At 45.8% G+C, this 123846-nt stretch overlaps 5 protein-coding genes across 5 annotated transcripts in view; 1 reads left to right on the top strand and 4 right to left on the bottom strand.

Annotated features, from left to right (window-relative positions):
• Positions 1-8674: 8674 nt before the first annotated feature.
• Positions 8675-19893, bottom strand: LOC135820573 (SLIT and NTRK-like protein 6). Its single transcript, XM_065333640.1, has 9 exons — positions 19737-19893; positions 15491-15710; positions 14847-14918; positions 14416-14487; positions 13694-13765; positions 12954-13019; positions 12373-12515; positions 11013-11129; positions 8675-9458 (listed from the first exon to the last, which is right to left on the bottom strand). Exons 1-9 carry the CDS (start codon positions 19750-19752, stop codon positions 9130-9132), a joined length of 1107 nt encoding a protein of 368 aa, XP_065189712.1. The 5' UTR covers positions 19753-19893; the 3' UTR covers positions 8675-9129.
• Positions 19894-25202: 5309 nt separating this feature from the next.
• LOC135820572 (uncharacterized) lies at positions 25203-37245 on the top strand. The gene is made up of 9 exons (XM_065333639.1): positions 25203-25283; positions 27419-27638; positions 28314-28385; positions 29398-29469; positions 30847-30918; positions 31307-31372; positions 33342-33490; positions 34053-34169; positions 36494-37245. The coding sequence occupies exons 1-9, from the start codon at positions 25271-25273 to the stop codon at positions 36808-36810; spliced, it is 1098 nt and encodes a 365-aa protein (XP_065189711.1). The 5' UTR covers positions 25203-25270; the 3' UTR covers positions 36811-37245.
• A 5498-nt stretch (positions 37246-42743) lies between these two features.
• On the bottom strand, positions 42744-69188 carry LOC135820571 (uncharacterized). The gene is made up of 9 exons (XM_065333638.1): positions 69080-69188; positions 68243-68429; positions 62990-63061; positions 56494-56565; positions 55160-55231; positions 52539-52604; positions 49611-49801; positions 43842-43958; positions 42744-43359 (listed from the first exon to the last, which is right to left on the bottom strand). The coding sequence occupies exons 1-9, from the start codon at positions 69090-69092 to the stop codon at positions 43034-43036; spliced, it is 1116 nt and encodes a 371-aa protein (XP_065189710.1). The 5' UTR covers positions 69093-69188; the 3' UTR covers positions 42744-43033.
• A 4848-nt stretch (positions 69189-74036) lies between these two features.
• Positions 74037-89876, bottom strand: LOC135820569 (uncharacterized). The gene is made up of 11 exons (XM_065333637.1): positions 89656-89876; positions 88867-88938; positions 87771-87842; positions 86324-86395; positions 85677-85742; positions 84123-84262; positions 83358-83474; positions 82236-82604; positions 79440-79556; positions 78091-78444; positions 74037-74832 (listed from the first exon to the last, which is right to left on the bottom strand). Exons 1-11 carry the CDS (start codon positions 89853-89855, stop codon positions 74225-74227), a joined length of 2187 nt encoding a protein of 728 aa, XP_065189709.1. The 5' UTR covers positions 89856-89876; the 3' UTR covers positions 74037-74224.
• Positions 89877-110483: 20607 nt separating this feature from the next.
• Positions 110484-123846, bottom strand: part of LOC135820568 (uncharacterized) — an 18411-nt gene continuing 5048 nt past the window's right edge. The window contains exons 2-9 of the mRNA XM_065333636.1: positions 123798-123846; positions 122287-122358; positions 120892-120963; positions 120105-120176; positions 119143-119208; positions 118044-118174; positions 115659-115775; positions 110484-110879 (exon numbers count right to left, since the gene is read on the bottom strand). The exon at positions 123798-123846 is cut by the window's right edge and continues 165 nt beyond it. Coding sequence (XP_065189708.1) covers positions 110566-110879; positions 115659-115775; positions 118044-118174; positions 119143-119208; positions 120105-120176; positions 120892-120963; positions 122287-122358; positions 123798-123846 — 893 coding nt within the window. The 3' untranslated portion in view covers positions 110484-110565. The remainder of the gene's footprint in view (positions 110880-115658; positions 115776-118043; positions 118175-119142; positions 119209-120104; positions 120177-120891; positions 120964-122286; positions 122359-123797) is intronic.

Here is a 123846-nt window from a genome sequence, read left to right as displayed (position 1 = left end):
TTGTGCAAGTGTATGTGTGTGCATGTGTGTGCGTGTGCGTGTGAGCATGGGTGGGCATGTGTGTGTGCATTTGTGTGTGTGCGTGTGTGTGTGTGTGTGTGTGTGTGTGTGTGTGTATGCGTGTGTATGCGTGTGTATGTGTGTGTATGTGTGTGTGTGTGTGTGTGTGTGTGTGTGTGTGTGTGTGTGTGTGTGTGTGTGTGTGTGTGTGCGCGTGTGTATATGTGTGTGTGTTAGGGGTGAAAGTTGGCACTGAGATCCAGAGTTCGAGTACTCTAATTTTCTCCGATCGAATATTCAAGTACTAGTATTCGAGTATTCTTGATATCCCAAAAATCGCACACCAGCCGCCTCAAAAATCACACGATACAACCCTGATTGAACCGATTGGCAGTTCCTTTCTCGGGTGTATTGGTTGGTGGGTCATTTGGGCTCTCTCTACTCGTGAACAAATGTTCGCCACACAGTCTGCACATCAAAATCTGTTGACTGCTGCTCTGAAACTGCAGATTTCTGTGGTAAATGTACCATGTATGAGCGAGTACTCTGATTTATTCCGAGTACGATTATATTTGAAAAATCCAAACGAGTATTCGAATATTCGGTATAATTGTTTCACCCCATAGTGTTTGTGTGTATATGTATTTGTGTGTGTATGCGTGTGTGTGTGTGCGAGTCTGTGTGTGTGTTTTTGTGTGTGTGTGTGTGTATGTGACTTATCCAGTGAACGCCGTGTGTGGCAAAAAGTGCCAGGATTTCCGCCCAGACTACATGAAGATCTGTCCCAATGCGTTCTGCAAGGGAATTGTTGCCGCACACAGCTGTTTCGCAATTCCACGTGGTGAGTAGTGAGCTGTGCTCATGCATATTTTCTTTTATGAGCGTTAAAATTCCTCGCATTTTGTGAGTTTCTGCCATAACATCAAAGAGAGAGGGAGAGTGATTCACTTGCGAGTCTCTACAGTGCATTTCAGAACTATAGACGGGTTTTTGAAATATTTCAAATTTGGCTGGGACTTTTTGAGAATAGTTTTCGGAATATTGCTCAGGATCGCTCCACAATTACTCTCATATAGTTTCTAAAGGATTGGATAACAGACGCCCAAATTGGAAAAAATTATGCACAAAGTGATCACTGATTTTATGTGGTATAGATGCTGGCATAACGGTTTTTGCCTAGGTACGCGTCTATAGTTTTGAAATGGACTGTAAGGTCTCACTCTGTATACGTAAGTTGGCGCTTATGAGCAGTGCTCCTTCACACTGTCTGCATATCGCCCGTACGCTGTGCAGCTGACTCACCACCATAACTTCCTTCGCATAGCCTCTAACTTATTTATCGTAAAACTGGATTTGGATGATCCTCTGACATTGTTGGCCAGCGCTCTGCTCAAAGCGGGTTGGTCGGTTTGACTGCAAAGTATTCGCTAAAGAGTGAGACAGCAGCAGTGGCGGAAGGGAGCCTGTACTGCGCTAACAGGTGCGGCGATGGCTCTATGAACCACATTACAGCCAAGAAACCTGGCAGACACTCTGGGGTTACTGGGTGCTTAATATTTGCAGGGAGTTGACACTCCATAGGTCAGTGGTAAGAGCATCGCTGGCCTCAAGCGAAGGTCCCTGGTTCGAGTCCTTTTTGTGACAATCAATTTTCTTCAGATTTTTCCCATTTGCATCAGGGATTTGGTACGAGAAACATTGATTTTCGGCGGGAAGATTTGATTTCGGTACAAATTTTCAAAATAAAAAGGCATAGCGCGGGGAATATGACGTGCTTGCGATCGTAACCTAGGCAATGACGGCAAACACATAAGTTCATACTCCGGAACATTTCACTGCTCGAAAACGACGTATAAAAAATCTGTAGCACCTCTACGGATTTTGGCACGAAAAATCGTACTCCGGAACCTCTCTATAACCATATTTGCCGCAGTATAAGCTGCACTGGAGTACAAGTCGCACCCAGTTTTTGTTTGTCATGAATTGCGGACATCTGTCCGGTTTAATTTTTTTACTTGTGTTTATAGTGTGGCTTGTACCCCGGAAGATACGAAAGTTTTGTTGACGGATTTCCGTCTGGCTCATTCTTTGATGAATACCTGAGGAGCCATGCACCCTTTGGCTAGATATGCCAAAACTTAACAATTGATCCTAATTGTTTAAAAAATGTATAACTGGTGTCTCTGGTGCGTTTTCACTGCCCTTGCAAACTAGATCATCCGTTCACGGAATTCTGCCCGCAAATTGGAACCATCGTAGCCATGTTCAACAACACAGAAGCCACATTCCAAACGGCCCAAACAGCCTGCTCAAAAGCCAACCAGAAAGAAATTGGTCGCTTACCGGGTGCAGCAGAATTCGCAGATGGCTGCGTCCAGCGGCTCTTGAAGAAGGTCCGCCGATACTTCAATCTCGACTACACTCCCGTTGTATGGCTGGGACAAAGGGATTCAGAAGCAACTGCCTACGCCAGCAACAGCAACTCGTATTCGATAACCACCAAGAAACTCTACTACATGTGCAATTTCTAAGCTTGAGTGGTACCCATATTTTGTTGCTTGAAGAGTATTTTCTGATATTTGGAAAAGAAGATTTGTTTGGAGGGGATCGTTTTTGCTACTTACAGCCCATTCATTGGAAACTGGCACCATAACTTTTATGTGACTCTCTCACATAGTTGTAGATATTGTGAAAACAACAGTACACCCTGCATTGTGTGAACCATGCAATTTCTCCTTGCCACATTTGAGGCCAGAAAAGTCCAAGAACAGGGAAATATAAATTCAGCCAGGTTTTACAAAATTAAGACAGGTATGCCATGGCAAAATGTATGGAGAAGAAAATCCTAAACCCTGATTTTTGATATTTAAAGTGGGTTTTTGATCCTCAATTCGGCCCAAATCCGACTTTCAAAAGCCAGCGATATAGGTTTCCGATGAATGGACTGTAGTATGTTCCCCTGGTACACTGCTGTGTTCCAATTTTGTTTGAATTCTTTATTCTCACGATGGCACCATCGCCAATTTGTTGTTGTTGTGGTTGTTTTTTGTTGTTTATTTTTATAATTATTGTTCTTGCTGCCTCGTTGAGACCTGCGTTGTTCCTATGCTAGGAGAATATCTTATACAGTAAACCTGGTTTAAGCGACCTCTAGCTCGTTATAGAGAGCACCTGCTCATAATGACTGTTTTCCGTGCACGGACAGTTCTACACAGACACTGTGGGACCTGGTTCTAAAGGCCACCTGGCTTTAACGACCGCTTTCCCTTGCACCGTGGGGTGGTCGCTTAGGGATAGTTTTCTTTTGTCAACATGCTCCGGCTCTACAATGTTGGCACTTTAAAACTAGTACTAGTACCACTGCCGAGGACATGGAAATCCGGTCGATTGACCGGGGCCGGCGCCCTCAGGGCGTACTGAATGTTGCGTGCAGGATGCACAATCATATTGATCCGATGCGACCGTACCAGCGGGCTGCAGCGCATAAATGCATGTGTGTGCATCTACCGCTTATCCACGGCTGCATGGCCAGCGCCCTGGGGCCGCTAGACGTGCGACCGGATTTCCATGTCCACGACAGTAGTACCGCAGCCTCACCGCGCACGTTGTCATGACTACACGTGCCATTACAGCAGTGAGCACCCATAGGCGGCGAGAGCGTGGAGCTGTGATCTTCCCTATTGGCCGGATTGCCGGAGCGCTGTCAGAGTTTTACATAACTGTACGACTCGTACTGCGGTGGGATCTGAAAGCCGGCAACTGATATTCGTGCCTGAGAGTGAGCAACGATTCGCCTATGCACATTTGTTTCTCGCTTCCGTAACCTTGTATTGGCACATTTAGGGTACCCTGTACGAAGGCACTCTTGGTGACACCTGGTGTAAGCGACCTCTGGTTTATAGGGTATTCACACGAAGTGAAAATGAACGAAAACACGTTTGCGTAAAAGTGGACAAGCTGCCCACCAGATTCACACGGACAACAGACCCTGTGCAAATCTCGCATGCGTCTATGTACTCATGTACTTCAGTACCATACTCAAGTACTTTCGCTGTTTTACACGAGCTCAAAGGACAAACTAACTTGGGCGTAAGACCCCCGAGCAAGTTTATGAAGATTTTGCACGCGCTTGGGTCACACGAGTAAAAACAGTGAGTTTGCGTGTCGTGTGAATCCCCTATTAAGCGACCACCTGCTTTTAACGACCGTTTTCCCATACAGGGGCAGTTCTACACAGAAACTGCACTGGACACGGCGAGCACAAGCAGTTTAGGGGGGGGGGGGGGGGTCGTTTTTGATCTATAGGTTTGGGTAGAAACTTCTTCTTTCTGTGGAGGTGTTTTTTTCTACCCCGAAGAGCAGATTCTACTTTCCTCCACCCACTCTAGCAGGTTTGAGGTTGATAGAAGTACATGTAAGTTATCTCTGCACTTGAGTAGCAATGAAGGCTGGTTTCCACAAAAAACGTGCACCGTCCTGTAAAAATCGACGTTCTACCGAAACGGGTAGAACTGCGCCCGTAAGCTACCATCTACCGTCTTCGCTTTCCAACATCCACTCTACTCTACAGGTAGACGAGAACGAACTCAGATTATTCACCAATAGTTAAAAATAGTCTATGGATGCGCTGTGCTACATACACGGTTCCGTCCATTCTACTGTTGCTCGCGATGCATGCGCCGTTAGATTCCGCTCTACTCATTCCGAAGCGGAGGCTGAACTTCAGATTCTTCCGGTACACACTCGAAGCTCACATTCTTGGCAGATATCTGCTGCATGCACACTGCCCGATTTGGACAAAGATTTGTCTATTCCCTAAATCTGGGTCGGGAACGTGTAATGGAACGCGTCTAATGTCTGTACGAGTGTATTCTATTTTCAGCACACCCAACTCGCAACACACGGACAGTGAACATTTAGACAGTTTACTGTACGTGGTGCAGCCAAGGACTGTTCGTGTGGTGCGAGTTGGGTGTACTAAAAATATGACACGGCTACACAGGAGTTCGAAGTTCTTCAAAAAGTGTATTTTATGAAGTAGTGGTTGCGACTTCGGCGATGATTTGTAAGAAAGGTTTGCTCCCCACACCGGAGCTCGCGCTATCCCGCCGACTTTACTTGACACTTGACTGACTCACGACTGCCATCCAGAGCACACGAGAAGTCCATCGAACCTTCGACTCGGCAAACCTGCAAGAAAGCACCACTCCCTGCTCAATACACAGTGTTTCGGGGAATTCACCCCTCATCAGTTGAGCTTGAGTAGGCTGAGGAAGATTGTGCCTGAAGAGCACCACTTATATAGTGCTCTCCAGGCACAAACATCACCAGGGATACAAACTTACAGAGACGCTCCGCTTCCAGCGCGACAAACACCTCGTGAACACCAGATAGCAGCGTGAGTCAGTGTCGCTCCTGGACGGTGAGACAGACGTCGAGGACCCTCGGTCATTCGCAACGCTGTCACCTCCAAACCAACTAGTCGCAAGCCCGCGCTGGGCACAACAGTACGAAGTAGTGGTTGCGACTTCGGCGATGATTTGTAAGAAAGGTTTGCTCCCCACACCGGAGCTCGCGCTATTCCGCCGACTTTACTTGACACTTGACTGACTCACGACTGCCATCCAGAGCACACGAGAAGTCCATCGAACCTTCGACTCGGTATTGAGCAGGGAGTGGTGCTTTCTTGCAGGTTTGCCGAGTCGAAGGTTCGATGGACTTCGCGTGTGCTCTGGATGGCAGTCGTGAGTCAGTCAAGTGTCAAGTAAAGTCGGCGGAATAGCGCGAGCTCCGGTGTGGGGAGCAAACCTTTCTTAGTGTATTTTATGTTATATTAAAAAAAAAGAGCAAACATCAGCATGCATTTACCTTGTCATGTTCAGCCATCCGGTCAGAGAGTGACTGGCGACATGTCGAATTCCTAGCACGAATCGATAGCCCCACGTGTCATCGAATGTTGGCCATATCAGAGGCAAGCCTGAAAGCAGCCGTACATGGCAGCGAGGGCACGTCCTGAAAGGTGGGCTGCATCACCGCCATAGCTATAGGCTGTCGCAGCGCGTTCCGGAGTGTCAGCATTTGAACAAATGCCCTTCCAAAAATGTATCCACTATTGCCGAACTGTGTGTCGTAGTCGATCGAGCTTCGCCTGTTGATTAAAAGAATTGACACTTGACTGACGCCCGGCCTCCATCCAGACCACACGGGAAGTCTATCGTATCCGGCACTCGGCAAACCTGCCAGAATGCACCGCTTCTTGCTCCAAAGGCAGTGTTCCTGGGAATTTACACCTCGCCAGTCTAGCTTGAGTGGGCTAATGTTGTGCAACGGCTTGTGAGCTCCGAGAGCACAGCATTATGTAGTGCTTTCCGAGCCAAAATATCACCAGGCAGGGATACCAACTAACAGTGACGTTCCATTTCCAGCGCGACAAACACATTCCGAACACAAGCGTGAGTAATTGTCGGGTGTGAAGGTGCACCTCCATAATAGTCGCCACGGACTCACGCTAAACTAAAATTTGATGTGCTGTCCTTTCGCAACCGTTCAATCTGGAATTATATCCAATTTCTGCGAATTCTTTTTGCTGGGAATGGCAGACACGCAACCACCATGCAGCGACTGGAGTAAATGGCCCAAGGGCCTGAGAAAAAAATTAACACCAGACGTGGTAGGTCTAAGTAGTTGCACCTTGGTGTATTAATTTGGAAGCCTTGTACATTCATAAGTTGGGTTCTAAATTAGGTGTTCCGAAGAAGAACGTGTTGGATTTGCAGTTGTTTGCCAACAGTGGTCGTGAATGTTTCACGGAGAGTTCTTGAGGTGTAGTGTGTTCCTTTCTCTCCTTCCTTTGTTCTTTTTCTTTCATTATTGCTACTGCTGTTGGTCTCTGCTGGTGTTCTATTCTTTCTTTTCCCTCTTCTTTTAGCACACCTCGTTGAGTGTAGGGCTGAAACGAATGCTCAATGAAGCGAACCCCACCACCCTACGCTATCATATTGGGCTATGATTCCGTTTGACTTTGCGAAGTAAAATATAGAATACAACACAATACAATTCGCTAGGTTTTTTTAATTAAGCCATGCAACTCTGCATTATTGACCCGAAATGAATCGGCCAACCTCCAATGTTCTACCACCAGCACAGCGGCCCTTGAAATGCAATCTGACTTTCCGTCCTGGCTTGACGACGGGAGCAGAGAGGCTTTGCCGAGTTGCCCTCGGCGTATGTTTGCCCTCCGACATCCAGGCACCTCCATGATGGTGCCAGATTACCATCGTGAAAGTCACATTGTTGGTGCTAGAGGTGCAGCCCCTTCGTGGTGCCGAAAGGCGAAACCGCTACGTGCGTGTCAACAATACCAGGAGTCCAGGACTGACTCGGAAGTCGATCGGAGGAGAGAGAGTTAACCCAGTCATTCAGGACATACCTCATCCTACTCCACTTTCGAAATTGTTGCCCGGGCCCTTCGTGGTGCCAAAACCATCACCTGCGTGTCAGGACTGAAGTAACTAGTTTTGTGCAGCGGGCCTGCACTGGGGTTGTGTAGGAAAGTCTCATCTGTCTTGACAAGTCATTATTTTACGACTTCCAGGGCATACGGCACGCAATGGCCGAGTGGAGGACAAAATCACCTCGTTCGGGACCTTCCATTCACTTTTCGAAGTGGTTTTTTTTAGATTTCATGTCTGTATTGCCCCCGCTATGACTCTGTGGTGTCAAATTGATGTGCGCTAAAAGTCGGAACGAAACTTTTTTTGAAGCACTTTTTTCAGCCCTGGCCCCGTACTATACGGAAAAAGTTCAACTCGGAAACGGCTAAAATACGGTACAACCTCGAGGTTTACCGAGCTGAAAATCACAGAGTACGTAGTGGTTGTAACACTGAATCGAATGGTCTTGGTCCGAAGAAGCTGCGACAAACGGTTCCCCAATCGAACGCGCTCCAAATATGGCCGTTTTGTACACATCTAGATAGTGTGGCTACCTGGCTGCACGCTGTGACGTCATCACCTGGATTTGGGTGAGGCGCGCTCAAATTCGCACATGTTCGATTGGGGGTATCTGACGAACCATAGGCCGCAGCCTCCTCGGACAAAGACCATTCAACCCAGCGCCGCCCCGAACTCTACGGACTGTGAAATTTAAATTTTTCACCGAACTTCCCCTTTAAAGAGAATATTTTCGTTGGATAGAATGACTCCCACCACTCTTCTATACAGTCATACAAACTTGCACGCCCTTGAGAAACGCCTCAACTTCAAAACCTATGTTTTTGTTTACCGCTGCCTGAATGGACTTGCTAGTCCTCTTCTGCGAGACCGCTTTACCTTGCGCGCCCATGATGCTCGCACTGCAGCCACCATCCGTGGCCAAGTCTCTGCTGCTCTTGTTCTGCCCCCGCTAACACCCGATATGGCTTTCGTGCAATTTCTTATTTGGGCGCTGCCAGGTGGAATACACTTCCACCGGCTTGCCGCATGTCTAGTTCACCAGCTGAATTTCGCTCATCCATCAAATCATACCTAGGGTTTCCTGTAAAAGGCGCTGACGCCTGTTGGGAATTCCCTAGTAAAAGAAGAATAAATAATAATAATAATAACAATAATAATATAATAGCTATAAAGAGAACAAATTCTGCTGTCATCGCCACACTACAACAAAGTCATGAAGGTTTACCAAAATCGATTTTCTTGTCACAATCATCAGTGGAAAGCCGTGACTGAAGAATAACCATGCCAAATCAATAATATTTATATACATTCAATAATGTGTTACGAGAACAAAACAAAGTGCTAAAAATAGAATGAGGGAAGGTGAGACAATAGAAGTAAAGTGAGAGCTAAGTGCAACAGGGGTGAGGAACTAATTGCAACGCTAGAACTATGTAGTGAGACAAACAAAAAGGAATTTAGTAAAAAAAATTGACGGGTTCGCGTACCGGGCAGGTCAAGGACAAGGAGTCGTACAACTCCCTGGTCAATAACCACCTTTCCGCTGCCCTGGGACGCCACCACCCCATGATCAGGCGTAAGATGTGGCTTTTTTAGTCCAAAAGAAAAGGAAAAAATATGAAAGAGGATGAAACAGCAAAAAGATTGCCAGGATAGAAAACATGGCCTGTAACACTCACTCAAGAGAGGCTTTGCACATATAATATAGTTTGCGCGTTGCCGGCCAGTAAGTGTTTCTGTTGCTGGCAAAATAACTGATGTTGCCTTGATAGTTATAAGATTGTCCCAACCACACGACGGGCGTGTAGTCAAGACTGTACTGCTGACGGACCTTGGCAAGCAGCCGCTGTACACAACCGTGTTTGAAATCATATGGCGTGACCATTGAGGTCGTGAGGCCTAGCGTGTCACACACGGCCTTGGCTTGCCAGAACGTTTTCTCCTTACTGCTGGCCATCCTAAGTACGTTATTAGTCTCGTGGCAGTGATCCCAAAGGTACGAACCTTGATCGCAAAGCAGGTGAAGCACACAACAAAGTAAACCGTTTTTAAAAAGAACGTCTTGTGTCACATCACAAAGAAGAATGATTTCAGTACACGGAAGGACCCTGAAATGATGCTGTTGCGGGAATGCAGGAAAACAAGTGTGGTCACGCACGGAGCGCAACCATCAAATACTCCGTGGTTCTTGGATGGTCAATTGGCGGTCAGACCAGACATTATTTGAGCGGGACTTTCAGCTGCAGACCATGTCTATATACACACGAGTATGCCACATTCCTACACCTCAGCAGTCATTGCACATAACACTTTCCTTTGAAGTTTTATTGTCTCATTCCATGTGTCCGGCCATTATTCTATCCCCCCCCCCCCTGTTATGCTACCTATTCAATATCGCACAAGTGGAGAACCCCTCGACAGGCTACCTGCCTCTGGGTCATCCCTCAAATAAAGATAATAATAATAATAACCATGTGGTTACCACTGCAAAAAAAGAGTGAAACAAGAATCAACAATCTGCAACTGCAACACTCAGTATTAGCTATAAGATGATTATAAACTGAAAATTTTCCCTTACAGAACGTACTGGAGGATGTACCCAGTGTGCTGACAGTGCTCAACACCGCGGAAGCAGAGCGTAATACGCAGAATAACAAGGACAATCAAGGCTTGTTTGCTGCTACTTCAAGTTTCATGCTCTCGCGAGCATCAGGCAACACCGAACTTACGAACTGCACCTTGACGACCATGACCAATCTCTCGCCCTCTCTCTCTCTCTCTCTCTCTCTCTCTCACTCTCTCTCTCTCTCTCTCTCTCTCTCTCTCTCTCACTCTCTCTCTCTCTCTCTCTCTCTCACTCTCTCTCACTCGCTCACTCGCTCACTCGCTCACTATCTCACTATCTCACTATCTCACTCGCTCACTCGCTCACTCGCTCACTCGCTCACTCGCTCACTCGCTCACTCGCTCACTCGCTCACTCTCTGTCTCTGTCTCTGTCTCTCAATCTCTCACTCTCTCACTCTCTCACTCTCTCACTCTCTCACTCTCTGTCTCTCTCTGTCTCTTTTGCGATAATGCTCCCGCTCTTCTCTCGAGAATAGCTCAACCCCCGACACACCAGCTCAGCACCACACGCCTCACCCGCCAGGCTGTACGACTATCCACCGCGCATCCCCATCAGTTACAGAATGTTCTTCCTACAAATTCCTGGAACAATGTGAGCCGAGCCTTTCCCCACTCCGTCATCCTCATTTGTAACCAGCTGCTTGCCTCTATCATTCCCCACCCATTCCACCTAAAGAACATCCATAAGTTCAAGACAGCAGCTTTTTATTTTTATTTTTTAGCTTATCACCTTATCACCATCTCAACTTATTCTTTTGCTCATTGAGCAACACATTCTTTTCATTTTCTTTCTCCATTTACATTGTAATGTGACACTGCCTAGCTCTGCTTCCTTCGTTCTTTTTACAAACTCTTCGCCTGTCCAGTCCCTTCATTGCTTACAGAGATTGGGTTGTTAACAATAACACGTACATGGCACTGTACTACTTACTGAGATCCATCGTAAAGCACTGGTGGTTGGCCACAGTTCCTTTGCAGAACGCATCAGGGCAGACTTTCAGATAATCCGGTCTCCAGGTGTTGCATGGTCGATTGCATACCGTATTAACTGGGCGAACAGGCAGTTACATAGGAGAGGTATTACATGCAGGCAGGCATAGTGGGATGGTCTAAGACCATGATTGAGAAACAGAGGGTACCAGGTTCAAGTCCTGCTTGGAAGCGGAAAGGTTTTTACAGCCGTGCTGCGACCCATAGTTAATTGGGAACTCGTGGCCTAGCACGATGAGAACATGGATGCAGTGAAAGGGATTTTCGGTCTTTGACCACTTTCCTGTGAGCTGATCTACTCACCTCCCACCGCTTTAGGAGCTGCATCTGCGCCTTGATCCTTGAAGGGTGGTGGCGTTCCTATGGGTGCAGGAAAACTCGGTTTCCAGCCGAGTCTCATGCGAACCGTGAAATCTTTTTTTATGTACAAGCAGGGCTGAGGTACTGGCATAAGCAAACCAGTTACCCAGCCGTACGTGTCATCTACGCATATGGATGACGTATTCCGGAGCATGAAGCACGGAGCAGTGTGGATGTTTGTCTGTGTGTGTGTGTGTGTGTGTGTTTGCCTGTGTGTGTTTCGATGCGTATAATTATTTGTGAAGAATAAACACATGCGACGTGAAAACTCGTACTGGGGACATGGCTGTTTGTTAAATTCCAGTAAACGATAATTTCTATATACCGGTATTTAACTCGGATGGAGAGCCAAGGATTAAAAAATAAAAACAGAAATAAAAAATAAAAAGAGCGGACCATAAGTTTAGAAGTTATCCGTTTTATCTAACAGAGAATGTCAGTAGCATATCGGTCAGTTTTGTGCTAAGTGCTAATTGTTGCACATTTTGACTCAACCGTATCCTACTTATTAATCTGTAGTATTGGACAAAACGGATAACTTGTAAACTTATGGTCCTCTCTTTTCTATAATTATATTATTTGAAGATTTAGGGGCCGTCATGTTCCAAAGCAGTATCGTTCAGATATTATACCTACAAAACTAGGGACCGGCGGATTCTGCTCGAAAAGGTGGCAGATTCTGCTCGAAAAGCAGTGAAATTGGTAGAACCATACAAACCTTATGGCGGGCAATTCCTCGAATTCTGCTCCAATTCTTTATCCACACACCAAACATGCATGAAACTTGCCAGAAAAAGTACCGAATTCTGCCAATTTTTCTGCCGGCAAAATCCGCTGGACCCTACACAAACACATCGTCTACTGTAGCCGGTATGCTGCTGTTGTTACAAACGGTAGTGGGGTTTATGCCGGACTTCGTACTGCATCTTCTATCCACTCACCAATAACAGAAGATAAGGGAGAGCCCCCAAACCTCTGGTTAAGGTCTGGAGAAAGTGTGTAACGATACGGCGTGGATTTGCTGGTGAGCGCTCTGCAGAGCCGGAAGTCGTCTATGAGCGGATTGCCTCGGAGTGCTATTGTCCTGGACAAACAAGAACAGAAATTGTTCGTTACAAAAGGTGTACAAGTTCTAAATCAAGCGATGCTGGTCTTGGCGAATACAGAGGACCCGCTGATGCGGCTACCATGGGCCTTCAGTGATGATCGAGGGTTTTTTTTAACGTATAAAGGAAAGGTTAGTGTGCTTTTCAACCCCCACCCACCTAACGGCTCTCTCTGCAGGTAAAACGAACTCCCAACAAAATCTTGATTCCAGTCTTCGGCGCCCAGAGGTGACTGAGCATTCTAAATGTTCATTCAGTAACAAAATTTCATGAGCTACAACTCCACAAGCCCACCCACGCGTAAACGAAAACCTTCGACCGCCCGGACCTTTTAAAAAGACATAGAATATGGGCGAAGAACCTTTAAAAGTTATGACAAGGAAACCGGCCTCGGTTCTAAAAAATTGATCACTTACGCTCCTGGGGGTAGTCCAGCAAACGTGTTAGGCGGTAGCAGTCGGATTTTGTTCTGATTCAATAACCTGAAGTGGGGAAATGGTGAAAGCAAAGTAGAAAATGCTGGAGGCCAGTTTACATATTAGACTCGCCCACTATTCGACAAAGAATGCCGTTAGTTAGTGACCGATCGCCAAGTCAGGCAATGCACAGTCAGATCCGCAGTGTTTCTAATGCTTCCTCGAGTACGTGTGGTCCGGTAAGCGTCGTCACGTCGGCTGACTGTCAAGTCAATCTACACAGAGAGCGAGTGTCAGCGCTCAGAACAGCCAGGGTTTGCGCATAATACGGGGGAAGTTGCAGTATAAGAAAGAAAAAGGACCAAGGAACTACACGTTACGTTACAATGTCCTCCAACACCACCAGTTACCAAACAGATACTAAACAATCCTTGGTCCTTTTTTCTTTCTTATGAATTAAGCCTCGGCTCTCCATCCAAGTTGCAGTATCAAAATATATTTCCATAATGTAATAGAACATGTGCAGACACTTAAAAAAATCTATTTTGTTACTATTATTCACAAACCCAACCCGCAAAATAAATAATTACGTGAACCAAAACAAACAGCTACTGAGTAGGGGCGACTTCCTTCTTTGGCATATTCCGATAACTCCTGAAGAAAGCCGATAATACTAAATTGTATACTTCACACACACGACTTTGCTGTTTTAACACTCCATGAAAGGACATCATACTTACAAAGAGCCAAGCTTAGGCAGATTGGAGAAGACTTTTGGCCCAACAGTTTCTATTTGACAGCTCGACAAATCGCTGTGCGGCAGAAGAAAGGACAATCAGAGGACGAAAACAAACAAATGTGGCATGGACCAAAGTACATGTACACGTACAGTCAACTTCGTTAATAACAACTTCGGATATAACGACAATTCGCGAATAACGACAGAATTTCCATACCCAGAGCAAAGTCCCATCCCACTGTAATACATGTTATAACGAGACTTCGGGTATAACGACACTTCGCGAATAAAGACACCTTTTTGACGCCGCACCGAGTGTCGTTATAAGCGAAGTTGACTGCATGAACTAGTAGACACTCCAGGAAAAATGGAGTAAAACCGAGTGAGGGAGCATTAGAGGTATAGCAAAACTGCCCACTCACTCACCACCACCAATACACTAAAACCTGGTTTAAGCGACCTCTCGTTTTAGAGACCACCTGCTCTTAACCGACCGTTTTTCCATGTACGGATAGTTCCACACAGACACTGTGGGACCTGGTTCTAAAGACCACCTGGCTTTAACGACCGCTTTTGCTTGCACCGTGGGGTGGTCGCTTAAACCAGGTTTTACTGTGTACATACGTGGTTGGAGGTAGGGATGGGAACTGGTGTAATGCATGTAATTGTGTTACACTATTTCCATGCTAGCAGTTCCACTGCATTTATGTACGCACCACTTACAGGTTAGTAATCTGGAGTGACGTGTCAAATGTTCCGTCAAGTAAATGTGGAATCACACTGTTCGATAAAGTTCTGCAGGGCGAACACAGGAAACATTTGAAGAAGAGGTAGACAGAAAAACAGATAGAGAAATACAGAAAGAGACAGACAGCACCAGAGCTAAATGCACAGGCAGAGACACCGAGAGAAGGGGGAAACAGAGAGACAGAGACGGAGAGAACGAGAGGGAGAGAGAGAGAGAGAGAGAGAGAGAGGAAGAGAGAGAGAGAGAAAGAGAGAGAGAGGAAGAGAGAGAGAGAGAAAGAGAGAGAGAGGAAGAGAGAGAGAGAGAGAGAGCCACTCAGCCATCATAAGTCTTCTGCCTGAGAGAGCTCTGTCCGGGTATCGAGCGTTAACATTGGAGCAGCAGAAGAAACCTACTTATAACTTACACATGACGGAGCTCTGCGAAGTGCGCGAATGTTTGGTTGTCATTGATGCGTAGCTGGTTGTTGTCCAAGTGCCTGCATACAGGAAAGGAATAATCAATAATATTGATTACAGTGCTCAATCTGCGGACAGACCTGTTTCATCCTTTGTGGACTCATGAGCGCAGCACCGAGGAAATGAGGCCGACCTGATAGCAATGAATAAATTAATAGATTTCCAAAGCCAGATTGAAACCAGGACCGAACGTACCTTGCCAGAGTGCTCAAACTGACAGGGCAGAGAGTTCTGCCGAACGCAAACGCACTGCCCTACATAATCATAATAAATTATGATTGTTATTAGTGTATGCCAGGAACATAAAGGCAGGTGCAGATGCACCTAGGGTACCCTGTAAAAAGACTCACAGTCTGTGGGGATTGCCGTAGTAAAATAATAAATACTACTTCTACTGTCTGTACTGCTAGATGCACTTATACACGCACAATAAGCAGATCCACACACATAACGTGGTCCCAGCGGCGACAAGTCAACATTTTCTTCACACTTTCAAACTCACGCTTCCAGTGAATCCACTGAGGCCTGTGGAATCACGCGGCTTTGTAGCTGTGTGAACTTTTGAGAAACAGAAAAGGAATTTTTTACTTACAAGTAGGCTGTTTGCTCTCTGTCGCCCTGGGGAATAGTTGGAAAGGATGTGTACCCACGAGAAGAGCAGTTGTACTGGAAGTACTGTTTTCCGAGAATGTAGACATTGCTTCGCAGACACGGCATCGCTGACTCGCCTCTGCTGCCGAATGCCAGTACAAGACCCAGCGTTATCGCCAGCTGCATCGTGTAGCTGAGTCCTCTTGGAGCTCTTCGTTCACCTTCATGAACAAAAAAAGAAAAAGGAATGTACTCACATGCAGAGCCAAGGTTTAAGTTATACAAAAGAGAAAAAAAAGGTTTGCTCCCCACACTGGAGCTCGCGCTATTCCACCGACTTTACTTGACACTTGTCGGCGGAATAGCGCGAGCTCCAGTGTGGGGAGCAAACCCTTTCTTACAAATCATCGCCGAAGTCGCAACCACTACTTCGTACAAAAGAGAAAGACCAAGGAGCTACAAGTTACGCTATACTGTCCACTAACACCACCAGTTACTAAACAATCAGCTCATGCGATAACATTGCACGACAGTTGGTTGTTAGTTGACCGTCGGTCAGTGTCGTGCAATGTTATCGCATGAGCTGATTGTTTAGTAACTGGTGGTGTTAGTGGACAGTATAGCGTAACTTGTAGTTTCTTGGTCTTTCTCTTTTGTATAAAAAAGAGACAAATAAAGCATTACAAGCACGGCGAGTATCCTGCGTATGGAGAGGATTGGTAGACAAACTCGCATAAATACAAGCCGACAGCCTGCGACCTGTTTGAGGATTGGTAGACAAACTCGCATAAATACAAGCCGACAGCCTGCGACCTGTTTGAGGATTGGTAGACAAACTCGCATAAATACAAGCCGATAGCCTGCGACCTGTTTTCTCTTTGCAGCGACTCCAATTCTTCAAGCAGTAGGCGCCGCACAAGCATGTAAAACGAATAATTTTAAATAGAACCTGATTTGCGTGACCTAGATCTAACTCTTCAGGGCTGTATTGGACAGTGTTTTTTTGTTTTTGTTTTTACTAAAATTCACGTGTGTCCATTTTCTTATTTGTCAAGCATCCCTATGGTTCTGGGACAGTCCTGATATCGAGTCGTTAATATTAACCCGTTGTCCCGCCCACCGACCAGATATGCCCTGTTTTTGTTTCCTATATCGTCGTGAAAGAAGGACAGTAAAACCTGGTTTAAGCGACCAGCCCACGGTGCAAGGAAAAGCGGTCGTTAAAGCCAGGTGGTTTGTAGAACCAGGTCCCACAGCGTCTATGTAGAACTCTCCGTGCATGGAACAACGGTCGTTAAGATCAGGTGGTCTCTAAAACGAGAGGTCGCTTAAACCAGGTTTTCCTGTATTCTGAAACCAAGTCGTCCTGAAAGTGGAACATTTCGTAATAAAAATTGAAAAGATGTGAAACGTCGCACATTCAGCTACGTGTACATGTACATGTACAAGCACAGCAGGCACAGCAGCCAGCCGCACGACTGGGTGTAATCTACGAGTATGAGTTCATGTATTGATGGAGCGAGCTTAGCTGAGCGTGCAATCTTGGTACTTCTGATTTTTGTTGCTAGACATAATGTGATGATTGATGACACATAAATTGATGTTGCTGTTTTTGTTTTTTGTTTTTTCTTCTTTTGGTTTCCCGGTCTCGGGGCCTTCTATTCGGTACTCTTTGTAGTTGTACGTACTTCTGTACTGTTGAGCTATCCGAATTCAAATAAACACTAACAAATAAATTTAAAAAACATACATGTAGCTGGTGACAGAAATCCAACGGTGTGTTTAAATAATCGCTGGGCGCTGTGCAGCCCTATCACTACACACACTGTTCCGTTATTCGGTCACAATGCAAACAATAATTACTGTAAAAGCAGATATTTTCGGTGGTGTAATACTTTCGGTATTCTCCAAAATCGGCGGTTCGGTGGAGAGAAATTTTCGGTAAAACCCGTTTTCCAGGTAAGTGTACTAGTACTAAATGTACACCGTACAGGTTGTACGGACATTTTCGATGTGTTTTAATTTCGGTAAAAATTGTCGGCACCGAAGTTACCGAAAACAAAACACCACCGAAAATTTCTGCTTTTACAGTATTATCACTGTGTTGGGATTTCACTAGCTACAGTGCATTTCAAAACTATAGACGCGTAGGGTTTTTGAAATATTTCAAATTTGGCTGGAACTTTTTGAGAATAGTTTTCGGAATATTGCTCAGGATCGCTCCACAATTACTCTCATTATAGTTTCTAAAGGATTGGATAACAGACGCCCAATTTGGAAAAATTTATGCACAAAGTGATCACAGATTTTATGCGGTATAGATGCTGGCATAACGGTTTTTGCCTAGGTACGCGTCTATAGTTTTTAAATGGACTGTAAAACTGTACATGTACATACCGGGGACAGTCAAACAGAGCACCGAAGGGTTACGGCTGTAACTTGCTCAGAGTTTCTTGCACAACTGTACAGTCATAGACTAATAATAATGGTGGGTATCCTGGTACAGTAAAACCTGGTGTAAGCGACCTCTGTGTTTAGCGACCACCTACTCTTAACGACCGTTTTCCATGCACCGACAGTTCTACACAGACAAGTGTAGGACCTGGTTCTAAAGACCACCTGGCTTTAACGACCGCTTTTGCTTGTTGGTCGCTTAAACCAGGTTTTACTGTACCGTACTGGCAATATATGTTGCCGCAGTGAGGCCATGAAGCGTTACATTGGCACATGTTTGCCGCACGCAGGGCGTTACATGCAAAGTCGCACATGAGCCGTTACACAGGTTTCTATATTGCCGCAGTCCTTTTTTTGCTATTGCAGGACTTCCTGCTGCGTCCAGTTTTGAACTTTTCACCACGCGGTACACGTGCTTTCACAGTTTTCAGCCTTTTTTGCAATGAAAAGATCGCCGCACCCCGCCGGACGCGCGTTACGAACTCAACGAAAATTTGTCGCACTAGCCTGGTCGCGCGTTACGCCGCACCCCCCCCCCCCTGCGTTACGCGTTACGCGGCAACATATATTGCCAGTACGGTATTTGTATCTTTGAGGTGTGCGCTGCACATTCCTGATAGTGTTCACGATCAACCCTCACTTATGTCCTTACCACCGCGTCACACCGCGCAATCACGGACTTGGATCGATCTGAGTGACACTAATCGACACCTCAGCAAAAGTCCAAACTACTACTAGTACTAGTACCCACTCAGCACCATGGTCCCACTGATAGACCGTCACGTTTTTGTATGTGGCGCGTGCTGTTGCCCCCCCCCCCCCCATCCACTAGCACAGTGTTGGCAACTGAACTATGACGTGGCTGTATGACGTAGCGAGATAGACAAGGTCACCATTCACTTGTGCCTGAGAGATTAAAAGGTATAAGTCTGACACACAAACTAGGAGTTGAGCTGCGAACCCCTGAGCACTGTGAGCAGGGCAGCTTAGTTCTAAATGTACCAGGAAGTCGTACATATAATTTTCTTAGCAGGTACAATTCAGACAGTTGTTCAAATTTTGAACAGCAATGTTTGTCAAATTACACCTGCTTGATGAATGCATCTTTCCTTCTCTGAGCCGTTCTATGTTTATGTAAACATATAACGCAACGCCAAAGCAAAACTAAATACATTTGATAGAGTTCAACCGGGAAGGAATTTTTCATAAATCGAAATTCCCCATATTTTGGAAATGTTTCGATTCGATCAATATACAAAGCCGAGCCCAGAGCCCCTACACGTTGTACAGAAAGTTTTACAAAATGGCGCATGCGACCAGGGGCAAAAATGATGCACATGAAACACTAAGATGATGGCCTCTGCTTTGCAATACTAGTGGCAACATCAGTGATAACAAGCCCCACCACCCATTTTGTTTTTTGCCTTGTTCATGCATACATAAGAGAGAGAGAGAGAGATCGAGAGAGAGATCGAGAGAGAGATCGAGGGAGAGAGATATAGATAGATAGATAGATTGAGAGAGAGAGAGAAAGAGAGTGAGAGTGTGTGTGTGAGAGAGAGAGAGAGAGAGAGAGAGAGAGAGAGAGAGAGAGAGAGAGAGAGAGAGAGAGAGAGAGAGAGAGAGAGAGAGAGAGAAAGAGAGAGAGTGAGAGTGTGTGTGTGCGAGAGAGAGAGAGAGAGAGAGAGAGAGAGAGAGAGAGAGAGAGAGAGAGAGAGAGAGAGAGAGAGAGAGAGAGAGCGACAAGGACAGAGACAGAGAGAAAGAAAGGCCTTCATAATAAAATAACGTACCTCTAGTCTCCATCATGTCTAGTGTGGAGGAACAGGTGTCTTCAATTCACCGCTGGGGCAAGTTATGAACCAGCCCTGACCTGACCGGAACTGGTAGAATCTGCAGAGGTACGAAGCGACTGTCAAAAAGGTGTTCTACGCATCTATTGTATGCATGTTACCCTGCTCAATTTAGTTCCAATCTGCCATCTGGACGACCTACGAATAATATATATAATTATGTAGCGTATAGCGTATCCCCGTACGTTAGCATATCCCGTATGTTACTGTATTCCCGTACGTTAGCATATCCCCGTACTGTATTCCCATACGTTAGCGTATCCCCGTACATTAGCGCACGGTGTCTGCCTTTGTATTAAAGCTGCTGCTCACGATTCTTTTATTGCCAGTTAGTTCATTTAGTAGCCAGTCAGTTAATTTAGTAGCCAGTCAGTTAATTTAGTAGCCAGTTAGTTAATTTAGTTGCCAATCAGTTAATTTCGTTGCCAGTACATTTCAATTGCCAATTACAGTGTGTTCACTGAGACCCTTGTGCGTTCTTGCCTCCGAGAGACTGCGGCCCGCTACAATTATAACCCATTGCATTCTTGCCAGCTGCAGACTCTGGAAGCGTTGCGTAGAGCTACGGATGCTATCTCCAGTTCATAGTCGCCCCGCACTTCTGACAAGAACGAGCTTTCCGTGGACGAATCCCCGCACTGCAGGTACTCAGTATCCGACGTAGATTGACTTGTTTTGCAGGCTTGCAGTTCAACTCGGGGAGTCAGGGAGACAATAGGGAAGGTTAAGTCTCACGTAACGGATACCGGACCGTGGATGATACACGTAAAGTTCATGCAATGGACCCACGTTCGCAATGTTGTCTTTAGCCACATGGAACAAACAAAACTGCGGCAAGAAGCGAAAGGTCCTAACTTGGTGAAAGACGAAGCTTCGAATCTCATAGAGTATTTTGATTTCGTGCTTCGAAACCTCTTCACCTGAGCACCATCACAGCTTGCACAATACACTCCATTCTGATTTTCACCCACTTTCTGGCGGAACGTGGTCGAGCCTCCATGCACGGTATGTCGTGAACCAGAAAACGTCAGTACGTGGGTCACTGAGTATCAGGTGGTAAAAACAAAAGTAAATTACCGTGTCTGTTCCCGAAGGCAACTCACGACGGCCGCAAAATTCCGGTAAACCCTAGCGGCAGGTGCAGCGCCCAAAGGTGGGGGTGAGTTGACAAGTCTCACAACCACTGGCACAAGTGCCGAGAACGACCCCATTAGCTGCATCAATGTACCCCTTGTGCCTGGCCACAAGTTCCCAGTTGACTGTGGGTAGCAGCACGGCTGGAAAAACCGCTCCCAGGCAGGACTTGAACCAGGTACCTCTCGTATCTCAATCTAATGGGGTCGGTCTCGGCACTTGTGCCAGTGGTTGTGAGACTTATCCACTCACCCCCACCGTTAGGCGCTGCATCTGCCGCTAAGGTTTACCGGGTGTTATAGTCCATCGGCCAAGTCTCAAAATCGAAAGTGGTGATGCATTGAGCTTCCAAGTAAACGCGACCATACCCAGCACGTAGAGAATATATCAGAGAACACTATTCCGTTTGTTGGACGTGCCGAATTCAGTGCTGAGAAGGCACTGGAGCCACACAGGAACTTATGATCGAGCATGACCACAGACTTGAAATACAGGGTCCGGCTTTTTCCAGCCGTGCTGCTACCCACAGTCCACTGGGAACTTGTGGCCAGGCACAAGGGGTACATGGATGCAGCTAATGGGGTCGTTTTCGGCACTTGTGCCAGTGGTTGTGAGACTTATCCACTCACCCCCAGTGCCTTCTCAGCATTGTTGGCGGGTAAGCACCTGGATCGTGTCCAAGTACTGCGGTTCTGGTGGCTTGAGGGATGTATGGGTGCTCGCCGTGCGCCCCTGCCGGCAATCTGCTAGTGAAGCTTGGTACCTACTGTGTCCGGGAGATTTTCATCCAGAAGCTGATCTTCCTAGGCTGGAGCTGCTGCTACTCCTGTGCTAGCCCTCAACCACTGGCGCTCCTACTCGGCTCCAGTGTGGGCCATTACCTACCCTGCCCGATTTCGCACTGTTGCTATTCCACACCGTCAGCATTTAACCGTGAGGTCAGACCTTGATCCCTCTCGTCTGCCTCTCTCTCATACACAGATGTGCGGGCATACACACAAACGCACATGCAGACACACGCACATGCGCACACTGTGACACACACATACACATAGCCAAATTCTCTGTGTTTGGTGATCATCATCTGTTTTCTGATGGGCAAGCTCACCTCTGATGCCGATTACTTCCTTGCTTACACCCGGTCTGCTATTAGACCAGTCTGCTCTCCCTTCACTCGTTTCTAAATCCTACTTGGAGCAGTAAGGCTGTGTCACTGCTCCTATCGGTACTGATGTCATTGTTGTGCAAGCAATATCATCGTCATTGGTGGTAATTTTCCACCATGCATGAATCATTAACAATCATCATCTATGTGTCACGGCCCAACCATCCTCGTAACTCCCCTCATTGTGACTAGTGCTGTACCGTTGAAACCTACTTTGCTTCCGTGTATATTCTCTCCAAAGCTCCTTTGTTGCATAGTGATCCGACGCAATGCGCTATCGGGCAATATGGATAAGGTAAGTACAGTAGTGGATAGGTGCGGATAAGTCATCCGTCGTTGCCAATTTGCCGCATGCAGCATGATTGTGCAGCAGGAAGGCACCACATGTCGACTACTACTTACATGTAAACTGTACAGCATTGTGTGCTTACATGCATCTACGGCCATGTGGATGCAATTGAGTCTCACATACATGTACATGAAATATTGCTTGTAGTGCGGCATCAGGTGTTAACATACAATGGCTAAATATTTTCCTCGCAATAATGACCGTATTCACCACAAGTGTGTTTATGTCCAGAGCCAACTCAAGTCCTGCATTATTTATGACCATGACAACAAGTACTTATGGCTGAAATTCTTCTATGACAGGCATGAACACTTGCCTTACAATTTTTCGTGATTGTACGAAGTACATATTCGCTGTTGCATCAATTTTGCACCATTTACGTTGTAGTGCCACTAGTGGTATCACCTGCATGCGTATTGAGTCAAACAAGGTTACCTCTATATAATAATTATGCTTATCGTGGCTATCAAGAGCTTCGATGCAAATTCCCAGCTGACGAATGGTGTCCAGCTCGTGTGCAGCTCAGCTGGCACTCACAACTCATAATAATTGCGTTCTAGACGCCAGATGAGAATGATGTTTCAGCTACAATGTAGACAAAACGTCGATGTTCAAGAAAGCGGTCACTTCATTTTCTGTCCATCCTCAATAGCACGTTAAAGCAAATACGTCTGAAACACAGTAGCGACAATCCGACAGCGGCGACACGCCGTCTTCTCCGAATGAGCTTCTGCCGTTCTAATTCAGATTCCCCAAAAAATGTCCAAATAAATAATAGATTCCACCAAGCTCGCTAGAATCTTGCGAACCGTCAACATGGAGGCATTTCAAGTGTTCGAGCGTGCGTAGATTCTGCTCAGCGGCTCAAGAACATTCGCCACGCGAAAAAAGTCTTGAAAATAGTTATTGTGCCACGATAGTGATAATATTGTAACAACCACAAGACGGGTGTATAGTCAAGGTTGTACTGCTGACGGACCTTGGCAAGCAGCTGCTGTACACAACCGTACTTAAAATCATAATGTTAGTGTGGTCACAGGCAGAGTGTAACCATCGTGGATCCAGTGATGCTTGAACAGGAAATTGACGGTCGGAGAGAGAATTATAGCTGGTGCATGAAGTAGCGCATGGCACATAGATGATGACACAGCAACGACATAGCTCGATTGCGACGTACGTTTCGTCCCTGCTGGACTCATCAGGCAATCGTCTGCTTGGATGTCTTCACACGGAGCTTGACTCGGGAGAATGAAGTTGAAGACACCACTGCAGCTGTACTTATGGTTGATAAAATTTATCAACTATGGTGGTGAAGACACACCTGGCAATATGGCGGTAAACACACGCCTGCCAACACACGCTCTCTCAGCTGCAAAGTTCTGGCACAGAGCTCTCCTTCTCACCGCCACCACAACCATCAGTTCGCGCCTGGCGCCTCGTCGATGCATGATTGGCGGTATCCGACATAACAGGCTGGTACATCAAGTAGCCAGTCCAGCGGGGACGAAACGTACGTCGCAATCGAGCTATGTCGTTGCTGTGTCATCTTCTATGTGCCATGCGCTACTTGATGTACCAGCCTGCTATGTCAGATACCGCCAACCATGCATCGACTAGGCGCCGGGTGCGAACTGATGGTGGTGGTGGTGAGAAGGAGAGCTCTGTGCCAGAACTTTGCAGCTTAGAGAGCGTGTGTGGGCAGACGTGTGTTTACCGCCATATTGCCAGGTGTGTCTTCACCACCATAATCAACCATGTCGGGTGATGTTTGGTTTTTACAGACATTGCCTCTTAAAGCTCATATTGTGAGCCAAGGAAAAACTTTATAACATTAAAAATGTGGGCACAAGTTATGCGATCGAGTCCGCCAACTAAAGCAGATTTTGAACGGTGTGACGTTCATGCAGTCTCAGAATTCCTTGTCAGTTTTGTGCTAGATTGTGCATGTCTGACCGTTCAAAATCTGGTTTAGTTGGTGGACTCGATCGAATAACTTGTGCCCACATTTTCCATGTTACAAAAATTAATAATACTAATACTATTATGTGTGGAGACTGGAGAGTAGCATCTATAAATGTTCCCGTAAACCGGAGTTTGCGCCACTTGAGGGTACTCCGTGAAACTACGAGACCGGTAATAATGAAGGATGGCGAGGATGCCTCAATTCAAATATCGCGAGACGTCCGAAGGAGAGCTGAATTGATTTGCATGCAGTTACTATGGGTCCAATTTACAAAATTGCACACGAATATTGAGGCAATACAATGGCATCAACATCCGAGATTTCACACCTATCAGGCTTTAATGTGCATGCACAGAGTCGCAATACATTTCGCAAGCACGAGACATGTAGATGAACACATCTGAGCTGATCGCCTGTTGGTACCTGAACCGAGAGTACAAGTACTCTTTGTTGAACCTGTAGGATTCTTCACAGCGCAGTTCTGAAAGTCCCATAGCGGAAAAAACCCTGAAGTACTTTGATTGCAGAACGTTCGCACTTTTTCCGGATAGCAGCTTGGTTGAACACACACATACCAACGTACCATACACATAGTTATGGCAAGTGAAATCCGGCCTAAAGAACCGAAAGTAATGCAAAGGGTTCATGCGGCCCGTGACGCCCTCCGGTGCAAGTGGGTTCTTCACCCGTGCATGATGTAACGGGATGGAGAAGCCTAGTGCTACCTTTTGCTTGCACGTCGGATGCATCTAGCTACTGCTGGAGATTTGCTTTATGTGTTCATGTGCCCATTCGTCTACTTTGCAACTGGTGTTCAGTGCGGCAGGAGAAAGCAAGACGCCTATTCCTTTCAATTTCCCACGATGGGGACTGGAGGTACGTTATGCTGTTATGCTGCTCACTCTCCCTCACCCCACCCTCTCTCTCTATCTCTCTTTTTCACTCACTCTTTTTCACTCAATCTGTCTCTTTTTCTGTCTCTCTCTCTCTATATATTTATCTCTCTTTCTCAACCCTCTCTGTCTCTCTCTCTCTCTCTCTCTCTCTCTCTCTCTCTCTCTCTCTCTCTCTCTCTCTCTCTCTCTCTCTCTCTCTCTCTCTCTCTCTCTCTCTCTCCCTCTATCTCTCTCTCTCTCGTCCTCTCTTTGTGTCTCTGTCTCTGTCTCTCTCTCTATCCCTCTCTCTTTTTCTCTCTCTCAACACTACTAATCAGGGACCCACATCATCATGTTTGTGTGTGTGTGTGTGTGTGTGTGTGTGTGTGCGTCCCATATGGTGCAGTGGTATGTGCAGCGATTTCCAATCGATAGGTTGCGGGTTCGATTCCCGACGATTATGGTCACACACGTCTTTCTTCTCTTTCTCAGACTCTTCCTGACTTTTCTTTCATTCTCTTGGGTGGTTACCAACAGCCAGTGTATGCCGGAGTATGTGGTGTGGTGTGTGTGTAGAAAAAGAAAAAAAAAAAGAAAAAAATGGAAAATGAAAAATAGGGATTCACTGGCCAGAAAAAGTCACTTCAAACAGCTGTGTGGTGGATACCAGGCTAAAAATAGTGGCGGTCAATTCATCAGCCTTGCAAGCTGTTGAATGGTGTAATCCCAGCACAAGTTGCTATGTCTAACATAGCTGTTCGCTATCATCGCTCCCGCGATGGGCATGTCTGAGGTCTGAGGTGTGTGTGCGTACGCGCGCGTTTGGTTACACTCTAACAAACTAGTGAATGATTGGCAAATTCAGCTCTGCACATAGAAAACCCCCGGGGAATCGCCTCACAAGCCTTTGAAAGAGACTCGTTATCCACACCACACACATCGCCCCTACTCCCCTTTGTCTTGTTGTCCAGTGTCATTTCAGTTGTCCTCTTCCCCTGAGTATTAGTAGGGCTGTGTTTTCTTGTAAAAAAATATAAAATGAACACCAAAGACATACCCGCCACTGCATACTTGCTAGGTCCACCGTGACCCTATACGGGTACATGGAAAGAGGTGTGCATGCAGCCCTTGCGATGTACATACACACCGTTTTTCTTTTTCTTTTTAAATATGTTCTCATTTCCAGCCCAAAAAAAAAAGAAAAAAGAGAGACAATGGTACTGAAACTAGGAAAAACGTGACATCTACTGAGCAGGGGCTGAGCAGGGGCTAGCAGTGATGGTGGGGCATTGAACTTGTTGGTCAGTTGTTTTTGTTTGTTTGAAGTTTTATTTTTACATCGTAAACCAAACGGGCACTGATACCCAATATTATGATGGCGATAGAATAGAAAGTGTGGCTCGATAAAGCTGCACTTGGGAAAATGAGAAAACAGTCAATAGGAAGTGTATGGACCGGCAATTACAAGTCAAGTTCGAACGAATTAACAATCAGAGAGAAATAGGATTTTCAGTACCACATGGCCATTGGCGTCGGTATATTGCATGCGTATAAGCAACTCTGTAACGCCATTCGTTCCTCAATCTTCATTGGATTTGGCCTACGCGAAGACTAGCCAAGCGTGCTTGGTGATGTAATAAGCGAAAAATGCCGATGACAATAATAGTTACTATTTTGATGCGATCAGTCGAAATCAGTGGTTCAAAGGTAAGTGCAGGTACACTATCATGATGTCGGAGAGCTACGCCTAGGTCACATACAGTGGGTTTGGGGTGCAATCGTCGTTTAGCTGTTTCAGATCACTATTGAAATTATAAAATAGCTATGCTATGAATAGGATGAAGGCCGCAGACATCACGCAACTACGTTACTTGTTCGACATGTATGTGTGTTTTATAAGAATAGTATTATTGAAACCCAGAATCGATTTTCTCGTTCCTATCATCAGTGGGAAATTAGTAGATTATTTGTATTGAAATTATATTCATTATATTTATTACAGCGAAAAATAGCTGTAAATTATACTTCAAAGGCAGACGATCACCTCCTATTGTTTGGCATCTTCCTAATGACCATCTAAATACATGGCACGGTCACCATGACTTTTATGTTGTCTTTTTTTGTGTGTTCATGAAGGTACACGTAGAGCCGTGCAAAGACTCAGCCACACCATGCTGCTAGCCCTCGTGCTGGCTGTTGTACTTTGCTGCAGCAGCAGTAGAGCCTGGCCCATTGCATGCCTGCGAAGGAACGTGTTCGTTCCACTCAGAGAGGTCTTCCAGTACGATTGCTCTTCTCGCGGCTACGCATCGTTTCCACCTATTCCACAAAGCGACAGGGAGCAAACATACATTTTGTAAGTTATTTTCATTATTCACCGTGGGGATGGCAGTCTGGATGGCAGTCATGAGTCCGTCAAGTCAGAATTCAAGTCGGCAAGAAAATCGCGAGCTCCCATGTAGGGAGCAACGCACTCTTCCACCGTAGGGATAGTAGCCGTAAAATAGCTAGGGACAAAATTGAACTCACGCTCATGTCAAACAACAAAGTAGCAAACGTTCTGGAACTGAACCTTTGCTACTTTTGTTGTTTGACATGAGCGGGAGGTTATTCTTTTTCATAGCTATTGTAAGTCATTTTCCCCTTATGTTTCTTGAACATTTGAAGCATAGTTTCTAGGCAGCGTTGTCTCTACTTGTTAGCATGGATTCACAGGAGGTGTGGGTTCGCAGTCTGAGGAATAGGGCCACTGTTGAGATAACAGCTGCACCATAGCACAGTGGGTAGAGCATCGCTGGCCATAAGAGAATATCTCCGGTTCGAGACCTGTTGGTGGCAGTCATTATTTTCAGACGGTTACCACCTCTTTCTTTGGAACAGTTGATTATTGGCAACGCTTTGAATGCTTGTGGATGTGTATGCGTGCGTCAATGTCAATGAGTAGATCCTCATGAGTCGATGTGCACCTTCTCAATTTCAACTTGACAAATCTTTGCATACACTGATATGATCGTGTGTTTCTCGCTTGCAGGCATTTGGAAAACAACCAGCTGCACATCAGTGATAGCCAGGCATTCGCTCATTTCAACATTCTCTACAATCTGTAAGTTTTCCAGGAGCCAACTTTCACTGTAGTGTTCCATACGCAGTTCAGGATATCTCTATCAAAGAATCCCTTCGCGCCAATCATATTTTGAATTTATTTTTTTGTCTACATGACTCTCTCTGTCCCTCTGTCTCTCTTCCTGTCTGACTGTGTTTCTCTCTCTATGTCTCTCTGTGTCTCTGTGTCTCTGTGTCTCTGTGTCTCTCTGTCTCTGTGTCTCTCTGTGTCTCTGTGTCTCGGTCTATCCGTGTCTCTGTCTCTCTCTGTGTCTCTCTGTCTCAGTCTCTCTCTGTCTGTCTCTCTGTCTCTGTCTCTCTCTCTCTCTGTCTCTCTCTCTGTCTCTCTGTGTCTCTCTGTGTCTCTCTCTGTCTCTGTCTCTCTCTCTCTGTCTCTGTCTCTGTCTGTCTCTCTCTCTCCTCTTCTCTCTCTCTCTCTCTCTCTCTCTCTCTCTCTCTCTCTCTCTCTCTCTCTCTCTCTCTCTCTCTCTCTCTCTCTCTCTCTCTCTCTCTCTCTCTCTCTCTCTCTCTCTCTCTCTCTCTCTCTCTCTCTCTCTCTCTCTCTCTCTCTCTCTCTCTCTCTCTCTCTCTCTCTATCCATCTCTCTCCCCCTTCTCTCTCTTTTTCTCTCTCCCTCTCTCTCCCTCTCTTCAGCCCTCTTTTTCTTTCTCTCTCTGTATCTCTGTCTCTCTGTCCTTTTCTTTGTCTCTGCCTCTCTCCGCCTCTCTCTGTTTGTCTGCCTCTATCAGTCTCTCTCTCTCTATCTATCTCTCTGGCCGTCTCCCTCTATACCTTTCTCCCTCCTCTGTTCCTTCTTTCTGGCTCTGTTTTTCTTCTGTTCATATCCAAATTCTTTCTGGTTGTGTGTGTATACTTTATTTATAGTGGAAAATCAAAACAGGCAAAATGCCTAATAACATTGGACCCACTGTGAATAACATGTTAAAGGATATTGTGGAGAAAAAAAGAAAAAAAAAGGTTCTGGTTGTGTCTCTCTTTCTGTTGTTGCGCAGATACATGTCAAATAGCGAGATTCCACATTTGATGGACGGTTTATTTGACCCATTAGTCAAACTCCATTCCTTGTAAGTCACTTATATGGTCGCGAACTGTTTCCATCGAACCACAATGTGTAACCGGATATTAAGATACTCGGGATGCTTTTAACGTGCGCTGGAACCGGTGGACAGAGGTGATGGAATCCATACGGGGTCCTTTTTGAAAATGTTTTCAATGAGTGATGTGTCGCTTTGTTTTGCTCTAATTGGTGCTTTTCCCCAATGTCATGCAGTCGTATTTATTCAGCTTTTATTTCTTGTGTACTTGCATACTGGTATTAGTTTAGTCCCACAATCTGCGATAAAATGATCAGCTGTAGCACCTACTCCACTTTTATGTTAATGTATCTATGTCATTCGGATCTTCCCAAGTTGTACATTGTACTGTTGAGATACCGAATTCAAATAAATCAATACCAAAAGATACGCGGCTATGACGCAACCACTTTCTTCTTTTCGTGACACGACCAGAGAACACGTATACACAAACACCTAAACATACCAATAACACACACGCACAAACATTCTTTCATTCCCATCACGGGTAGAAATTACACCAGTATGCTATGTCGAACCGTATCATATCGAGAAATTTTAATGGACTTTAAATCGCCGGAGGACGTACCCAGTGTGCTGACAGTGCTCAACACCGCAGAGGCAGAGCGTAATACAGAACAACAGGGAGCAGCAAGCAAGCAGCAAACCAGCGGCAAACAAGCCTTGATTGTCCTTGTTGTTCCGTTCTGTTCTGGACTTTAAATCAAAAAGGTTCAAACACAAGTTGTCTGACAAAACCAGAAAACGGTGGGCTAACCCATCTCGCATTTGGTTTAACCCCCTCCTCACGAGGATCGACGTCCGCTATCCATGGAAACCTTTTTTGGGTTCGTTTTCCTTAGTGTGATAGGTGATGGTCTTGGTTAGAACAACCCTAGCACCGCTAACATGCGCTCTATCCTTCTAATAGTGTGTGCATGTATATGTTTATTTGTGCGTGCGTGCGTGTGTGCGTGCGTGCGTGTTTCTGTGTATGTGGGCTTGTGTGCGGATGGCAAGGTATGTTTCTTTTGTGTGCGCGTGAGTCTAATTTGCTGACCGAAGTTCTATCACTACTGTCCCCACGCACTCCCTTTGATTACAGTAACACCTTGTTTAACGCGACCACCCCACGGTGCAAGCAAAAGCGGTCGTTAAAGCCAGGTGGTCTTTAGAACCAGGTCCCACAGTGCCTGTGTAGAACTGTCGGTGCATGAAAGAAACGGTCGTTAAGAGCAGGTGGTCGCTAAACTCAGAGGTCGCTTACACCAGGTTTTACTGTACAATTCTGGCAGGAGTGTCTACATCAAACAATTCGAGGAATGGGTTTGTTCTTTTTTTCTGGTTGTTCTTCCTTGTGCTGTTCAGAGATCTGTCCAAAAGTCAAATACAAACCGTAGGACCAAACGTTTTCGCCAATCTTCACCATCTTGTACAATTGTAAGTAGCAGGTCCTTTCAAGTGTATAAGTAGGCGGTATGAGTATTAAAAAAATTAATATTGGGCTCTCCCCTGCACCTTCAGGAAAATTCCCCAAGGAATTTTATAATATGTCTATGCTAAGTGAAGACTCATTACTCTTACACAATCGAACTTAGATCATTCTTCATCACGCTATGCATAGATTGTGTCCGTTTCTGAAATGCTGTAACTCAGGCTCTTCGTCGATTGACGTGACGCTTGTACAAAGAAGGTTGAGAAACACTGCGAGTAACTCTTTTTTGTGTAAAGGCTTAGTGGCAGGCAGTTGAATGGTTCAGTAATCCTTCTCAGTTTGCGTGTAGTTATTGCCCAACCACGCCGTTCATTTACAATTGTTTCCTTTCAGGAATATGTCTGGCAACAAAATACAATTGCTGCCGCCTAACGTGTTTCGGGGCCTGTCTTATTCTGCGTAAGTGATCAATGTTTGTTGGACCTAGGTCAGTCCCGGCGTTTCCAATTGCTTACGATGTTTTTGCCTTTTTTCTTTCAGAGAACCTTGGTAGTTCTTGTGAATTGCACTAGGCTCCAATACTAGCCTCTACTTGTTCTTTGTCCATCATCCATTCCCTTTTCTATGAATCACACTCAAGGCTCTTCTTACTCAGGTGATGTGCATCTAGTATACCTTCGAAACAGTTCTGTGACAAATGGGACATGAAATTGGACGAAATACTGGGAGAAGCATGTTATGGTCCGTTGGTCAATTTACAGTTCATCGAGGCAAAATAAGACGTATTGGGTCGTTGGTAGGGGGTTGGGGACGTTGAGGTAGTTAGTACAGCGGTATTGAGACAGTCTACTGGGCCGGCATGCTCCTACATCCTCTTGGCAATACTTTTCAATTTGTATCCGGGCTACATAAATCAGTGAAGAACGTCGACGCATGATAAGATAGAATGACCGCACACTATACCGTATTCATTGAAATTTGAAAATAAACTTTCAAAGAAAAAAGTCAGCGGATGTTTCTATCAAGGCCAATCCAGAACTTTTTTTAACTTAATGGATTCGTGAAGCCCACCGCAGAGCCCGCTTGGAGAGCGGTGCTAAGATGTATGGTTAGTCTAAGAGTGGTATGCAGAGAAACATTACTAACACTTTTTTGTGTCAGGACGTCGAATGTCTCAGTACTCTTGTCAGTTTTGTGCCTAGTTGTTGCACTTTCTGACTGTATAATAGACTAATAGACTTTAATAGTATCTAGTTACAGTGGTGGAGAGTTACTCTTAACTCATTTCCATATGTCCTTTTCCTTTCTACTTTTATTATTGGCTCAATACCGGAGTTTCAAACTCTTTCTTAAGGGGGCACATCACCCAAAAATTCGCTGAAAAATCGAATTTGTAAATTCATATTGAGTGCTACGTCAGTTGAAAGAGCATGAATAGCTGCAAATTCTCTGAAAACTGTGTCCCTATCTGACCAGCCGTTCAAGAGTTATGGCCGAAAATGTGCCCTTGCAAGGAAAGATTTTTTTGTTGCATGCTGTCATTTGTTGGCAGCACTGTATTTGAATGTGAGCAGACCGTGCGCAACTTGTCGTATTATGGAAACACGCGAAAGTGTGCAGAATTTTGCCCCAAGTCCAAAAAAGTCCAAAAAATCACGTTAAAAAACCACGTATTGGGCTGCACGGCGGCGGGCGAAGCCCGCCGCCGTGCAGCAGGACTTTTGCCAGCACCCTCGTGACGTTGCAGATATGTGGCTTGATTATTGTAGTTGACGTTGATTTAGTGACTTTGGCAAGTTTGAGTCGTGTCAAGAAGTCAGGTAGGATTCAGTACTAGGCAGTAGTGAAACGTGAGTGGCAGTCTTTGCCGGTTTCTGAGGGCATCCTGGATTTGGTTTGCAGCGCTGTGGAAATGGCTTGCTGTGGAGGTCCCAGCACTGGATGTTGTATCAAAGGTACGACCTCGTAGCACGTGCCAAACCTAAAAAAATTCAAAAATTGCCTTGGGTCTGTGGGAGTCCGTGAAAGAACGCCCACTCGTTCCGTTGTGACAGATTCCAGGGCCACGTTGAGGGGCCCTACCCCACCACCCATGGCTGCTTCTGGACTAGTTTTAGGTTTGGGTCCCGCGCACGGACAGAATGGGCACGAAAATGTGAAAAAAATGTAAATGCATTTGTTTGGCTCCTGGGTGGCTCGCACACCGTAGCACTATGCCGGAAATTTGAGTTTTTCCGGCCTGGAAAGCCTGTCAGTGAGACGCAAGAACTTGTAAATCATGTCCTGAGGGCCAGCATAGTGGCAGGAGTGTGTGGTCAAAATTTCACTCAAATCCACTGAGAAACACCAAAGTTACGGTCAATTGAATGCCATATGAAATTTTTGGGTGATGTGCCCCCTTAACCCAATTTGTTTCCTCTCTGTGCAGTGCTATCAATCTTAAAGGCAACCCGCTTGTACAGGACTACAGACTCTGTGGAGCGCTCTACAACCAATACACGCCGCATTTGTACTTGCTTGACACGGATGTTGTAGCGAATTTGGGGTCTGGGTCCTTCCCACAAGCAGCAATCAGTGGTGAGTGCTAAGAAGCAAGAGTACAAACCCAGGAAAACGGGAGTTAGACTCCTTGCTTAAATGCATTCAGTGGATATATTTGAAGATCCGATGCAGTTGAAATCATTCTATATTGACGAAATGCCTTCTTAGTCGCCTTTTACAGCACCTGAACCCTTTTTAAAAATTTTAAAGGACGCTTCACGCAGCTTCATTATTCATGAATAGATTGCAGGCAACCTGCCTACACTCAAGAGAGCACTGTATTTCAAACAAATCCATTACCGGTATCGTTTCAAAGTTTCGGTCTTCATGACCTTCATCAGGAATGAGGTGGACATGGAAAAAACAGCAGTGTGAAAGAAGGAAGCAAGCGCTGTACCTAGTGACAGCACGCGTAGAGAAGTGCAAAGCACGTCGTGACGGGTGCAAAGCATGTCGTGACGGGTGCATTGCTACATTTACATGACAACACAAGCACAAACGGCGAGGAAAGTAGATACTGCGCTACAGCAGTGATACAAGCACCCTTTTTGTTCATGCATTGATAATGTCTCTCCCTTCAATCTGCTTCTCCATCCAGTTAACCATGTGTGCAGTCGACAGTGCAACACTTGGAGACCCGATTTTCTGAAAGTCTGCCCGAATGCGTTCTGCAAAGGAACTGTGGCCAATCATCAATGCTTAACAATGGATTCCCGTAGGTAGTACAGTGCGTAGTGTGCATACCTGTGTACATGTGTGTGTTACTGTGTATGTGTGTGTGTGTGTGTGTGTGTGTGTGTGTGTGTGTGTGTGTGTGTGTGTGTGTGTGTGTGTGTGTGTGTGTGTGTGTGTGTGTGTGTGTGTGCGTGTCCAAACTCGGAGGCGACTTCATCCAAGCCGACATCCGGAGGCTCTCCACGTTCTACATGCAGTGTCTGCGTACCGTTCTTGGCATAACAAGGTTAGACGCCTGATAAGAGCGGATCAGCAATGATCAGTTGCTGGAAATGTGGGGCGACAAGCGCCCACTTGCTGTCCGGATTCGCCAGCGACGACTTGAGTGGCTGGGTCATGTTGCTCGCATGCCACCAGAGCGCATCCCGAAGATTCTGTTGTTCGGTCTGCTCCCATCCCGCCGTCCACCTGGCGGTCCACGCAAACGCTGGAAGGACTGCATTAGTGCAGACCTGAAGGCCCTGAATGCTGTGGAGGGATGTTACGATCTGGCAGATTCTCGCCCCGACTGGCGCCGCATGTACCGCTGTTTCGAGCCCGAACCGCCCACACCCAATGTCCATTGCCAAGTATGTGATCGGTACTTCTCTCGCCCATCAGATGAGAAGCGTCACAAATGCTTGGCAGAACGGCAGAAACCAGTGTGCAATCAGGCTGGCGCTTGCCAATGTCGTCTCTGCCAACGTTGGCTCCGCAGTCCCAGTGGATTGGCTACCCATCGGTGCGATCACGGACCTGCTCCCAACATCGAGCACCCCGGCAACCCGGTCACTCCGCAGTGCAGCACCTGCCACCGGAGTTTCAAGTCCAGCAGCGGCTTGGCCAGACACAAGTGCGACCGCACGAAACGTAGGACAGTGTCGGAAAGGGCCGACTTCCCGTTTGAGTGCCCTTGCCAAAGGAAGTTCCGACTACGTCACCATCTAGTGCGCCATCAGGAGTGCTGCTCCTCAGCCTCTTCCACCCCTCTCACCTGACGGGGACCGTGTAACCTATCAAGGCAACGTGTATCAAGGTCAAGGTCAATGTGTGCGTGTGTGTGTGTGTGTTTGTGTGGGACGGTGCCCTCCAAACTCTGGCCCCCTCCGGGGGTGACATTGCCCAATGGGCAGTCATGCTATAGTAGTAGTAGTAGTGTTTGTGTGTGTGTGTGTGTGTGTGGAAAAATGAAAAATAGGGATTCACTGGCCAGAAAAGTCACTTCAAACAGCTGTGTGGTAGATACCAGGCTAAAAATGGTGGCGGTCAATTCATCAGCCTTGCAAGCTGTTTAATGGTGTAATCCCAGCACAAGTTGCTATATCTAAAACATAGCTGTTCGCTATCATCGCTCCCGCGATGGGCATGTCTGAGGTCTGAGGTGTGTGTGTGTGTGTGTGTGTGTGTGTGTGTGTGTGTGTGTGTGTGTGTGTTGCGACCCAGACTGAGACTGTACTCCCACTAATCGATCCTTCACATATGGTAGATATGTCGATTGATTGCGTTCAAGTGTTTCTCTTCCAAAAGAACACTTTTGTTGAATACGGTAACTCCTTGAAAAGTCATGTCTTAAAGTTACGAAGTTTTGGTTTCCAGAGGAAGTATAATTATGATAACATAGGAGGAGAAAGTGAGCGCAACCACGAGAAAGGAATTTCAGTGCCGTCGGTCAGTATCGTGCAATGTTATCGCATGAGCTGATTGTTTAGTAACTGGTGGACCACCCCTTGGAGCCAGAGCAAGCGGTCTTTAATGGCAGGTGGTCCATAGTTAGAGGTTTGCACCGCACAACCATACTTCTTCATGTATAATTATGAATGTGAGGCCGTCCGTGCCTGGCGAAGTGGTCTGTAGTACCCGGCTGGCCGCTAGTCACGGTGGTCTGTAGTACCAGGCTGGTCGCTAGTCACGGTGGTCTGTAGTACCAGGCTGGTCGCTAGTCACGGTGGTCTGTAGTACCAGGCTGGTCGCTAGTCACGGTGGTCTGTAGTACCAGGCTGGTCGCTAGTCACGGTGGTCTGTAGTACCAGGCTGGTCGCTAGTCACGGTGGTCTGTAGTACCAGGCTGGTCGCTAGTCACGGTGGTCTGTAGTACCAGGCTGGTCGCTAGTCACGGTGGTCTGTAGTACCAGGCTGGTCGCTAGTCATGGCGGTCTGTAGTACCAGGCTGGTCGCTAGTCACGGTGGTCTGTAGTACCAGGCTGGTCGCTAGTCACGGTGGTCTGTAGTACCAGGCTGGTCGCTAGTCACGGTGGTCTTTAGTCACAGGTTTTACTGTAATTTACACTTTTTCTTTTGTCTGTTTTTCTGTATTTTGCCATAAAGATGCGTCGTTGTATGAAGTCTGCCCCAATTCGCTAAACATACTAAGGATGTTCAGCAGCAAAGAAGGAAATTTCTGGGATTCCAGGAACTCGTGTCGCGCAATGGGCGCTAGTACCACACTACCGAGTGAAGACGACTTTCAGAAAGGCTGTGTGGGACGGCTGCTTGCCAAGGTCCGTCAGCAGTACAACCTTGACTACACGCCCGTCGTGTGGCTGGGAGAGCTGTACCTGGGGAGAAATGCTTACGCCAGCGACGGAAAAACTTACCCTCTGGCAACAGGCAAGCTGTATTACATGTGCAGCACGATCCAGTAACACGTGACCTGGGTATTATTCCCCTGCTGTCTATTCTGCCATCGCCTTGGTTACTGCTACATGTACAGTGCTGGTAACTGAAATCCGACCCCTGAGCGGTGCACTCACATCGCAAAGACCCAACACGGGATAGTGAAACTGCGAAATAGAGACCGCTAGAATGTGAACGCATCGCTCACGGGTCGGATTTCAGTTGCCAGCGCTGTATTTTGATCTTCTTTATTTTCAAACATTGCTGTAGAGGTGTTATGGGCACAAAACTATTTGAGTATGTGTTCAACATGTTTAATAATACATGTCTCCTTCATCATAGTTTTCACATTGTTGTTCACAGGTGTGTCGTTTTGCTGTTTCTTTTTCACATTACGGTTGCCAGCCTCTTGTTTGTCTCCACAATCACATGTAGTCTTGCAATTCGGGACAATCATGTCTTTGTTCCGTCTCCGATCCATATGCAGAGGGGTTTGTACCTCGAGGTGGCGCGCCTCGTTGTGATGAAGCCGAGACCCAAGGTCGGCAGAGCATCCCAGACCACGCCACCACTCCCCTTATTCATGGGTCACACATGACGGGTTTACGTGGCTCTAGTAAAAAAGAAAAGAAAAAAAAGGTGCATTGTTAGTTTGATAACCAAATAGAAGTGGACTTCTCGTGATAGAACAATGGAGGGTAGCTGATTCATTTCTTCTGAAAAGTCGCATGCCTTATAAGTCTTCTTTAATAGAGACGTTACTCTTCACGTTTTTTAACATTTCGAACGTGAGATCTCACCGCCAAGATGGCGCTCCTCACGTTACAATGTTAGATTTAAACACGGCAGAGGTCCAACTGACAGCGAAAAAAGGATTTAACGCACGTTTTTTTCTCATCTTTGATATTGGAAAAAAACATGAAGCGTGAACACTTTATCGTCAATTTATCCACACATTGCACTCTACGATTTCTGTGTCTATCATGTAACGTTACTATGGCAACAGCATTACGGTTGCCAGCCTCTTGTTTGTCTCCGCAATCACATGTAGTCTTGCAATTCGGGACAATCATGTCTTTGTTCCGTCTCCGATCCATAATTATGCAGAGGGGTTTGTACCTCGAGGTGGCGCGCCTCGTTGTGATGAAGCCGAGACCCAAGGTCGGCAGAGCATCCCAGACCACGCCACCACTCCCCTTATTCACTGGTCACACATGACGGGTTTACGTGGCTCTAGTAAAAACGAAAAGAAAAAAAGGTGCATTGTAGTTTGATAACCAAATAGAAGTGGACTTCTCGTGATAGAACAATGGAGGGTAGCTGATTCATTTCTTCTGAAAAGTCGCATGCCTTAGAGACGTTACTCTTCACGTTTTTTAACATTTCGAACGTGAGATCTCACCGCCAAGATGGCGCTCCTCACGTTACAATGTTAGATTTAAACACGGCAGAGGTCCAACTGACAGCGAAAAAAAGGATTTAACGCACGTTTTTTTCTCATGTTTGATATTGGAAAAAAACATGAAGCGTGAACACTTTATCGTCAATTTATCCACATATTGCACTCTACGATTTCTGTGTCTATCATGTAACGTTACTATGGCAAAAGCACGGCCTGCATCTGTCGGGAACAGTTGGTTGACTGAGGGCCTGGCTCCCATCACCATGGCTACTTCATGTTTCCATTGTGTGCACCACATGGCTTTTAGTAAAAAATAAAACATTCTGTGACCAGTGCAATTCTTTTTCAAATAGCCAAACACAGGGAGGTCAGAAGTCAGCCTGTTGCCCGTGTCAAATTATTTTTTTCCCCATAGACTGCCTGGAACCTAATTTTGAATTTGAATCGGTGCAACTTTGCCCACAGGTGACGCAATCAGGGAAAATCCCAAACGTTCACTAGAGTATCGCCCTCTGAGCGCAAATATCTGGGGACCAAAATTACGAGCATGTTGTAGCCGAGGGCTTGGTGTATTGCGAGTTGAAGGTGTAGTGAAGAGAATAGTTGCCTGATGATTGCGAGAGCATGAAACTTGAAGTAGCAGCATGCAAGCAAGCCTTGAATGTCCTTGTTGTTCTCTTATGTAGTGAAGTGAATAGAAACGTCTCGAATTTTTACTCGTTGATGACATCTGCATTGGCTTCGTGCATTCATACAGTGCTGGCAACTGAAATCCGCCCCTTTAGCAATGCGTGCACATTCTAGTGGTCTCATTATACTATCCCGTGTTGGGTTTTTGCGATGTGAGCGCACCGCTCAGGGGTCGGATTTCAGTTGCTAGCACTGTAGTAGTATTATTATTATAATATAGTGAAACCTGTCAAGGCGACCACTCGGATAAGGCGACCACCTGTCCTACAAGACCACTGGAACCAGGACCAACGGCTAGGGATGCTATTTCCAGTCAAATGACCCTGGATAAGGAGACCACCTGGTAACAAAGACCACGTTTCGAAGGCCCCTTGAGCGGTCGTCTTAGACAGGTTCCACTGTACAAATGAAAACCATGAACAGACTGTCCCGAAGTTATTTTGGGAACAAATTGTACTACTTGCTGACACTGACGCTGACGGAACACAAACTTGAGTTGAATGCGCACGAAGTCTTTTACATCATTATGCGCCGGTGTTGTGGAGTAAGCAGCAGGTATGCCAGTCACCAATCCAGCTTCAGCTCCGCTTCTTTAGTAGCACTGTACTAGTAATAAAACAGAGAGGTTCCAGCCTCTACAATAGAGTACTCAATACGCGTGCAGACACCAACTCGAGCAGTGCACTAGCAGGACTCCGCAACAGCACGTAAGTTCCCACTTGTGACACATGATTTCAAGCTTGTACGTCTCCGCGAACCTCTCGTGGACCCGTTCAGTGAAACAATAACCAACTACATTGTACTAGTCTGCAGTGTCTAAACTAAGTTACTTTCGACAGCAAACAGCTCTTACGTACATGTATGAACAATAAGCCTCTGAGCGGAACTCACTCTTTTGACGTCCCTGATTGATCTGTATCATGCACCATACGTCATTGGTTCTTGCCAAGATGCAGGTAGATGTAGCACCGGCTCTTAAGATTAGAAATGAACCGAACTGCACGTCCATTCACCACCTATTATGTGGTGCTACCTCTGCACCATGGGCGGTGCTTCGGCTTACTTGCACTCTTAAAGCTCGTAGCTGTGCTGATGAGGCCACGGGGGCCAACACAGCTTGCTATTTACAGCATTGAGTGATATTGCACATACACCTCATGGACAGGCTAGCGCTAATAGGATTTTCGGTCTTCCAGATCACAGCTTGACACCACAAAATCGAGGTGTTTCGTACATAGAATATTCTTGAATATTCTATACATTGTACACATGTAGTCAATCTAGATTATTCTTGAATCTCCCTTGCTTCGGCCACAGGCCCATTAGGCTGGTTTGGTTCTCGCCAAAGCTGGTTCGGAATTTGGCGTTGTAGGCGAACTGAAGACAATGGTTCTATCCGGAACGCTACTATGGTGACTCCAGGTACAATAATCATTATGCTGTTATACCTGCTGACGTTATCCATCTCTCTCTCTCTCTCTCTCTCTCTCTCTCTCTCTCTCTCTCTCTCTCTCTCTCTCTCTCTCTCTCTCTCTCTCTCTCTCTCTCTCTCTCTCTCTCTCTCTCTCTCTCTCTCTCTCTCTCTCTCTCTCTCTCTCTCTCTCTCTCTCTCTCTCTCTCTCTCTCTCTCTCTCTCTCTCTCTCTCTCTCTCTCTCTCTCTCTCTCTCTCTCTCTCTCTCTCTCTCTCTCTCTCTCTCTCTCTCTCTCTCTCTCTCTCTCTCTCTCTCTCTCTCTCTCTCTCTCTCTCTCTCTCTCTCTATCTATCTATCTTCTCTTCTTCTCCCCCCCCCCTCTCCCGATAATTATAAGCCCCCGTTTTCTTTCGACGCGTTTGCTGTGCAGTGAAGCCGAGACCCTAGGTCGGTGGAGCACATCAGACCCCGTCACCACGTCCACGATTCATGCCTGCGATGCTGCACCGCTGCTTTGCATGTCATGATTGGAAGCTGTGGCCTAAGTAAAAAAAAAAAAAACTCTGAACCACACCTACAGTGCTGGCAACTGAAATCCGCCCCCTTAGCGATGCGTTCGCATTCTAGCGGTCTCAATTTCGTAGTTTTACCATCCCATGTTGGGTCTTTGCGATGTAAGCGCACCGCTGAGGGGTCGGATTTCAGTTGCCAGCAGTGTACATGCACACACGTGCAACAAAAGACACACATAAACACACAGAAAACGGTGCAGCGCCTGCTCATTAGTTGTCACGTTTGTCCTAGTCTCTGTACCATTGTCTTTCCTTCTTCTTTTCGAGCTGGTTATGTGAACATAGTAAAAAATAAAATAAAATAAACCCTGAATGTGGCTGAAAACAAGGTGTGAACAGTGGTGGGACTAAAAGAGAGATGCGATTCTGTCAAACTGCACTTACGCTACAACATTGCACTGAATTGTATAACAATGGCGTGATCAGGCACCCATGACAACAAGACAGAACAGTGGCAACAGTGACAGTGATCAACATCCAAACGTTCACGTTGTCAATTGTCAAGCAGCACCCAACCACGATCATTGTTCACCTTCGGATGGCGTCTGGATATGTGGATGGCCTCCTTTATCCGGCAGGTTCACGAGGTGACAACAGTTAACTGATTGCAAGAATAAAAACCAGCTGAAGTGTCATTTCAGAAATGTTTTATTGAGATGCCACTAGCAAATTCTAGAGAACGTTGTGATGAACGAAGAAATGACTATGGTGAAAATGTAATGTCAAGAACAATAATAGTCTTATAAACAGTAATAGACAACAACAATAGGAACAATGAAAATATACAGAACCGAGCTGCCAGGGCAGTGTTTGGCCAGCCACCCTGCTCTCATGTTCAACCCCTCCTGACCAGCTTACAGCTCTACAGCACAAGCAAGAAGCCGAGGTTTGTGTGGCTCTGCCAGCACAATCACGCCAACCCAGCCCTCCAGGACAAGTTTCAAAGTGCTCCTGGAAACACCACCTGCCTCCAGCAAGGAGAGGGTTTGAGCCTCCCGCTAGCCCGGTCAGCAGCAGGGACATCCTCCTTCATTCACCCTTTTTCTTAACTTAATTAACCCCATTATCAAATTCGCTTCCATGTAATTCGGCTTGTAGCCAGTGTGTACTTGCGAATTCAAAAATATATTATTCATTATTTAAAAAATTTAATTTTTTTTCCCGTTTGTCTCTTTCCCTCAAACTGGTGAAGACATTCTACCCAAAGGCACACAATGAAAAACCTTGGCATATTAATTCCGTTGTGACTCGGAGTTTCATGGCTGAACAAATCATCAGCCAACGTTGTCTGATGATTGATTCAGCCATGAAACTCTGAGTCACAACGGAATTAATTTGCCAAGGTTTTTCATTGTGTGCCTTTGTGTACGCCGCTCTGCCTGAATCAGTCATTCAGCACTCTTGCAGAACCAAAGCATATTGCCTCTGTACATACATTTACCGTAAACTCATAGAACTAGTTTTCGCTCAACGCTTATCAGGAAGCATCGTTCTGCAGATTAAAACGAATTGCAACACATACCATTATATTACGGAAATTAAGTGATGAATAACACCTAAACAATGCTCTTTCATCCACTGTGTGTTCTTTGAATAGTTTGCAGGCAACCTGCCTACACTCAAGAGAGCACTGCATTCCACAAAAATCCATTAGAAGTATGGTTTCAACGTTTCAGTCTTCTTGGCCATCATCAGGGATGTGTTTTTATTTTGCCCCTAAACAATGTCAGTTAAACGTTCGAGAAATGACGCTTCAGCTGGCTCTGTTTCCTGCAATCCTTGAAATGAATGCAGTGTTCGCAAATGTAATGAAGAGCTAATTTTTGCCAGCTAGCTGGCCTCTGCGTACACCGCAGACGCACCAACACACAACAGAAAGATACAGTTCACAGTAGTAGTGTGGTCTTTGTTCACTCACGATGGTCAATATACTATGCATAGCAGCACAACACATTGGCAACATCATGTACATGTAGGCAAAGATGAGCACATTCATGAACAGCAGTGCGGGAACAATGATGACGCACAATACTGATGTGACATCAAACCAGCTAGAACAAATGCAAGACTGTATTGCAATTTCACATCTATGTCTTTGTCCGCACATATAAAAGGGGCGAAAAGAGCACAAAGATAAGTGTGTTTCCAGCTTCAGCAAGGCTTTTAAAATCACATTCAGTCTCCTTTAACGCCGCACAAGTAGTAAATTCTTCGCGTTTGCGGCCAATAGGTGAGCCTGTTACTGGCAAAGGCAGTAATATCACCCTTCCAGTGGTAAAATTGCTCCAGCCACACGACGGGTGTGTAGTCAAGGTTGTACTGCTGACGTACCTTGGCAAGCAGCCGCTGTACACAACCGTACTTAAAATCATACGCTGTTGGCAGATCGCCCTGCAGTGTTGCGGCACACAAGTCCTTCGACTGCCAGTAATTCGACTCAACACTGCTGAACATCTGGAGAGTGCGTCCAGTCTGGGGACAATCTTCAGTGACGGCCGAGTCTTGATTGCGAATACAGGAAACGCACACACGACACAGCAACGAAAGCTAATGCTTCTAGTCCAAAATGGAGGTACTCAGAAGGAGTCTTATTATCTGTTGCGGGGATACGGTAAATGTGCGTGTGTGTGTTTTTGTGTGAGTGCGTGTGTGTATGTGTATGTATGTGTGTGCGGGGTGTGTACTCGTACAATCTAATCTATATGGTTGTTCCGTGCAGGGAGATCAGGGCATAACAAGACACATAGCAGGTAGGATTTCCTGTAATAAGGGCATGCCTGTTGGGATTCTCTATTCAAATAGTAAAATACTACTCCTACTTCAACTACTGCAGTGAAATGATCGATCATTATGACTTTTACAAATATGTATGAGCAGATTTGCGTGCTGGCAATCATTTTGGAAATTCCTGCACATTGTGCACTAAGGTGCTGCTTGTGGTTCTCTTAACTTGTTCACATTCCCATAGCATTCTACGACTTACCGTGATCCATGCTGCGGCATGCATGGTTGGCCACAGTTCCCTTGCAGAAGGCGTCCGGGCACACTTTCAAGTAGTCTGGTCTCCAGGTGTTGCACTGTCGACCGCACACCTGATTAACTGGATAAACACATAAGTTCAAGCGTGAGAACTTGCAACAGGTCATGAAATAAGGGATGGTGCAATGGTCTTAATGCCACTGCAGGACACATTCAAACAGAATGTAAGGAGCAAGAAGTTACTAGTACGAAGTATTATTAAGAGTCCACCAAGGCAACGGGGTACTGTACAGTCAAGTAGTGCGACAACAAGGCACAAAATTGATAAGGATATTACGACAATCAACGGCACTTAGCTCTCACGCATCTACGAAGCGCAAACCAATAATCTTGCATTACAAGTTATTGATCTTTTTTTTCATCGTTTGTTCAAAGCTCCTTTTTGGGATTTCCATTTTCTCTTGACATTTTCAGCTGTTGCCTCCCCGGCAGCAATGTAATCTGTGCAGTGTTGTGCTAGGTGTCTGTGTGCAAGTGTGTGTGTGGGTGTGTGTGTGTGTGTGTGTGTGTATATAATATATACATACACACACATATGTGTGTTTGTGTGTGTGTCCTAGGGTCCACGCAAGCGGTGGCGTGACGTCATCGTGGATGATCTCCGCTCCATCAGCCCCCCTGTGCCTTCTGAGTGCTGGTTTGATGCTGCCCAGGATCGCTCTGCCTGGAGGCAGATTGCTCATCGTTGTCGGACCGCTGGTGCTCCTCCTGATCCTGACTCTGGCTTCCGCTGCGCATGTGGAAAGGTCTGCCGTCATCCCGGGGATCTCAAGTGCCACACTTCGTACTGCAAAGCTAGCAGATAGTCCCTTCGCTATCATTGCCATCGGCAATGGGCACGTTCAAGGTTCAAGGTGTATGTGTGTGTGTGTGTGTGTGTGTGTGTGTGTGTGTGTGTGTGTGTGTGTGTGTGTGTGTGCATGTGTGTGGTGTGTGTGTGTGTGTGTGTGTGTGTGTGTGCATGGTGTGTGGGTGTGTGTGTGCGTGTGCGTGTGTGTGTGTATGTGTGTGTGTGTGTTTGTGTGTGTGTGTGTGTGTATGTGTGTATGCGTGTGTGTAAAATATTTTGCCGAGAGGAAGCAGATTTGTTAGCCCCTGGTTTTCTCTTTGTTTGCCTCCCCCACGGGGCGGCCCTGGCCTTCTGGTCAGGGTCGTCTCAAGGTATTGACTGGCAGTAGGCTTTTCATGCCTTGCAGCCGGTTTGTCGCGAGCGTGCGCGTGCGCGGAAGGACATTTATTGAGCTGACGACCAGGGCGGGTTGTTTGTTGCCGTCACCGTCTTCTTGCGTCCTTTCCGCATCCTCCGCAGTGGTGTGGCGAGCCCTCGGATCAACCCCCAGCCAAAAACAGTGCAGTGGCGTTCGGCAAAGCAAGTGGACTCCTGGGTGAGAAAGGAAACAGGTCAGACTCGCAGAAATTTCTTCCTGCGCGGTGTATCGCTGGTATGGCGAATTTGTCCTTGGCTGTGTTGTTTGGACCTGAGTGGACAGTCGTCGTGCGGCGATGGTGTAGTGTTATTAGCTTGCTGTGCACACTCCTCATCGCTTGTGAAAGTACGTTTTGTGGAGCCCTTGTGGGACGTTAGATGCCCTCCCTCCAGCTCAAGATTGTGTTTTCCTGATTCACGAAGGCCGAAGCAGCATGCGTACAGACGTTTGTTGAACAGAACATCATGTTCACATTTTATTTTTTTATATTGTTCCTGTTTCAGTTGTTGCATTGTATAGTGGACCTGCAGCAGACTGTTCATCTGGTTTGTGATATTTCTTTCCTCCGTTGGCGAGTTCTTTTCCATCAATATGGCAGCTTGTTTTGATTTCCATTTTTTTCAATTCATTCTGCTGTACTTCTTGTTTTGTTTTGCACCACTGCCCCTCACCTTGCGCTCAGTTCTCTGAGTGGAGGGCGGCGTGACCCCACTGGGGTAGCTGATTGATAGTAGTAGTAGTAGTAGTAGTAGTAGTAGTAGTAGTAGTAGTAGTAGTAGTAGTAGTAGTAGTAGTAGTAGTAGTAGTAGTAGTAGTAGTAGTAGTAGTAGTAGTGTGTGTATGTGTGTGTGTATTTGTGTATGTATGTGTGTATGTGTGTCTGTGTGTGTATGTATGTATATGTGTGTGTATGTGTGTGTATGTGTGTATGTGCGTGTATGTGTGTGTATGTGTGTGTATGTGTGTATGTATGTGTATGTGTGTGTGTGTGCGTGTGTGTGTGGATGTGGATATGTGTGTGTGTGTGTGTGTGTGTGTGTGTGTGTGTGTGTGTGTGTGTGTGTGTGTGTGTGTGTGTGTGAGTGTGTGAGTGTGAGTTTGCGTGTGTGTGTACGTGTGTGTACGTGTGTGCATGTGTATGCGTGTGTGTATGTGTGTGTGTGTGTCTGTCTGTTGCTCACTCCATTGACCGTTATGTGACCGGGACTTCCGGTCTGCTTGTAGATTTCAACAGCACAATTGCAAGCGTGGCTCCTTTCACCTCTAGTATTTCAACCTTGGACTTTGACCAACCCACTGTGCCTACCTGGTGCTGGTAGTGCGCACTATAATGTTGAAAGCGTTCCACAAGGTTCGCCACCAGCAACTAGCGGTAGATCTCTTCAGTGTGGGCGTCACTGGAACAGCACTCCAGTGGTGCATGGCATACTAATACCTATCTGATCACTGCCAGAATGGCCAGCTGGTATCCCAGCTTAGCTCAGTGGCAGCATGCTCCCGTGGAGTACCACAGGGGTTGGTATTAGTTCCAGTATTGTTCAGCCTTTACACCAGTTACATACTATCTGTTGCTCTGCAAGCTGAGTCCATACAGTTCGCAGATGACATCGCACTGACCTGCAGTCGCCCAACACAACAGCAACTGACCGCCATTCTCTACAGAGCAGTGACAAGCATTGCTGACTGGCTGAAGCAGCGGGGTTTGATTCTTAGTGCAGCAAAACGTCAGGTATTAGTTGTCCCGGCCGGGCAGCTAGAAGCGCGCACTGAAATGGATATATGGTATCACTGATGGACTAAGCTGCTATCTGTCCCGTCGCCTCGCTACCTTGGAGTCCACATTGACACCGCCATGTACACCCAGATGGATAGGTGCGCTGTCCCACTCAACAAGAAAGTTGGTGTTCTGTGGCGGATGCGCCGCTGTCTCAGAATGCAAAGCCGCATCTAATACTTCAAGTCTGTAATCATGCCCGATTTCTTGTATGGCTCCAATGCCTTCCCAGCATCGTTGGCGGGTAGGCACCTGGACCGTCTCCCAATTCTGCAGAATCGTGTGGCTAGAGCTGTGTACGGATGCTTGCCGCACACCTCTGCCAGAAGCCTGCTTTTACAACTTGGTGCCTACTGTGTCCGAGAGATCTTCATCCAGAAGCTCATCTTCCTGGTTTGGCGCTGATGCTACTCCCGTGCTAGCCCTGCACTGCAAGTGCTGTTGCTGCCAATCAGTGGCGCTCGTCCTAGGCTCCAATCATCTATGGATCTAAGACCACCACCAACCCGAACTGAGCTGGGAGAGGATTGTCTCGCGTTCCAAGGAACTAGGCTCTGGCGTTGCCCAGGGAGGTACGGGCCATACTGCACCTGGCCCAATTTCGCACTGCTGCTATTCCACACAGCATGAACACTTGAGGTCAAACGGATCACTATAGGCATTGTTTCATTATATGCCTGTATGTTGGACTGCCCGCCTGTCTCTCTCCCTGTTTCTCTGACAGCCTGCTTGTTAATTCGTGCGCTTATTCTCAGGCGTAAAGCCCTGTTGTCGAGATCTCAGCCCTCATTGGTTAGACTTTATAAGCATACTGTAAAAGCGGAAAGTCTCGCGATTCACAAAGTCTAACGTTTTAACGACCAATTATTTTCGTTATTTGAAAAATCGTTATCGCTAGATGTCTGTTTAAAGATGCGCATACAGATGGGTGACCAGGTAGCCATCGTTAAACTTTCTGCACCGTAATCATACCAAAATTACAAAAACGTTAAACTTTTTGGTCGCTAGACTTTCCGGTTTTACAGTAACTTTCTCTCTCTCTCTCTCTCTCTCTCTCTCTCTCTCTCTCTCTCTCTCTCTCTCCCTCTCTCTCTCTTTCTCTCCATCTATCTATCTATCTATCTATCTATCTCTCTCTCTCTCTGTCTCACTCTCTGTCTCTCTCTCTCTCTGTTTCTCTCTCTGTCTCTCCCTCTCTCTTCCTCACTTTCTCTCTCTCTCTTTCTCTCTCTCTGTGTCACTCTCTCTGTCACTCTCTCTGTCTCTCTGTCTCTGTGTGTGTCTCTCTCTGTCTCTCTCTGTGTGTCTGTCTGTCTGTCTGTCTCTCTCTCTCTCTCTCTCTCTCTCTCTCTCTCTCTCTCTCTCTCTCTCTCTCTCTCTCTCTTTCTCTCTCTCTCTCTGTCTCTCCCTCTCTCTCTCTGTGCCTCTGGTGCACAAAAACATCTCTTGCGTTGAATGCTTTCTTTCTTTGCTCTCGTAATCCCCCCTATGTACTAGTGTTGTGCAAACCCTTCTTCTAGTCTGTCTCATTTTGTCCAGAGATGTTTTTGATGCATAGTGATAATTACGCTCATCATTCGCTGCCTTGTCATTGGACAGCTATGCCCGTTTGGTTTTAGTGAATTCAAAATATGGAAAAGTAAAAAAAAAGCATTAAGTAGCTGACAAGTGTATTATAGACACAGTATCATGCCATTCCATTACAGTAATAGGTGATTGACACTCACGGAGAAAACTGAGGTCACGGGAGAAGGCAAAAACAAAAATCCAGACCTTCAGTTAACTGAGCGGGGCCGTTCGCACCCGTGGTCAGTTTCCCCCTGGCCGAATGTTTGGCCATGGATTTGTGGCGGGGGAATAATGAAAATCTGTACCGCGTTCTTGTAGTATTATTATGCTTTGCATTTGTCATGCACGATTTTCCAATGGGCCCCATCTGAAAATGCAGGCTGCAATGCACTCTTACAACAAGAGTACATAGTTCTGGCCTTATTAGGCAAGTTTCACTATGTTTTCCTCGACCAGGGTAAACGGTGAGTTCGCTAAAAGCTCGTTTTTTCCGGCAGTCGGGGGCCGGGCCCTGAAAGAAACCATGCAATGTCTGTAACTGCGGATCATGTAGGCTATGATGGGGATTCGGGGAAAGGCCATAGATATGGCATGTGACGTCACAATTTCCACAAATTGAACAAAAGAGAATCATTGATTTCAGGCATTTTGCAGCTTCATCTGAAGAAAATCGTTGGGTGGAAAATTCGATAATATTTTGTGCTGGCGTTAGATGTCTCTTTAACTAACTGTATTCTTTTATTCTTATTGCGCGAGATGATGCATTTTTTGGCGGTAGGACTTTGCTATACAACTGCTCCTTCTTGGCCGGCATGGCATCAGTGTTTCATTCGTACCTGGCAACGGCAATATTGCCGAAACGCTGTACGTAAAATAGTTGAATCGGTCCTTTTGCAGTGCTTCGGGAATGGCTGTTTCCAACTAACTACTTTATGCGGACAAACGAGTAGTAATATTTCCACTGAACCTAGCCTGAAAGGTGCCCGGTAGACAGAAGCGCCCGTAACTTCGGGGCGCGGATAACCACTGCCACGATTCAGGTTGTGCGTGCTTCCCCTGGCTGCATCTCATGTTTGGCATTTAAGTGGTCTTTGTAAAAACAAAAAAACAAAAAAAAAAAAAAAAAACCGGAGCATGAGTGTACAGTTGAAAAGCAGCTTACCACTTATGCCGGTAGTGGGACCTGCGGCGCTTGAATCTGTTGTCCCGACAAAGATGGCCGGAGGGTTTGCACTGCCAAACTTCTCCTGGACGTCATCGTCGACGTAGTACGTAATCTCCGTGCCCTTGTTGTAGAGCGCTGTACAGAGTCTATAGTCCTGTGTGAGCGGGTTGCCGGTGAGTGATACATCACTGGGCCAAAAAAATAAAAACCATAATTATTGGTGGAACCAGATGAGTCAAAGATTAAATCAATTAACAGACCTCGGTGGTTACAAGACAAGATGCACTAATAAATGTCTTCGTGAATATTTGGACAGCTTTCAATAGCGGAAATAGCGGATGCGGAAAACTCGGCCTCTATTAGATAAACCGAGTCTCAAGCGAACCGTGAATTTTTTTATTTTTTTATTTCAATAGCATAAGTTCGGCGGTCATCAGCACACGACAAATGTGTCAAAAGGTGTTTTACCAGAATCGATTTTCGGATCATATTCATCAGTGATATCTGTGACTGAATAATTGAAATTAATTTTAGATGACTTTTCACAGCTTTAAACGGAGAAGAGCAACTAAAATGAATTCCATAGAGCGCAGGCCATTGGAAGTATGTTCAATAGCTGCAGGTTTATGTCCAACTGATGTTGTTTTAGTGAAACTTTAAGAGAGCATGTTTGAGAAAACCAGAACATATGTGCAAGTCGATCTCTCAGATTTCGCTCAAATTTTGCAGGTAGGTTTGCTTTGGGGTGTAGATCGACATTCCAAAGCCCGCGCAAAATCTTTTGAAGGGAACCATGAAATTGGTATACCCCTCAATATTGGCCCAATATTGGCAAGATTTATGGGTCAACAAACGAGCCACGGCACAGCGTGCAAGAACAAGCTACGAACAAAACTCCATCAAGCCATCATTACCTCACCTTAGAAGAGTTCTTGGGGCAGCACTACTTAGCCATGCCAGCATCCCAGAAGACGAGGGCAATCATCCCTTGACGCCACAAATGATCGTCTTGAAAATAGCCAAATTACAAGCGCTGATAAAACAGCGAGCTACGTCCTCAATTAGCAAACACTATACACCGGCAGATAGTAGAACACCTCTTCTAGCACTGAGGACATGTCCCCCATCATCCTTTCGGGGTTTTCTTGAAATAAACAATTTTGAATTTTTCCACTCGACCATTCTGAAATACGTCCAAACTCATACCTGCGCAGGAAAGCTCGCCCCTCCGCGATGTCTAGTCAGCAATTTCTACTCCAACACCACTCCCAACGCTGCAGAACAAAGTGTATTGTTGACTCTGACAAGGAAAAGCAGCGGTGATCACTTGTCACTCCAAACGACAAGCTTCTCCTTGCGCCACCAACATTTTTCGTTGCACCAGTTGATGCAAAAGTGACTGAATTTTTGCGTGTAGTTTTTGGATTTTACTGCAAGAGGAATGAAGAAATCACGTGGATCGTGACGTAGAATAATGCTTTCTGGTGCACGACACAATGCACACGATCATGATCGTTCCTGAGGCGCTATTCGAAACGGACCATGAGGGAGGAGGTAAGATGCATTACATTTCTTGCATGCTCTGCTCAGAACATGCAGAAACTATCGTTATAATGCTAGCAGTATTGCATTGGCAAGAATTCTTTGAGATATTTCCTCTTGCAGTATGAACAGGGATGCATTTTTTCACACTAACCTCGCTCATCCCGAACATGGTTCAACAGGAACTACGGCTGGTTTACATGCTGATGATCCACGTAGATCTGCAACAGCAAGGAATGAGCGTGGTCCATGCCATCAAGGTCGCTTGGAGTTGACCAGCGCGCGGCCAACACTGTACTGGTTGCATGAAGTATGTGGCGCGCCCACATGGCAGATTTCTTACGTCATGAACAACGTGATTTGACCCTACTCGCTGCTGCATGTTGAGGGAAAGTCCCAGCTGGAAGGCCTGCAACACGACATGCGTGCTCTTGAGCTGGACATCAAGATGCACTTGATCCGATCCAGATCAACGGGTGATCCATGTAAGTGCAGGAGCACTTGATCAAGGTGACTCGGAACAACTGCTGAACCGTGATCTACGAGACCTGGCATTCTTGTGTCACGAGGCAGGTGATTTCATCATTCCTCTTGCAGTAAAATCCAAAAACTACACGCAAAAATTCAGTCACTTTTGCATCAACTGGTGCAACGAAAAATGTTGGTGGCGCAAGGAGAAGCTTGTCGTTTGGAGTGACAAGTTATCACCGCTGCTTTTCCTTGTCAAAGTCAACAATACACTTTGTTCTGCAGCGTTGGGAGTGGTGTTGGAGTAGAAATTGCTGACTAGACGTCGCGGAGGGGCGAGCTTTCTTGCGCAGGTATGAGTTTGGACGTATTTCAGAATGGTCGAGTGGAAAAATTCAAAATTGTTTATTTCAAGAAAACCCCAAAAGGATGATGGGGGACATGTCCTCAGTGCTAGAAGAGGTGTTCTACTATCTGCCGGTGTATAGTGTTTGCTAATTGAGGACGTAGCTCGTTGTTTTATCAGCGCTTGTAATTTGGCTATTTTCAAGACGATCATTTGTGGCGTCAAGGAATGATTGCCCCCGTCTTCTGGGATGCTAGCGTGGCTAAGTAGTGCTGCCCGAAGAACTCTTCTAAGGTGAGGTAATGTTGGCTTGATGGAGTTTTGTTCGTAGCTTGTTCTTGTACGCTGTGCCGTGGCTCGTTTGTAGACCCATAAATCGTGCCAATATTGGGCCAATATTGAGGGGTATGCCAATTTCATGGTTCCCTTCAAAAGATTTTGCGCGGGCTTTGGAATGTCGATCTACACCCTAAAGCAAACCTACCTGCAAAATTTGAGCGAAATCTGAGAGATCGACTTGCACATATGTTCTGGTTTTCTCAGACATGCTCTCTTAAGTGACCACTTACGCGAGATGGTTCAAACCCCTGAACACATTTGGCGGCAGCAACTCAATCTTGTTGGAATCCATCGACCTGAAAATATAACAAACCAGTTTAGAACACGTGTCAGTTGACGCAAAATCTCACACCTTCAAATACTGCATTGGCATATTGGTCAATGCCTGTGCAAACCCACCCCATACTTTACTGGACCTGCAGCGTTAAAAGAATGCTCTTCATACAAGCAGTCTGGCAGATAATATGAAAACCAGTCCACGGCATCCAACATACTCTTAGTCTAGGCCAGCAATCGAGGACATCTAAGAGTTGTAATTTTTGTACTCCTCCGAGGTGTGATTTTTGGCGTGCTGGGCCAAGCACAAGGAAGCCATCTGCAAAAAAACTGCAGAAAATGGTTGTTGTTTGATCCTTTGGTGTAATCTTTGTTTCCAGTCGAAGCTAGTTGCTGTTTGGAGCAGAAACGCTGAAATTGACTATTTTCTGCATGTACTCATTCATGTACTCATGTACTCAGTCATGCAGTCTCACTCGTATTTTAGTTCTTTTTCTGGAATGGATGCTGCTCTGCGCCCCTTGGTGGACATTTCCTGCGCTCGTGGAGCAGCTGAAAAGGACCACTGGTATGTCTGGTTCCTGGTTTGAAAGTGGAGAGTCGACTTTTGTGCCTTGAAAAAGGAGTAGAGAGCGATAAAGGTACGTCTGTGGCTTATTTTTGAGTGCTCCTCGTACATTTTTGATCGTGATAGAAATTCTCAGACCAAAGTCAGACCAAAGTCAGCGCGATGATGGCCGTACAGTTTTCTTGTGGATTTTTTAGCTGCTTCATCTTGTATCTATGTCAGTATCGTGATGGTGAAGTGGAGAGGGTGATTTTCTTCCTCTAGGCTTCGTTCGGCCGACTTTGCTTCGTCCTCGTTGAAAAGTGATCCTGAAAAAAAGGTCGATTCGCAAAATTATGTTAATTTTGAATGTACTTGATGACATGCGATTGCTGGCTATGACCAGGAAAGACTGAACAAAACAGAATCACAACTAAGGATGAATTGCAAAATGTCGGGCATGATGCCCTGTGCTAAACTTTCATTGCTGGTTCTAGTTTGTTATGGTGGAACTGTCTCCCATCAGTATCGCCATGCAGCAATCTGCTATGCTCGAAAGCATGTATGGTGACTTGCGTACGTGCGTTTTCAATATTTGTTTGTACGTAATCATGTTTGTTAAAAATGACAGCTGTATGTATTTGGATGGAAAGAAGAAAATCTCTCTGTCTTTGGCCCCAAGCTCTTTATGATAATGGTTGGCTATTGTAACCGGAATGGTCGACCTAAAACACTATACACACAGTGTGTCTGCAATAAGGTCGAGAGTGGTTGTAGAATATTCACAGTGCCTGTAATGTCGTATATTAAAGCCGGGCTTATTCCTGTAAAAGGCATTGTCAGTGCTACACTTGTTTTCACATCAGGTTTGTATTAAAACCAGGTACTTCCTCCGCGTCATTAAAATTGTCGCTTCGCACATCGCAATGTTTGTGACGTAGCTCGTCTTAGTCAGACTGTCGGAGTCGCTGTTTTCTGTGTTCGAACATTGGTGCCACCCTTCCTGCGCAATGTCTACTTGTAACTGAAGCCATGGTGGTCTCAGACTTTGTCGGAGCTCTCTTCCGCACCAAGCAAATTCATCGCGCTCCGCACTATTCCGCCCCAGAGCACATATCGTTTTTCTGGAGTTCGTGCCGTCCCACCTCGTTCGCGTGGGCATTTATCACGACTGCAAACTCGGGTATAAGAATGCTGGCATCTCTCCTGAATACGAAATGCCGAAGTTACGATGGCAAGAATAAAGTGTTCACAAATTCCTAAAATGCGCTACTTGTGCCGCATGTTGCTTCGAAGGTAGCAGGTCTGAAAACACCAACAAGATCAGCGAAGCGCTTGCCAAGGAAAGAAAGTGCGGAACTGCTTACACTATCCCGCTTGAAGATTGTTACAGTGTACTTGAAAAATGCTAGCTTGCCTTCATCGCCTGCCAACTGGAGGCATGGATCGCTCGAAAGTGAAGCTTTTTGACCTGGATTTGAACGCGCATCTTGTTCAGCGTATTGTTGAGTGCTGAAGAGTCTGCCTCAAACTCTGATGAAGACGTCGACCTTAGCTGCAAATGCAGCGAAGCGGGAGGCCACAAACTAAAGCCTGGTCCGTCGACAATGCTCTGCCTCAATATCTAGCTGATTTCTTTGCCCTTCGAGTGGAGAAAATAAATTCGAAAAATCGCTCTGGGAAGCGACAATTTTAATGACGCGGAGGAAGTATATCTATGTGTTTGTCAACACTAAAACCAGGTCTCTGTGCCGACAGTGTATCTTCGCAATCATGCTGCAATTCAAAACAAGCTTCTACAGTAGAATCTGGGGTGAGCGACCTCTGGGTTTAGCGACCACCTGCTCTTGACGACCGTCTTTCCATGCACCGACAGTTCTACGCAGACACTGTGGGACCTGGTTCTAAAGACCAACTGGCTTTAACGACCGCTTCTGCTTGCACCGTGGGGTGGACGCTTAAACCAGGTTTAACTGTATTTGAGAATGGCCTTAGCACAAGACACTAACTACACAACACCATACTTACAACAGATCAAGCTTGGGAAGATTTGCGAAGACATTCGGTGCCACAGTGTGCACTCCACTGCTCTTTATTACACTGTATAAAAAAATAAAACAATAAAAAAGTAACTTATCGTGTCCATTCCCGAAGGGGACTCACGACGGCCGCTAACACCCGGCAAACCCTATTTCACTGTATGGCACCAGAGGAAACAGTCAGACAGCGGAACAAACGTGTAACGTTACGCCTACTCTCTGCCACTTGGTTTGACTATGGTTCACACCATAACCTTAACTTCAGCTACTTTGCAGCATATCTTCTTATCTTCTGTACAGCCTCCATGAGCATAGCGTGCATAGGGCACCCTGGGAGGGGGGGGGGGGGGGGAGGGAGCACGTGGACCTCTATCAAAATTTCGATTAAAGTTCAGCATGCAGGGAGGACCTTGAATGGCATGCATCAGCCATCCTACACGTCTGGGGCCGTCCAATGCCCTAAAGGGAAACAGCTATACCTCTGAGTGACCATCAGTTCGTTTCATGTACATTTCGATTCTTGGTCTGCTCCAAAAAGATACTGACTCCCGGATTGCTTATCAACATGGAATATCTCCATGTGAGAAACACAGTTATGTATGTAGCATGCATAGTGGCAAGATTTTAATATCTCTGTCCCTGCTAGATTGGAAAATAGTGGAATTTCCTCCCCCGCTTCGAGCTGTAACTCAGTAGAATCCTTCCAGCAGTTTTTCGGTGAACACAAGCTCACAGACAGCAACAATAATGCCCATGCCATTATCTATCTGTGTATGTGTTGTAGTCAAGTGGTATGCTTCACTGTACGAAGTGTGCTCAATTCCCACGTAGGGCAGAGCCTAGTAAACAAGAGAGAGATTGGAAGCTTTGTTACAACTCTGAGTTTCACGAATTGCTACGTGTTGCCTGATGATCGTAGTAATACGTGAAACTCAGAGTTGTAACAAAGCTTCCAATCTCTCCCTTGGGTATATGTGTGTGTGTGTGTGTGTGTGTGTGTGTGTGTGTGTGTGTGTGTATGTGTGTGTGTGTGTGTGTATATATATGTGTGTGTGTGTATGTATGTGTGTGTGTGTGTGTGTGTGTGTATGTATGTGTGTGTATGTGTGTGTGTGTATGTGTGTGTATGTGTGTGTGTGTATTTGTGTGTATGTGTGTGTATGTGTGTGTGTGTGTATGTGTGTGTATGCGTGTGTGTGTGTGTGTGTGTGTGTGTGTGTGTGTGTGTGTGTGTGTGTGTGTGTGTGTTGCATATACTCAGAAGGTACATGTTGTAGAAGACTTTTTTCTTTCATTTTCGATGCAAGCATGGGTCCGACTTACAGGATGCGCAAGTTGACGAGTGGGTCAAATATACCATCTCGCAAGATTGGAATCCTGTTGTTGGACAAGTACCTGGGATTGAAAAGGAAAAAGAATGGGAGAGGCAAGGAGGGAGTGGAAAGGCAGATAGTGACACCGAGGCCTATTAAGCATCTAACCGTTACCGTGACTGTTAACCTCTAACCCAGCTTCATCTCCCTTTCCATTATGAAGCTCTGAGTATTTTCTAATGGGAGCCGAAACAACTAGAGGATGATAAACTTGTCTTTCCTGAATCCTCGCGTTCACCTGCGCTCTCCTTGACAGTATCATTATTCTGTCATTGATTTAGTTTTCCTTTCTCTCCTACATATCCTTTGATTTGCCGTCATTTTGAGCCATGCTCTCAATGAATGGACCTTAGAAGCTACTTTTTGGAAATTCATTTTTTTGTAAGATGTCCTTTAGTATGTAAGCTTCCTTACTACAATGTTCTGCTTTGAAAGAGATGTTCTGCAAAACGAAAATGCGTGCAACTTTCGCTCTACGTCATGAAGTGCGAAACTTCGCACCAACTTTCGCAACTTTTCACGCGAAACTTGTAGGGAACGCGAAGTGAACTTTCGTAGGAAGTTTCGTGAGATGGGATTTTGGCGTATGTGCGCTTGGCGTGTTCAAACTACGAAAATGCGCAGAACGCAAAGTTCGTGCGAAATGCGTACAGTCAACTTCGCCAATAACGACTGCGGATATAACGACAATTAGCGAATAACGACAGAATTTCCATGCCCAGAGCAAAGTCCCACCCAATTGTAATACATAATGAGACTTCGGGTATAACAACAGTTTTTTGATGCCCCGCCGAGTGTCGTTAAACGCGAAGTTGACTGTACACACTTTCGCTAGGCCAGTCGCGAAACTTCGTTCGAATTTTCGTTTGCAGAACCTCTCTATCATATGCCTTACTTAACCCCGCATACAAGTCACTTGCCAGGGAGTGATGCATTGCCGAGAGGATGGTTCGATGGCCATCCTCCGTACTCTGGATGTCAGCCATGAGTCAGTCAAGTGAGATCCAAGTCGGCAGGAAACCCGCGAGCTCCCATGTAGGGAGCCGCACGCCATTCCCCAAGTATCGAGAAGTTGCACTCACCTCTTCTGCACATGTCGAAGTCCCTTGAATTCTCCAAACTGTAGATTTCACTCTCATTGTCAAATTCTGCTGCGTACAGTCCTGCTGGATGAAATCCAGTCACGTCGCTCAAGTACATTTTTTAGTTAGTTTGAGCCCTTCACCGTTTCGCAGCCCAGTGACAATATATCGCTACTAATGCTGCTCGCTGTTTCTCTTACTTGTACATGTATATCATAGCCTGCCGGGGTGTCAGGCGAGAGATTCTGTCGGTGCTTTTCTCCTGACCAGTGAACATTCTTTGCTCTGACGAGACCAGTTAGTTCAGTGTGTGCTGCGTTTGCAGTGACCGAAGTTGTATTCTTCCAGCTGTGGCAAAAGGTTCGGAGGGTTAGAGATGACACAGGGCGAGACTCACGGGACCACCAGATTGTAACAAGATTGTTGACAAGATTGTGACAAAATGCAAAATGTATGCAGTATCATAGTTGGGGGTTAGCGAATCCCACGGTCACTGAGGCAGGCAGCTGATACAGTGGATCTGGGTATATTTTGAAGAGCGAGCTGCAACTTCTGCGATCAGAGGGCTTCAGCTGGAAGAGCGACATGACAAGATTTTCAAAAGTCTCTCGTCAAGCGCAGAAAAGTGACTACGACCAGGGTAGCCACATCCGATTGACATCCACTGCACCATCTCTGCGGAAATTAGGGCTTCCTCAACACCGCCCTTCCTGTTCCAAGTTAGTGTGACTATTGCTTTCGGCGTTGTCAGACCGAAGGAGCTGATGATTTTCTGCTGTCAGTTTTCACCTCCTTTATTGCCATCATTGCTCTTGCCCCCTGCCTACCCGGGGACATTGGAGTGGAACGACTCGTCGTGCTCATCCAGGAGGGACGTGTCCACATATTGCTGCAATACAGACAAACGCAATGCTACATCGTTTATTCGCCATTCTGACTGCCTGCGATCTAAACTGCCAACAACAAAGACACGATCTTCCTCATCGTCGAGCCTGTCTTCATTGCCTTCGCAACCGATCCCGGTGGTGTTTTATTTGAATAGCATTGACGTCAGGTTCTGATGAAAATTGAACTCAGGTCCTAAGGCGCCTTTGATTTAGTCGGTAAACCCATCCGGCAATCTGCTGATCCTCTGCTGCCCCCGCTATGAGTTCTCTAGGTGACAGAGCCCTTTCACCAAAACACCTTAGCCATTATGTGGAACAGCCTTTACGGTGAGACATCGCTGTCCGTCACGCAACTACTAACGCAGGAAACAAGCGGAAAAACTCGACTTCAGCAGCAGGACAGACTCAGTTTTCCAGTCGCAGGAATGAACGCTGGTAGTTCGGGGTATGCCTTCATCGCTACAGATAAGTGAAACAGAGAAGTCCGCTCGAACACAACGCAGGCGAGTGTCAAAACTGCTCCAGTACCGTTTGCATTTGTATTGCATTTTCAACCATGCGCTTCTTTTGGCGTAAAACCATCCTAATCCTCAGCCTTCCAGTTGCAAGAATGAACGCTGGCAGACCGAGGTATGCCTTCAGCGCTACACGTGAATGTGACAGATTACCAGCAGAAGTCCGCTCCATCACAACGCAAGGGAAGTTTCAAAACTGTTGTAGTACCGTTCACAATTGGTCACTGTCTGAGTGCGAATGTGTTCACATTCGGGTGTTCTTGTGTTTCTCACAACTCGATTTCTTTCCATGCTTGTAGGCAGGAATGGTGGGATGGTCTAAAACATTGATTGAGAACAGAGGGTAACAGGTTCAAGTCCTGCTTGGCAGTATGGATTTTTGCAGCCGTGCCGTCAGCCACAGATAGTTGGGAACAGGCGGCCAGGCATGAGAGATGCAAGGTCTGGCTATCCTGTCCAGTGCATGTACACACATTTTACATGCACCTTTTCCTTCTCTTATGCCATTATGATTGGCAAGAAAGTCACGTTTGGATTTGGGATACAGAATAACACCACCCTCATCATCATATTCCTCAATTCATCATAATCATCTGATGGCTGTGCGAACCGAGATGAGGAAATGGATTACTCGCAACTTTGCAGTAGAGCCCGTAGCTGCAATCTGCACATTTGAAGAAATTTATGAACAAGGGTCAACACCAGTTCATACCAGAGATAGTGGAACTAGGAAGACAGTCGGATATAGGGACTGTAGGAAGACAATGGGCGGCCATTCAGCTCCACACAATACATGCCAATGTTCCTCAATCTGCAGACAGAACTGGCTCGGCCTCTGTGGACTCATCAGCGCAGCCCAGAGAAAATGATGCAGAACCTGGAAAAAATGAAAAATATATATTCCAACGCCAGATTTACACCAGGCCCGAACATAACGGAGTGCTCAATGACAAGACAGTGAGCTCTGCATAACGCAAACAGTAAAGGTTTTTGTTTTTGTGGAGCGCTTGGGTTGCAATGAAGCCGAGACCCTATGGTTGGTCAAGCTGCCCCTGCCTCTCCCCCACTTCTGCCATTCCATATGTCTCATCGCTGCCTTGCTGCTCTGTGCCAGCAAATTGTGTGTGGCTTTTTTGTAAAAATAAAAAAGGGACTACCCCACACGAGAGTCCTCAACTACTACAAGAGCAGGAGCGAAATACTCGAACTGTTTCGTGCTTTGTGGACTCCTCAGCGCAGCACAGAGAACACGAGGCCGAACCTGGAAGCAATGAAAAATAAAATTTCCAAAGCCAGATTTAAAGCAGGCCAGAAAGTACCGGAGTGCTCAAACTGACAAGTCAGTGAGCTCTGCAGAACGCAAACAGAAAAGGCACTACCCCACACGAGAATGCTAAACTACTACAAGAGAAGGAGCGAAATACTCAATATGCGGCCTGAACTGTTTGGTCCTTTGTGGATTCATCAGGGCAGCACAGAGAAAAGTTGTATTTCTCGCCAGCCGAGCGCAGCGGGATAGGCGAGAAATGATTTCTCGCGAAATATTTTCAGTTGCAAATATGGCATCTGGTGAGTTCTTTATCGTCGCTTCTTTTTCTGACTTCTTCAGTCAGTATTGAGTCTCACCAGTGCCCATGCCCTCCCACCCTTCATTTCTGTGCATAATTTCATTGCTTTTTATCACTGTTTTTCCCTCACAACTGCGTCCGTCGGCGCGAGGGTTTTTTTCCCGGCTGGCTCGGTCCAGGAAAATTAATTTGACGGTCCAAGTGGTTCTGCATCATGGCCTATTTCTGCTATCCACTGGCACGCCTATTCTATCTGAGACACTCTGTTCTCAGTCCTTTCTTCCATATCTCACTCGTTATCCGGTTCACATCTGGCTGCGGCCAACTACCCTTCAATTTGTGTGTTGTCGCTATTGCAGTCTATGTCTCTGTGTATGGTAGAATGTGTGGAGCGAGAATGAGGCCATAATTATCTTGTAGCAATGAAAAATAAATTTTCCAAAGCCAGATTTAAACCAGGCCACAGCGTACCAGAGTGCTCAACAGCAAACACCAAAGGCATTATCCCAAATGAGAGTGCTCAACTACTACAAGAGCAGAAGTGAAATACAGTGTACTCAAGCTGCCTATCGAACTGTTTCGTCCGTTGTGGACGCATCTGCGCACCGCAGAGAAAATGAGGCCGAGCTTGGTAGCAATGAAAAATAAACTTTCCGAAGCCGGACGTAAACTAGGCTGGTGCTTACCAATTGAGCAGAATACATCCACGCTTTTATTGCAGCATCAAAGACAGCTCGATGCTGTCCTCCTGGTAGTGTAGTCCAATAGCGGAAAGGAGTAGTGGCGCAAACTAAACGCGGTATAAACAAAGTTCTAGTTCTCACTTGTCAGGGGCGTCGGAAGGTAATTTAGTGGGGTACGGTCAGCCATCTGAAGTACAATTTACTCGTGTGGGAGGGGTGGCTGAGCCGAACATTTTGGAAATTTAGAGGCCAAATCACTGTGTTTTATTGAATCCCGGGGTACTTGGGGCAAATAGTGATACGGTCAATACCGTAGTGACCGTACCGTGTGCGACACCCCTGCTTCTACATGTAGTAATGTTTAGTCAAGTAAACATATCATTATTTTTCACTGATCTGGTAAACTATGGTTAGGCCACCCTTTGTTAATTCATTGTTTAACGTCCTTTTTTTCGCGAAAAGGTACGCGGTAGGGCGGAAAAAAAACAAAAGCCCATTCCAAAAACTGGAAACCCCAATCAAACATTTTGACCAGTAAAGCATGTGATATATACAATATTTCTGGGTCTAACGGCACTTGCAAGCATAGAACAACACTCTTTGATGGTACATTGGAGCACATGCCTGATGAATCAAACAAAACAGGTACATACCATGGAGTTAGCATGTCATGAATTCATTACATCTGGATTTTTACTAGGGCACACACCGTACGATATTTAAAAGCCAACAAAAAAAAGAAAAAGAACACCAGACAAAGGCATGCCCGGGAGGCAAGATTATAAGTTTCAGGTCATGATCGGCACACTGTGAAACTACATAATCATGTATTTAAAACTTCGCATATTATTGGTACTACTACTTTCTTGTTTTTTTTTCGGTCGGAGGCAAAAAGATACGCGGGCGCGGACGTTAAACAACGAAAAAAGAAAGGGTGGCCTTACATCTGTAGGTCTAGTTCGGTGACAATACGGACCCTATGTGGTAGACCTGCCATTTACTAGTAAGCCGCTAATCGGTCTTTGACCTTGAGGTTCAAAGGTCATGGACTGGCTCTCCGAACTGTGCCTTCGCTGCTAGACCTACATTTTGTAGTCGGTCTTTGAGTTTGAGGTTGAAAGGTCATTGACTCTCCGAACTGCGCTTTCGTACATCTAGATTCGTGATTTGGGTCATTGATTCGACGGGCTTTCCTAGACGAACGTCTGTATGCTATTTTCGACCAAATATGTGACCTCTTTATTCTAACATAAATACAGTACAATTTCAAATTTGGACTTCACGGAGAGTTTCAAAGTTTTTTTTAGGAAATTAGAGGCCACATGCCACGTTCTGCTCTTTTCTCTCCCAAACTCAACACTTGCAAGCCAGATATGAAAGAAAGAAAAAATCATCAGTCACACCACCGGGACTCGAACCAGGGACCTTGCCTGGTTCGAGTCCCAGTGGTGTGACTGATGATTTTTTTCTTTTCCCCAAAAATCTGGCTGGCAAGTGTGGAGTTTGGGAGAGAAAAGAGCAGTACGTGGCATGTGGCCTCTAATTTCTTAAAAAAATTAATACAGTACCCTAAAATTAATTTTGCTAGTTATTATACTAGCATTTCGCCACTGAAGCCTACGGGTTTGACCCTCAAAGTGGTGTGTAATAGGGCACCTGGCAGCCGAGTAGCTGGTTTAAAACAGTGGACTTGGGCCACAGCATAACTTACAACTCGTTTAGGAACTTGAAGCCGATGAAGGTGTTGTTATCTTCTATGAAAAGGTTGTTGTCTTCTAGGTGCCTGGACAGAAAAAATGAGACTGGAATCAGTGCACAGCAAGATACCTTTGCCAACTCCACACCCTCAGGAACCCTCGCATACAGTCCCAGCAGGCACACTCCTTAAATTAACAAGCTTCTGATGATTACACCCATTGATGTGTGAAGTGAATGTACGAAGCAAGAACAGTGGTGGTGAATATAGCACTAACAGAGAGAGAGAAACGGAGGGAGAGAAAGAGAGAGAGAGAGCTAGCGAGAAAGACATACAGACATTGAGAAAGAGACAGAGACAGAGAGAGGGAAGAGAGAGAAGGAGAGAGAGGGTTGGATTGAGAGTGTGTGTATGTGCGTGTGTGTGTGTGTGTGTGTGTGTGTGTGTGTGTGTGTGTGAGAGAGAGAGAGAGAGAGAGAGAGAGAGATAGAGAGAGAGAGACGGAGAGAGAGAAAGAGAGAGATAGCGAGAAATATGTACAGACATGGCGAAAGAGACAGAGAGAGGGAGAGAGAGAGAGAGAGAGAGAGAGAGAGAGAGAGAGAGAGAGAGAGAGAGAGAGAGAGAGAGAGAGAGAGTGAGAGAGAGAGAGAGAGAGAGAGAGAGAGAGAGAGAGAGAGAGAGAGAGAGAGAGAGAGAGAGAGAGAGAGAGAGAGACAGAGAGACAGACAGAGAGACAGAGAGACAGAGAGACAGAGAGAGACAGAGAGAGAGAGACAAAGAGAGAGAGAGCGAGCGAGAGAGAGAGAGAGAGAGAGAGAGAGAGAAAGAGAGAAAGAGAGAGAGAGAGAGAGAGAGAGAGGGAAAAGAGAGAGACGGAAAGGGAGAGAGAGAGGGGGTGGGGGGGGGGGGAGAGAAAGAGAGCTAGGGAGAGAGGGAGAAGGTGAACACAAAAAACATTTTTAAAGCGCACAATACTTCTACTGTTTTTACATGCCTCGTTTACAGGCAAAAATTAACGGAATGAATGAAAATGGAATACATCTTACACTGTAGACAATATCAACAAAATGCATGTGTAAAATAGATATTTTCAAACCCCAACCAAATAAAACTTCAAGTTTTACAATGCATCTACAGTGCTTAGAAAAGAGTGTAAAAAAGGCTGTGTTTTTTATATCCATGGTGCCATGAAGTTACATTTGGATCTTGACATGTTAGTGCTATGTTCACCACCATTGTTCTTATAGAGTCAACTTCGCTAATAACGACTGCGGATTTAACGACAACTCGCGAATAACGACAAGATTTCCATGCCCAGAGCAAAATCCCCTCTAACCGCATACATTTTACTTCGGATACAGCGACTATCTGAATAACGACAATTCGCGGTGAACGACACTTAGTTGTACATCCCACCACTTTGGAAGCCGCATCTACGCCTTGATCCAAGAGGGTGGTGGCGTTCCTGTGGATAGGGATATCTCGGCGTCTAGCTAGACCTTTCCCAAAGAAGACCTTTTTCGCAACTTTTCATTGTTTATGAAGAAATCGCTACTTTCGCAACTTTCACAACTTCCTTCTTTTCGCGAATTATTTCCCAACTTTTCCGCAACCTTGGCCCCATGTCCCATGGCATGTGGTCAAAAGGTCAATTCACGGACTGCATGTCGGACAAATGCATACTCGCTCCCTTCAGACTCATTTGTCATCGCAGGCGTCTTCTCCGAATGGGGTCTTACCGTCAATATCAGTAAGACTGAATGGATCCGTATTTACCTGGAACCCACTTTGGGAGATGCCACCTCTACAACATCTAGAAATGTCGGCACAACTTGTGGTAAAGAAGCTTGGCGACAGGTGAAGACACTCGGCTCACTACACGGCTACGGGGAGGACGTAACGCGCCGTATTGGCTTGGTCGCAAGAGCATTTGGAGACACTCTGAAGTTATGGTTCAAACACAACCTGCTTTCTACACCCATTAAAATTCGTTTATACAACACTTTCGTTCCACCAATCTAGACCTAACACCTTGCTTGCCATGGCCTGTCAAGTGCACAAGAAAAGCGCCTAGATGTGTTTCATAGGAAACAGCTGCGGTGTACCCTTGGAATTACCTACCCAAATGTCATCTCGGGAGAATGAAATTGAAGACACCACTGCAGCTGTACTTATGGTTGATAAATATGGTGGTAAAGACACACCTGGCAATATGCCGGTAAACACACGCCTGCCCACACACGCTCTCTAGGCTGCAAAGTTCTGGCACAGAGCTCTCCTTCTCACCACCACCACCATCAGTTCGCGCCTGGCGCCTGGTCGATGCATGGCTGGCGGTATCCGGCATAGCAGGCTGGTACATCAAGTAGCGCATGGCACATAGATGATGACACAGCAACGACATAGCTCGATTGCGACGTACGTTTCGTCCCCGCTGGACTCATCAGGCAATCTTCTATTTGGATGTCTTCAAACGGAGCTTGACTCGGGAGAATGAAATTGAAGACACCACTGCAGCTGTACTTATGGCTGATAAATATGGTGGTAAAGACACACCTGGCAATATGCCGGTAAACACACGCCTGCCCACACACGCTCTCTAGGCTGCAAAGTTCTGGCACAGAGCTCTCCTTCTCACCACCACCACCATCAGTTCGCGCCTGGCGCCTGGTCGATGCATGGCTGGCGGTATCCGGCATAGCAGGCTGGTACATCAAGTAGCGCATGGCACATAGATGATGACACAGCAACGACATAGCTCGATTGCGACGTACGTTTCGTCCCCGCTGGACTCATCAGGCAATCTTCTTCTTGGATGTCTTCATACGGAGCTTGACTGGGGAGAATGAAATTGAAGACACCACTGCAGCTGTACTTATGGTTGATAAATATGACGAAACGTACGTCGCAATCGAGCTATGTCGTTGCTGTGTCATCATCTATGTGCCATGCGCTACTTGATGTACCAGCCTGCTATGCCGGATACCGCCAGCCATGCATCGACCAGGCGCCAGGCGCGAACTGATGGTGGTCGTGGTGAGAAGGAGAGCTCTGTGCCAGAACTTTGCAGTCTAGAGAGCGTGTGTGGGCAGGCGTGTGTTTACCGGCATATTGCCAGGTGTGTCTTTACCACCATATTTGGCCCAGTATCAGCGAGAATCGACCTTCGGGTGAAAATCATTTTTTTCAGAATAAGTCATTTTCTGCGACGGCAACAAAACTCTTGCTTCGCGCTCTGCACATTCAAACAAAAAATTAGTTCGTCGCAACAAATTCAATGAATGCTTTTGATCGTCCCAGTAGCAGGAGAATTCGCTCACGATGGCCAGCTAGCTACCGTCCGGCTCTGCCAGAAGTCATTGGATTGCCTAGGCAGGAATCGTCGCGTCTGATAGAGAACGACGACAGTTTCCAGAAGATGTTTTGTAGACGCGCAATTCCTATTTAGCGACGAGAATTTCAACTTGATTTAGGCGCTCCGCCAAAGGAGCTCTCTGCTGGCAAAAGTACTTTCTGACATCTGAAATTCCTTGTAGGGCCCTTCTGAATTTCGTACAGCTCCGCTCAGGGGAAATACTCAACGAGGAGAAACTAGTGAGGCGACGGCAGCAGAGGTAGACGAACTGAAACGCCCTGGATCAACTCGAGTCAGGACGAAAGAGCGCTGCCGCTAGTGACACGATCTGAATTTTCCCAGGCTCCCACACTGGACTCCATGGTGAACACCAAACCCCTTGGACGGGGCAAGAGCTGAACATTGATTGATGAGCTACGAACTCTCTGCGCTCAGTGCTGGAATCATGGCGCACTGCCGTGCATGCAGCCAGTTCCAACAGAGCTCAAATTTCACAGAGGTGCAGCAGTGATGGACTACCTCGAAATCGTGCATAAGATGAAGTGTGGAGTGTTAGAATGTTGTGCCTGTGTCGTATTCCCTGTGGGATGCACAGACTGGGACTCCAGGTGTAGTTGTAGCCACCCTCCCTCCTGATCTGCACTTCTGTGGATTTTCAGCAGACTTGGGATGGCGTTCAAACAGTTTTCATTGGTATGTAGTCATGAGGATCAAGGCCAACCATGCTCTATGCCAGAGGTTGCCCAAGAGTTGTTTTACAACAAAAACTGGACGGATGATTTATTACACTGTCTATTTTTTATTTATTTCACTGTAACACATAGTATTCCGATGTGGAAAACACTGTGATAAAATGTTGTATTTCCTGACATGTACCTATGCTTGTTTGAGAGGCTTCTGGGTCATCAATATTGCTTTGTTCGGTATAATACTTTGCCATGTGATCACTAGATACCTATAGATGACAACATCAGAAAAAAAGTCATTTTGTGAAAAATCACGCTAAGGTCCATTTCCGCAGATACTGGGCCATTTATCAACCATAAGTACAGCTGCAGTGGTGTCTTCAATTTCATTCTCCCGAGTCAAGCTCCGTATGAAGACATCCAAGAAGAAGATTGCCTGATGAGTCCAGCGGGGACGAAACGTACGTCGCAATCGAGCTATGTCGTTGCTGTGTCATCATCTATGTGCCATGCGCTACTTGATGTACCAGCCTGCTATGCCGGATACCGCCAACCATGCATCGACCAGGCGCCAGGCGCGAACTGATGGTGGTGGTGGTGAGAAGGAGAGCTCTGTGCCAGAACTTTGCAGCCTAGAGAGCGTGTGTGGGCAGGCGTGTGTTTACCGCCATATTTCCAGGTGTGTCTTTACCACCATATTTATCAACCAAATGTCATCTCTTGAAAATAAAATGGGAGAAATGAAAAAATTATAACATTCCTATCCTTTTTTGCCAAGGTCATCAAGGTGGCAGACGGTGTCGTTATACCCTCGAATGACAAGAGAAAGTTTATTTATTTCGCTCAGGGCCCTACGCTATGCTTTTTTTGCCTAGCTCATCATTCATGTTATTCGAGCAGATGGAATTTTTTTGCAATACAATGATGTAGCCAATCAGTTCGTTGTGGTATGATTGGGCATTGTAGCCGTCATGGTCGACGTAAAGCACTATAGCCATTCAATGGAAAAAACATTTCAATCAGTTCTAATAACATGCATGATGAGCTAGCGAAAAACATAGCGTAGGGTCCTGAGCTTCCAAGCTCTCTCGTTGAACCCAATCAATGGAAAAAAAAATCCTTTCCATCCGTTCTAATAACATTCATGATGAGCTAGGCAAAAAGCATAGCGTAGGGCCCTGAGCTTCCAAGCTCTCTCGTGTATTGCAATTTTAATACACTTACAAAGAGTAAGTTCTTTCTCTCTCGCTCATAGAAATTTGTGGGAATGACGTGAGCCCGCGCGATATGCAATCATAGAAGATCGATTTGCCCTGTTGACTGGTCTGCCGCGTACACGGGGAACTCGCACATACTGTGCTGCTGCTAGCAATTGCTAGCATAACTACTAGAGCCAGAGCTCTTGACGATCCTTCATTCAGAGACACACAGAAAAAACACAAATACATGAAAAAATCACTTCGGGTCGTTGAGTGAGTCTCCCTAGGCGTCCGTCATTCAGGATTAAAGACATCAGTTATTGACATTCAACGTTACGGATAGTGAAAAGGGAGGGCGACTTCATTATGAACAAAGTATTGAGTTTTTCGGCAATGGTGTTTTGGTGTTGAACCCAGTCCACGAAGAGACGACCGCCTTCCCCCGCACCACTATTATCCAAGAGAAAGAGAAAGAGAGAGAGAGAGAGAGAGAGAGAGAGAGAGAGAGAAATATATAGAGAGAGAAATATATAGAGAGAGATGGAGATAGGTAGATAGATAGAGAGAGAGAGAGAGAATTAGAGAGAGAGAGAGGGGGGGGGGATAGATAGATAGAGAGAGAGAGAGAGAGAGAGAGAGAGAGAGAGAGAGAGAGAGAGAGAGAGAGAGAGAGAGAGAGAGAGAGAGAGAGAGAGAGAGAGTAAGAGAGAGAGAAAGGGAGAGAGAGAGAGAGAGAGAGAGAGAGAGAGATAGAGATAGACAGATAGACAGATAGACAGATATAAATATATATATTATATAGAGAGAAAGACAGAGAGAAAGCCAGACATGTTAGTAATATCACAGTTACTCATATTTTTACCTTGCGTCTCCATTCTGAGGCGTCGGGGAGAACAGAGGTCTTGAACTTGGCTATCGGACTAAAGTCTGATCCAGCCTTTACTAGAACGAAACCAAAGTGAAGGGACTACGGTGAAGGCGAGTTTATAAAACTGTTGCAGATTCTGGAACTGCTCCATCGTTCACTGTAGTGCCAGCGTGTGATCGGGAAGACGGACAAAAGCTTGGATTCCCACCGGATAGAACAAAACACTGGCCCTTGCGTTAGGCTGGTCAGGTCAAGCTTTGAGTGTTTTCTATATCTCCTGTTTTGTTATCTATATAATTATTAGAGAGGTTCGGCTACAAGTACCGCGCACGCGTACGTGACGAAAGTGTTGGCCACACGTTACAGAGCTACGCGGGCGCAGAGTTGGATTCGGCTGCGCGTTGTGGCAAGCCAAGCCGCATCTCCGGTACATCCAAAATGGCGACATCGAAGGTTCTTGAAAAATTCTTCGCGGAGCGCGGTCCATGTAGATCGCCGGATTCACGTCAAGTCGTGAGCTCCAGGCCGCATACTTCTCATCCTTGAACCCAATTGACAGGTCTACACGTCGAGTTTGGCCCAAAACCTTGTAGCCGAGCCTCTCTATTGTTGGGGGGTTACCCCACGCAGATTAGAGACGTAACGGCTTTACTTTTGAAGATCATAATTATGCAATAGGGCTTGAAAGTGATGACGTCAAAAACGGCCAGGGAGTACTAAGTTGACATCAGATTTCTAATTTGGATCCACTAAGGTGTGACTTTGCTATTGCCTCAGTATGTGGGTGCATAGCAACCAACTCATGTCGTATGCAGGGGTGACTTTTACTTCGCCACCAGTTGTAACCCGCCCCCAGTAGCCAAATCAGTCAGTTTCACTGGTTACATCACCTTGCTGAGAGTAAGACGGCTTGAAATGTGCTTGGATCCATACAAAAACTGGATCCAAGTGGATCCAATTTTTGAATTTTTGAAATTGTTGCTATGCTGTGACGTAGCACTTTCAAGCCCTATAATGTGGCCATTGAGCCAAGTTTATAACCATTAACCGGAGAGCGACTTCGCTAACGCACGGCACTCACTGAGGACCAGGCACGTCTCGATATCAGTGTCAGCGGATTATGGGGCAGTCGTTTCGAGCGCACACTCATTGATGTACGGGTGTTTAACCCTCATGCAGCCTCGAACCGCACTGCACCACTGGCCACTGTCTATCACCGACATAAACAGGAGAAACGAAGAATGTATGACGAATGGGTCCGGAATGTCGAAAATGCGTCGTTTTTCCCGCTGGTCATGACGGCATCAGGTGGTTTTGGGCGTTCGGCAACCAGCCTGTATAAGACAATCGTATCTCTGCTGGCTATTGTGGGCGGGTAAGCACCTGGATCGTGGCCAAGTACTGCGGCTCTGGTGGCTTGAGGGATGTACGGGTGCTCGCCGTGCACCCCTGCCGGCAATCTGCTAGTGAAGCGTGGTACCTACTGTGTCCCGGAGATTTTCATCCAGAAGCTGATCCTAGGCTGGAGCTGCTGCTACTCCTGTGCTAGCCCTCAACCACTGGCGCTCCTAATTGGCTCCAGCGGGGGCCCTATTTCGCCCTGTTGCTATTCCACACCGTCAGCATTTAATTCTTAGGTCAGACCTTGATCCCTCCCACCATATGCTATCTGACTGTCTGCCTCTCTCTCACACACAGATGTGCGCACATACTTGTACTTGTTGCTCACTGCCAAAACTGGTCACGTGGGTCTCCCCGGGAGAGGGGAGAGAGACGCAAAAGGAATCTTGGAAAGAGGACTCAATTGGCTATTGAACCGCCCAACGGCCGACACCCCCTGAAATCCCCAAAACTCTGGGTGGACTTGAAAATGATCCCACTTATGGGCTCACCACACCTCAGTAAGTGGGTGAGGACAAGGAGCAGAAAAAGGACTGACGGCATCAGGGTATCCGTCTGCGCACATACACACACACACACACACGCACATGCAGACACACACACATGTACGCACGTGACACGCGCATACACATAATAGCCAACTTCTCTGTGTTTGGTGATCATCATCCTGTTTTCTGAAGTGCAAGCTCCCCTCTGATGCTGATTACATGTACTACCTTGCTTAGACCCAGTCTGCTCTTATGCTTAGGCCCGGTCTGCTCTTAGACTCGGTCTGTTCTTAGACCCAGGCTACTCTCCCTTCTAAATCCTACTTGGAGCAGTAAGGCTGTGTCACTGGTCCTACTGATGTCATTGTTGTGAAAGCACCAAATTATCATCACCATTGGTGGTAATTTTCCACCATGCATGAATCATTAACAATCACCATCTATGTGTCCCAACCATCCTCGTAACTCCCTTCATTGTGACTAGTGCTGTACCGTTGAAACCTACTTTGCTTCAGCGTATATTCAGTCCAAAGCTCCTTTGTTGCATAATGATCTGACGCAGTGTGCTATCGGGCAATATGGATAAGATTAGTACAGTTGGCATCGGCTATCGAGTGACCAGGTATAAAGATCCTAGTACATGAATACCGGCTAAACGATATCGGAACACAAACAGCACTATGTGTACACTATTAACGGCTATAGTGATATTAAGTAAAGTAAGTAAATTATCGTATCCGTTCCCAAAGGGAACTCACGACGGCCGCTAACACCCGATAAACCCTAGCGGCAGATGCAGCACCTAACGGTGGGGGTGAGTGGGTAAGTCTCACAACCACTGGCACAAGTGCCAAAGACGACCCCATTAGCTGCATCCATGTACCCCTTGTGCCTGACCACAAGTTCCCAGTTGACTGTGGGTAGCAGCACGGCTGGAAAAATCGCTCCCAGGCAGGACTTGAACCAGGTGCATCTCGTATCTCAATCATGGCCTTTGACCAACCCACTGTGCCTGCCTGGTGATATTACTAGTCAGTAAGTCTCCTTCCTTTCTAAGCTCACGCTGTGCGGTGCGGACAGGTCATGCGTCGTTACCAACTTGCCGCATGCAGCATGATTGTGCATGTGCAGCAGGAAGGCACCTCATGTCGACTACTACTTTTTCCAGCATTGTGTGCTTACATGCATCTACCATGATCTACGGCCTTGTGGATGCAATCGAGTCTCACATACATGTACATGAAGATATAGATTGAGAAGAGGAAGGGTTATAACAAATGCGTACTGTAGAAATCAGCCAGAACATTCGTTACTATGTTACAAAAACTCTGGAAGGAGTGAAACGAGCGTGTTCAAAGCGGGTGTTGGCGAAGATGGTACGGACACGAGACTCAAGTCCTGTATTATTTATGGCCATGACAACAAGTACTCCTGGCCGAAATTCTTCTATGACGGGCACGAACACTTGCCTTACAATTTTTCGTGATTGTACGAAGTACATATTCGCTGCTGCATCATTTTTCACCATTTACATTGTAGTGCCACTAGTGGTATCACCTGCTTGCGTATTGAGTCAAACAATGTTACCTCTGTGTAATTATGCTTATCGTGGCTATCAAGAGCTTTGATGCAAAATTCCCAGCTGACGAATGGTGTCCAGCTTGTGATCAGCTCAGCTGGCACTTACAACTCATAATAATTGTGTTCTAGACGCCAGATGAGATGTTTCACCTACAATGTAGACAAAACGTCAGTGTTCAAGAAAGCCGTCACTTCATCTTCTGCCCATCCTCAATAGCACGTTCAAGCAAATAAGTCTGAAACACAGTAGCGACAATCCGACAGCGGCGGCACGCCGTCTTCTCCAAAGGAGCTTCTATCGTTTCAATTCAGATTCCCCAGAAAATGAAAAAAATACTAGATTCCACCAAGCTCGTTAGAATCTTGCGAACCGTCAACTTGCAGGCATTTCAAGTGTTCGAGCGTGCGTAGATTCTGCTCAGCGGCTGCAGAACATTCGCCACGCGAAAAAAGTCGATGAGAGAGATGTAATGATGGACGAAATTACGAAAATCGGAAGAAGGTATTCGACCCAGTTCGACTATCCTGGACTGGATTGGCAACGTCCAACAATCGGATTCGTATTCTTTGCGGTCTCATGAGTTGGTGTGCTAAAGGGCGTTTACTTGGAGCTTCAGTGCATTGCCTTCTCCGAAAGAGGCCTTTTCTGAGATTTGGCCGATGGACTAATATACCTTTGAGTTGTTCTCTCCAATCTGTGCAGCTGATAGTGCACGTCACATGTTGTTACGATTTCACACCCCCTTTGTCTACTTTCTCTCTTCTCCATTACTATTCGCGTGGGATCACCCCTTGCCTTGGTCTTTTATAGTTGAAGAAACCACTGCTCCGGCTACGTGAAAGCGACTCCTGTGTCTGCAGCGTGCTGACTGGTGAAGCTCAAGCCAGGTAGGTGTAGTGGTACTCTTGTTGTAAACGTGGATGCTGATAGAAAACCCAGAACTGGTGGAGAATTGAAGAAAATGTCTAGTTTCGTGCTGTTTAGTTTTCATTCCTATGAACACGGCCTTACTGGAGAACATATGGAGAGATGAGAAAATCACAAGGTGCATTTCAGGGGATGTTATTCCCACTAAAGTAATAAACGCTACAGCAGGGCTTGGCGGCAATAAGTGAGTGAGCAGAGGAAATGAAGCCTTGGAGACGGACATGTCCATAAGAACAAAAGGTTGTTGCAGATGTGACCAGAGCCGGTGAAAATGGTGACCTAGGGAGAGGGTGTGCGTTACACACCTCCCATTTGACACTTTTCACATAACCATGTCCCCCCCCACCCCCACTTGACTTTGCGAAGTAAAACGAAGAATACAAAAATGCAAAATACAAGTACACGTCACACTGTACACATAGCGCTTCTAGGCTCGCAAACTTAATCTCCTACTTCCTACCAGTAGTACCTTTCACGGCTGATATTATGTATAGCACATAGCACCTGTATTGGTGATCTTTTGTTTGTTTGTATTTATTTTGATTCGCGAATTCAAACGGGCATAGAACCCAATAACATGAAAGCGAATATGAAAATTATGATGAGAATGTTTTTTAGTTTGTGGGCTACTGGTTGTTGGGGAAGCTAAAAGTTATCCTGGACAAAAATGATATACAGTCTCAGCATGTCTTACTTTTATTTGAACTTCGGTAACTCAACAGTACAGATAAATACTGAAACTCACACACGAACAATATCAAAAGAGAAGAAAATGAAAAGAGAAATAGAACACAGCAGAAGATATAAAGGGAGATATGGTGTGACGGTTGAGGAGGCGGATGTCAAAGGCGCTGGAGATGTAGCGGGTGCAGGCGGTAATGAAGAGGGTACGGCTGGAGATGTAGCGGGTGCATGCAGTAATGAAGAGGGTACGGCTGGAGATGTAGCGGGTGCAGGCGGTAATGAAGAGGGTACGGCTGGAGATGTAGCGGGTGCAGGCAGTAATGAAAAGGGTACGGCTGGAGATGTAGCGGGTGCAGGCAGTAATGAAGAGGGTACGGCTGGAGATGTAGCGGGTGCAGGCAGTAATGAAGAGGGTACGGCTGGAGATGTAGCGGGTCCAGGCGGTAATGAAGAGGGTACGGCTGGAGATGTAGCGGGTGCAGGCAGTAATGAAGAGTGTACGGCTGGAGATGTAGCGGGTGCAGGCAGTAATGAAGAGGGTACGGCTGGAGATGTAGCGGGTGCAGGCAGTAATGAAGAGGGTACAGCCGACACCGAAGACAGAGCTGGTGGTAATGGTGTGGTCGGAGATGAAGATGATGACGGCACTGAGGATGGTAATAAGGCTGAAAGGCAGAGAAAGTGAGGGGAAGAACAGTAATTAGACAATGAATGCAGATAAAGATCCAAGGGAAAAAATGTAACATGTAAAAATGTGGGCGCATGTTATGCGATCGAGTCCACCAACTTAACCCTAGAAGTACCGGAGGCATCATATGATGCATTTGCGAATTTCGAAATGGGATTGCTGTTATATGGGGGTTTAGAATCTCCCCAAATTTTGTGACTTTTAAATATTTTGTATTTTGTTAATGGCAGTGGGATGTGTTTTCAAAAATTTAGTACAGTTCCGAAATGCCAGGGCCCGGGTGCTACCTAGAACTACCGCGCGGCACCAATAAAAGGGCGAATTTGGCTTAGAACCACACGTGAATAACGTGAACAGGAATACATTTGGGAGCAAGGATATTGGGGACCATGAAGGTGGTGATTTGTACATTATGGACATGCTAATATGCACGTTTCACGTGTCGTTATGGGCAATATCGTAATCCCGAATCCTGCCGAAACAGACAAATTTGTTTGTCCTAAGTTGAAAGTGAAAGTGATTCACTTTGTCATCTGCAGCATAGAACGATATGAAGTGCCAGGGCAGTTATAATATTCTAGGAATGTCCTTTGAGTTTACGTTGGTCTGGCGGAAGCCATGTTCAGTAGGCGCAGTGTCGCTGCCGATAAAGCATTTCGTCAGGTTTTGACATGTTCCTTTCTTCTCAGTATTCTCGCTCGCATAGTACTCCACTTCTATGATAATATTGCCTATGCTGTTGCTCATTAGGAATTTGGCAAATTCTATCCTTCGCTTTAATATAACTGGGCCAGGAACCCGTTTGAACTTGCGAAGTAAAATAAAATCAATCAATCAATCAATTTCATTTGATTTTGAAAATTATTGGGCAGGAGGTTGGGGATGAATGCGAGGAGAGTGCCTGGAGCACTGTGCGCGAGCAATTAGAAGTGACCGAACACAGACACAGTTACATGCTCCAGATGAAGATGAGTGAATACTAATTGCTCCGGCTTCTCGATCAGTCTTATACGGGACCGGAGTCGAGGGAGCAAGGGGATAATAGTGATGATAAAGCTATGGAGCCATACACATAACAGAATATCAATGTCCAAAACTCGGCCAGGACTTCCTTCATGAAGCTGGGTTCTCTGGCAAAGTTGGTAGATAGTGGAAAATGTGTTGCACCAAGCAAGCGCGAAACCGCGCAACCGGTTGTTGCTTCCGAAGTATGCGGGCTTTTCCGAGATATTCACAATTTTGAAGATGGGGCAGATGCATGATTTGCATTTATTGACCAGAATATGATCCATGTCATGATCAAGGGCACAAGGTAGAAGGGAAAACAAAAAAATTGGAGAGGACTCTGCTTTGAGTGAAGGCAATAATTATCATGGCATTGGTTTCGCAAATTTACGCAAGAGGCGTCCTCTGTACCCGCAATAGTCTGCCGTCGGCCCTTCAGCTGGATAGGAATGGACGCCATATAATCAAGTAAAGTCCCTAAAAATAGTTTCCAGGAACTACTCTGCTACTTGAGGTTTAATCACGAAGATTGTCTCCGGACACGACGTCGAACGGAAATTATTCGTTTGCTATGAGTAGCGACACCACCTTCTCCTTTCGCTCGTAAATGTATTTATCACAGCAGTCAAAGAATGAACAACCTGGCTGAGACAAATTCAGCAAGTTGGCCAAGCAGCAGCCATTTCCTGGGTAATGGACTGAAATGTAGAGTTTGCAGGATGAGCATGGCAAGCAAATGCTCTTTTATTTTTCCGTAAACTGACGAGAGGTCGCCCTTTCGCTGCACGCAATGCAAGCTGCTGGTCTCCAAGATAGTGCACCTGTCATTGGTTCTTACTTTTAAAAGGTACCTTTTACCCCATGGACTTCTGTTTCTACACATATTGCCGATAATAATTCCAAGCAGATATGTTTAAGTCCATTGGAGTCTTATGATGCCTCCGGTACTTATAGTCTAGTTGAGATTTTGGTAGTTCTAGGGTTAAACTTAAAGTTCTAAATCTGATTGGTTTGTGAACTCGACAGCATAACCTGTGCCCACATTTGTATATGTTGCAATCAGACAATGCTTAAACATGCGTGTACATGTAACTCTTAAGTGGAATGAGTGGCACCGTTTTGTGAGTAGTGAACAAAATTAATTTGCGCCTGAATCAATACGTACGACTGATATCCTGTACCAAGGACAGCCCTCCGATCTACTCGAAGCCTTACACTTGGGACAATGTCTCTATAAGCCCATTGCGCAATGACGTAATTTATACCATAAACACACCACACAGCCACCTGGGCATGGTTGTCTGGGGTGTTGAACAGTGCATTGCGGATCCCAATGTACTCACATGAATTACTCATATCTTCCATATTTGGCAATGCGCAATGGCCTTTTTGCACATGCCTGCTAGTGCCTTTTGGTCGATTCACCCCACATTGATATCATGCAATTATTATTATTATTATTTGAAACTCGGATGTTGAGCAAATAATAAATGTAGAAAGGAAAAGGAAATTTAGATACGAGTTGAGAGTAACTCTCCACCACTGTAACCAGATACTATTATACAGTCAGTTCCCCTCTTTGGTCTTTCCATAACCTTGAACCTTCGAAGTTGGAAGGCTGTCGGTTACCGCTACGGAGATGTGTTGAAGCTAGGTGTCAGGACGTCGAATGTCTCAGTACTCTGTCAGTTTTGTGCCTAGTTGTTGCACTTTCTGACTGTATAATAGTATCTGGTTACAGTGATGGAGAGTTACTCTCAACCCATATCTATATTTCCTTTTCCTTTCTACAATTATTATTATTATTTATACAAAAGAGAAAGACCAAGGAACTACAAGTTACGCTATACTGTCCACTAACACCACCAGTTACTAAACAATCAGCTCATGCGATAACATTGCACGACACTGACCGACGGTACTGACGTTCTACAACTAACTGGCTAACAACTCTAGCACATCTTGGATGCGCACTCCAACAGCCTTCCAACTTGGAAGGTTCTAAGTATTCCTAAATGACTACATAATTTTAATGCCCGCACCATGTATCCCAGGACGTTGGGTTAGGGTGGTGCGAATCTGGGTAGTGTGGATCAGGGTAGTGTGCATCAGGGTAGTGTGGATCAGGCCAAACAATCCCAACGTACTAGTCTGCTCAAACTGTTTTGCTGCACATAAATCATTGGCTGCATTTTTGGCATCAAGTTGCACAACTAACACGCATACATACCTGGGGTCGCATGTAGTCCAGGAGTTACTGTTGTGGGTGTTTTCTGCCTCAGTATACTGCACATGATGTAAAGTCTCCGGCCTGCTGGTGCATAGGAGTTCTGGTCGCTGGCGTATGCGGTTCCGTACGAATCCAGCGGTCCCAGCCACACGACTGGAGTGTAACCCACGTTTAGCTGCCGGCGGATCTTGGCCAACAGCTGCTGTACGCAGCCAGACTGGAAGTCCGACCGGGTTGGTAAGGCACCGTTTATATTAGTGCAGAAAGCCGTTGCCTCCCAGAATGTGCTCTCATTGCTGCTCATCATAGTGAGATGGCTCCCAGTTATGGGACATGTTTCAGTAAAAAAGTGATCTATGTTACAAAGCAAGCGGGGAAAATACACAGACAAATATATGTATTTGTGTTGGAAAAGAACAGATCTTACGATCTTATCCAGTAGCCCCATGCGCACGCATTATCTTCCACAGTTAAGGGCTTATGGGTGATTGAGCTGAAAAAGTGAATAATAGTTAATGCCCACAATTGCATAATACCGTTTGAAACTTTGAATTTGCGAATCAAAATAAATACAAACAAACAAACAAACACACTGCTCGTTTTGACCGCCGAAAAAGGGGATTCGCTGGGAATGAAAGTCTCCTTAGCAAAAAAAAGTTTACTTCCGATCCGTTCGGGCATTTCATGTATAGTGTGCTAGAGTACCATTAATTTTTACCAAACGGTGAAGTTCGTTCGATTTTGTAAGAAGTAGCATTATTCATCCGGCAGAAACGGTTGTGGTTCACAAAATGTGTGGCCGGCTAACACCTTTTTTTGGTAACCATCAGATATCGTGCACTGGGTTCAGGCGAAATTCAGCAGACACAGCGCTGTGCGCGTAATGGTCACACACTATTGAGTCAGGTACAAGTCCTGAAGTTATAATTATAATTATCCCAATACTAGTTCAATACTATTATTAGGTAAACCTTGTTATATCCGTGATTGGTTCTAGTACGGTCACTGTTTCCGAACACAGTACCCTCCACCTTGTTTCATGCTGTCAAACGAACAAGTCCTGATGGTGCAGAAGTTTTTTTTGTCAGATTGCTCACGCACCCATAATGATCAACCTAGTACTTATAATAATAATTATTATTATTGTTATGTGCTTGTAGACATCAGCATGGCCTGCAGCTGCATTAATGGGCACGCAAATCATGCAAACCACCCAAAAGTGTTCGCATAAGCCACTTCGAATAGACCACAACAGTTTCAGAAAAAATATACTAGTATGCGAAAAGAAGACAAAAACTAGGGTGCCGACACCACGCGGGCACAGATGCCCATCCAACTCTAGCACTTACTGGAGTTAATCGTCTGACATTGGTGACTTTCCACAGTTCCTTGGCAAAGAGCATCTGGACATGCTTTGTCGTAGGACGGGCTCCAAGTGTTGCACTGCCGCTTACACAAATTCGGTTCTGGACAACGAAAACGAAGAAAATTTGCAAATTCAGAACTACACAACGTCCGTTCCTTTTCTCGCTTCGTTTTAGAATTGCACCAGACATCTTTAAAAGAGGTTTGCAGAATACAGTATTTCAAAAATTGGCCACCCCTCTCACCCTTTCTTCTCCTAATATGTTGCTGCTATTGACCTGAGCAAAATTATTAATTTTTTAATGACGTGCAGTAGTATGAATTGATTGCGCCAGAATATAATGAGGGTCCTACATATAGGTGCTTTGGAGGAAGGCAAAAAAATGGCATGTCTCGTGCCCTGCGTTTGTTTCTACAAAAATCCACATAGTTCCAGACACTGGGGTGAAGAAGGGAGTGTGGTGGTGGCCCTGGTGGGGCCCGACCAGAGGTCTCGGCTTCATAGCTCCATGGACGCACCAAAGAGAGATCGGGTAGGGCTGCAGCTGCTGTAAAAGATTGTTGCAAACAGAATTGTTTGGAGAAATTTAGCGCTGCTGACATTCAAGCGTCCATTCTTTCGATGCAAGAGCTTGAGAAGCCTGAGAGCGATATTTCATTCTTGGGCTTTTGTCGTCCTCTGCGCAGCACACTGCCCACACTGACCAGCCTGGGAAGAGGAAAAGACAAAAATTTGTGTACTCGTTTCAAGGTCTGCCGGTGTGCGTCACTGCGTTCCGTCATGTATTCAACATCGGCACAAAGCGCATGGACAACTTGCGCAAGCACTTTGAGGAGCATGGTATTGAGCCCAGGACACATGGCAATACTCATCGCCGTCCCCACAATGCCCTCCATTTCGCCGATGTGAAACGATGTGTGGAATTTATATCAGCGTTCGCTCAGGACTTCGGTATACCACATCCAGCGCCGTTACGTGGTCGTGCTGATACACCGCCAGTGTTTCTCCCTGCATATTTGACGTACAAAGCCGTTCACGCTAAGTATCTGGCAGTGTGTGAATCCGGAGGGTATAAGACCATCTCGGCGTCCAGCATGCGTGCAATTTGGCACCAGTGTCTGCCTAGCATAAAGTTCATGACACCGAGAACCGATGTGTGTTCAACCTGTGAAGCTCTACGCCGAAAGGTGACAACGGCGTTCGGTGAGAATGAGAAGCTTCAGGCTTGCAAGGATTTGGCAGACCATGTGAACACTGCGCAGAGGGAGAGAGAGCATTACAAGGAGGCCACACTGGATGCCAAAGCTGAGCTAGATTCTGGAGTGGCAATCAAAAGGAAGATTCATTATACGTTTGATTTCGCGCAAAACGTGTTCCTACCCAACAGGAAGGTCCTCTCTATTACAAACCCCCTCGGAAAGTGCAGCTCTTTGGTGTATGCTGTGAGGCCCAACCACGACAGATTAACTACCGTCTAGATGAGACAGACACAATTGGCTGTGATGGTAAACGTTCACACAATCCGAACACCGTCGCATCTCTGCTACACCACTACTTTCAAGTACATGGCCTGCATGAAGAAGAGTGTGTACTTCACGCCGACAACTGCGCAGGCCAGAACAAAAACAGAACTATCATGGCCTATCTTGCATGGAGATGTCTCACCGGCCTCCACAAGAAAATCTCTCTCTCCTTCATGATCACAGGTCACACACGTTGTTTGGTGGATTGTATGTTTGGTCTTTTGAAGCAGCGGTACAGGAGAGCAGATTGCTACACCATGGGTCAGCTGTGTGATGTTGTCAACAGCAGCAGCATTTGTAACGCTGCTCAAAGAATTCCAGGATCTGGCCTAGTATTGTACGAGTGGGACACGTTCTTTGAGGGTTTATTCCGACCAATCCCGCAAGTAAGCAAGCAGCATCATTTCCTGTTCTCGTGTGAAACACCTGGCATCGTCAATGTAAAGAAGTTGGTTGATGATAACTTTACTCCTGTTGCCATCCTCAAGACCACAGCTGAACAAGTGCAAGCTGCTGGCCTTCCGAATGTTCTACCCCCGGGTGGCATGTCAAGAGAGCGCCAAACTTACTTGTACAAGGAAATCCGCCCGTATGTAGCTGACCAGTGGCAGGATGAAGTTTGCCCAGCACCACCACCACTGTGAACTTAAATTTTCTCTCTCAATCAATCAGATTTGCTTATCTGAAATTTAATCTCCCTTTTTCTCTTAATACTACGAGTAATTTACTGACTGTGTACCACCATTGCATGTGTATCATGCATTGCTGGATTTGCCTTTTGCGGCACATTGATATTCTGGCCGGGATTAGCCAGTCCTCACTAATAATGTCGTAAACACTACAAATTGTGTGAAGTGTTTGGTCTAGAGATGCTTCTTACCTGATACTTACATGGCTCTTTGGTGCTAGATGGCAAACCATGACAAAATACTGTCCAGAATGATTCTCCGTTACATCTGTTGCAACTAGCGTGGCAGGCGTGCTTTTGTGTTTGCAACCGCCAGACCGCAACCAACACAAATGCTTGTAACTTAGGTTTTACTGGGAGTTTTTGACTAATTTTTTTAAATGATTTGTGAAGCTTGCAGGTATATGGTGCACTAAAAAACCCAATTTCCAACATTTGAGGCTAAGCACCCTTTTCGCGTGCTCTGGCTCATATGTCGGATCAATGGTTTCCAATTAGTGACAATTTGTAGAAGTAATTCATCATGATGCGGTGAAAAAGAATTATTTTCATCCACACTATTACGTACCAGGTTGTGCAGCAGTTCCCGGATTTCCCATCTCCGGTGTTTTAGCAGAGTCGCAAAGATTCCTCGGGATACTGCACATATAGTACAGGTTATATGTGGCCGGCGGATAGGGTTGCCCATTGCTACCGACCCCAGGTTGACCTCCGTGCGTCTGTCCCAGCCACGCGACGGGAAAGTAGTTGAGGCTAAACTGTTGGCGAACTTTAGTCAACAGCCGATTGACGCAGCCGTTCTGGAAGTCGGACTGGGTTGGTAAGGTGCCGTTTAGTTTAGAGCAGGCTGCCCTCGCTTGCCAGTAGGTTTGCTCTTTGCTGCTCGCCATGGTGAGAACATTTCCAGTCTCGTTGCATGTTTCAGTCAAGGAGTTTTCTGCATGGGGAAACAAAGGAAGGATCAGAAAAATCCGTTTCTTTATCAATTTGAAAGGATTTGGCGAACTTCAACTTCAAAGGATGAGTCCGGGGAGTGAACTGAAAGCCGGACCCACCAGGACTCGAACCCGGGAACAACCTTGTCATGGGCAATGCTCTAACCATCTGAGCTATGGGACCAGGCATTTGTTATCAACAAGCCATTTGGCAGGTAACACGCTAAGCAAATGCACACTAAAGTTGTGACTAAACACCTAGAATATTAGTACTGCTCGCGTATGCTATACTGCACAGCGTGTTCTTTGTTATACGGATGTGCTTGAAACGAATCTTCAAGAAGAAGGTTGGAAAAATGTGTTATTGACTTCGTACACGTTGCCTGTAACCAATGGTCTTGCCATGGCAGCGACAAATTCGCCCAAGACGTGCATAGTCGAAATGCTGACAATTGGTTTTACAGTTCAGCGGCTAAGGGTTGTGAGATTGCTGGCGCACATCAGACAAGACCAGCGTGATCGTGCATTGTTGGTCTGAGTTATAGTAAAACCTGGTTTAAGCGACCACCCCACGGTGCAAGCAAGAACGGTCGTTAAACTCAAGTGGTCTTTAGAACCAGGTCCCATAGTGTCCGCGTAGAATTGTCCGCGTATGGAAAGGTGGTCGTTAAGAACAGGTGGTCGCTAAAACCAAAGATCGCTTACACCAGGTTTTACTATATTCAGACCTTGCTATCCCAGCCCTCTACTCTTACCTGCATCTATAGAGTAGCATCTGTGTTGGCCGAGAATGCCCTTGCAGAATGCGTCAGGGCAAATATTCAGGTAGGGCGGTCTCCAGCTATAGCAACGTCCAACACATTGGAGCGTGACTGGACGCACAAGGAGATAAGAATTGAAGACCATGCAAATTCATCAATTCCAAAGCCCATATTTCCTGCAATCAATGTCCAGCAGTACAGAAGACTCTGCCGTAGTAATGAAAAAAATAACATAGTCCATAGAACCCCTGATATGCTTCCTTGTCTGTTCGGCTGCATTCGTTTTTAGCTACCTGGTAGAGTAGAGTAGAGTCACTCTACCGATAGAGATAGAAGATAGAGGCAAGTACACGAACGCTGTTCTACAGGATTTGGGGGTTAGTTGTTTACACGATATGTACGTGAAATGTTCCTTTTTTGGATGGAGTTGTGTATAAATCCCGTGGCTCTACCAAGTTCTACCGGATTCTACCAACTTTTCCCTAGTAGAGCCGGTAGAGGAAAGTAGAATCTACCTTTCAGAGAAGATTTTTTTTTTTAAAAACAACACCTCTAGTCCTCTACCCAAAGAAGTAGTTTCTACCCAAACCTGTAGATCAAAAACGAACACCCCTTAAACGTCACCTAATAATAGTAGCAAGAGTGCATTTGCTAGTAGTGCATCTGATGTAGAAGGTTAGGCTACCTCAGCATGCACAGTATCATTCCTGACGGATATATCCGTCCCATACGCACAGACGCGACAGAAGTAATACGTACCCGGAGTGTGAACGAGACCGGGTTGTCCGAATTTCTGCTGTATATCACTCTCTAGACGGTACACAAATGCCTTATAGCTGTAGAGTGCCGAGCAGAGTCTGTAGTCGGTCACAAGCGGATTGCCTAGGAGATCTATGTGTCTGCACAAACAGGAAAGAAACATTGTGCTATTTTACAGACACGCTCCGAGCCAAACAAGATTCCTGAGGTTGAGAATGGAACAAGTTGTCTAGCAATACTTGTCAAAGTATTGAGGCATATTATGCTATTGATGCTAGTAGTCAGTGGTGGAGAGTGAAGAGACGGCAACGACAATGAGAACTCTCGTTTGTTCACGAAGTGTGCTAGACATGTATCTCCCAGTCATAAATACATGCATCCGTAAAAATACAAAATAAAAAAGAAGAAAAAAGGAATGCGGAAGGGAGGATCACTCTTGTATGTCAGTCCGGGCCTGGGAATCTAGTGATGTCTGTAAAATGTCACTGACAAGCGCTGAACTACACCTGTCTTCTATGATCTAACCACAACATGGATTGAGAATCAAATACAGGCGGTATTCCTGAAAACATTTTCTATCACGCCCCTTTCACCAACACCATGTTGAAATTGCGTTGCATACACCCGTAAGCACATGCAAACATGTGAGCGCTAATCCAGGACCTAAAATGCTTGCGCATATTTCCGCATATTTTGTGAGACAGTTCATTATGGCTATGGCACATTGAGCGACAAAGGGAATATTGGAATGAAGCCAGCATATAATTCAATGTTCTGAAGAAAATGAGGACAAAACATTCATATTATGGACAAAAATGCGTTCAGAAATGCCTTTTTTGGATGAATTTGGAATGGCACTGAAATGCAACTACAGTAGGCAAGGGTCAAGCATATGCATAGCTGTACGATGTTTCAAAGTGTACGAGAACTGGAACCGATCGCCAACCAGCCCATCGATAAGGGTGTAATTTTACTGAAATGATCTGCACTTTCTGAAAAAAGTCGAGCATATTTTGGCATATCTGTTTGCATATCTTGCTAAGCCGTTGGCATATTATGGACGTTTTCGCTGTTATGCGACGAGCGTAATATGCTCTTTTTTTAACATATTTGGTCGAGGCCAAAGGGGGCGTTCGTTTTTGATCTACAGATTTGGGTAGAAACTACTGCTTTCGGTAGAGGTGTTCGTTTTTTGAAAAAACACTCTACTCAAAAAGGTAGATTCTACTTTCCTCTACCGACTCTACAGGGAAAAAGTTGGTAGAATCCGGTAGAAGGTGGTAGAGCTACGGGATTTCCAACAAGATCAAGGATTTGTACACTACTCCATACAAAAAGGAAACATTTCGCGTACACATCGTGTAAACTACTAGATCTGGTAGAACAGCGTTCGTACACTTGCCTCTACCATCTACCACTATCGGCAGAGTGACTCTGCTCTACTCTACCAGGTAGCTAAAAACGAACGCAGCCCTTGTAAGCGCACATGTACATGTACCTACAAGCATGGACGGAATAGCTCACACATTCTACTCGCATGCAGATAGCACTTACGCACGGAAAGGTAGGCTTCCAAACACGTTTTGGGGTAGAATATCGAGTTGGTTGAAGTTCATATCCCTGTAAGAAACACAATTAAATTGATATTGGATCATCGTATCAAACATATAAACTCGGATGTTGAGCCAATAGCATTAATCCTCAGAAAGACGAAAGGCAAAACTCGTTGAGGGCGTTACTCGTAACCTATTGGTCCTTTCCTATTTCTTTTCATTTTTTGGTGCTTTTATCCAATGGATACCCCAAGGGTCAAGGTCTATCAAGGACGCTAACAGAGTTAAAATAACATACGAATTCAATAAAAGATATGATGCTCTGAATGGAGAGGAAATCGTGTAAAAGTCTGGGTACAAGAACGGCGCACTTCGGTAAAAAAACTACCTCTTGAAGTAGAGTTTCGATGTTGTTTTCACTTCACCACATCTATATCTTAGTTGTGTTTGTGCAGCTAGTTGTGAAAATGACTCAGGAGGTTTTCCGGCTCCCGACAGCATTCATGACGGCTCAAGTCGATGTGAAAATTATATCCCCACACGGAATGTATACAAGCTAATGGAATAGGCTGATTTAAATCTTTCTTTGGATCACAACATTCATGTTGATTGCATTTGTCTCCTGGGGGAAAGGCACAGCATACTTACAAGTATAACAGACGGGTATTCTTGGCAAAGGCACTTGGTGCAATAGTTCGTATCAAACAGTTGGACACATCACTGTACAGAACATGAAAGGTCAATCAGAGCAAACATCATGTCAATAATTCCCTCATCATCATCATCATCATCATCATCATCATCATCTGCGTTGCCGAAAAAATAATACTAGTATACTAAATTTGAAACTCAGATGTTGAGCCATAAATAAATGTGGAAGAGAAAAGGACATATGGATACGAGTTAAGAGTAACTCTCCATCACTGTAACTGGATACTATTATACAGTCAGAAAGTGCAATAACTAGGCACAAAACTGACAGAGTACTGAAACATTCGACGTCCTGACACCTAGCTTCAACACATCTCCGTAGCGCTACGGTTAGCGCTCTGGAGATGTGTTGAAGCTAGGTGTCAGGACGTCGAATGTTTCAGTACTCTGTCAGTTTTGTGCCTAGTTATTGCACTTTCTGACTGTATATAGTATCATGTTACAGTGATGGAGAGTTACTCTTAACTCGTATCCATATGTCCTTTTCTCTTCCACATTTAGTATACTAAAAATAAAATTAAAATAATAAACGGCATTATGCAGCTGTGTAAGCAGTAGATGCACAGTGTGACTGCCAGGCATCTCTGTCAGATGCCAAATGGCAATCATGCAGAGACATACCAATCCACGAAACAATTCCCTACGTATACAATAAAATTGCGCAAAACCGCACACGCGTAACGTAGGTCTAGATGGTCTAGATGGAAGCACAGGTTTTGATGACATTTAAAAATGCTATCAACATCTGAGAGTATTATTTTGGGAGCAGCCTGGCTGAGTGTTTATATCTGTGTTCTTGCAGGTTTGCGTCCTGGTCACATGTGTATTTGGAACATCGATCACTCACGCAGACATCACGCAACTACGTTACTTGTTTGACATGTATTTACTGTGTATATTATAACAAAAATATTATTGAAAACCCATAATTTATTTTCTTGTTCCTATCATCAGTGCGAAAAAAATACGGAACTAAGGATACAACCAAAGAAACTGAAGTTTAAGTACTGTAAATAGAAAGGTGTTAGAAATAACAGCGAGATACACTTTTCTAAGCACTCGCAGACTCCATTGAATGGTTTTCTTTTTCACCCTGAAGATGGGCCATGCCCGAAAATTTGGTGCATTCAATTTATATCTAATATTATTTGTTTTTTTTGGAAGTGAAGTGAACATATGCAGCGAAGAGACCGTAGTTGGAGAGTTTGAAGTGAGGTACCCTATAAAGCGAGATACACTTTCAATAAAACCACTAGAGGAAACGCTTTTTTTCTTTTTGGTTTCCCGTTCTCGGGGCCTTCTATTCGGTACTCTTTGTAGTTGTACTTCTGTACTGTTGAGCTATCCGAATTCAAATAAACACTAACAAACAAACCATACTTACAGGTTTCTTAGGTACGTTATGGGATCGAGCAATCCGTCATTCAAAGTGGGAATGATGTTCCTTGACAGATTCCTGAATGCAATATGAAAAACGAGTATTCAATTAAAATGAGATTAACCTGCTTAAGCTAGCTTGGACAGGGAGATAGAGAGAAACGAGAGATAGATTATTATTTTTATTATTATGTACCAGGGAATGCGGGACAGGAGAGAAGAGATTGTATAGCTGGAGGCGAGAGATACATACAGAGAAATAGAGCGAGAGATACAGAGAGAAAAAGAGAGCGAGAGAGACAGACAGACGAACAGATAAAGAGATACAGACAGACAGAGAGGGACAGACAGAAGGAGAGACTAAGAAACAGAGGAGACAGAGAGTGAGACAGAGAAAGGGAGAGAGAGAGAGAGAGAGAGAGAGAGAGAGAGAGAAATAGAGAGAGAGAGGAAGAGAGAGTGAGTGAAGGAGAGAGAAAGAGAGAGAGAGAGAGAGAGAGAGAGAGAGAGAGAGAGAGAGAGAGAGAGAGAGAGAGAGAGAGAGAGGGAGATAGACAGAGAGAGAGAGAGAGACAGCGAGAGAGATAGATCCTTACAGTCCATTCATTGGAAACTGTCACGCCGGCTTTTGAAAATCCGATTTGGGCCAAATTGAGGATCAAAAACCCACTTAAAATCTCAAAAATCTGGGTTTGGGATCTGCTTCTCCACAAATATCGCCATGGCATACCTGTCCCAATTTGGTAAAACCTGGCTGAATTTCTATTTCCGGTTCTCGAACTTGCCTGGCCTTAATGTTGCAAGGAGTAATTGCAAGGGTCACACAATGCAGGATGTACTAGTACTGTTGTTTTCACGATATCTACAACTATGTGCAGGATACATCAAAAAGTTAGGTTGCCAGTTTCCAATGAATAGACTGTAGGTATTTTGTACGAAGTTACTTTGTATAATACTATTATAGACTCGAGCCCGATCGACTGGTCTAACTTCACGGGGAAGCTGCCCTCTTGGCCATGGAACCTTGAAAAGGGCATTCTAAATTGCATAAATACCCGTATTGTTGGCAGACAGTGTAGTAGTTGCTGGGCAATTCAACTTACACCCACTCCAATGAGCTAAAGTGCTGGAAGGTATTGGTATCATCGATGAAGAGTTGGCTATTTTCCAGCCGCCTGCAGAAAACAAAGACAACATTTCGGATCATTGAGTTGTGTACACTCCGATGAGGAAGTTTGCGTTTGGTTGATTGGTCGCATTTCAGAAAGGGAATCCCTAGGAATCACTCTTGCCCGTTTGCTTGGTCAAAATAATCCGTTTGCTTGGTCCCAGTTTGGTCATTCCAGAATGGGAATCGCTTAAAATGATTCTTTTTGGGGAATGGATGTCATTTACATTCCGAAAATGCCAACCAAACTGAACCTAAGTCTTGCAAACACGTACATACATCATGGAGACATGTGCACATTTGTCAGAAAAGGGCATGATGCTCCTTGACAAGTATTAGAATCCTCAAGGAAGTGCCCACACAAGGCTATGTTGGGGAATTCAAACCTCAAGATGTATTTTCTCCGTTTCAGTCAAATACCGCAAATCATCCTGTGCACTTGCGCTAACATTTGGCCTTTCTCTCGATATCGAGAAAGGCGTTATCTTAGAAAGATGTTCTGTAGCGTGTAACGTTTGATTACTGGAGACCTAAGACGAACAGTCTCTCCTGGTACATATCACTCGTCTGCCTTCACAAAGATCACATCATTGACAGATTGAGGCGATGACTGGGATTGATGTATGCATATATGTGGCCATATAGACCACACCATTGATGATAACTGTGTCGCCCCGTTTGGAAGCCACATACAACTATCCAAAGCGCGTTCTTGTATACTTACAAACGTGTTACACTTCGCCTTTCGCTAGGTGAGATCACTGGAAACGCCGTGAGATCGCGAGCTGAGCAGTCATCCAAAGGAAGCAGCCCCTGTGAATGAAGTAGTAGGTTCTTCTCGGAAACCACTCGCAAGCACGGTGTCATTGACGTAGCCAGGCCGCCGCATGCTAGCACGACTCCAAGCAATATCACGTGAAACATCCTGCCGCTGATTCAACGAGTAGTTCTTCATGCACCTCCACGGACCTGTAAAACAAAACAAAAAGCGATTTCCTGTTTAGCTAGACGGAACTTGATGGAGTTAATAACCGTTGGGCAATTAAGATGTTGGATGACTGTTCCTGTGACATCTTCACAGATATTCTCTATTCGAAACCGCAGTGTCTGCGGACCTCAAATCCAGTCAACCAACTAGATGTACACGATCTGTATTCCTCAATCATACCGTGCCTGCGCCTTGACACCTACCCGGATTTCTAGGTTTCCCTGTAAAGAATGAGCCTTTTGGGAGCTCCTTTCCTCACATGCCAAGCACAAAGCGTGACCTTTGTTTATGATTGTAACACGTTACAAGTCTGTATTATAAGGGTTCTTACATGAACCTCCTGTATTGTAGCCGGCTTCGGGGAATTCCAATATTTTCCTGCTGTGTCCGGCTATATTTCAGGTTATTAACGGCACTATAACTTTTTTTTCCATATTTCTATCTATAGCTATTTACTGCAAAAGATTTTTTCCCATTCTACCTCACAATTTGCGGGCTCATCACTCAGGATAGCGCCGCTTTGAGATCGGTGCTACCACTACTTGCATACAACCTTCTTGACACGACCACGCCACCACTCCCCGTATTCATGGCCACACATGACGGGTTTACGTGGTTCTAGTAAAAAAATACTCGCTGATTAAAGGGAAAGTTGAGGCAAAAATTAAAATTTCACCAGTTGCAGTCTTCGGGGTGCTGAGTCGAATGGTCTTGGTCCGAGACAGCTGAGACGCTCCCTTCCTACTTGAATCCCGATCGAACTCGCGCACTTCCACCGAAACTGGGTGACTGTGCCCTACTACATGGGGATTTGTATGCAAAATGTCACTAAAAGCGCCATTTCGTTCTTATAAAAGCACGGATGACCGCGATTGGCCCATATGTTGTAGTCTTTTGAACGCTGAGTCGACTGGCTTTGGTCCGAAAAGGCTGCGATGCAGCGTTCCTCCTTTATTCCCAATCGAACATGGTTGAACAATCGGTCACGTGCTCCTGGGTGCCCAAATCACCTGGTCACCACGCCAGCGGGCGACAACTTTCACACCAAGGTTCAACTCGAGTTCAACTCGAGTGACAGGACCCCCCCCCCCCCCGTTGCCCCCTTCACCGTGACTGCGCTCACACAGACAGAGTAACCCGCGGCCAAGTCAATTATTCCCTTTCCTTACCCATTGTGCAAGCTCAAGCTGGATATTGATCTATTTCATTCCTTGGTGCTGACCGCTTTAATGCGCTTCCCGAATCCCTTCGCACAAATCATATCCCCAATTCATTTCGCCAGGAACTTAACAATTTCATTCATCTTGGGCACCCTGTAAGAAGACCTTAGGGTCTGTTGGGAATGCCCAAGTAAAATAATAAAATAAAATACAATACAAAAAAATACAGGACTGCACCCAAAAAAGGTCAAACAGGCTAGTAAGTTGTACCCTGCAGGCACGGTGACCAGGTGACTGGCGTACGCAGGAGCACGTGACCGCTTGTTCAACCATGTTCAATTGGGATTAAGGGGGCAGCCTACCCATAAATTTCATATGGCATTCAATTGACCGTAACTTTGGTGTTTCTCAGTGGATTTGAGTGAAATTTTGACCACACACTCCTGCCACTATGCTGGCCCTCAGGACATGATTTACAAGTTCTTGCGCCTCACTGACAGGCTTTCCAGGCCGGAAAAACTCAAATTTCCGGCATAGTGCCACGGTGTGCGAGCCACCCAGGAGTCAAACAAATGCATTTACATTTTTTCACATTTTCGTGCCCATTCTGTCCGTGCGCGGGACCCAAACCTAAAACAAGTCCAGAAGCAGCCATGGGTGGTGGGGTAGGGCCCCTCAACGTGGCCCTGGAATCTGTCACAACGGAACGAGTGGGCGTTCTCTCGCGGACTCCCACAGACCCAAGTCAATTTTTGAATTTTTTAGGTTTAGGGTGTGCTACGAGGTCGTACCTTTGATACAACATCCAGTGCTGGGACCTCCACAGCAAGCCATTTCCACAGCGCTGCACACCAAATCCAGGATGCCCTCAGAAACCGGCAAAGACTGCCACTCACGTGTCACTACTGCCTAGTACTGAATCCTACCTGACTTCTTGACACGACTCAAACTTGCCAAAGTCACTAAATCAACGTCAACTACAATAATCAAGCCACATATCTGCAACGTCACGAGGGTGCTGGCAAAAGTCCTGCTGCACGGCGGCGGGCTTCGCCCGCCGCCGTGCAGCCCAATACGTGGTTTTTTAACGTGATTTTTTGGACTTTTTTGGACTTGGGGCAAAATTCTGCACACTTTCGCGTGTTTCCATAATACGACAAGTTGCGCACGGTCTGCTCACATTCAAATACAGTGCTGCCAACAAATGACAGCATGCAACAAAAAAATCTTTCCTTGCAAGGGCACATTTTCGGCCATAACTCTTGAACGGCTGGTCAGATAGGGACACAATTTTCAGAGAATTTGCAGCTATTCATGCTCTTTTAACTGACGTAGCACTCAATATGAATTTACAAATTCGATTTTTCAGCGAATTTTTGGGTAGTCTGCCGCCTTAAAGGAGGAACGCTGCATCGCAGCCTTTTCGGACCAAAACCAATCGACTCAGCGTCCAAATGACTACAACATATGGACCAATCGCGGTCATCCATGCTTTTATAAGAACGAAATGGCGCTTTTAGTGACATTTTGCATACAAATCCCCATCTAGTAGGGCGCAGTCACCCAGTTTCGGTGGAAGTGCGCGAGTTCGATTGGGATTCAAGTAGGAAGGGAGCGTCTCAGCTTCCTCGGACCACGACCATTCGACTCAGCACCCCGAACACTACAACTGGTGAAATTTTAATGTTTGCCTTAACTTCCCGTTTAATGCCTCTACGATCACCTTGTGATTATGAGTTATAGTGTGTGTACATACGTACAATGTATTTTTTACTGTATCAGTATGTCATACTGATACAGTAAAAAAATATAAAAAAATCTATATTCAGCGGCCTACTTCTACCACTAGGTGTTGAACGGCCTCATCTCACAGAGTCACCCCGCGTGTATGTAGCATCAGTGATGGTAATGAGTCACCTGATGCGACCCTTCCACTATTACATTTGACAGCTTCTCAAGCAGAGCGTGAAGTACCTGGAGGCTGGGGCTTATCGTAACGCCCGCAGGTATTCAACCGCCGGCATAATCCGTTACTCAATTTAGGGGCCATCCGGTATTTTTGATAATTATCACCCAACGAAAAAGTTTAGTTAGGACCCTCCCCCACTCCCCCCCCCCCCCCCCCCCCCCCGAGCGAAGAATAGATCGACTTGACATCAAGAATGCGATGCCTTGATGTCTCACATATCGATATTTTTCAAAACGAAACTCCCTTTGACCCACCCACCCATAAGCGAAACTTTTTCTCTGTAAAAGATCGATAATTATGGACGTCCCCTTTAATACTGATTAATAGTTAATACACGAACTAATATTGTACCCGCAATCGCTCTCTCCCTCTCACCTGATCAAAATGGTTGCCCAAGTAGAAATAAAGAATTGACGGTGCCAATGGCTTACCGCTGTAGAACGGCCTATGTTCTTGAATGTAGATATCCTTTCTCATCTATGTTCAGTTAACACCGTGACAATCCAAATTGAACCAGAAAGGCTGAAGTCAGCTACGCATCCTCATAGAATTTACTTTACCTCCTCGTGTTTATCGCTGAACTGTACGGGAAGCTAAGTGCGATGTACGGTGCTCCGCAAATGCGTACGAAAGCTAGAACGTTAGCGTACGATGTACGGTGAATGTGTAGGAAAGTTAAAAATGTTCGTACGCGGCTAAAAGTGTGTACAGGAAACAAGCACTGGTACATGGTCAATAGATCGCGGATCATTCAAAGAGATTACGGAGAAAGCATTACAGGTCTGCTCTCGATATAACAACTCTCACTTGTACATAAACCTCGCTAGTAAGTAAAATAATCAAATCCCGTGCCGAAACAGCATCACTCCCATACAAATTTTGTTCTACACAACAAAATCCTACATAACATAAACCTCGACATAACACACGCTACGGCGCGGTCCCCGACCTACGCACTCTCGATACAACATAAATTCACGTGCACGGTACGATCAAGCGGTAGCTGCAGCTAGGCAGTTTAGTCCTACATAACGTAAACCTCGGCATAACGCACCCTGTGGCGCGGTCCCCGACGTGCGCACGCTCGATACAACGTAGATTCACGTGCGCGGTACGATCAAGCTGTAGCCGTAGCTAGCCAGTTTAGTCCTATTGTGCATATATTCTGCGGCATTGATGGTATCTAATGTCGATGGTGGTACAGTGTGTATATGTTTGCACGGTTAAACCCGCTTTGTAATACCCTTCATTTTGAGGTACATCTTGTATTTACACACGGTTTTCTTTTCTACATAACATAACTCTCGATATAACATAATTTGTGCGTGGTCCCAGAGATTACGTTATATGGAGAGTAGACCCGTACTAGTACCACACACGATAGAGGGTCTACCGAACTAATGTGCAGAAGTGGTCTTCATGAAACCCAAGGATCAATATTGCAATTTTTTGTGGAAAATTCTTATACGTCTAATAGTTCTTACTAAAGTACCAGTCCACATTCTTTCTCCGTTTCTCTCTAGTAATAGTTCATGAATCCGCCCAGTCCACATTCCTTCTCCGTTTCTCTCCGTTTTTCTTTCCTTTCAGTTGCATCGTCCTCTCTGCTCTGTTTTATTTTCTCTTTTCGTTCGTCCCTCTTGATATTTGTACTTTGTACTGTTGAGGCAACGAACTGAAATAATAAAAACCAAACCAAACCAAACCAAAAGTATCACCGCAACCTTCCTAAAAGGACCTACATGTATATACCGAATAACAACTATTACCATGTCCACTAACTTGCTACTATCCTCTTTTCTATAATTATGTTCAAGTATGTGAACAGGACTGAGATACATTCTACTTCTACTCATCAAAGTCTTCTCTTTTGCAGGGTGGACTTGTAATCACATTAGGATGGAGGAAAGGATACTATTATTTTACATACTGATTTTCAGCTTCATGTAGTTCGAATAAATAATTTTAATTACCGGTACGAGCAAAGACATATTAAAAGCACGACATACCTAGAACATAATGTGCTTCACACAACAAGAGAAAAGCTACGTACGTATTTTTATGCATTCGTAGGAAGATCGATCCTCAAGAACCATCCACTGCCACCGTCACCTTGAACACGTCTACTCGCATGATGAAGAGGGAAAGGGAACGACTAAAATCTTAGAGGTCCAGCGAAGGAGTGTTACCTGGTATGATTCCTGTTAGTATTCACGCATGTTACTGGTTCTCATAATACGTTTGAAATTTTCGCACCAGCTCGTACACATCAAAACAAAGCGAGCTCGTACACACCCGAGTATGAAGCAGGGAGTAGTACAATACCGGGAGATGACACGGGCGCACATCCAGGCGGGCGAGCTTTGCCTCAGGTCACTTTTCTGTGGAGCGCTGTGTCCCGGGAAACGTCACGAAATGTCGTACTTTGCGTACCATTTATCGTAGCATTTCGTAGCATTTTTCAAAGAACGACTTCATCGAGAGTGGCAGAATGCTGTCAAGAAGTTTTCGAGCAGTACTTTTTGAAGTTTGTTTTGACGATGTAGGGAAGGAATCCATCAGTCTTTGCTGAGTGATGAGGATGAATCCTACGAATGATATCAAGTAGCAGCTGGCCTTCGCACGGGTACCTTCAGTGTGTCCAGTATTTACGTGGGCGGCTTGTAAGAGTGAAATTTTCTTCCTAATTTAATTTGTATTACTTTTAGTTATTCACGTCGTTTCTAGGGGAACAGATAATGTTGACGCAAGTTTTAGTCAAAATGAACAACATGTTTCAGGTATGGCTGACCCGTATGGCTGACCCGTCTCAAGATAGTAAGGCTATTCCGAATCCAGATGCTATAGTCGTCAGAGTGAAACGCAAAATATAATATATTTTATACTGCTGAGGCAGCTGTTCGCAAATGTCACTATGACGCATGTCTGTGTCAAGCAAGGAGTAGCACAATGGTACAATGGTATTGTGCTACTCCCTGCTACAAAGCCGGAGATGTTACGCGTTAACAGGAACTGGTGATAAAGGCAGTGTGGAATTATGTGCAATGTTACTGGTCCAAGTGACCATGCCGTGTAAGTCGTGTATGCAGGTAATCAGACCAAGCGTAAAAGGATAAAGATAGCCTGCTTAGTACGTTATGTACTACTGCTAGTACCAAGAGTACATAACCCCCCAGAGTGTGCAACGCCTGATCCAGCTCTGCATAGGGTCTTGGTCGAGCGGAATCGGATCTTTGCGTCATAATACCGTACACATCTGAGGGGAACCCGGGGAGTCGCGGGTGCTCTTGGATCAAAAACAATGGTACCCTGCCTCGAGACCGGCCTTGCGCTGGTGTGGAGTGTACGCATGACATCAGAAGATCCGATTCCGCTCGACCAAGACCCTATGCAGAGCTGGATCGGCGTTGCACACTCTGGGGGGTTATGTACTCTTGCTAGTACGTGTGCTTATTAAAGATACTTTGTGTTACTACTAGTTGTATGTGTCTGCATATTACTATACGTAATAGTACGTAATCGCGTTTACTACAATTTGTACTTTGTGGGGAGCTGCGCGTGCGTGACGATGAAATATGGCCACCAAGAGCGTACGCAATCAGAATCGTACAATATCATTACTCCATGATTATAACCAATGTTACTTTTATGGCACCGTGGAATCGTGTACAATGCCCCACGTCTACGTCTCCCTTTTCCTCTGCTCCCGTTTTCTCGCCATATACGGATCATCATGACAACCGACCAAAACCTCCTGTGGACGTAGATGCAGTGCTTTGTACCATGCCATAGTGTGATGACAGCCTTGAATGTTTGTCCTCATTTTCTTCAGAATATTTGAACTATATGCTGGCTTCATTCCATAATCCCGTTGTCGCTCAATATGCCATAATACTTCAAGTAATAATAATATGAACTGTCTCACAAAAATATGCCAGAATATGCGCAAGCGTTTTTGGTCGAGGCCTAAACCGGATCAACAGTGGCCATGACTGTTGAGTAGGATTCTCCCGATTTTTGAGATGTAATGGAGGTCCCCCCTCTCCTCCACCACCCTACACAGTGGGTCCATTGTTATTAGGCATCTGCCTGTTTTGGTTTCTACACTATAAATAAAAGAATACTACTACTACTAGGCAATGCGCTTCAGTAGAGCCATGCTAGTTCCACCCGTGGCGGAGAAGACCAAGGGAACCAAGCTGCCATGCTCGATCTCCATCTCCCTCTGTTCGTAGCGTCTTCGCTTTTCCCGTTCGTGACTTTGGTACCGAGCCGCGACAGAGAGGGAACGATTTGAGGAGTCGAAGGGTTTAAGACCCGGACATCGAAAAAACTGGAAAAAAATGGCGCGCTCAAATCGACTTCCCCAACACCACTCCCAGCAACGTGGAGCCTGGCATGGTCTTCTGTTGAGAGAGTCCTGTGGCGAAGTTTCTCGCCAGACAACGGCTGCAGATGGGGCTCGATACCGACGTTGTTGGCCACCCGTCTCAGCAGGAATGCTGTGAAGTCCCGCACTTCATTGTGGCGAAGTGACGAGAAACCACTTGTGCCCCAGCCACTCACTGGAGAGAGAATAAGATACAGGTCTGCTATTGTGGAGGAGCATGCGCGGCTTGATGTAGCGGTCAGTGGTTTGTGGGGCAGTCGTTTTGAGCGTACTTTACTTGATATACGGGTTTTTAATCCTCATGCACGCTCAAATCGATCTGCACCACACACCACTGTCTATCGGCGCCATGAAAAAGAAAAGCGACGATGTTATGAAGAGAGAGTGAGAGAGGTGGAGCATGCGACGTTCATGCCTGTTGTGCTGTCGGCAAGTGGTGGCATGGGAAGAGCGGCGACATCACTCTATCGCCGAATCGCGTTATTGAGAGCGGAAAGGAGGAAGGAGCAGTACTCCCACGTAATATCTTACATCAGATGCCGTCTCTCATTTGCCCTGTTGCGATCATGCATCATGTGTTTGCGGGGTTCACGGGGTCTTTTCCGTGAACGATCGGTTCGACATCCGGAGTCTGCTGAGCTGGTTGTTGCTGAGGCCCAGGTTGCTCGCATGTGAGAATCTATAAATTGCAGCAGATTATTTTTATTATAAATACTGGACATGGATATTGAATTAAACTGTACTCAGTGACTTTTTACATTTTACAGGCTACGTTTTATTATTATTATTATTGTAAAGCTTTCCTTTTGATCTTGTCTCTTATTGTTGTGACCTTTCCACAATAATTGGGTTGCATTAAAAAAAATTCGTATGCTAACAGTGCACGGCTGCAACAACGCCTGGCATCGCTGAGCGCTGCACTCACTAGTTCTGTATCATTTCCAACTGATATTGTGTGATAACTTCAAGAAGAGTACATTCCCCCATTGACTTGTGCCCCAGGTGAGGGCATGGGTGATGTTGAAACTGGCTCCACGCACACAGGTTGATGGTGTGGTAATAACACATGATACGGAGGGCATCAGGGAGTCGTCAAATAACCGGGAGTGGAAACGAGATGCGCGAGCGTGATCCATGCGCGCCTCGCGCTGGAGCACGCCTATTTTTTCAAGTACTAGTAATCTTTTTTGTGCCACATTCACCAATTCCGCGGGACTTTCAAAATATCCAAAAATTTTGCTTCTTCCTGCAAGCGGAGCAGTTTTGACGTCTCCATACATAAACCTTCTCGTCAGATTTCCGCTTCCCTTCTGTAGTATTATCACTCTTCGTCGTGGATTCGTCGGCAGTGCATGGTCATGCCGGACAGGGAGATATCGGTAGCCATTTTACGGCTGATGTTTTAGGAAGTTGGGCCAGAGGCGAGTAAAACCAAGCTTTGTCGAGTGAATACACCTGTATTTCTATCACTGAATAGCTTTGTTATGGTTTGTTACACACGCATCCTACATGTACAGAGCATTCGATTTATCAACCTCTAGTCAAGTACAGACCCAGGGAAGCTTCTGTTGCAAGGGCCATCCACTACGCCGTGAAGTTGAACAACCGCGAAGTTGTAACCCTTTAGCTAAGATTATTTTATCGTGATGTACATGCTGATCGTCATCTATCGCTGCTTGTCATCAATTGCTAGCCCCCTCCTTCAGTCACTGTTTCTCCTGCGTTCAGTTGGCCCGCACACAAATGCTCGTACTCGTGGCCAGGATACAGCTGCCTTAGTATTACCTACTGTACATATTGGGTATGGACTGCGCTCAGTTTCTTTTCTGGCTGCAGGTCGGTGGAACACTCTTCCTCCAAACTGTCGTCAGGCACAATCTGCTGGTACTTTTGCTCACCTCACAAAGATTCACCTAGGGTTCCTTGTAACAAGGCCATGCCTGTTGGGACTCCCCTAGTCAAATAATAAATACTACTACTACTACTACTACATCGCCGAACTGACCTGTTGAATATGGTGAAGAGGATTAAGATTGACACTATTAATCTGGCCTGGACGTCTCTCCTCGAGAAACTGTCCAAGTTGCCAAGTCATGAGAAAATGGATGTTCTGGGTGAGTATCCTCTCTTTTACTTGTTAAATGATCGTGCATAAATGTGAAACTCCTAAAAAGAAATGCAATGGTAGATTTAAGAAACTATGTGATGGTCAGGAATCAGGATACACATGGCATTCTCTACCTGGATGAATACTTGTGACAGTTGTAATAATTATAGAAATACTGCGCTGTTTTCCGCGTGCGTTTTGTCCAGACCTGGAAACCACATCAGCTGTGTTTTCAAGTTCAATTTGCGGTACAGAAGTGGCAAGAAAGCCGTCCATCATGCCAGCATCATCCGCAGCAGCAACAGCATCAGCCGCAGCAACAGCAGCACCACAGCCCATCGTCACAGTCGACTGCTCTGCAGACTGTCAGGCGAAATGGCACGTCATAGTACATTTGAGATCAGCGGGAAGAAGATGACGGCGTCCACTAATTTAGTATCTGTGCACATGAATCTGCTGTGTGTGTGACTCTGTGTGTCAGCTATGATATCATCTTCTGTGGTTCCATGCCTAGCATGTACATGTACGTCTGAACCATCCTGCAAAGTTTGAATGACGTAGGTTGAGCGATCGCTCCGCGAAACATACTTTTTCAAATTCTCTTCATAGTATGTCTTCCACCATTGAAATTTCGAATTTCTTCAAAAACAGTGCTGAGAGGGATGGCTTGCAACCTCGATATCAGTGGCGTGTCCAGGATTTGGCTGAGGGGGGGTTGCGGCCGGGATCAAGGCGGGATGGGGTGGGGGTAGATGACATCATGCTACTGTCCCAGGTCAGCCATTTTGAAAACCGATGTCAGGAAGCTCCTCCTGTAGCCCCCTTCTTCAACAGTTATTCACCCGAACGGCCCCAGGGCCAGAGACAGTTCCGGAGGATCAGCGCACCACATGGAGACAAGTGTCGACCTTGCTTCAAGTTCCCTTTCTTCGTGGGCCTGAGGGACGATCGAGCATGATGTTTTGGGGAAGCATTCTCTGGAACGCTCTCCCCTCTGATTTTAGAGTGATACGTGTCCCTGGTCCCTTCCGAAAAACTCTTTCTCCCATTGCTATACTTACTTTGTGAATATCCTCGTTAAACTTTTATTATCTGCCATAAATTTCAACCTTCTCATCTATCAATCATTTGTGCATGCATGTCTATAAAATCAACCACGTGTTCCTGACTCCATGAGATTGTCTTTCTATTCTTTGACTCCATGAAATTATTGTCTTTCTATTTCTGACTCCATGAAATTGTTCTTCATATAAATTTTTCCCTTTCTTCTTTTGGTCCTTTCTGTCTTATATTATTATTATTATTATCATTTCTTGTTTTCCCTTGCATATCATTCTGTGAGAACCTGTCCTATGGGCAGGTGAGAAGGCATCTCTGCCTGTGCATTTGGTGAAGTAAAATAAACAACAACAACAACAACAACAACAACAACAACAACAACAACAAGCCGTAAATCTCACACACCACGAGCAGTATTTCTGTACTCGCAGCAACAATGTACATTGTAAACTTCAAATTTGCCGTTATGTGAGCGAATCAACTGCAATTATTTATGCGAGTCCAACAATTTCTCACCGCTCTCAAAGCATAGGCAGCGGTACTTGTCACTGTGCGCTGTTCTTCATGTTCTGGCTGCTCGCTGACAACAGGTTCTTCCACGTCTGGTGGAGTGTGACTGTCAGTCCGCTCCGAAAGTTCAACTGGAATAACAGCGACTTCATCACTCCCACTGTTTCCTGTTGGAGCGGCAGCAGGAGTTGCGCCGCCACAGGAACGCTTTACAAAAATTCCAGGCTCTGCTGGCTAGAGCTTGGCCTTTTGGGATGTCCCTGAGACATCGAAGAAAAGCCTTCGAGTTAACCAAAACACGATTCGAACGAGGATGATCGCCTGAGCCCTCGGCATTCGAATCGTGTTTTGGTTGACTCGATCGAAGACTTTTCTTCGATGTTTGTACCGTTGAAGACGCGTCGAGCGCGTCCCAGCAGGGATCACACTGTACAACAGTACACAGTCAGGTCACCGTGTTTCTGTAGCCGTGCATGCTCACTGTACGTAGACTCTACTCTGTAGACTGTACTGTACTAGTCTGTAGTGTGTACAATCAACACCAGCTCGAGCACCGCATGCGCGCACCGTGCAACCGCTTTTGGACAATCGTTTCAGGCCGCGCGCGCCCCGAGCCTACAAAAAGTTGTAGTCTAGCTCGACCCGGCGCGCGCCCTGTATTATTTTTCGAAACCTTGTAGGTCGAAATTTTTGAGGGGGGGGGGGGCGCGCGCCCCCCGCGCCCCCCCCCCCCCTAAACCCGCCACTGGATATGGCTTGTTCCAGGCATGCTTTGGAGCCATCTTCTGTTGAAGTAGTGGCGGGGATCTGCCCTGCAACTGCTACAACCAAAAATGATTCGATCTGAGAAAGGGTGAGACCGCGAATCTCGGTTGAATATTGAGTATTTCAAGCCTTTTGACGACGAAGATGGAGTTCTTTTTGGAGATGGACGTCGCGGCAAAGGACATGGTGTCCGACTTCTGGCGTCTGGTGAAGCCAGAGATCATTTGTCCAGTCAGTTCGGCAGCCTAACCGTCGGTAAGCTTGTGTTTGGAACCCGTTCTGCTCGGATGTGGTAGATCACAAACAATTTGATATCGCACAAATTGATCTCAGCATCGTGCGTACGGTATTTTATCTTCAGAAAATCCCAAAGTGTCTTTCTGTGGCCGTCCTATGCCACGAGAAACTCCAATCAGGCTCCTATGTCCTCTGCCTTCATGATTGAATGTCCACTTCGTTTGAACAACGAACACAACAATCGAAGACGGCTTTGCAATGAAATATACAGCTATACTGGAGCTGAAAAAAAGAAGAAAAAAACGTGCTCAGGATGAGACTCGAGTACACGCATACTCTCCCCGCAGGTGAAACGCAAATTTTTGTGAAAAATGCGTGTCGCCGACTGACCAGTAATTTCGCCTGTGTCGGACACCTATAGTATAGGATACCATGGTGGTTGGGGTGTTGTTGCGGTGAGAAGAGAACTGGAAGCTAGCAGAAAGCCTGAGTTAACTAACCTCAAGCCCGTGCTGGCGACTTTCGGCCGTGAAATTCTGGCCAACATGTCTCCGAATCTACCGAACTTTGAAAAGATAATTGGAGCCCCCTCGCGACAAAAGGGTCACTTTGACTTCCGTGACACTTTGGAGAAAATCGCGTACAAAGTTTGAAGTGGGGAAAATCCCGTTTTTTGAGAGTGCGTCATCGTTTTTGTGTTCCTACGCGGAGCTGTTGCACAACATCGATTTTACGTCACCGTTTGCGCATGCGCCTTGGTGACAGCTTCACGCAGCAGTTTATTTGAGCAAAATCCGTCAAGGGATCTCTGTTTTATTGTTGTTTGTAGTTGAGGAAGAAGTTTGATTTTTTGACGTGGCGTGGTTCGCGAGCGCTGTCAGCTGTTTCTTGACGTCGACTTGTTGTTTGCCTGTTGTTGACGAACAATGAGCCGTCCAATTTATTTTACGACTGATGAGGCGCTTGCCGCTGTCCTCGCTGAAGCTGAAGACGAATTCTGTGGACGAGAAGGCGAACAGGCGCACGCCAGCGCCCCTGCCACGGAGAATGTTGTTTCTTCTGATGACGAGGAGAGCGAAGGCATCCCTGATCACTTCTTGGATGATGAACTGGACGTAGCTCGTGCTGCTGCGCAGTTCAACGCTTTGGCCGCTGACGATGTAGATGAGGCAATGGCGGAGGACGCAACAGAGGCTGTTGATGAGGAAGGCACTGATGCACATGAAGATGTTGAGGCTGCTACTGCTGCTGAAAATCCTGGCAATGTGTGTGGCTGCTCCGAGAATTGTCTTTCGAAATTTGCGAATGCACAAGTGGAACAAACCCAGATGGCAATGGCAGAGATGGAAAAAGGAGATGCAGACCTGCTGTTGATTGGCATCCTGGAGTCATCCAAATTCAACCAGGACACAACCACCAAGCAGAAGAAGCGGAAGTATGTTGCGTTCGGCTACACTTACCTTGGACGGCATGTGTGCGTGAAAGCGTTCCGTACCATTTACGGAGTGGGAACAAAACGCCTCCGCAACCTTATCGGCCACATAAAGGAGCACGGACCAGTGCCCAGACAGCATGGGAACACGGGGAGAAGGCCAGTGCATGCCTTGCGCTTCGAGCAGGTAGAAGGAGTGGTGAAGTTCATCAAATCCCTCAGTGAGCAGTTTGGCATCCCTCATCCTGCGCCTCTGCATGGACGAAGTGCGCGGCCGCCGGTGTATCTTCCAGCACGCATGTCGTACACCAGCACCCACCAAGAGTACCTGCAGGCATCTGGTGAGGCTCATGCGAAGCCTGTCGGGCTAACCAGCTACCGTGAGATTTGGTCGCAGTGTATGCTGCACATCCGGTTTATGACGCCCCGGACAGATGTCTGCGACAGGTGTGAGCAGTTCCGGAGGGGTGTGGTCAGTGCGCTAGGAGAAGACGCCAAGCTAGAGGCATGCGCTCAGCTCTCGTCACATGTAGGTGAGGCACAGAAGGAACGAGATGTGTACAAAGAAGCCACAGTTGCTGCAAAGTCTGAGCTAGATGCATGCCATGTACCAATTTCCCCGCCATGCCTCCCTTGTAGCAATGACCTCCATTCTATTCATTACACTTTTGATTTTGCTCAAAGTGTTGCTCTCCCTCACAATACTCGTCAAGTAGGTCCCCTGTATTTTAAAGTTCCACGTAAAGCTCATATATTTGGTGTAAATAATGAAGCCGTCCCACGTCAAGTCAACTATTTGCTTGACGAATGTGACACCATTGGTGCAGATGGCAAGAAGGGCCATGGCCCCAATACTGTTGGCTCGCTGCTTCACCACTACTTTGAGACGTACGGCTATGGTGAGAAAAGCTGTGTGCTGACTGCTGATAACTGCGGTGGACAGAATAAGAACAGGACTATTGTCGGCTATTTGGCATGGCGATGCATTGTGGGCCTGCATTGCCGCATCACGTATAGCTTCATGCTGGCTGGCCACACGCGGTGTTTAGTGGATGGCTGCTTTGGCCTGCTCAAGCAAAGATTCCGCCGGAGTGACTGCTACTCCATGGCACAGCTCGCCACTACTGTCAATGAGAGTGCCACCGTCAACGTTGCGCAGTTGATCGATGACAGTGTTCCGTGGTATGCGTGGGATGCCTTTATCAGTCGGCACTTTAAACCCCTGCCTGGCATTTCAAAGCTGCACCATCTCGAGTTCTCATCTGCTGATCCTGGTGTTGTGCTTACGAAAGTGCACAGTGAGTCTGAGCAAGTCAAGGTCTCCCTATTGAAGTCGTCTGTCGAGGAAATTCGTGGGGCTGGACTGCCTGATGTGTTGCCCTGTGCAGGAATGTCAATTGAGCGCCAACAGTACCTGTTCAAGCACATCCGCCAGCATGTTCCCCCCGAGTTTCAGGATGGACTATGCCCTCAACCTGCTGTTGCTGCTGCTGCTGAGATCCAGGACGCAGATGCCTGATTGTCATGCCCATTATCTCTTTCTGACATATTTTTTTCTTTTTTCATGAGCTAAATGTCCGTATGCTGTATCACGTGTGCATCCACCACACAATAAGTAGCTTCTTTTACCTTTGTAGAAAGAACTAGTCATCATCAAGTGTCCCTGTATTCGTTTCCATGCTAAGTTGATACTAAGTTGATAACATTGCCATGCTCATTCATAAACAACACTCATACGATGTATTCGAACATTCCCGTATTTTCATCCTCGTGCACCACGAAAATCGTATATACCTACCTGTACGGAAATCGCTGTAAATCCGCAACGGATGCATATTTTTCAGTCCGGTTTTTTGCATCATATTCTGTGATAATCAAGGAATCACATCCGAGTAAAATCTCAAAATTGACCCCTGAAGCCAATGTGACCCTTTTCTCGTGTGGGGGCTCTTAAATTTATTATATTATTTATTATTATTTAAATAATAAATTAAAAATAAATTAAAATAATAATAATTATTATTAAGAAAGGTTTGCTCCCCACACCGGAGCTCGCGCTATTCCGCCGACTTTTCTTGACACTTGACTGACTCACGACTGCCATCCAGAGCACACGAGAAGTCCATCGAACCTTCGACTCGGCAAACCTGCAAGAAAGCACCACTCCCTGCTCAATGCACAGTGTTTCGGGGAATTCACCCCTCATCAGTTGAGCTTGAGTAGGCTGAGGAAGATTGTGCCTGAAGAGCACCACTTATATAGTGCTCTCCAGGCGCAAACATCACCAGGGATACAAACTTACAGAGACGCTCCGCTTCCAGCGCGACAAACACCTACTCAAGCTCAACTGATGAGGGGTGAATTCCCCGAAACACTGTGTATTGAGCAGGGAGTGGTGCTTTCTTGCAGGTTTGCCGAGTCGAAGGTTCGATGGACTTCTCGTGTGCTCTGGATGGCAGTCGTGAGTCAGTCAAGTGTCAAGAAAAGTCGGCGGAATAGCGCGAGCTCCGGTGTGGGGAGCAAACCTTTCTTACAAATCATCGCCGAAGTCGCAACCACTACTTCATACTGTTGTGCCCAGCGCGGGCTTGCGACTAGTTGGTTTGGAGGTGACAGCGTTGCGAATGACCGAGGGTCCTCGACGTCTGTCTCACCGTCCAGGAGCGACACTGACTCACGCTGCTATCTGGTGTTCACTAGTAAGGACACCTACATGTATAATTATTATACATGTAGGTGTCCTTACTAGTTAACGAGCAGACCACTGCAAATATCTCTGTATACACGTTCTGATGGACGCTTTCTCCCAAAAAATACTCAAGGCTACTCTAAATTGCATCTGAAGACGCTGAGGTACTCAAGGCACTGCAAACAATTTGCGCGAGGCAAGCATGGATAATCAAGATTCCCGTATGTCACATGACTGTCGCCTTGGAGTCGACCAATGATAGATCAAATTACGCGGTCTGGAAAGCGTGATCCTGCCTGCTAAATGGTGATGGAACCAGTTCCACTGCCTGTCGTCAAGTGACGACGGGCAGTGGACGGCATCCACTGCCCGTCGTCATGTGACGACGGGCAGTGGACAGAATCCACTCAGGAGGCTTCTACATTTATTATACATATGTTGACCTTCACTTTCCCTAAAAAGGAGTATTTTATAAACAGTATTTATTGGCCTTAGTGGTATTTTTAATATTTATTGGCCAAAAGCCAATAAATACTGTTTATAAAATACCACTAGGCCAATAAATACTGTTTATAAAATACTCCTTTTTAGGGAAAAGTGCAGTGCTGCATGGAAAAGTACAGTGGTATTTATTGAGTCAAGCAAATTGTTTTGAATTTGATACTGTTGATGGTGTGGTCACTAATGAGTGTGGGTATTTATCAAAGGTCAATATATTGTAGGGCATACAATCAGCCATATATGCACGACGCACCATGTGTTTATTATATAGTTCATACATGCCACGTGCCTAGTTGTAGACTAATAAGGTAAAGCCTAGTTCACATTCGACGGGGTGCGACGGGACGCGACGTAAGGATCGAGGGGAAGCGACAGGACGGTCTGACGGCGTCCAACATGGTCCAATGTGAACATTGTTTTGACCGCGTCTCTCACATCGGCCTCCTCAACAAAGCAGAGCGAGTAGGCATCGGCGGACCTCTTCTCTCTTGGCTACACGACTACCTGAGTAACCGCTGCCTAAAGGTGGTAACTGGAGGCCGTGCTTCCAAGAAGTACCCCATCACTGCCGGAGTGCCCCAAGGCAGCGTCCTGGGCCCCACACTCTTCATAATAATTATTATTGTTTGCTGCCGATATCGACCAGTTCCTCTCCTATGGAGTAAAGCTCAGCTCTTTCGCCGATGACACTACCGTGTACAGTCTGAGCCGACCAAACGACGACCTCCAGGAGAAGGCAGTATCCTTACAGACAACCCTCAGGAATCTTGCCACATGGGGCCAGCAATGGCGGATCCAGTTCGAGCCCACCAAGAGCCAGGGCCTGATTTTATGCAATGCTCGAAAGCGCCCTGACTTTCCACCAACCACCTTTGCCAGCGAGATTATTCCAGACTCGGACCACCTAAAGCTGCTTGGAGTCACATTCGACTCTAAGCTTGGGTTCCAGCGCCATACCGGTATTCATGCTGTCGCTGTCAAGGCCAGCCAGCGCCTGGGATTCTTGCGCCGTGCTGCTTGGCTTCTGGGTCATGAGGGCCGCCTTGCCGTGTATAAGGCTTAAGGGGTTCATTTGGCCCATCCTGGAGTACGCTCCCCTAGCCACCATGTGTATACTTTCTCTGTTTTTTTCAATCAATACCATTTATTGAAACAAAGAAAAATGGTGGCACATATGGCCCACGCGGAGTACAAAATAAACATAAAGGAGAAAAAAAGTAGTACATTGAAATGAGGCTCTAAGTCACAGTGGCCGTGGCAAACAAAGAGAGAGAAGAAGGAAAAAAAGACAAGAAAGAAAGAGAGGTAAGCAACTCCATGTACATCAGCAGTACTTGTGTCACACACTTACAATGAACACTCAGCAGCCGCCAGAACAGCCGAGTGAACTGGAAGTGGTACTGAAGAGCGCCAGTAGCTGCGCAGACTTGCAACCATGGCTCTCACTAGACGGAAGGACAGTTTAGTCCGGACGAAAGCCGTGATGACGGAAAAAGGCTCGTTTTCCTTGTCGCTCAGTTTGCTGGCAATCCTGGGAAACAGCGCAGATGAGGCTTTTCCCTTTCCACCAGTGGTGGGGAAGACAATGGGCACAAAGGAGGAGAGTCCCTCCCACCTGATCTCCTACCAAATTACACTTTCACCGTGCTGTAAAACCTATTAAGTAATGTAAAGAGCTCTGGTTTTTGCGACCACCTGTATTTACCGACCGTTTTTCCTGACACTGACAGTTCTGCGCAGGAACTGCACCGGATACAGCGACCACCTGCCTTGGGCGACCAGCGACGGAATGCTAGTGTACGTGCCGCATTGAATCTTGGCTGGCGGGGTTGACAGCAACAGGATTGAAGTGCGCTCTGAAGCAAGTGCATGCAGTCAATCGAAGGGACAGGTGAAATTGCAGGAAGCGCTGCATGCACTTGAGTGAGGTGTGCTTTGCCTGCCCGAAAATACTCTATGCTCCGCACATGTCTATATGAGTACATGGAAGTGCAATCGCACATGATCTTACTGTATTTGACTCCAAGAGTACATAAACAATGTACTCTTGACGACTCGAATGCATGGGACATAGTTCTAAAGACCACCTGATTTTAACAACCGCTTTTGCTTGCACCGTGGGGTGGTCGCTTAAAGCCTAGTTCACATTCGACGGGGCGAGACGGGACACGACGTAAGGATCGACGGAAAGCGACGGGACGGTCTGACGGCGTCCAATGTGAACACCAGGAACGGGAACGCAACCGTACTACCGTACAGATTGGAAAGCGACGGGAAGAGTTGGATCGATCCAACTTTTCATACCGTAGACGGGGACGCAAGCGTACAAAACGGCTGCAATTTGAGTGTGAACAGGAGACGGCGTCGTGCGCCGACTACTCCCGATTCGTACTTGGAATTTTTTAGCATTTCGAACACTGCGCTTCCCATGATAACTCACAGAATGGCTAGCACGTGACTTGAGTTGAATTTTAGCAACATACTAGTAAGATCTCATGTCACTTATTGTATTTAGGGATAGTTCAGAAGCGTGACAGACGAACTATTCTATCATTTCCTGGGGCTATTATTTGAATGCCACAACTTTCAGGGCTAATTTTTTGGTCTTCATGAAAAACCGGTATTGTGAACTTTATTCCGCTTCTTTCAAGGAGAAATAATTGAAAAGAAGTCCCGAAAAACGAGAAATAATAATTAGGCCCGAAAGTCACCCCGTCACGGACCGTGCCTTATGACTCGCTCCGTTCGACCTTGAACGTCGCAACGACTGCTGCATGTCGTGTCGTACGAATCGTACAGGATTTTACAGCTCACCCCAGCCCTCCCGACAAGCCCTTACGTCCCGTACCGTCGGCGTTGCGCCGAAAGTGAACCAGGCTTTAACACACAAACACAAAAAATACGATACGACTGGTGTACGGTTCTCAACGGTGTCTTTGGTTTTGGCATCTGATGGAAAAAATGGATGTGCGCAACCTTTCCTCCTCCTCCTCCCCCCCCCCCCCCACCATCTCCAACCAATGCCTTCTACAAATGGTCTGGACACGTTCTGCTGCCTCTAAACCACAGAGAACGTGTGTTGCCGTTTCCTTTCTTATGCACTCCATTTCTTTCACAATCGGCCCCTTTTCATTAGCAGTGCGCCGGTTCTCTTAGGTCATCGGATTGACAGCAAGGATAAAACTATGGATGATTAATGGTGGTAAAGTCGACTTCCAAGTACTTCATTCTCCCGAGTCTAGGGTATAACTACATAATTATACTCATCGCGAAGATCTCCTATGTCATCGCTCATTTCACCAGCAACGATACATTGTGATGGGAATGTGATATGACACAAGACTGACCTGTTTCCAAAATCGGCTGCGTGTCCCTGAGAGAATTTCAAATAAATACACCCGAGTGTATGTAGCACCAACCGACATGCAGCCACTAGTACAAAATAGGGGTGAAAGTTGGCACTGAGATCCCGAGTTCGAGTACTCTGATTTTCTCCAATCGAATATTCGAGTATTCTTGATATCCTAAAACATCGCACACCAAGGGCCTTAATAATCACATGATACAACCCTGATTGAACCCATCGGCAGTCCTTTTCTCGAGTGTATTGGTTGGTGGGTCAATTGGGCTCTCTCTACTGGTGAACAAATGTTAACCACACAGTCTGCACATCAATGTCTGTCGACTGCTGCTGTGAAACTGCAGATTTCTGTGGTAAATGCATGTACCATGTATGAGCGAGTACTCTGATTTATTCCGAGTACGATTTTATTTGAAAAATCCAAACGAGTATTCCAATATTCGGCATAATTGTTTCACCCCTTATACTAAGGCATGTGTACTGAACATATGTAATAGATTTTCCTGGCGTTTGGAAAGTATGTCAATCTGTTCGTGGCATACGCAGTTCCGTAAGGATCCATCTGATCCAGCCATGCGACAGGCGTGTAGTGCAGATTCAAGTGACTACGGACCTTGGCAAGAAGCCGCTGCGGGCAGCCATAGATAAATTCTTGCCAACTTGGGAGACTGCCACTGATGATTTGGCATTGCTGCTTCGCGTCCGGGAAATTGACTTCTTTGCTGCTGACCATTTTGAGTACGGAAGATGTTTGTGGGCACGCACTTGCCAGTGCTTGATCTGCAGGTACAGTCCAAAGCAAGCCATCAACAAAGCCAGCGATCAACAGTCTAACACACCACTCCGAACGCGCACCACTGGCCTACAACAGAATCAATTTAGATCCCCCCTCCTCTAGCCTCTTTTCCTGACCCGGGCCATGAAACTACAGTACGTTTCAAATTACATCCCTCAGTCGTACTTGAGAAATGTGTTGTTAAGGTAGCAGCCTGGTCGTAAATTTCATATGGCATTCAATTGACCGTAACGTTGGTGTCTCTCAATGGATTTAAGGTGGCAGGGGCGGTACAACTTTTTTGGGAAAATTTTGACTGCATTTTTGAGTTTATCGGCAAGGCAGAGATGAAATTTGAAAATGTTTTCTTGTGAATCTCTGGAGAATAGCCTTCTCTAGCTTCCTGTAGTTTTATTTTTACTTTTGGACAAAATTAGAAAATGTTTTATGAAAGGTTCCGGTTATTTTTTCACGGACCTTTCATAAAACTTTTTCAAATTTTGTCCAAAAGTAAAAAATAAAACTATAGGAGGCTAGAGAAGGCTCTTCTCCAGAGATTCACCAGAAAACATTTTCAAATTTCATCTCCACCTTGCCGATAAACTCAAAAATGCAGTCAAAATGTGATCAAAATGACCCCTAAAAAGTTGTACCGCCCCAGCCACCTTAAGTGAAATTTGCACCACACACCCCTGCCACTATGCTGGCCCTCTCGACATGATTTAAAAGTTCTTGCGCCTCACAGACAGGCTTTACAGGCCGGAAAACTCAAAATTCCGGCATAGTGCCCCGATGTGTGAGCCACCCAAGAGAAAACAATTTTTTCCACATTTTCTAGCCAATTCTGCCCGTGCACGGGATCCAAACCTAAAAAACGTCCAGAAGCAGCCATGGGTGGTGGGATACAGTAAGATCGGGCGCCGAAGAACACCTCGCCGAAGAACACCCAGGCTGGAAAACCGGCAAAATTTAAGAACAGTCCAGGCTAGAATTATCAGATTTAAGAACACTAGATCTACATTGTACGTAGATCTACATTGTACATGTATGGGAGGTGAGTACATGTCATGTACACGTGTAAACAGTAACTGCTACATGTACAGTCATTCCCATTTACGACACCCAATAGTTTAGAAGTACTACATTGCACTACATGTGTCATGTACATGTACATGACAAACGTCATGACGTCACTCGACTCGCCGCGCGCGTGTGCCGTGTGAATAAGAACGGTCTGGCTAGAATCAAAAATTTAAGAACTTTCCTAGGCTGCGCTCGAGCCCCTGCGTTCTTCGGCGCCCGATCTTACTGTAGGGCCCTTCAACGTGGCCCTGGGATCTGTCACAACGGCAGGAGTGGGCGTTCTGTCACAGACTCCCACAAACCCAAGTCAATTTTTGATTTTTTTTAGGTTCAGGGCGTGCTATGAGGTCGTACCTTTGATACAACATGCAGTGCTGGGACCTCCACAGCAAGCCATTTCCACAGCGCTGCAAAGGAAATCCAGGATACCCTCAAAATCGGCAAAGACTACCACTCACGTTTCTCTTTACAAGGCGTGGGCCATCCCCTGGACTATCAAAATGGGTGCCTTATTATTATTTTTCTGTTTCTGCTTTAATGACAATCCATTGCACGCCTGAAAAATAGTACCTAGTTTATTAGGCGGGTTACAGAACTGTCGTTCGCTGGCTTACTTGTAGTTTTGAGAACGCTTCGCTCTTCATTGAGATATTTATCATTCTCTCTTTTTCTCCTTATCTTCTCTCCAACCCTCCCTGTAACATAAAACATATTCGCTGCCTTGTCATTGAGCATTTGTTCTCGTTTGGATTAGTGAATTGGCGGTACGGTGATGAAATGGCTCGTTAGCTACCTTACAAACCGGACACAACAAGTCCGCATTGGTAGCGAACTGAGCAACATCACAGTATGCACAAGTGGAGTACCCCAGGGATCTGTATTGGGGCCCATCTTGTTCAATATATACACCCGAGCGGTAGCTGCAGTAGCTCACCCGACCCCTAGCATACAATTTGCTGACGATATTGCACTGTACCAAAGTGGTTCCAACACGGCAACTATTTCACTGGGACTCTCGTCATCCGTCACTGCCCTGGCCGACTTGCTCGAAAACCGCGGCCTGATATTGAATGAACGCAAAAGTCAAGTTCTGTCCATCTGTGGGAGGGATGCTCAAACCAGTATCGCTGTAAATTGCCATCAGACCCGCTTACCTGCTTGTACTGCGGCCAAGTACTTGGGTTTAACCATCACCGAGCAACGGACCTGGGACCATCATATCCACGATGTTACAGCGAAGGTGAACAGGAAAGTCGGAGCATTGTGGCGAGCCCGGCGATCCCTTTCCCAGAAGGCCAGGGTCCAATACCTAAAATCCGTTGTGATGCCCGACCTATTATATGGAAGTGTGGCCTATAGCACGTCCCTCTCAGCTTTCGCTCTAGGGAAACTCCAACGTCTTCAGAACCGTGCCATCCGCGCTGTGTTCAGCCTACCACCCACATCTTCGGTAAGCCACCAAAGGGAGAGCATACCCTCCGGAAAATCGAGGAAACACAACACTACCGACTCCTCGATCTCATCTGGCGCGGCCTGAACGGCCAATGTAGTACAGCGCTTTCAAAGCAGCTGACGCCCGCAACCACGGCCCCAACTCGACATCAAGCCAACGCCGGGCTCATTCTCCCGCTGGCCAGGACGAATACAGGCCGATTTCGCAGCAGCCGTGTACCCGTACACTCTCAGGCCATAAACGTTTTTAAAAGAAGAGAAACAGTGACATGCACCCCCCCCCCCCCCACACACACACACGGACAGTATGTATAGTCATAACGAACGGTCTTTTCCTGTTAGCTCTGTTTGTCCAATACATGAGATAAAACGTCTTTCTTGTTCTTTTTCCTTCTCCATGTAGCTGCTTCCAGCATGGTAAACGACAGTACCATGGCCTTTTCCGATTTTCATTGTACTTATTTATTTTGTAGTACCTCCCGGGATCAGTATTTTCCACTTGAAATAACATCCACCCCAATGCCTCATTCTTAGCATTCTTTTATTCGCTTCCATGTAATTGGGCTTATTGCCCGTTTGGTATTGCGAATTCAAATAAAAAACAACAACAATACAAATAAAGTATACAAACAACAAACAAACACTACTGCCTAGTACTGAATCCTACCTGACTTCTTGACACGACTCAAACTTGCCAAAGTCACTAAATCAACGTCAACTACAATAATCAAGCCACATATCTGCAACGTCACGAGGGTGCTGGCAAACGTCCTGCTGCACGGCCGTGTAGCCCAATACGTGGCTAAAAACGTGATTTTTTGGACTTTTTTTTGGACTTGGAGCAAAATTCTGCACACTTTCGCGTGTTTCCATGATACGACAAGTTGCGCACGGTCTGCTCACATTCAAATACAGTGCTGCCAACAAATGACAGCGTGCAACAAAAAAACTTTCCTTGCAAGGGCACATATTCGGCCATAACTCTTGAACGGCTGGTCAGATCGAGACAAGATTTTCAGAGATTTTGCAGCTATTCATGCTCGTTCAACTGATGTAGCACTCGATATGAATTTACAAATTCCATTTTTCAGGGATTTTACGACCAGGCTGCCCCCTTAAAGCAATTTGTTTTATAAGTATTTGCGATGTTAAACGCATGTGTTCAAGTGGTTACTTGGTCCGAAGATGCAGTAAAACCTGGTTTAAGCGACCACCCCGCGATGCAAGCAAAAGCGGTCATTAAGTCCAGGTGGTCTTTAGAACCAGGTCCCACAGTTTCTGTGTAGAACTGACCGTGCATGGAAAACGGTCGTTAAGAGCAGGTGGTCGCTTAAACCCGGTGGTCGCTTACACTAGGTTTCACTGTATTGTTGTTGTTGTTGTCAAATCTCCCACCATTTTGCTTGTTTCAATTCCGGAACCATCTATCCTTAGCTAAGAAGGCCGCTGTAGACACGTTGGACAAGTAAACCAAGCTGTTGATCATTTCCAGGCACCCTAGTACAGATCAATAAGGTGACGACCTGGGCGAGGATGTTGTTGTGGTGATGTGCACTGATCTCGCTGATGATAGCTGCATCGATATCAGTCTGGGGCTCATATATTGAAAGTGTCACAAGAGAGCAATCAGGATCCCCACTTTGTTGTGATGCTCGGGTTGGTTCACACCATCGAGGTTAATATTAATGGTTACAGTTCGCATGTCACTTAAGGAAGGATCCATGGGCTTAACACATGTGTCAACGAAACTGATCCAGGCATAAGAGCCAACAAAAGGCATTTCATTATTGTTAGAACGTGTGGCAGGAAGAACAACTACGCAAGCGCAGCACATTTTCCCACAAGCATCAGCAATTTTTTCTTGTCTAGAGCCAGATCAAAACAGTCAGAAATATCAATATTGGCGTGCTTTTATATCATTTTTATTTTTGTCAATTTCTATCCTACGAAGTACTGGTTGTGATTTCGGCGATGTTTATCGCAACCTCCAGTGTGGAAGCAAACCCCTTCCTAAAAAAATTCTATCCTGTCGAATATATCGCAAGGAAACATGTGAATATTGAACACTTTGGGGCACCCTGCGTATTAGTTAGTTCGTGGAATGTGTGATGCTTACAGGGAATGGCTGTGCCCTACCAGCTAACACGCTTTAGGTCGTTAGGGGTCTATTGGGAATGCCCAAGTAAAATAATAAAATACAATACAATACAGGTCTTTAAAGTAAGGTTATCACACCAATGGTCACTTACCGAAGTGTGTTTTGACGCACACGTGGTTGGCCAACGTTCCTCGGCAGAAAGCATCAGGACACACGTTCATGTAAGCCGGTCTCCACTCATTGCATGGCTGACTACAGAGTGACGTGACTGAACAGAGAGCATTGAACAAAAAAAATCACGGTTCGTGTCAGACTTGGCTAGATTCCGACTTTTCCGCATCCGTAGGAACGCCACCATCCTTCAAGGATCATGGCGCAGATGCAGCTCCTAAAGCTGTGGGAGGTGAGTATATCAGCTCACCAGCAAGTGGTCAAAGACCGAATATCCCATTCACTGCATCCATGTTTTCCTTGTGCCAGGCCACGAAGAAGAAAGACACCAGACACCGTTTTTCCAGAGTAAAAGCCGCACTGGAGTAAAAACAGCACCAAGATTTTTACGTAACAAGAAAGTAAGCAGGAGCACTCGGCCCCTGAAAAGGCTGCGTCCGCTTCAACAGCACCACCGTTTTGCTCTGCGCCCGACCATGTACATGTACATGCCCCACAGCAGCAGCAAGAGGTTCCATCAGATTACTGAAAATGTTTTTTAAAATATTTAATTGTAATTCTATGCTGGTGGTGAAGTGGACGCAGAATTACCAAGACTTTGTCACATACCATGCATTTCATGGTTCAGTTGACCATAGTAGTATAAGCCGCATGCATCAACTTTCTGTTCACACAGTGCGGTGTATGCTCCGGAAAGTACGATGCCAGTTTTCCTGGGGCCCGAAATTGCCGTGTTTCGAGGCACCGTACAGTTCTGGAATTTTGCTCAGCTTCATTTTTGGCTGGAGTCTGTTCCACATCCTCTCTACATCCCTCGTTCTTAGCACTCCTACGTTTATAGTGCTTCCCATCTCAGTAGAAAGATGGTACAAATGGGCTAGTATGTAGAAAGTAAAGAAAGAACATGATTGTTTTCCACTCATGTAAAAAAGAGAAGAAACACATGAGAACGAGTTATGCAGCAACTATCCCCTCTTCGGTCCTACGTAACCATGAACCTTCCAAGTTGGAAGGCTGTTGGCTTGCGCACTGGAGATGTGTTAGAGCTAGGTCTTGGGGCGCTGAATGTCTCAGTAGCCTGTCAGTTTTGTGCCCTATTATCGCACTTTCTGACCGTTTATCATCTTGTTACAATCGTGGATAGTTGCTGCATAACTCGTTCTCATGTGTTTCTTCTCTTTTTTTACATTTATTGCTGGCTCAGTATCCGAGTTTAAACCTTCCGCTATTCGATATTCAGTCAACTTAATAGCAGCTGGGTGCAAACAACCATTGCACATCCAGGATGTGGTGATTAGCATTGAAAATTTCAAATGTTACACAATGGTTTTGTGCAAGTTGAGAGTAGAGACATCACTCGAAGTACCCAGTCCCAATTACCTGTTCATTATTCAGGGGCGTAGGAGGGGTTTTGGAAGTGGTACGACCGAAGGTCGGCGCGGCCAAAGGCCGTGTTGGAGAGGGGTCAGGGGGCCGTCCCCCGGGAAATATTTGTAAAAAAGACACAAAACCCTGATTTCTGGGACTGTGCAGCGTGCAGTCGAGTCGAGTACAGGACTCAGTATGATTGCAGATGCATTGCAGATCTACGAGTACGAGTCTAGAAAAAAGTTCACAGTCTGATGCGCATACGCATCGATGGATCCTGATTTTTTTATTACGATTTTGCACGTTGCGGACGGACAACACTTTTCGAAAAGTAATACGGCCATAGTCGTACCAGTTGTAGCCGGTGCTACGCCCCTGTGTATTCTTTCGGGAGGTAAGTCATCTAGCATTGTCCTCCATTCTTCAGGGCAGAGTGAAGCTGTGACATACCTAGAAGACACCTAGAAAAGCTGTTTCTTTCAGCAGTCCACTGACCCCACAATGAGAAACTTGCAGATTATTCCAACACCTTTATGAGCACGGGGACCCTGACTTTTTTCAGCCTGCGTTGTCAGCCGTGTTCGACGTCATCATTTTGAAGCACAAGCCTTCACGGAACACCTAGAGTGTGTTCGGTTGATATGATCTAGAACAGGATCGAACAGCTGGTGCATATGGAGCAGCCTCCTGTCAACCAAACGGTACTCCAGAAAAAGAGCACATTTTTTTGTGAAAAATGTGCCAAACTTGGTGCATTCTTCAAAATGTGTATGGGTCACAATAGTCACTTTGTACGGTACAGCGAGTCCAACCCACAAGCATATGCACTTGATCATTTGGCACGACCATCGATATTCCCCCCAGGTTTATACTGTGAAAAGGTGAAAGCTCGGTCTTCTCCAGCCTCGAGACCAGAGCAAGCAGAAGATTTTCTGGCTGACCTAGAACAGGTGCAATCCCAAACAAACGCGCTGTTCTGGCAGAGGAAAAAACTTACTATTTCCACCGAGTAGAAAGTCCCTCTCCAGTATCCAATTCAAGTTATACGTGAACTGCTTGTTGCCGTAGTACAGGCCCTTGCACAGCAGATGATCCTGCACCAGTGGGTTATCACTCAGTTCGATGTATCTGGGAAGTGAAAAAACCCGAGAATGATCCTAGAGTTCTATACTTCAGCGGTCTACAGAGGTTTCCTCGTGACTATCATCAGTTGAACATCGTCACATGGTAAGAACCAATAAAACATCCAGTTATGTAGGTGACCAGTTATATAAGTAGAATTATATCTCAAATAGTAGCTTGCGGTTACACATAGCGTCAAATAATACAGAATCACCATTCCTTGTGAATACACACAGCTGCCACATTCATCTACCGCTGCCATTTTCATGTTCACTGCATAAGCTCATACTTCTGATATAAATGATGCTACGATAAAACGCTCTGGAATTTCATGTTTTTCATTTTTATAATTGTTTTATACATGATTATGAGTGCAAAATTAATCTTAGGGCATGTTCGTTTGGTAGGATCGGGATCCCGATCCACCGGATCCACTGGATTCGCACCCTTTCGATTGGTCGAATCTGGATCCGGATCCTTCGGATTTGGATCCGATCAACCCACCTCGGGGAGCAGGGTTGCCCGGATCCATCGGATCCAAATGTGACCTTTGTGCGTATATGGCGGGTGAAAACCATTTTTGTACACATTGTGATACGCGCACGTGGATGGAGATAGAGCTTGTTGACTTTTTGTACGACGGAGGCGATGAATACGACGGTCATCCTTTTGGGTGATTTGTGAGCGCCATTGTCAACATAGCAACAGTCAAGGTCCAAAATAAGGTGTTCAGTTGAATCTGAAGGATCCGATGGATCTGAGATCTGGATCCTGATCCCGATCCTTACCAATCGAACATGCCCCAATTCATCGCTATTTCAAACCCAACAAGTTCACGATTCACTAGATACCACATACAACAAAATGGCCAGAGGCCGAAAATCCCATTTGCTCGATCCATGTTCATCAAGGGAATGCTAACTGCAAGAGCACTCCTCTTCTCCCCAATGATAACATGGAAAAACGGTACTTACGCATTTGAAGGAAGGCTTTGGAACGTGTTTGGAATAATCCTCTTTAGCAGATTACTATCCAAATTCCTGGGATGAGAAACATTGATACACATGCCGAAATCACATTGAGCTTTAATTTATCCTTCGTTCTCCATTCGAGTCCATTCTGGCTTATCTAAGAACTTTTCAAGAAGATTTCAACCCGTGTCTATATGATAGGCGCAACTTTTTACCGTAAGTTGGATAACTGTTGGATTATGATCCCGAGATGTGTTCAAACCAGTTGTCAGGCGGAGATATGTTGTGGTGCTCAGAGCAATGCACTCCAACAAATGGTTCAACATGACGTATGATTATTGTACCTTATTATCCATATCCGCATTTCACAATCCGAGTTAAAGTTTGGACTGTCTTTAAATTCACGTAATGAAATCCAAAAGAAGTAGTAAACGGTTGACAGTAAAGATGTTCTGCGATATGTGAAACGTAAAGAAATCACGTAGAGAGCAGGTGTCTGGGTTAGAGTCCACGGCTTCGCGTATTTGGGGTCCAGATTTCTACGCGTAGATGAGGTTCTCTACGTTGTGGCGCACGCAAAGAAAATGCATACGGATCTGCTGGGTATCATTCGAGTGCAGGCAGAAAAATGTCAAATATGGAAAGGGAAAATTCCCAGTACACATTCCACGTGCCTTCTCTACGTGGACCGTAGAGCAGAACAGGATTTCCTTACGTTATTACGGGAACGCCAAGAGAGTTCGCTGGATTCTTTGCATCGCATTCCCGAACCGTAGAGCAGAAACTCACTATTTCCCTGAACGTTTACCTCAATCTTGGTCTTGTTTTTCATGGTAAGATTCTCTGAAAATGACGTTCATATCCGTAAAACGTATCTCCCTGCCATCATGGCAAAGTGGGGAAAACATTCCTGTTATCGGTATTGCATCCATGGTAAACTAATGAAGTCGTTTCCAAGTACTTACAAGGTACGCAGCTTCGTATTCTTAGCAAAAGCACCTTGAGTGATGTAGCTTATTTTGTTGGTTGAGAAGTCGCTGCATGCAACGCAACACCAAATTGCAACGACAATAAATTAACCATCTTAGCAAATAAAATTAATGCAATAAAAACTGCTTTAATCCAGTCCTGCGTCCTTCCCCTATAGAAAATGTACAAAAATTCTTTCCAAACCGCCATGGACACCGTCTAAAAAGTAAGAAATTAACGAAATGTGCTAGCCGAAATTAAAATTTCACATAAATCCTCACAATACACACAACACTTGAAGATCTTAGTTTTAACCTAAAATACAGCTTTCAACACTTGTTTAGTCTGACACTTGTACTGCGCCAACATGTATACATAGGAAAGAGGATCACGAGGGGAAAGATCTTTTCGCTTTTCATCCTGTGTGGTTGCTCAGCATTTTAGTCCAATTCATTTTGCGATCCCTGCACATCTAGACATGGTTCTTATCATAGCAGGGTTGATACGCAAACAAATCTTCAGCCACATCTATTTTTAGGACAAAAATGGCCAGGCCGAAAACAACTATGTGCTGAAAATAGTTTTTACTTGAAGTGATGTCTTACGATCGTGGGTAGGAGGTCATTTTGGAGATGAGCATGACACACATCTGTGGGTATGACGTCACTTCGAAGGAGAATATGACCTAAAGGTGAGGGCATGATGTTATTTTAGAATGTTTGCACATATCAATTGACACATACGTGGGTGTCTGAAGAGAGTGCACAGAAGTCAGTGACTTACATCCTTTCGACGTTGACCAGAGGATCAAGCACACCGTCCACAAGACCAAGAATGTTGTTGTCTTCAAGATCCCTATGGAACAACCACAGACATGGAACAAAACAGATAGGAAATGGACGAGCCGAGACAAGGGAAAAGAGAGAGAGAGAGAGAGAGAGAGAGGGAGAGAGAGAGAGACAGAGAGAGACAGAGAGACAGAGAGAGAGAGAGAGACAGAGAGACAGACAGAGAGACAGAGACGCAGAGAGACAGACATAGACAGAGAGACATAAACGGACATAGACAGAGAGACATAGACAGAGAGAGACAGAGAGAGAGAGACAGAGAGAGACAGAGACAGACAGAGAGAGACAGAGAGACACGGAGAGAGAGAGAGAGAGAGAGAGAGAGAGAGAGAGAGAGAGAGACAGAGAGAGAGAGAGAGAGAGACAGAGAGAGACAGAGACAGAGAGATAGAGAGAAAGAGAGAGAAAGAGAGAGAGAGAGACACACACACACACACACACAGAGAACGAGAATGAGAGAGAGAGAAAGAGAGAAAGAGAGAGAGAGAGAGAGAGAGAGAGATAGAGACAGCGACAGAGACACACAGAGGGACAGAGAGAGACACAGAGAGAGACGCAGAGAGAGAGATACGGGGAAGAGAGATAGCCACAGGATAGGGAAGAAAGAGAGAAATTAATACAGTACATTGCCATCTTGGCACTCAGCATGTTTGATTACATGGGCTGAGCCCAGGCCAAGGAATCCTCTAAGGACAGCAATAACGTCCCAAAGACCGTTTGGAGAGTGTTGCAAATATATTAATTTTCTGTTTCCTGATGACCGCTTAGTGCGTGAAAAATCTCAGAGAAATAACGTCCATGTGAATACAAAACTGGATCTTGTCTGTACTCGTGATCTCCATCACAAAACTCTGGAAACATCATGTATGCGCCCATCATTGTTTACATGCACTTGCAGCATCAATAGCACCAAATCGAAAAGTCGTAGTTCTGGCAGGTGAATTGGAAATTTTGCGATCAATTCGGAACCGGTGCAATAGGCTATCGTTGAACACTAATGAATTCAATCACGCACCAACACGGACTGTGGAAACTACCATAAGACGTATATCCTTTGGGTTTTGGAAAAGTATGTAGTATCCGCTGTAATTCTTAATAACGACAATATCTGTAACGACACCTGCAGCCCCACAATTGGGATACATGGACAGTATGTGTAGATGCTCGAAATCGTTTAGTGCACACAGAAATGCCCATGTCGTTGGGTAGTGCCACCAAATCCCCTTGACTACTCTTCCTAGTGTACGACTTGAACATGGAAGGGAAAGCAAAATGATTACACATATGGACGCTATGGCTTGTAACAACTTTGCCCGCAACGCCCACTTACAGATGGCGCAGATTCACCAAGCCCTGGAATGAGTTTGGAAGCAGGAATCGCAAGCCGTTTCTCCGCAGCGAACTGTAGAGAGAGACAGAAACGCAGAAGCAGAGGCAGAGACACACAGATGGACAGACAGATAGGTACAGACGATGCGATGCGACGATGCCTTGCTGATTTGGCGTGAAGTACAATGCAGGTGAGTACGTCACCATGGTAATCGCGCGGTTTGGTAAAACTTGTACAGATTTATAGGCAACTTAACTCTTGAAAAGCGGTAATCACAAAAGCTTTTTTGCGATGGGACATGCAATGCAACTGCCGCAAAACCAGGAAATCCCAAAATCGCATCCATCTCGCAGCTCACGCAACTGGGCCATCGCAGAAGTTGAGCTTTGCTCAACTTTTGCGATGCGACAAGCGATTTGGCGTACAATTTTGACCTTTTCTACAGCAAAGTTGTACAAAGGTTCAAGAGTTGCCTGTAAATTTGTACTTCCTCCGCGTCATTAAAATTGTCGCTTCTCAGAGGAATTTTTCAATTTTATTCTGTCCACTAGAAAGGCAAAGAAATCAGCTAGAAATTGAAGCAGAGCATTATCGACGGAACAAGCTTTAGTTTTGTGGCCCCCTGCTTCGCTGCATCTGCAGCTAAGGTCGACGTCTTCATCAGATTTTGGGGCAGACCCTTCAGCACTCAACAAGACGCTGAACAAGACAGGCGTTCATGAAACTTCGTTTGCAAGCGATCCATGCCTCCAGGTGGCAGGCGATGACGGCAAAGTGGCATTTTTTTCAAGTACACTTTAACGACCTTCCAGCGGCATAGAGTGAGCAGTTCCGTACCTTCTTTCCTTGTAAACACCTAAAAACGCTTTTTTTTTCTTTATTTGCTTATCGTTTTCCTGTGCACAGCAGAAAGGTTTCAAACACGAAATGAAAACGCTTTTCAATCGTTGTCGTGTCGTGTAAACGAGGGCTTTAGTATACACTATATATAAATTTGCCTTCAAAATGTTAGATTTGCGCCATGCTGCAGCTATTTACACTTTGCTTTGTGAATATATAATATAAACCAATACTGATCCAGATTTCTCATTACTGTTTTCTGATAATTGCTTAGTGCATGAAACTCGGAGTAAAAACACTTTCTCTGTCCTCCTATTACATGTACTTGTTTAAATTTGTCTTCATCATTATTTTTTTGTGAAAACTGTGGTAATACGCGCAATGAGCAGGCAGATGTTGCCTGTGCTTATGGTGAGTTAAAGTGAAGCTAAACAACAACAAGAACAACAGCAATTTCAAATTTGGACTTCACTGAGAATTTCGAAAGTTTTAAAAAGAGCAGCACGTGGCATGTGGCCTCTAATTTCCAAGAACAACAGCAATTCGATAAAGCTGGTGAATGTGTACTTCGAAGTATCACAATAGAAATGGTCTGACGATATTCAGAAATGCATTGTTGTTACACATCCCAGCGTATGGCCTAAATTTACATAAAAACAACAACGACTTACAGGGAGACAGTGTGGGTTTTGTCGTTGTCAGGAATCGACGGGACTTGCG

Source organism: Sycon ciliatum, chromosome 7 (assembly GCF_964019385.1).
Source record: "Sycon ciliatum chromosome 7, ocSycCili1.1, whole genome shotgun sequence".
Classification (NCBI taxonomy): Eukaryota; Metazoa; Porifera; class Calcarea; order Leucosolenida; family Sycettidae; genus Sycon; species Sycon ciliatum.
This window is presented reverse-complemented; position numbering and strand designations above follow the sequence as displayed.

Excerpts from the sequence above, each read along its gene's own strand:
- LOC135820571 (XM_065333638.1), bottom strand. Across the intron at positions 56,566-62,989 it reads TTCAAGTTCCTAAACGAGTT|GTACTTGTCCAACAACAGGA; the intron begins GTAAGTTATGCT and ends TTTCAATCCCAG. Across the intron at positions 55,232-56,493 it reads CTCGTCAACTTGCGCATCCT|TGTAATAAAGAGCAGTGGAG; the intron begins GTAAGTCGGACC and ends TTTTTTATACAG.
- LOC135820569 (XM_065333637.1), bottom strand. The coding sequence starts at position 89,855 with ATGTTTCACGTGATATTGCTTGGAGTCGTGCTAGCATGCGGCGGCCTG. Across the intron at positions 86,396-87,770 it reads ATAACGTACCTAAGAAACCT|TGATGTGTCCAACTGTTTGA; the intron begins GTAAGTATGGTT and ends TGTTCTGTACAG. Across the intron at positions 79,557-82,235 it reads GGGAACTGCTGCACAACCTG|AACCGAATTTGTGTAAGCGG; the intron begins GTACGTAATAGT and ends TTCGTTGTCCAG.
- LOC135820572 (XM_065333639.1), top strand. Across the intron at positions 29,470-30,846 it reads TTAGTCAAACTCCATTCCTT|AGATCTGTCCAAAAGTCAAA; the intron begins GTAAGTCACTTA and ends TGTGCTGTTCAG. Across the intron at positions 34,170-36,493 it reads ATGCTTAACAATGGATTCCC|ATGCGTCGTTGTATGAAGTC; the intron begins GTAGGTAGTACA and ends TTTGCCATAAAG.
- LOC135820573 (XM_065333640.1), bottom strand. Across the intron at positions 13,020-13,693 it reads CTGCCTAAGCTTGGCTCTTT|GTTATTGAATCAGAACAAAA; the intron begins GTAAGTATGATG and ends TCCCCACTTCAG. Across the intron at positions 12,516-12,953 it reads GCTGGACTACCCCCAGGAGC|GACAATAGCACTCCGAGGCA; the intron begins GTAAGTGATCAA and ends TTGTTTGTCCAG.